The sequence below is a fragment of the Rattus norvegicus genome, chromosome 5 (assembly GCF_036323735.1).
Source record: "Rattus norvegicus strain BN/NHsdMcwi chromosome 5, GRCr8, whole genome shotgun sequence".
NCBI classification, from domain to species: Eukaryota; Metazoa; Chordata; class Mammalia; order Rodentia; family Muridae; genus Rattus; species Rattus norvegicus.
Window position 1 is genome coordinate 26,781,157 of NC_086023.1, and position 144,179 is coordinate 26,925,335.

The following is a 144,179-nucleotide window of genomic DNA, read 5'->3' on the forward strand; positions in this document are numbered from 1 at the left end:
ACTGTCTTGTTGATCTAACAAAAGAGCAGGAAGAAAGTCTCTGTAGCTTGATTTTTGTTTTCAGATAATATGAAGTAAACCTTGTTGGAGCATATGAAGAGTGCAGAATTTCCCTTTATTTTAAAGTAACGATTGGGAAGAACCCAAATGAAGAAATATTTAGGATGCTTTTTTAAAGACTGTGTAAAGCTTTTAGATTCAAAATAATTTATTAAAACTACCACTGTGTTCTTAAGACCAGAGAAGGGTGGTGGTGGACCCCTTTGCTCCCATTTATCCTGAGGTCATCCCAGATGTAGTTATCCATAACTCAAGGCAAAGGATGATTGCTCTTTGGTTAGGAAGCATAACTCTTCAAAATGTTCTCTGTGCCGTTAGGGCCTGTGTTTCTCAAGGCAGGAAGTAGTCATCATAAGTGCCACACGGTGCACTTGATGTGAGTCATCCCAGGCCACCCTTAATGGTGTTAATGTGGCTTAAAAAGAAGGTGACATTTCTGTCTGAGGGGTATACTGTCAACGAGATTTTTTCTTCCTGTTCCCTGCCCGTGTCCTCTTGGTTCCTGGTCACACTAATTTCCCGCATTGAGTCTAGAGGGGGAGTTTCTCAGTTCAGTCAAAGGTTTATAGTCACAGGCACTGTTAATCTATGGAAGCTTGGTGTAAGGAGTTGTAATTAGAACATTTTCACGTGCATGCTTCAGTGAAATTTGGAGCGATAATAGATGGGGGACCCAGACTGACATTCATTAGGTGTTCCTAGGTTGCCGCCCACTTCATAATGCTGTACTTTATTAATAGTGACGCTAATGACGGCCCCCTTCCTGGGACATACTGCACTCTGGCCTGTGGCTGGCTCTGAAGGGCCAGGCCACGGAAATGCGAAGTGGAGAGGCTCCATTGAACCCACTGTGCCCTCGAGGCCTGAACAAGTTCCTTTTACAATCCGTGGTTGTTTTGAAGGTGGTATTTACTTGGTCTGCTCTCCGCTTCATGTCAAGCATTGAGCGTGGTTGAAAATAGTACTTTTTCTTTACGAGGGCAGCTAGAACATTCCATTGGAACCAAACCATCCTGATGGATTTTGTCTGTTTACCAATTGCCAGGCGACTTCAGTCCAAATAATTGACCTTTCAACGCTCTGTGCTCTTCAGCATCTTGGTGGACATATTTATCCAGTAATTTAAAATGGGTCTTTGTTACAAATTCCCTGTGACTTTTTTCCCCTTCAGGACAGAGTAATGATAAACCGATTAGACAACATCTGTGAAGCTGTACTGAAAGGCAAATGGCCAATAAACCGGCGCCAGATGTTTGATTTCCAGGGCCTCGTCCCTGGTTACCCACCCTCCACCGTGGACAGTCCCCTGCAGAAGAGGAGCTTTGCCGAGCTCTCCATGGTCAGCCAGGCCAGTGTCAGCGCAAGTGAGGACATCACCACATCTCCTCAGCTGTCCAAGGTAAGCCATAGAGAGATTTGCTTGAGTGGGTGAAAGGAGATTTCTGTGACTTTTAACTCATTTGAGAGCTTGCGCTCACTAGCTGGTTTTATATGTCTGTTTAATTGTGCTGCCCATATTGGCCTCAAACTCCTGGGCTCAAACAACCTTCCTGCCCCCAGCCTGTTAGGTAGCTGGAGTCACAGGCACACGTTACTATACCCAGCCAACTAGTGAGACTCTAAAGTAAGACGGTTGTTATTGCCGTAGCTGGGGCCACCACTCAGAATGGGCTTATTTTCTCTAACCCCAGCCCCTGTTGCAGGTAAAGGTCTGGCTCATGACAACTCTGTTCTTTTGGGAATTTTCAATAGGATGACGCCCTCAACCTGTCTGTCCCTCGCCAGCGGCGGCGGAGAAGGAGGAAAGTTGAAATCGAGGCTGAAAGAGCCGCCAAGAGGCGTAATCTTATGGAGATGGTGGCCCAGCTTCGAGAGTCTCAGGTGGTCTCAGAAAATGGACAAGAGAAAGTCGTGGACTTATCAAAGGCCTCGAGAGAGGCAACAAGTTCTACCTCAAATTTTTCATCTCTTACTTCAAAGTTTATCTTGCCTAATGTCTCCACACCAGTGTCTGATGCCTTTAAGACTCAAATGGAGCTGCTCCAAGCAGGCCTTTCGCGCACACCCACGAGGCACGTGCTCAACGGCTCCCTGGTGGACGGAGAGCCCCCCATGAAGAGGAGGCGAGGCAGGAGGAAAAACGTGGAGGGCCTCGACCTACTTTTCATGAGCCACAAACGGACGCCATTAAGTGCAGTAAGTTGGGTGTTCGCTCCCACAGTGTGTACCCATGTTGACAGCCAGCCCCGGGCCGCTGGGCCCTCTTATCTCAGCAACATCACATTGAAACTGGCTTCTTCCACCAGAGAAACAGTGTTACAATGAACAGAGCCATGGTGCTGGGCCAGGAAACCGTGTTGATCTCTGGTACAGATCACTCAGCCCCAGCCAAGGGCAGCGTGAGGATTTATTCTTCCCGGGGTTCTGACATATTGATTGCTCTGGAAAGAGTAGCATAAGGCAGAAACATGTTCTTCTGAGCATACAATTGTTATCTCTGAATTCTTGAGGAGGGAAAAGCTTCTGCTAGGCTCATGTTGGGGGCCGGCATCAGTTAGACTTGCATGACTGCTTAATGTCAGGCCTTCCTCAGTTACCTAACTGGTGGCTTGGAATGCCCCTCCCCCCTGCTACTAGTTGTCTCAGAGATCTGAAACACATCACTGCTAGTTGGAGGACAAGTCAGTGGATTTTTAACTCGAAGGAAATAAAATGCAGTGTAATAAATTGTCTTTTCCAAACTGCCTCAACCATGCCATCCCAAAACAGCACCCCTGACTCTCTGATGGCAAGAATTTTACCCTGAAGAACTCTTGTTACATGTGCTCTGTGGAGAGTTGAGGACTTCATATCCTGAGCTATCTATTGGAAATTCTAATCAGTAGAGCCACTTTGGGCTGAGTCACTTTGAGCCTTTCCATAGGCAATGGGACAGGTTTTTTTTTTTTGGGGGGGGGGTGTGGAGGGTCTATGATTTTAAAATAGAGAAACTAGGTTTGTTTGTTTTGTTTTGTTTTCTGGCCCATCTTTTCCTCTTCGAGCTCTGTTATTTGCACCAGCTCTCTCTTTTGTAAGACAGGATCTCACTGTAGCCCAGGCTGGCCTTCAGCTGCCAGAGACCACCTGCTTCTGCCGCCCTGAGAACTAGGTTAGCCTGTGCTACAGTACCCAGCACCAGTTACTTGAGCCTAGAGAGAGGCTTAAAAATTGAAAAGGAAGAAAAGGCATACTTGGAAAGTAACAACACATCAGTCTTTGAAAATTGTAGCCACGTAGTGGGGTGTAAACAGAAGTGTCCATGCTCCATCTGGGTTGAGTTAACTTTAATGTCAGTGCGTATAGCTAAGAGAACTCGTTCTTGCTGGAGTTTTGTTCTTTCAAGACAGGGTTTCTGTGTCTGCCCTGGACTTGCTTTGTAGACGAGGAAGGCCTAGAACTCAGGGATCTGCCTGCCTCTGCTCCCCAGTGCTAAGATTAAAGGTGTGTGCCAACCCTGCCCATCAGGAACTCCTAGTAGATGTTAGAAAATGAATTTATGGGGCTGGGGATTTAGCTCAGTGGTAGAGCGCTTACCTAGGAAGCGCAAGGCCCTGGGTTCGGTCCCCAGCTCCGAAAAAAAGAACCAAAAAAAAAAAATGAATTTATTTTTTAAGACTTATTTTATGTATATGAAAACATTGTTGCTGTCTTCAGACATACCAGAAGAGGGTATCAGATCTCAGTTCAGATGGCTGTGAGCCACCATGTGATTGCTGGGAACTGAACTCAGGACCTCTAGAAGAACAACCAGTGTTCTTAACTGCTGAGCCCTCTCCAGCCCAGGAAATGTATTTTTAAGGCCTTTTATTTTTTGACTATTAGATATTGTGAATTGGAGATCTCCCCAGTGCTTGATGCTGGTTTGTATGTGAATAAAATATGTAGGAGGTGCTGAGTCAGCAGTAGAGAGAGGAACACAGCTTCATCTCCGTATCTCAGCTCCCACTGCTGTCACGAAGGAGGATGGTGCCTTCGTTGGCATCACCAGTGGTGACTGTGTTCTCTGTGCCAGGCACGGGGATTCGAAGAGTAAAGTCCAGATCTGACAAGACGTGTTAGAAAGTCAGTGTTGGAGTGAGGTGACCGACGTCTACTTTCAAGTACTCCCCAATCAAAACATTCAAAGCGCTTTTGGGCACCAACAATCCAGTAACTAGAAAATCCCACAGTTGACTTCACATGAAGGGTCCCAGTTAAAGCATAGCCACAGTACAGGCAAAATGACCCAGTATGTAGACTGGTGACGTCATTTTGATCCTGGACCGAAAGTGCACAAAAAAGAAGAGAAGCAACTCCTCAAAGCTGTCCTTTGACCTCCACATACATCATGGTACATACATGTGCACATTTGCACACACACACATCATGCATTTATGCATACAATCAACGAAAAAAATTTAAAACAGCTAACATTAAAGTATTACATTAAAACTGCTTAAGGCTTTGGGGTGAAGATGTATAAATGTGAAATGAATTCATGATTAGACATGAATCCCAGCCCCAGTATGTCTGATAGTGTATGCACAAATACTCGAAAAATGCAAAATTGAAAATGAATCCTAGTTTTAGGTGTTCTGGATAAGGGGACCCAACCTGAGTGACGTATCACAGTTGCGCATGTGTGCTGGGATCAAGGCGTGCTCACGGTGCTCCCAAGAAAAGCTTAAGTACTGAGGCAAGAGAGCACCTCTCATGTGCCTGGCTTTGAGACCCAGACATTTTGCTGGCAAGTTCGATGAAGTCATGAAGCCGAGGTGGACATGGCGATGAAGTAGAATGCAGGTTGTGGAAAGCCTAGAGTGCCAACCTGAAGAACTTGGGGGGTGTCCTGAAGGCACTGGGGAGCCTAACTGGGAGAGTGACTTAATGGTGGCTTTTGAACCGGGTGGAGATTACTTCATTTTAGAAAGCCCTGGGGATAGAGATAATGGATGTTGGAATGTAGAAAGCACAGCATTTAAGGACCAGCAGCAGGGCGAGGGTGGAGTGCTAGTTTCTGGTGTTTCTGTGCCTGCCTAATATAAAGTGGTGCTCTCCCAACAGACTTGTACTGCTCTCCGAGTGCGAGGGGGCAGTTACTTATAAACTGGTGCTTGTTGGAACAGTATCCAGGGGATCCCTGAGTGGTCACCTTTCACTCACCTCTAGCATGGTGGCGTCATCCTAGTGGTGGCTTGCTTGGCCCTCTAGGCTTTGTGTTTCTTACAGAAGAATACTGTTCCTCCCTTCCGAGGGAGTCTAGAAGTCTTCTATTCTGAAAGCCATCCTAAAATGGGCACTGTTTCCAATAGCATCTCCCCTTTTGATCACAGATCCTTTGGGCCAGGAGAGCATCTTCCTTGCATAGAGCGTTCTCAGAATCCTACCATGCAATAATTCAGATCCCTGTTCGTTTCCTGCAGGAGGATGCTGAGGTGACCAAAGCTTTTGAAGAAGATATAGAGACTCCACCAATAAGAAACATTCCTTCTCCCGGACAGCTGGACCCCGACACCCGGATCCCTGTGATAAACCTTGAAGACGGGACTAGGCTGGTGGGAGAAGAGGCTCCTAAAAACAAGGACTTGGTTGATTGGCTGAAGCTGCACCCTATGTACACCGTCGACATGCCAAGTTATGTACCAGTAAGTGCCTCGAAGCCCGGGCTTGTGAAGCCTCACTGGGTCTGCCCAATGACTTCTTATCTGAGCGAATTCTTGATGGCTACCTATACCCTCTGTCTTTGGCTTGAGTGTCTACAAGTTCACACGTGCCCCAGATTTCTGTTGTGACTCTGACATGAGAAACTGGCTGCAGTCTGTCCTACTGAAGGACACTCTCACAGCTACCTGAAGATGTCTGCTAACTCATTTTCCTACTTCTCCAGCAGGCTTTCCTCACATGGTCTAGCTCCCAGGTGTCTAGGCTTGGGGGTGGGGGGGTGAGTGAATTTCCTTGGTCTTCAGACAAAGCTCTTGTCTCCAGAGATTTCTTTTAAGCACCTAGCCCTTGTGTGTTACACTACACATCAGCCATTATCTCCCACGTGGTGTGCCCCAAAGACCCCTTTCTAGCCAGCAACACAGATCTCTCCCTATGCTTTTGTGATTGATATATTTTTTTTAAATATTTCATACGTTTTCACTCCTAACAGCTACCTTTCAGCCTCTCCACTTATAACAGCTCAAAGACAAAAATCTCATGTAGTCACTTAGGATATCATCTCTGGGTTTCATTTATGTCACCGACTAGGGATGAGTAGAGGCACTATAGAAAGTTTCTTTTAACATACTACGATTCGCATAGACATTTGAAGGCACGCTCTTCCCCTTTTGTTCTGGCTGCCAGGGACTGAACCCCCAGGTGCTCACAGATGCTGTTCGGGTGTTCTGCCACAGTCACACCTCCAGCACGGCATAAAAACTTACAATAAGAGTCTCACTGAAGGAGATTGTCAGACGGCTGGAGAGTTGGCTCATTGGTTAAGAGCACTTGTTGCTCTTGCCGAAGACCTGAGTTCAGTTTCCAGCACCCATTTATAACTCAAGCTCCAGGAGAGCCCTTTGCTCTCCGAGGGCACAGAGCACTTACATACATACATACAGGCAAAACACTCATACACAAAAACTAAACAAGTCTTAAAAACTTTTAAGTTGAGTCTCAGTACCAGTTGGATAGACCAGTCAGTGCTGGGAGAGCCTTTCTGAGAAAAGCACATTCTGTCGAATGGCAATGATTGTTAGAACTTCCCAGTACCTGAGCCTGTTCTTTTAGGCATTTATAGGAAGGGGCCAGTGCTAAACACAGCCTCATTAAATACATCCTTTTCTTTTGCAGAAGAATGCAGACGTGCTCTTTTCCCCGTTTCAGAAACCGAAACAGAAACGGCATAGATGTCGGAATCCTAATAAATTGGACATAAACACCTTGACAGGGGAAGAAAGAGTTCCTGTGGTTAACAAACGAAATGGGAAGAAGGTAAATGCTGGGGGAGGGGCTGGCGAGGACAGGACAAAGAGTCAGACTTCTTCTAGAACCCTTGACTGTGTCTGTGGACCTGGAAAGAGGGAGAGGGGAGGGAAACCTCCATGGTGTTCAGATGTTCACCAGATGTGTCTTCCCAGATGGGCGGAGCCATGGCCCCTCCGATGAAGGACCTGCCCAGGTGGCTGGAGGAGAACCCTGAGTTTGCAGTCGCTCCAGACTGGACCGATATCGTCAAGCAATCTGTAAGTACACGAAAGAAATCCACATACAACTGTGTGCCCGGGCACTTCTTGTCCCATTGGCTAGTAGCTATCCAGTCTCAACTTAATCCCAGCTTAAAAGAATTGTCGTAATGCGTCATTTTCCTCCATAATCAGTGTGTTGTTTTACACACATCCAGGAACATTAAGATTGTTAGCTGTGATGTCCAGTCTTAAAATAGACAGCCATTCTGCATAAAACGTTATCGTTATCGGTTCCTTCCGAGACGAATAAGTGGCGTGCTTATTGGTTTTGTTTGGGGGACCCAGTCTTATGAACTGGTACCTACGCAGTCTCCTGTCAGAGGCCCTCGTACATCTGATTTCACCTCTGTAGCCCTGACTACTGCTGTCAAGCCTCTTCCTAATGGTCTGTCTTTCAAAGCTGGATAAAATGGAAGCAGGAACTACGGAACGGAGACTGGCTTCCACTGAGTGTTCTCCATCACCCAGGATGGAGCATGTGCCAGGGGTCTGCTCCTCCTTGCTGTACAGCGTGCTACTGCGTGCTCGGCCACCTCAGGCTACTCCGGCACCCATGGAAAGACCCCTGGGGTTTTTCACATTCGTGAAATTATCAGTGAGCGGAACCACTGTAAATGTTTACGTGCAGGTTTTGGAATAGCTTCTCGTGGGGGTGGGAGCGGGTGAGTTCAACTTACTCAATTTTTCTACACTATTACACTCTTTTCTTATCCTTACCTATATTTGAAATATCTAGAATGCACAGTATATAGAAGGTCTTAAAGTGACTCTTTTGTGATATTATTTTACCGTTTTTCTTCCATAGAAAACCTTTTAAAATCGGCATATTTATTTGGCAGTTAACTGACAAACGAAAGGTTTTTTTTTTGAGCTGGGTGCTTGCTGCATACGTGCACATCAAGTACTGATTACACCAGTTACTCCAGTCAGTCAGCCACCATTGCCAGTCAGTCAGCCACTGTCTGGTGTGTTGATCCTAAGTTAATTATGGACGCAGCTACCTTGGCATTCACTTCAGTGCCAGAGTAGCCTTCAACAGTTTTTTTCTGCAACTCAGCACAATCCAGCAATCGAACATAAATTTGCAAGAAACAACCCGTGCTTCCCCAAGTTCTCACGTTAAGCATTTAGAATGGAAACAGTTGCTTGCCTATTTAGAATGTCGGTATGGAGCTAGAGAAAGCCCACCTTGGCAGTAAGTACTCTAACCCGCCTCTACAGCTGCTGTCTGCTTTCCCTGCCCCTCCAGGGTTTTGTTCCCGAGTCAATGTTTGACCGGCTCCTCACTGGACCTGTGGTGCGGGGAGAAGGAGCCAGCAGGAGAGGACGGAGGCCCAAGAGCGAGATCGCCCGAGCAGCTGCAGCGGCTGCTGCTGTCGCCTCTACTTCAGGGATCAACCCTCTATTGGTGAACAGCCTGTTTGCTGGGATGGACCTGACGAGCCTTCAGAATCTCCAGAACCTCCAGTCCCTCCAGCTGGCAGGGCTCATGGGCTTCCCTCCAGGACTGGCCACTGCTGCCACCGCCGGAGGCGATGCGAAGGGCCCCGCCGCAGTGCTGCCCCTGATGCTGCCGGGGATGGCGGGCCTGCCCAACGTGTTCGGCCTGGGCGGGCTGCTGAACAACCCCCTCTCAGCTGCTACTGGAAACACCACTACTGCTTCGAGTCAAGGAGAGCCAGAGGACGGCACTTCAAAAGCGGAAGAGAAAGGAAACGACAATGAAGACGAGAACCGAGACTCTGAGAAAAGCACAGACGCCGTTTCGGCTGCTGACTCTGCGAACGGATCTGTTGGTGCTGCTACTGCCCCGGCTGCATTGCCCTCCAACCCGCTGGCCTTCAACCCTTTCCTCCTGTCCACCATGGCCCCAGGCCTCTTCTACCCATCCATGTTTCTACCTCCAGGACTGGGGGGATTGACACTGCCTGGCTTCCCAGCACTGGCGGGACTCCAAAACGCCGTGGGCGCCAGCGAAGAGAAGGCTGCTGACAAGGCCGAGGGAGGCCCCTGTAAAGACGGAGAGACCCTGGAAGGCAGCGACGCCGAGGAGAACCTGGACAAGACTATAGAGTCCTCCATCTTGGAAGACGAGGTTGCACAGGGTGAAGAGCTGGACTCCCTCGAAGGCGGGGACGAGATAGAAAACAACGGAAATGACGAATAGCAGCAGCAGTTCCACTGAAAGTGTTGAAAACTGTTGACAGGTGGTAGTCCTACTGTTTACACTCACAGTTAATGTTCATACCTAGTTTTATAAGCTGTTCTGTAACATAGTGTAGCAAAAAGGAAAAAAAAAAGGAAAAAAAAAAGAAAGGAAAAAAGTCCAAGTCATGTTATGCAGGTGCGTCCGGAGGTATCTTGGTCATTAAGTATTCTGCAGTGCATTATTTATTATGCCTAGGAAGGATGAAATTTGAGAGGTGATCATGTCTCTTTAAGGAAACTTACATAATGCTCTGCTCTTTTCTCCTTTGGGTACCACTGGTATTATAATAAAAAACAATTTGTAACCGAGCGGCACGAGCGGAAGGAAGTGCTGCTCAGAGGAAGTATGAAGTTATATATTTAATTTTTTAATTTTAATTTCTTTTTTGCTGTGAAGGTCAAGATGAAATTCACCGTACATATCATAACCTTGCTCGTTCGCCTCCCTTTCCTGACTTTATGGGGGTTCCCACCTTTTTCGCATACACACATCCACACACTCTGACAATCTCCACGTTAGTGTGAACGCCTCCCGCCCCGAGGCGCAGCAATAATAAGGCAGCTGTTGAATGTGAAGGGTCCCTTTGGAAAACTAACCTTCTGGGAGGGTTCTCGCCAGACAACTGCAGTTCCATTGGCTTGTGGTCTTGTGATGCACTGGTATAAACAAAAATAAAGAGAAGAGTAAATAGAAGACTGAGAGAAGTGAGAATCAGGTACCTTTTTTTTTTTTTTTTTTTTTTAAATTAAAGGACTTTGTTACTTTAGCCACAAAGCTAAAACAGCATTACCTCAGCTCTAAACTAGCCTTGAAGTTTACAGACAGGACTTTGTAAATGTTTTTCTTTGTTGTGATGTCCTTTTATTTTTCTCTCTCTCTGAAAACTGCTATCATGTAAGATAAAATGTACATTTCTGCCAACTGTAGTAATGATGCTTTTAATAAAAGTGACCCATGATACGCAGAGATGTAGTTATAGAATGCAGTGTATAGGGGAACCGGTGTTCACTTTTTTTTTTTTTTTTTTTTTTTTATTCGCAATAGCTGCAGATACAGCGTTCTGGCTTTCGTGCTTTGCTCACTCTGTCCCCTCGTGCTAGATTAGCTGTTAGTGACCCGCACTAGCCATCTTCAAGACCAGATGGGGAGGGAAACCTTGAATTACCACCTTCATGTAATTCCACGCCAGATATCTCAGCAGACACACACATACACAGACCTCTTACTGCTCCCCTGAAAGGGCATCTGAGAGAAGGAATCCCGAAAATGTGTGCAGCCTGTGATAATGGGGCACACCGTAGACAAAAGGGCAGGAGAAAAACGAGGCTTTAATAAGCACACTATCTAGGTCATTTATCCTTGGATAATGGGAGAAAAGCACGATGTCGTAGTGTCAGCAAGGGACACAAAGGCATTGTGGTATCCTGCCGCCCAGAGCTTGATGTCAGCAGCCAGTGTGTGGAGAGACCCACACGGAACTAAAATGGACCCACTTTTGTGTGTGTGTGTGTGTGTGTGTGTGTGTTGTGTGTACACGTACCCACGCATGCACATTCACCCAGTCTCAAGAGCTACTAGATTATTATACCCTTCGTTTTTTGCGATAAGATTTAAATTATAAGACCTATTTTCCCTGTCATCCGAGCAAACCCTATTCTATCTAAACAAGAAGTGAATGCATAAGGATAGAACTGAGCGTGTCTTTTACCCTCCTACTCCCCCTCTACACGCCAGTGCACACACAGGTTATCCTTTACATGGGGTAGGTCAGTCTATCTAAATTCCTTTTGGGCGTCGAGATTCCAGCTGACTTGTGTATCCAAGATGAAAATATGCCCGTATGTCTGGAAGAGGAAGAGCAGCTTGACGCTACCAGAGTGGCTGAATCTTGAAAGTTAACCAGCCTGTGCTCGGTAAGCAAGTGCCTTGGAATGCCTTCTGAAATGGCGTCCTTTGACTGTGGGAGCGAAACTAGATCTGCACAAAGCAGAGACCTTAAATGTTTTCCTGAAAGACTTCAGTAGGGAGACCTCGTCTAATAAAATGCATTATGAAAGGGTCTATTCCTAAAATTCTTTATTTGCTGGGAAGTTCCTTGTCAGCCTCTGTGGACAGGGTTGAGCATGACTCTGTCCCTGTCAGCACTGAACGTCGAGAGTGATGTGGAAAGCAGAGGTGCCTGTTGCTTGGCAGCAGTAAGAACTCTGAACTTAGAAATCCGAGCACATTTTTGTATTACACAAAGCTGTTCGGGTTTCCACATTGGAAAATACATGTTTGCTTTCTTTCAGTGGAAAGAAGTTTTGACCCATCTTGCATCTGCCTAAACAATATTTACAATTCAGGCTAATGCTAACCAGTGTTTCCTGTGCTGTAAATGCCAATGCACCAGCACTGTTGAGTCTCTATGCTTGAGGGGAGCCAAGAGAGATGGTAAGTAAGTGGCTCCCACTGCGTTTCCGAGGACAATCTGAACCATGGTCCACCAGGCCCTCCCATTGAGTTTCAAAAGAAAACTGACATGGGGATGATCCAAAGTCATTGGTGTTAACTGCGTTTTATAGATTCCTCTTCATAATGGCACAGTACAGTTGAGGCTGAACCTTGAGAGAAAAGCTTTTTTAAGTCGCTTTTGAGGCAAGGTCTCCATGCAGCCTAGACTGCCCGCATGCTCACTTTCCTGCCTCTGCCTCCCAAAATGCTGGTGCCAGTCAGTCATGAGCCATCGCACAGGAAAAGAAGTCTGGGAGATTAGATCTGGAAACTGGAAATTCTCAGTCCCAGTTCGTGTGTTTAAGTTTGAGTTTGTGTCGCGCCCCACCCCCACCCCAAGTATTTCTACTGTATAAAGAAACCAAGACTTTGAAAGGATGAACTTGATCCTGATAGAACCTGGTACGAAACCAAGCCTATTCTCTAAGGACAGGCCCTTAACCACTGTGCTAATGAAATCAAGACTAGGTAGGCAGTCACTGGTGCTGAAGTTAGAAGGAAAACAAAAACAAAACTGGACCCCTGCTGTTGTGCTTCTTACCTTGTACTTGACTGGTGAGCTCAAGTTTTGGCACAGCAAAGAAGACTGACTTACTAAACCTGACATAGACTGGAAAAGTCAAAAGTCTCCAGGGGGACTAGCCAAGCTCACCTACACTTTGAGAAACACTAGGCGGACCTGGCTGCAGGATATCCAGAGAGAAAGAAATAACCAATACAAAGATCTTAAACTAGGACTGCTACAGGATGGGGAGGAATATTGCACGTCTGTCCAGATGAGTTGGGAAGTGGGGTTACATCGTATAGGACCTGGATGGTTCTAGTGGGAGATTGGGCTTCATCTAAGCACTAAAGAAAGTCATTGGAAGTCTCCAGCCAGGAAAGGGAGAGATCTGTGCCTTTAAAGGGTCAATATGGCAGTAGCCCAAAAATGAGGGCTTGCAAAAGGAAGTGAGGAATTCCAGCTGGGAGGTAGGTTTCAGCAGTGTGCTCGAGAAATATTTTAGAGTTAAAACCTGTTCAAATAAACGACTCAATGAATAATTTCAATTAATTCATCAGGACTATCACCACTTGAAGTATATCCAGAGGTAAAACCAACAGATAAAGAATATTTTCTATGGTGTTTTTTTGTGGTTGTTGTTGTTGTTTTTCTGTAATGCCAAAATTAGTGGTTTTTAAGGAGAAATTAGAAACTGAAATACTTATTTCAATTCATAACACAATGAAAATTATTTTTGAGTCAACTTTAGAATTTAATTCTTTATGTTTTCATTATTCACTTTACATCTGATCAAAGCCCCCTCTCCTCCCAGCCCACCCCTCACATGGCTCCTACCCCTCCTTCCTCTTCACCTCTGAGAAGGGAGGGGTCTCTCCCAGGGAACCAACCCAGCCTGGCATCCAAGTGAGAAGGTGCAGCTTTACAGAGATGGCAGTCTGCAGTGGAGACCCCTAGAGCAACAGTGACATTAAATTGGGAGGCAGGATGCTGTCAGTGTCTTCTGGCAAACACTTGAGAGTTAGCAGAGGTCTCATTCATTCACTGTGTCTCTTGAATAAGCAGGTTTGTGTATTTCCTTAGCTCAGGTAAGGTTTACCACAGTTTTGTAGACATACTGAACTAAACTGAAAACTACTTCTGGAATCTAGTCTAGACTCCTTCCCTGTGACACATTTCATCTCTTTTTTTTTTTTTTTAGTATCTGAGTCACATACTTGGGAATATTCTAGGATGCTGAAAACAGTCATTGGCCTATTAAATGTAGTGTCAGCTCTCCTAAAGGATCTGTAGTAAGCTCTAGCTTTGGGTCTACATGTAGCTGAATTTTAGTTTGGTTTCCTTAGTTGTTTTACTGTGCAGTTTAAACAGAACGGAACAGGATATTGACAGCATCAAGTGTGTTCATTTCTGACACCTGTTTAGAAGGATGCATGGTCCGTAGCCCCTAAGCAGTTTGGGACTCCCATCCCTAGAGCAAAGGAGATTGAGTGGTGTCGGCGTGCTCATTAGTCTGCGGCTGAACTGGAGCCGAGCCTCTCTGCAGCCTGAGCCTCCTGTGAGCCGTCTTTTTCCCCGTGGCCCTTCTGGCCCAAAGAACAATCTATCATGGTGGATTTGGAGTTGTAGCAAAGCAGCGCCTTAGTGAGACTTCTAGTGTGTAAGGCAGAAGCGCCTATCCAAAAAGTCACGTAGGCTTCCATCTAGGTGACACCCTCCACTGCCCTCCCCACCACCTGAAGGGAGCCAGGGGATGCTTTGCAACCCAAAACCGCCTTGCTTCTGCCAATGTTTGTTCTAAACTTCTTATTGGATGTGGGCTGGGTGGCTGAAAAGGAAGCAAGCTATGCATTTAATGGTTTGAGGGGAAGGCACGCGGCATCTGACAGTGGCGTGGATCCCTCTTCACCCTGTCCCGCCATGCCTCCCTGGGAGGCAGTAAACGCTGTTTCCTGTTTTGTAGATTTCTTTCTTTTTGTTAGTATGTATGTACTCAGGCGCCAACCACACCACACCCAGCCACTACTATCCCTAACCGAGCAGCTACTATCCCTTTGCATGAGAAATGGGGTCATCTCACCAGAATGGTGTGTCTTCCTGTCTCCCACTTGGCTTCTTCAGGGCCACTGTAATTCTCACAGCTGTTTACACAGCTGTACGTTCCTCTGCTAGGCCTGGAGACCCCACGGTAACCCCATGGTGTTTCCCCTCTTACAATGAGAGGCCTGGAAAACGAGAGCAGCCATAGCCTCTTGCCATGGACTTGTCCTGCCCCAGTCTCTGCTGCTGCATCTTTCTGAGGGGCACCTGTTATCAGCTCAGAGTAACCCAAGAGGTGACTCTGTCAACCCACCCTGAAGGTCTTCTGCCCCTTCCTCTCTAAGGTATCTAAAATCTAAAGGTATGAACACGTCCTGTCCTTTTCTGTGGAAAGCCAGTGTGGTCTGAGCCACCAAACAGAAGGACACCGTCATAGCAGCTCAGTGACAAAGCAGTTGGCTTGGACTCCCTGCCCTAAGACCACTTGGAGTAAAGGGCTCTATGGACGGTAAGAATGTGTGGCCAGTGGGGGGAAGAATACAATTTAAGCTTTTATTCCAAAACGTTCCCATCAAAACACTTCCGTAAGGAGTGTGTAGGTGTGAGTTTCTCTATTAAAATCTTGCTAAGGCCTTGGCAATGGTTCAGTCAAGATGCTGCTATGGCTGACAAGTGGAGTTTAAACCCCCAGACACAGTGGTACAAGGAGAGAACCAACTCCTGAAAGTTACTCCCTGATCTCTCACATGCCAGCACACATACATATAGTACCTAAATCCAGTGTATTTTTAATTGTGTATTTAACTGAAGATCTTTGTTGGCATTTCCTTCTATGCTCCACCCAACACTTACCTGGCAACAGCCAGGTAGGCCTTGCTTGCTATAAAAGGTCCAAACTGCCAGGCCTACCTGGGCTGAGCATAGAATAAATGGGAACAATGATCTTTGCCTTTCTCTCTCTGACCCCTTTCTTCCTCTCTCCCCTTCCCCATCTCTGTACATGTTCCTGGCCAGCCTCTCTCCCCTCCTCTCCTCTCCTCTCCTCTCCTCTCCTCTCCTCTCCTCTCCTCTCCTCTCCTCTCCTCTCCTCTCCTCTCCCCTCCCCTCCCCTCTCCTCCCCTCCCCTCCCCTCCCCTCCTCTCCCCTCCCTTCCCCTCCTTCCCTCTTCTCCCCTTTCTCCCTCTCTGTCTCTGTCTCTGTCTCTGTCTCTGTCTCTGTCTCTGTCTCTCTCTCTCTGCCTTCTGTCTTTCTCTGTCTTCTATTCCCTCTCAACTCCCCTTCCTATGTCCCTAAATAAACTCCTCTATCCTATACTACATCCCTTCCTGTGGCTTCCCCTCAGGGACACCGATGTCTCAGTGTGGGCCCACGGAGGCACCCCTCCCCAACCACCATACCTGGTTCAATGAAACATATCCTTGGCTCCTTTTTATAAAACGCAACAATCATGACCCCAAAGCCTGAGTCACAGCAAAGAATAATTTGTGTCACATGCTTCTGCGTTCTTTTTATGTTTCTTTTTTTTTTTTTTTCCTTGAGACAATCTCACCATGTACTCTCAGTTCGCCTTCCTGAGTGCTGGGGTCACAGGTGTGTCCTACCATGCCTAGCTTTAATTATTTTTCTAGTGTGACATAATATAACAGGCCAGATGAGCCATCGGTGGCTCTCCAAAGGGATTGGGAGCACATGGTGTGGGCTTCATGTCAGAAGAAAGCTGACCTTGTCGACCACTGTTTTCTCCCTACCATTTGCAGCTCAAATGCACCCATGACCAAAGCCCCCACTCTTCCCCTCCCCCACACCCCTGTTACCATGACAAGTGCTGTGGGAGAAAGTAATATCAAAAACACATTACGGGGTTGGGGATTTAGCTCAGTGGTAGAGCGCTTGCCTAGGAATCGCAAGGCCCTGGGTTCAGTCCCCAGCTCTGGGGGGAAAAAAAATTAAAAAATTAAAAAAAGACACATTACCTGGGAATTTCACAAAGCCATTTACAACTCTACTGGCTAGCTGGGCATACCTAAGTTTTAAAGGGTAAGAACTCGTGGACAATTATAAGTGCCTCGTGACACTGGACACATCCCTGCATGTTAGAATGTTCACGAATGTGACACATTGGTCCAGCAATGATGCCTGCCAAATGCCTTTCTCCCTGCACCCAGGGAGTCACTGAAGCCCACCAGAACTTAAAAGGTTAGGCAAACACACTGTCTTAATAACTGTTACAGACACAAATGACCCTAGCTCCTTGGTTGTTAGTCATAACTAAACGTATTGAATTAATAAGTTTCTGAGCCTGGAGATCTGAGGGGAGACCTGTGACTTCATGGTTTGTCTTAAGCTTCCTATAATTTGACTTCACTGAGCTTGCTTTAAGGTGAGCTCATGTAGGCTCCTAAATTATTGGGATTAAAACAAAACAATGACCACTAAATGTAAAAAACAAAAAACAAAAACAAACAAAAAAAAAGAAAACTTGGGTTAAGTGATCTACACACCAACCTATCTTGTATTACCATGGTTATTTGCTACTTTAAAGTGTCAGCCATGACTCAAGCATGACGCCCCTGGCCAGTTCTACAAAACCAGACACCTGCTTGGTGAATGAAATGTGCCCTTTTAGATTTCTGGTTCTGCTTCGGGCCTTCATATATTTAAGGCTCTTTAGGAATACAAATCATGAAGACTTTCTGTATTTAGTGAGGAAACTTTTTTTCAAAAAGTACTTTTAGCCTTTTGGGGGTGATTGATTGCCAAATATTTACCATGCAACCTGAGTTGGGAAATAGGGGTTGAGGGAAAAAAGAGTGTAGCTTAGTTGCATGGGCCTCGGGCTGTCATTGAGCTGGTTAACTACCCAACCCTTGTCTCCTTACTGATAGGGGTTTGAGGGGCATGTGTACATGCACTGTGTCAACTGATACTTGTAGCTTTGAAACAGGCAAGATATTCACTACTTTCAAGACTAAAAAAAAAAAAAAATGCCAGGGTTCAGTTTTTCTCAGGGTTAGTGGTGGGCTTGATGGATCTCACAAGCTGGTCCTAAAACCCTAAACCACATATACTGTCTTCCCACTGCTTCAGAACCAACCAGGGCATCCTCCCACACACAGCGGGAACAGGAACTTGGCTCATCTCAGAGCACCCTCTCCCATTGGTTCACCAGGGAAAGGCAGACAAACGGTGTTCTTTACCTTCTTTGTGACACAGTGTGTGGATGAGAACAGGACTCTCAAAGGCACGTGTCTGAACTGGCACTGACTAAGTGCCAGCTTCAAAGCCGCCATCGTCGTCTGATGATGAGTCTCAAAGTGCCACAAGTAAAGTGCGAGGAACACTGGGGAGATAACGGTTGTGGTGTTTCCAAGGCACAGAGCTGATGCCTGGCCTGAAAGACAGGCGACTGCTGCGATTGGAATCAGCTTTGAGCCTGGAGGAAGGGCGTTGTCATGGTCGCTGTGGTGCCACAGCATGGGAGAGGGATGGCTAGCAGGGGCCTCACGCACATTTAGAGTTCCGTAGGAATGTCTTTAAGCTTCGTAAAAATAGGGCAGGAATGTAGCTCAGAGGCACACTGTGTATATGGTAGGAGCCCCTGAGCTCCAGAAGTCAGTCCTCAGCACCAAACATGCAAAACATGGAAGAGTGGCTAGAACTTTACAAAATGTATGCTTACTCCCATTAATATAAGCTTTCTACCCTAAACTTGAAGTGTGTGGCTCCAGACTCCCTGACCTTAGAAGTGCGTGTTTTTATACTTATGGCCAGAGGTTCCTACATTTACCTGGTCTTCTGGGAGCATCAGTAAGAGAAGAGGATGAGGTGGGTGTGGAGGCCTTTGTTTGTAATCCCAGGACCCAGGAGGCTGACAGGAAGAGTGTGAATTCCAGGTAAACCTGTGCTACATAGATCTGTCTCAAAATTATGATTTATTATTACAATAAAAATATATACCTATATGAATGTAAACACATTTACATTTATAAACAAATTACATTGTAGATCATGATTCATAAATGTCTAATAATTAAAATTAATAATTATTATTAACAAAGTAAGCTGGCGAAGGGGCTTGGAGATGGTAGAGATGGCCTTCAAGGGCACTGTGCAAATGGAGAAGAGAGGCAAGGTCAGTCTCTGAAGAAGTCAAACCGTGCCAAACTGTCTTCTCCCCCAAATGCTTGTCCTCTGCAGCTGACGCCATTCTCTATTGTGTCACTGAGCCTTGAGCGTACCTCCTTTCTCCTGCCCAAAGTGGGGAGTGGAAGAGGCACCCTGTGTGGCGGCCTGCTGCAAACACAGAATGAGCTCACACTTAGATACACTGGCACACAGCATACAATGTCCGCTATTGTGCCTACTGTCCCTGCGGGGCGACGGTACCGCAGGGAACTCTGTCCCCATTGTGTCTGTCCAGTGCTTTGTGAGTGTGTGTTTGTTTTGGATAGAATGAACAGTTTCTCTCACTCACTGAGGCTGGGGGAAAAAAATCGGGCAATCTAATAAGCCCGTAGTCTCTTCCCGCAGTACTCAGACCTGCAAGACACAAACAAGGCCTTTCTTACCAGCCTGGCTGCTGGCAGCTGCCACAGGACCTGCATGGTGGCCCTGCCAAGCAAACACAGGTTCCTAGATGCCCAAGGTGTGCCTGTTCCTGCCAGATGGCATCTAGCACCCACGTCACCGCTCCCTCCGCCCTGGCATGCTCAGGGCAGAGCTCCTGTTCCCACTCGCCTTTCATAGGAAAACTGAACCAAAACAAAACAGAAGAAACTCCAGGGAGCTGCCCTTGGCCTTCCTTGTGTGGGAGAGCTGAGGTGAGAAGAGAAAGTCTGTTCTATACTAAGCACCTACCACTCAGCCACGCTGAATTTCTACCTTCTAATTTAAAATCTAAAACCCTTTTTCTGCTTCACCAGACCTTGTTCCAGTCAGGGCAAAATACCTCTGGGTGCTGTGGATTGGAGGCAGTGTGCTGAGCTGTTTCTGGGCTCCAGGACGTCCAGATATCTGCCACCCGGTGCTGACTTGGCTCCCCAAACTCAGTTCTTTTCCTTACTTGTTAATTTTAAGATGGGATCTCCATACATGTGTACCCCAACTTGCCCTTTCCCTGCCTTACCTGCCAAATGCTAGGATAGTAGGAATATGTCACTATGTCTGACTCCAAAACTCGGTTTAAAATGGCCAGCTGGTCAGGGTGTTTGCTGCCAGTCTTAACCGAGTTCCCCCAGAACCCTTATGCTAGCTAGTTCCAGAAAACAAACTCTGGAAGTTACCCTCTGGCCCCTATAGGCTCGCCTCGCCCCATGCATCCCCCACCCCATACATACAAAGTAAATAAACGTAAACAATAAACAAGTACATGAATTAAGGGACACAAGGACAAAGGCTTCTCTGCTTTCAGCCGTTTACCTCTGACAGCGAAAGACCGTCTAGGAGCTAGAGGAACTGAGGCATAAACACCTATAGTAACTGGACCGATTTGTTTCCAATCAGATGCTTTCCTGCGTAGCTTTTCCACCCTAAAAAAAAGGGGGGGGGGCTCAGCACTGAGTGTTGTAACACTCAGGATCTCTGAGTGTGGCTGTACTCGAACGAAGGTGATGTTTCTAAAGAGATATGGACATAAATGCAGTCAGGTCTGGTTTGTTGATGCACCAATCCAACACGAGGCATGGTTTAGGAGCAACTAGGATGGAGACGCACAGAGGGAACGCAGCAGGAGAACACAGAGAAAAGACAAACATCCGTCTACTGGGAATAGGCCCTCTCAGGAGAGACCCTGGTGACCCTTTGGTCTGGGACTTCCAGCCTCTGGTGTAACAGGAGCACTAATGTCTGTTGGTGAAGCCACCCGGTCTAGAGTGCTTTGCTCAGACAGCCCTGGCCGGCCCCTATTCTGTGTCTTTTATGAATTCATATTCCTATTACAACTTACAAGTCTGGCCAACCACCTTGGAAAAGGGAAGTAAGAAGCGACACGTGAAGTGAAGGGCAGCGCCGTGCTGTGGTTCCAATGGGTTCTGATGGCTGAATCCTACGAAGCCAACTGCAGGGTTGTGTGCTCTGCGAGCTCCTCCCCTCGATGGACATTTACCTTAGATGGAAGTTGGGATGGTGGTGGTGGTGGTGGTGGTGGTGAGTGTGGTGTTGGTGGTGGTGGTGACTGTGGTGTTGGTGGTAGTGAGTGTGGTGGTGGTAGTGAGTGTGGTGGTGGTGACTGTGGTGGTGGTGGTGGTGAATGTGGTGTTGGTGGTGGTGGTGACTGTGGTGTTGGTGGTAGTGAGTGTGGTGGTGGTAGTGAGTGTGGTGGTGGTGACTGTGGTGGTGGTGGTGGTGAGTGTGGTGTTGGTGGTGGTGGTGACTGTGGTGTTGGTGGTGGTGAGTGTGGTGGTGGTAGTGAGTGTGGTGGTGGTGACTGTGGTGGTGGTGGTGGTGAGTGTGGTGGTGGTGACTGTGGTGGTGGTGGTGAGTGTGGTGGTGGTGACTGTGGTGGTGGTAGTGGTGGTGGTGAGTGTGGTGGTGGTAGTGGTGGTGGTGACTGTGGTGGTGGTGACTGTGGTGGTGGTGACTGTGGTAGTGGTGATGGTGGTGGTGGTGACTGTGGTAGTGGTGACTGTGTGGTGGTGACTGTGGTAGTGGTGATGGTGGTGGTAGTGACTGTGGTAGTGGTGATGGTGGTGGTAGTGACTGTGGTAGTGGTGATGGTGGTGGTGGTGACTGTGGTGGTGGTGATGGTGACTGTGGTGGTGGTGACTGTGGTGGTGGTGGTGACTGTGGTGGTGGTGGTGATGGTGGTGGTGGTGACTGTGGTGGTGGTGATGGTGACTGTGGTGGTGGTGGTGACTGTGGTGGTGGTGGTGAGTGTGGTGGTAGTGGTGGTAAGTGTGGTGGTGGTGGTGGTGACTGTGGTGGTGGTGGTGACTGTGGTGGTGGTGGTGGTGATGGTGGTGGTGGTGAGTGTGGTGGTGGTGACTGTGGTGGTGGTGAGTGTGGTGGTGGTGGTGGTAGTGACTGTGGTGGTGGTGGTGGTGATGGTGGTGGTAGTGGTGGTGGTGGTGGTGACTATGGTGGTGGTGGTGGTGGTGGTGATGGTGGTGACTGTGGTGGTGGACTCAGAGATCAGCTCAGGAACCGGCAGTGACGATTCCACCAGGCGACACATGCCAGGCGTTGCGTAGTGAACATGCACATACTAAGTACAGTCTACATGGTCACTTGGTTATTATCAGGGACCTGAAACAGAGGTTCAAACCCGGAACGTTGTCCTTTCCAGGTGTGTTGAGAAAGCCACCACCTGCACTGCAGGTGACACAAAATGTGTGCAGTGATGCTTGTGGTACTTCCTGCTCAGACGTCTCTCTATTTCCTCTCTCTTTTCTTTTTGGAGAGGGAGAGGGAGAGGGAGAGAGAACACATACACACGACGCACTGTGGTCAGGGGTCAGCCATTGGTGGTATTCATTCCTCGGTAACTTTTTTTTTTAGATGAGGTCTTCCACCTCAAATGCTCACAATTAAGATCGTCTATATGGCCAGTAAGTCCCTGGAGAGCCTTCTGTCTCTCCTTTCCCAGCACTGGGGTTATACAGGCATGCACTGACCACCATACCCTGGCTTTTCGTCTGAATTCTGGGAATCTAAAAGTCAGGTCCCAGTCCTTGTGCAGCAAGAACGTTACCAATTGAGCCGTGTCCTCAGCCCATGCATTAGTTGTCTTGAGAACGTTGGTATGAGAAGGCCTGGCTTGTGGGGAGCAGTGTGGCATCCTGGTGAGTTAAAAGGAAGTAATACTTCTTGAGTATTTCTACGTGCTTTTATATCTGACAAACCCAAGATGGGGACGGGTTCCAAACAGAGTTCTTGAAAACAAAACAAAACTTGCCGCCTCAGATTCTGCAGCTGTTGACTCTGGAGACAGAGAAAGGGGACGGGGGAGTCAGCAACTTCTACTCTCAGGCAGCGCAAAGTGGGACGGTAAATCTGTTCAGGTCTCATCATGTTTGACTTTAAGAAAATGGCTGAGCTATGGGCAAGGTAATTCGGGAGGATATAAATGGCCGCATTATAATAAGCAGACACCTATTTTAAGCATGATCTATGTTTTTGAGAAAATTCATTACAATAAGTCTTGCAGCCCCAACCTCTTCAATGAATTTTTCATGTCTGCATACCAAGATATATATAAAGCGATTGCAATCGCGCACCTTTGGGGCGCTGCTGAGTACCAGCTGTTTCCAGCATGATTTATAGGTTGCCATGCTCAAGGTTAATAATCAGGAGAAACAGGTTACAGTGTGCAATGGATTTATGTCAGGTTAGAAGTTCACTTAGTGGAGATAGCGTGTTATAAGGGAGCATACACTTTTAATTATTTCCTGCCATTCGTAATAAACTAAGAATAAACAGTGTTTTACACGGGGAAATCTCTCTGCTAAGTGTAACTTCTGGTTCCTTTTGGCTTCATCCAAAGGGAAACGCAGCTAGAAATTAATTATTAGCCGCACATATGAAAACACAGCTTGAAGGTACTTGAACATCTGTGCAATGGGTCTGTGCAGAAGGCTTGATGGAGTTCCACAGACATCACGCTAATTATGCCCTCGCTGAACCAGAGCATTCTGTGATAGCCAAACGCCCAGAAGGATTATCAGAGATGTGGCATGCATAAGCCACAAGTCAACCTGCGAGGGCGCTGACATGTAACTTGTCCCCCTTTATGGGCAGAATTGATGCATCTACTTTATACAGATTTTTGAAATGTCCCCTTTAAGTTGAGACAAAAGATATATCTGTGAACATAGTGGAATTTTTTTTATATAATAAAGATAATTTTCAAATGTTTTCCTAACGTATCTCAATCCTTGTGACCGTGAGACTCTGCCCCACCTTCAGCTATAAATCACTGTGCAGGCTGACCATGGACTGAAACCTCGGAAACCGTGAGGCCTTCAACTTAACCTTCTCCCCTTGAGATTGCTAATCTTGCGCGTTTGTTGTTGAGTTGGTTAACGTAGGGGCAAGGGCGGCCGGGGGTGACTGGTTGCTCTTCAGAGGGGCTAAACCAGTCTGACTTCTAGAAGCCGGGACAGACCTCCTCTCCCCACCTCGCAGCCAACGTTCTCTCACTATTGCTGGATATAAAGTCAGGGTTTCATTTCTCTCAGCTCTAATTACCAGAGAGTTCGGATCTCCCTTCGTGTCACTAACCCTTTCATTTTCTGTAAGCTATGCCAGCTTTTGGTTTGTTTCCTTTCTTGCTTGCTCGCTTTAGGAAATATTTATCCCCAGATCCTGTGAAAGATGTATTGCATAATACAGAATCCTCTGTGAGATGTTTACACTTTTCTTAACCTGTGTGCTTGTATACTGCTCTGATGAGACACCGTTACCAGGACAACTTATAAGAGAGTGTATTCCGGGAGTGGGGAGGGACTCGGTTTAAGAAGGTTAGAGTCCATGACCTCATGGTCAGAAGCATGGCAGCAGGGACTGGCATGGGACTGGAACAGTAGCTGAGAGCTCAAAACTTGAGATACAACCACTTAGCAGGGAGCGAGACTGGAAACAGGGTGGGCTTTTCAAATCTCAAAGCCCAGTGAAACACCTCCCCCAACAAGGACACACCTCCTCGTCCTTGCCAAACAGTTACACCAACTTCGGACAAAACATTTACGTGTATCAGCCTATGGGAGCCGTTCTCATTCAAACCAGCACCGTGTAGAATGTTTGTGATGGTTGTTCTCTGTTATGCCAGTGCTTCTGGGAGGATGGCTGAAGAACTGAGGGTTGTGAGTGAAACTGACTGATCAAATCTCTCCTTGCTGGGTCTTTCTCCTCTGAGTACTTTTTAAACTCAATACATTCAAGCTTAGTGTGAGGGGTGACATTCAGAGGAACTTCCTCGTACTTAATGTAAGATGTCTTGCCGTGACATCACGCCTTAAATAACTACCCACTTCTCAGCAACCCGTTCCCAAGCTGTCGGTTTAATGTAATTGTAATGGAGATACCACTCACATCCTGCCTTTTCCCCACAGGATGGTTTTCTATGTCTGTTTCAAAGCCTGCTTTAAAAGAAAAATAAGTAAATTTATTTATTTATTCCCTTAACAACCCAATATCAGCCTTACTTTCCTCCCAGGATCCCCTCATGCGAGTCCTCCCCCCACCCATTTCCCTTTCTCCTTCTCTTCCCTGAGTCTTAATTCCCCATTCCTCCCTCCCAGCCTCCTACCCCCCACCACACCCCACCCCACCCCATCCCACCCCATCTGTACATCCTCTCCCTACAAGGCCAGACAAGGCTGTCCATTTGCAGGTGCAGGACTGGCAGGTAGCTCGGCAGCAGGCTCAGAGACAGCCCCTGCTCCATTTGTTGAAGGACCCACACGAAGAGTAAATGCTACACATGTGCAGGCAGCCCAGGTCCAGCCTGAGCTCACCCTTTGCTTGGTGGTTCAGTCTCTGGGAGTCCCCAGGGGTCCAGGTTAGTTGGCTCTGTTGGTCTTCCTGTGGAGTCCCTGTTCTCTTCGGGTCCCTCAATCTTTCTCCTAACTGTTCCGTAAGACTCCATCTGCTGTTTGGGTCTGAGTATCTGCCTCTCTTTCCATTGGCTACTGGGCAGAGCCTCCCAGATGCTTTTTAAAGAGAACAAAGAGGGGGAGAGTTTCCTGAGCCGCCCCTGTTTAGGGAAAGGTACACCGCTTAGTCCACCTGTGGCCTCAAAGGAGATCCAAGTATTTATCGTCTTGTAACTCGTTTGGAAGGATCAGTCTTTAGAACCAACCTTTTAAAAATGTTTTAGGGCTGGAGAGATGGTTCAATGGTAACAGCATGCACTGCCTTTGGAGAGAACCCGGCTTTGACTCCAAATACTCATAGAGCTGGTTACGTCCAGCTCCAGGGGATCCAAAACCCTTTTCTGACTTCTGCTGACATGTGTTTGTGTGCACACTTCACACACACACACACACACACACACACACACACACACACACTAGAAAAAAATGTAAGTGAGTATGCATATATGAATTCAAGCTTGCACATGCTTACGTAGAAGTCAGTGAAAGTCAAGGGGATAAACTCAGATGCCTGTCCTTACTTTCCACTTTATATGAAGTGGTATCTTCATTGTTTGTCTTCTGTGTATGCCGGGCTAGCTGGCCTGTAAGCTCTTGGGAACTCTCCTATATCTGTCTCTCATGTCCCCATAGGAGCACTAGAATGTAGACACCCACACTACATATCTGGCTTTTATGTATGTTTTGACAATTCGAATTCAGGTCTCCTTGCTTATGCTGAAAGTGCTTTTACCCACTGAGCAGTTCCAACCCTGGGGAAAAACTACGACGACAACATCAGAGGGAAGAGTGTCCAGCTCTTCTCATTACAGTGTTCCCCTCTCCAATACACAGCTCGTTGACGGTAGTGTTAAATAGCTCTCATACAGTCGTACTTCCAGCAGCAAACAAAGCACACTTCCTCTCACCTTTGTACAGGTAGGAGCCAGCTAAAGTAACTCCCCGGGAAAAAGACAAGCGGGGAGGGAAAAGAAAGAAGCTGATAAACTACAAATGATAACTAACTTTGGCTGTTTTCCGGCCGACTTACGTCGGAACCAGGTTAGCTACTGTCACTGAGCCTTCCTGTGAGCATAAGGATTATCTTGCTTACTCCTACCCAAAACCCTCTGAGGTGGATGCTGTTGTCACTCCTCTTTTATAGATGAGGAGTTGGGGTCAGGATTTTCAGCTAACTTTGGAAAAATACTAGACCAGAAAGTGACAGAGAAAACACTCAGTTTAGAGCCCAGTAGAAGAGGTGTGGTTGAGTGGTAAAGGTCTTGCCTAGCATGTCCAAGGTCCTGAGTTCGATTCTCAGCACCGTAAGGGAGAGAAATAGGTAGTCTTTTGCTCTCATCTTATTGTAAAACACCTTGTATGCAGTCCAATGTGTCAGGGTTCTTGATCACAAAGTAAGTTGACATTTTAATCATGAAGAGGAGCCTTAGGAACAGTCACCAAGTCCATGTTTAAAGAACATTGCAGCTGTAAGAATCAACTCAGTGAGCTCTCCCAGGCACCCCAAGTGTTTCTCTGTCCTATTGCTGAACAGCAAATCTATTTCCCCCTCACAAAAAGATCAGTGATTTCACTGAAAATCCATAACACACTCTCTCTCTCACACACACACACACACACACACACACACACACACACACACACACACAGACTGACTTCCAGATATATACCTATTTTATCTATCTATCTATCAGCTATCTATCTATCCATCTATCCATCTATCATCTATCATCTATCCATCTATCCATCTATCCATCTTCTCCCAAGGGTAAGAAGATCAGGAAACATACAGACGCAATGGAAGAGTTTCTGCCTTGCCAGGTGGAAACTTTCTTCCTCACTTGTTATGATCTCCAAACAAAACCCAGACTTGTGGGGTCACACAAAAAAATAATGGCTGCCACTTGTCACCAAGTCATACCTGCCCTTGGCTATCATTCTTCATGGGAGAATGCAACACATTCTGATTGCCAGTTAGCACTCTATGTATACATAAGATCACTGTGCTGTATACCACAAATGTGCCTTTCTTAAAGGGAGTAAAGTGTTCTTGGTAATACCATTTGATTTCATTTAAAATTAAGTGTTTGGCTTCTTTTGGTTGGTTGGTTTTCACCAGTCATTGTGGTGCACACCTTTAATCCTAGCACTCAGGAGGCAGAGTTCGAAGCCAGCCTGGTCTACAAAAGAGATTTCCAGGACAGCTAGTTCTACACAGGAAAACCCTGTCTTGAAAAATCTTGTCTCAAAAAAAGACCAAAAGACAAAATTAGCTGTCTTTGTTTGTTGTTTTCCTGTTTTCACTGTCGTGAGATGTGGTCTTCATTCGGCTCTTCTGCTGTTCTTACGGGAAGCTGAGTGAGCTGTGCCTGGGTTATCTTTATCATTGCTCAGTGAAATGCCTGACCAAAGTTACTAAGGGAAAGAAAGAAGAGTTTGTTCTGGTTCGAGGCTCAAGTATCGGGAGTCCACCATGTCAGGCAAGGCCTGGTGGAGCAACTTCAGGTCCCATTGCTTCTGTAGTCAGAAAGCACACAGAGGGGTGCTCCTTTCTGTCCAGTCTAGAACCAAGCCCACAATGCTGCTGCCTAAGTTAGGGTGTGTCTTCCCACTTCCGTTAGCCCCGATCTAGAACATCTTTCCCAGATGAGCCCAGAGTCTTGTCTCCTAGGTGATCCTAGATCCTGCTGAGGTTACAATCAGTATTAGCCATGGCAGGCTATGTGTAAGATTGGTGACTCTCTCGGCCCACTTTCTGACCTTTTCACCCAGTGGTAGAAGCTGTTTGTGTGAGGTACCATCCTGATAAAGAAGACATCCATACAAATCGAATAGGTCGGAGAGAAGCTTGGCAAGAAAAACAAAAACAAAAACAAAACAAAACAAAACAAAAAAAAACTGAGGCAACCACCCAGGGCCGAAGTGAGTTCTTCACATGAAAACAAGTTACCGCTCCTTTGTTTATGACGTGTCTGATGGAATCAGCCGGCTACCACAAGGATGCAGTCATCCTGCTGAGCACGTGGCCATGTTGACTTTCAGGCATGGTCACTACAGTGAGGAAGTTGGAGACTTAGGCAGAGGAGGATGTGTTCATTTCTATTGTGAATGGTCTCTCTGCTCCTCTCCATGGCCCATTATGTACATACTGAACAAGTCCTGGGGTACTGAAGACAGTGGCTCAATGATAGAGAGCCACTTCTTGTCCACTTTATTGAAAGGACCCTTTTCTATCATCAGAGACTTTGGGTAATCATTGACACTACTCTCAGGGACCAAGCCACCGTCTTCAACAGATATTGTCACCAAATATTAACTGTTATTTTTTAGTAATTCCTTACCACATGGCCAAGTAATCACCCCATTGTCTGTATAACCTCATCAGAGTTTCTATTCTTTGCTATATATAGTGTAGTGTGAAAACTGGTAATTACATCTGCTACACACTCTTGGTGATCCATTGGTTCACATCTGTCAGGCTCAAATAGAAGAATGGTTTCTGACAACTCAGCCCATTGGAGACTAATGAAGCCCCACCTAAAGCCTTTCTCATCACCTGGGACTTGAGAGGATAAATACTACCACAGAAAGTTCTTTCCCATAAGGCATATGATACAACAGTTCTTTCCTCCTTCTTTTTTTTAATGTGCATCGGTGTTTTGTCTGCATTTGTTTGTGTGATAGTGTTAGATTCCCTGGAACTGGAGTCAATGACAGCTGTGACTTGCTACATAGGTGATGGGAATCAAACCCAGGTGCTCTGGTGTTTTTGACCTCCAAGCCATCTCTCTAATCCCTAGCTTTTTCCTTTTGAGAACATGTAAGCTTCGGACCCCGTGGTCCTCCCAGGAAACTTATAATGCCTTCAAAGGTACCTAGAGATTCTTATGAAAATAAAATCTAGGTATTACCTTTCTGCCATTATTTTTAAAAATACCAGAGGAACCAGGAATGGGTGATGGAGGACAGGAGTAAGGTTACTGTGTTCTTTAAACTGCTTCCTGCTGACTGGGGTCTCTGCCCCTCCCACCCCCCATGGCTTGCTTGCTGCCTCTACGGTTTCCCAGGTCTTCATTCCTCTCCCCTTCCCCCAATAAATCTTCTTTTACACCAGGAAAATGGAATACCTGAGCCAGAGGACCTTGTGAAAAGCAGAGGTTCAGTCTGGTTCACAGTTCTTGGGGTTCTGGAGTCTCAGTTCATGTTTGTGTGGTCCACACCTTGCAGGCTTATCACAAAGGAGCACATCACAATGGTGATGTGCCAAGAACAAAGCCATTGGAAGGTGGCAAAGGCTAAACACTGACGGGAGAAAGGGAGAAGGCTAGGGTCCCATGAATCAAGGACACACTGCCAGTGATCTAAAGACCTTCCATGAGGCCTGCCTTCTAATGATGCTACCATAGCACCATGACTAGGGGACCTAATCAACACTGCTCTTCCCACAGTGTGGAGCAAAGGTTTAGTGGTTGAAGAATTAGTGCATTTATCTCTTACAAAGATATTATGGCACCAATATTTCTTGCTCATTGGGTCCCATCAGAGTGCTATTATTAGTGTAATTAATTTAGTTATTAATGTAACAATCCTATGTGTTAACTCTTGTAAAGTGAGTTAATCAATGGTGAAGAGTTACCGGTACCCAGCTGTACAAAGCAAACTTATTTCAGTGATTTCTATTAACACGGAGAAAAAAAAATTGAGATAAGAACCTTTATAGAAGTGCCTCAGCCAAGTTGGTTTGTTTCAGTGGAGAGAACCCACATCCAGTAATGGCAATTCAATCAACCGTGTTATTAATCACATAATAATCCTCTAGCACTTGAACTTGCAGAACATTCTGGGGCCTGACCCTACTTATAGAGCTAATTACAGGTGTAAAAGGGCTATAGGTTTGAAGCATGATACCCAATTTTGCTAAAACAAAGAAACAGGAATAGCCTGCCAGGAAGGGTAGGAGGGCTTCCTTGGTGTGCAGAGAAGATTTGGGGAGCTAGAATATCCTGGCCCTCTGAAGAATTCACTGGGTCCACCAAATCACGATTTGAATTTGCAGGCTTGGACTCCCAATCAATACGCTGCATATTGTATATGAGATCCAGGAAAGCCAAATTCATTATCGTGCAGGATTCAATTCTAAGACTACTTTTGCCCATGTGGGACCTACGGCTGTAAGAAATAAAAATTTTAACTGTCTCAAATTTAATGACTATGTTTCGCGTCCAGTAATGGACAATTTTAACTTTCTTTAAGTAGTTTATCACTTAAGAGACACTAGCCCCACACTTAAACGCTCATCCCTGGGGTCTAGTACTTTGCATGAATCCACGAGACCTGTCAGAACCACAGCTCATTATTTTCTCAAATCAACCCTAAGTAGGCCCAGTAACCAAGCCCATATTTCTTCATCGTGTGAGATCTGTTTCCTATAACTACTGCCGGGTTCAATTTCCCCATCTGTGAATATTCTTAGTTCTGAGCCGTGGAGATTTACTGAGTTGGTTAGGGGGGGAAAAAAACTCAGTTAGAAAGATGCCATGTGGGCCAATGAAATGGCTCAGCAGCTTAAGGCACTTGCTGCTAAACACGATGACTTGAGTTCAATCCCCAGAACTCACATGGTGGAAAGAAAAAACAAGATTCCTACAAGCTGTCCACACACCACACACATGCAATGGTGTGTACGCAGAAACACACACGCGCACACACACACACACACACACACACACACACACACGAACAAATGTCAATAAATACTATAAAAACTTATAAAAAGCTATCATGAGTTTTAAACAGTCTCTACAAGGGTATGAAAACAAGAAAAACCATCCGCAGATTACACTACAGGGAGCGGCCTCTTCTCATTCCTACACAGGGCAAAGCTGAGTCACGCCTTGCCCTAGTCATGGAGGCCAGGAAAAAAAAGAACTGACGTTTCTAACTCTTCTCACTTATTTTCAGTCTTGCTTCTCTGTTAGTTTTCCAGTGCTACAACAAAACTCCTGGAACTGGGAACCTTTTAAAGAAAAGAGGTTGATTTAGTTCGGTGAGTGGAGAAAAAAAAATCTCCATAGCTTGGAGCTGGCTATCTTGTAGACACCTTGGCAATCTCACAACCTGGCAGATGGCATCCAAACAGCTATTCACACAAGAGGAAGTGATCACACAACGAGAAAAGGAGCCAACAGTTGGCGAGTTTTCATGCTCCTCCATTAACATCCCTCTCTCAAGAAGTGTCCAGGGTTCCATGAGAGAGCATCGTCAATTCCTTTCAAGAGCTGGGCCTTTATTGACCTAATTACTTCCGAACGGGCCCCTCCGCTATGGTTCCCACCACTTCCTAATAGCACTACACTGGGCACTGTAACAATCGGGATAGCCCAAACGGTCTGCACATATCCGCACGTATCCTACTGTTCATCAACAACTGGAGAACTTCTGGTGGGGCTAGAAAGATGGCTCGACACTTGAGAGTGTTGGGTGTTCTGCGCCCACTCAAGTAACAGCAAAAGGCTTCCCAACTGTGGACTCTCTTTGTAAACTTAGCATATTTTATATACTTTTTAAACTTTGTAAACCCTTAAAGCAAAAACGTGGCCAGGCCCCAGCCCGAGGAGCTCTAGCAGTCAGTCAGGCCACTCCCCAAGACCTCTCAAAGGGTCATAACAGTCTTTCCGGCCCCTCAATAGAACCTTTCCAGATTATGCTAATCATAGTTGAAAAATCTAAACAAGATCCCACCAATCCCTGAGCTTTCCACAGAAATCCATGAATCCCTGAGCTCCCCCAAACTCAAGACTTAAAATGCCATCAAACCTCACCCTGGCAATCCCTATCCTGAAAAGCCCCCAAACCCTAAAGAAACCCTATATAAAGGTTGTGTTTGCTCAATTCCCTGCTGGTGGCAACTTGGAGCAGAGGCAACCACCACTGGATTTGTCCCTCCACACCCCGGACCCTCCCAATAAACTTCTTTTATGAGACTTCCTACAGGTGTGGCCCAGCAGAAGAAGCCAAGAAGAAAAGAAGCAGAAGGAGTGCAGGGCTGAGGTTTCTCAGCTCCTCAGTCAGCTGGGGATATCTTCCTGGGAGCTGCAACCCCTCTGCTGAGGAGGCTTCTCTCAGAGCTGTGTGTTTCCTGGGCTCCCATTTCTCAGTAGACCCTCCCATCGGGATACCATCCCCCCTCAGAGCCATGTTCCTGAGCTCCCGGAACACCTTCCCATCTGAGCAGAAAGACCCACGAAGAGCACTGGCTTCTCTCCCAGAGGACCTGGGTTCGGTTCCCAGCATCCACGTGGCAGCTTGAAGATGTAACTCCAGTTCCAGGGGATCTGGCATTCTCACACAGATGTAAATGCAGGCAAAATGCCGAAGCACACAACATCAAAGTAAGTAAATCTTATAAAAGGAAATTCTTGCATAGCAACATGCCTGAAGGGTAGGTACGTGACTAGGTAAACGCTCTAAAATTACGGAGGTTAGACTCCTGTGTGAGAACCATATTACTATGAAATAATGCATGTAAGTAGCAATATTTATAAAGGCTATGATAACGGAGAAAGGAAATACTAATTCTGACAGATAACTGTGAAAGACTTCTAGAAGGAGTGATATTTACATTGCATTTTTCTTTTCATGTGCCTTTGGTTTTAGACAAGCTCTCTCTATAAGCCGGGCTACACTTGAATGCAGAGACGTGACTGCCTCTGCCTCATGGGTGCTGAGATTAAAAGCATGTGCCCCCCTGGCCAGCTTGTAGCCTATCTGAAAAGCTCGGTACAACTTGCTAAGGAAAAGTAGCAGGTGAGAGTGGTGTGTGTGGCAAGACTGCAAGGCAGAAGGTAGCAGGTATTAAACTTCGGAAAACTGTAATCGTCCAAAGTTAGCAGGACAGATCAAAGTTGATGCAGGAGGCTGCGAACGGGTTTCAAGGTCTTCCAAGCTTGAGCAGATACTTAACTCCTACGAGAGGCAGTAAAGATATTCCAGCAAGAAAAAAAAAAAAAAAAAAAAAACAGGTGGGACTTCTGTTTCAGAATGAGCACTTGGGAAAAATGGTTCTCTGGGTGAAAAGTCCAAGATCAATGTTTTAGTTAGGTTCCTCTTGCTGCGATAAAGCACCACAATGAAAAGCAATCTGGAAAAGACAGGAACTAAAGTAGAGGCCATGGAGGAGCTTTGCTTACTGACTTATTCGTCATGGCTTACTTCGCCTGCTTTCTTCTATACCCACCTGCCCAGGGACCGCATCACCTACAGAAGGTAGGCCGGTCCACATCAAACATCAATCAAGACAATTGCTGAAGACTTGCCCACAGGCCAATTGGGTGGAGGCATGATTCTTAATTAACATTTCCTTTTCCCAGCTATGTCTAGGTTTGTGTCAAATTGACAAAAAACCAACCACTTGAACCAGTCATTGTCAACAGGGGTCAGATGTAAGGCCTGGCTGTCATAACAGATGGGACTGATCTGATTACATGGGTGGTAATGTGGGTATCGGATGGGAGAGAATGAAAAAGCTAAGATAATACTAATGACTCTCATCGGAGTATCTTTGCTTGAATGCTTTTGACCGTAGGAACAGGGAAGAACAGGTAGCAGGACAGAGTACGCCATTTGTTTTTGTTTTGTTTTCCTTTAGTTTAAGAGGTATGTGAAAGGCATTCACATTGGAAGGCTGGGTCTGGACACCAGAAGGAAGGCTTTGGAAGGTGTTTACTGGCTTGAGAGCTACAGTAGTTAGCAGGGAAGATATTAGGGCCACAAGAATAGAACTTGAGGTCCAGTGATGCTTAGTTTGTTAATACAAGAAGACGAGAGAATGGCCTAGAGAGGAGAGGAGGAGGAAGAGGAGAAGGCGGAGAAAGAGGAAGCAGAGGAGTAGGAAGAGGAGGAAGATATGATGAAGAGGATGAAGACAAGAGAAGAGGAGGAGGAAGAGGAGGAAGAGAGAAGTCCTTTCGGCAATAAATGGGAGCCAGAAAGGAAGAGGCATCAAGAAGGGACCCTACACAGAGATCAAGCAAGGAGAAGACCAGGCTCATCTACTGCCTTGAACAATCAGGGACACTTAGGAAACTAATGGCTGAAGTCGGACTTCAGTTAGCCTGACGGTGACAGTGAAGGAGAGGAGATTGAGGTAGACTGTCATGAGTAATGTCTGAGCAGAGCTGACTCAAATGTCATATCTGTGAGACCCCTACGCGTGCCTGGAACCATGGATAGCACCAAACCCTATAATTTAATGCCCCTTTCCTTTCTTTCTTTTTTCAGTGTGCAGGCATGTGTCATGCCGAGGTCAACGGCAATTGTCATTCTTCAGTGCGTTATTATAAAAAAGGCCTTTTTCCCTAGGACTGGGGCCTGGTTAGGATAGATTGGCTGGCTAGCAGTCTCTCCCTCCCAGAACTTCAATGACAGGTACTTACCATTATGCCTGATTCTTAAAATATGGGCTCAGGTAAGTTCACGGCAATCACTCTCCTAACTGAGCCAGGCTCCCTGTCTGTCTTTTCTGTCTTACCTAAGGACTTACAACGTAGTGGGGCCTTAATGTTTGCAGTCTAGGGTGAAACCATAAAAGTGACATGGATTTCTCGTTCCCTCACAGTAGTATTTATTCATGGTAAATATCAAGAGAAGGATCATCCTTACCACTGAGTCTAGCAGCCTCTGCTGATTCTTCCCTCATTGCTCAGTAAGGTGAGAAAGGCCACTGACCTAAAGGTCTCATTGGCTTCATTTCTCAGAACTTCTGCTGCCTTCCGATAGTACCACCTTGGGAACCAGGCCTTTGAACGGATGGGTCCTGGAAGACAGCAAAGCTCTGAACTGTAGCATAGCCATGGAGGCCAAGAGAGGTAAGTTTTAAAATTATTAAGATGAGATTGGGCACATTTAGGGTGATATGGCCATAGAAAGTTGGGAGACACAGGCAATATCTAATTTTCAAGGTTGAAAGACAGGGTAGGGGTAGAAATAGAAATGAAGGCAGGCTTCCCTGGCTCTATTTCAGACAACAGAGCTGTAAGCAGCCTCATGTACCTGGAGGCAGGTGGCATTTACAACTCCATTCATGCCAGCCCTGTGTAGGAACCAGTGACCGACGACCACCACCCCCCCAACCTGGCTCACTCAGGCTTGTCCTCATTATGGATCCTCACCAAAGCATGTTAAAAGAAAAATTCTTTACTTTGATACTAGGGGTTGAACTCAGGGCTAAGCACTGGCTCGCCTTAAAAAGGAAAAGAAGGGAAAAGAAAAGAATGTTATAGTGTGTTATAGCTAGAGAGATGACTCAGCAGCTAAGAGCCCTGGCTGCTCTTCCTGAGGACCAGGGTTCAATTCCCAGCACCTACACAGTAGCTCATAATCATCTGTAACTGCAAACTCTAGGAGATACATACAGGCAAAACGCCCATACATATCAAATGAAGTTTATTTTTTTTTAATTAAAGAAATAAAAAAAACTAGTAAAGCTGTTATTTTTGGAGCCATGTGGTCTGTCTTCTTGTCCCGGAGGAGGAACACGACTGAACTGATAAAACCCTCTTGAGGTTCCAGAACCGAGGGCACCGGAGAGCTTTCTCATAAATTGCCTCTCTATTACACTCCGAGTGTATTCACAGTGGAGAGCTCTAAATAAGATGAAGGTGAGGCTAATTCACTTTATAAACATCACTTTAAATCTCTTTCTGTACCTCAGCCACAAAATTAATTATGACTGATAAAATGGCGGGGGGGGGGCTGCTCGAGTGTGCACTGAGTATTAGCAGAGCCTATGGCCACACTAACGCAAACGTGCCTCATCCTGTCTGAGCTCTACCAGAGCCCATTTTCTGAGCCAGTTTACTTTCTGAAAGATGAGTGGATGGTTTTCATGACTCTCTGGAGCTGCCTGATGGCAAATCACAGTTATTGAGCTCTCAGCAGAAAATAGATGTAATATTCTTATCATGAAAGGGTGCTGCTCTATTCTGGAGCAACAGTAAGTCCCCAGATAGCCCCCACCCATTCTTTAAGAAGTGTAAAACTCTGCAGACAAGCAGGCACTCTCCAGTACATGACGTAGTTTGTTGTAGAGATATCCGTGCACTTTTTTTGTTTTTTTCTGGTGTGAATTTCTGGTCTCTGAAAATCCCATTCTCACAACTTCTTCTCTGGAAGGTAAAGTGTCAAGCAAGCCTCTACCTGATTACCGAGGTAGGCTTTTCCACCGAGTTGCTTAGCCCAGACTACTGCATTTGAATCAGCGCCCACTTTGACAAACATTAAGATTCACTTACTGACATCGACTGCGTCTTTTTTCTTTTGCTCAAGGTCTTTGCTAAGTGAGACCCTGAAGCCTATGGGAACCAACAAACCTAGTAGCAAATTAATTTCTGCTGACTATCAACACAGACAAGATCAAAGTGACACCCCAAGCATTCTATACAGCCTTGGGGTGCCCAGAGGAGAGTGGTGCTTTTTAATAATCTGAGCACACAGGTATCACAGGCACTGCATAAATAACAAAGGGTGGGCGAGCACAGCACGGCAGTCACTGGTACTGACCACACACCTGTTCTCTGCCCTTCTGCCTCTCCACACTGCTAACTCTCACCACAGTTTCCTCCACAAGCACTGTCTTGTCACCTTCATAGCAAAGCTGGGGAAACTGAGGCAAGGAGAGTAGAACAGCGTACCCCTGAAACATAGGACTACCCGTTGAGAGAACCGGGGGTTGAATCAGATCGTAGCGACTCACACTTATAACTTTGGAGAGAAAGTCTGCTGTGGAAGCAGTGTGGGTTATATAGCAAGACCCCCACACACCCCCTGTCTCAAAAAATAAAAATTAGACAAACAAAAATCTAGGTATGTGTGGCTCAGATCCAGAAACATTGCAGTAGTCTGCCTTGGGGAGATAGGGAGAGGGAGATTTGGACAAATAGCTAACAGGGTCTTTGTGTAGATTATTCTGTCTGGAGTCAGTGTGCTCAGAGGGTGCTAACTGGATCCAGTTCTCTCCCTTAGGATGACTCATCAGTTCCCCAGGGACGCTTTCCTTCCTGTGTCTTGAGGATGGAAACTGTAACTGTGTTCTTTCCCCTTGGGCAAGGTTATGCAAAAAACGCTCATCTTGCAAGGTTCGCTATGGTCATGTGGAATGGCACAAGTGTTAGTTTTATCATTGACTTTCACCATTTTTGTGGACCACCAAATCTTTGCCTTGCAAGGCAATTACACTTGAAAGTATCAAAGTCAGGGGTTGGGGATTTAGCTCAGTGGTAGAGCGCTTGCCTAGCAAGCGCAAGGCCCTGGGTTCGGTCCCCAGCTCCGAAAAAAAGAAAAGGGAAAAAAAAAAAGTATCAAAGTCTGTTTCAGAATTACCACAGATTCTATGTCTGCAAAGGTTTCTTACGACTTCCCTAACATGCCAAGGGAAAGACAATAGGATGGATATTACTTTCCAGGTGGCTTTACCTGGCTGTTGATGTTTGAGTGGGACACCATGAACACCTCTAGAAAGTAGAGGTGAGAGTTGCAAGTCTGGTATTCTTTGGAGAGGTCTCCTTTCCCATGTGCCTTCTAGAATGTCTCTTGCATTTAAAGTCTTGCTTCTCCACGAGTTCCTACTTGGAAGTGAAACGCTCTAGACAGTTCTGCGCTGAAGAAGCAGTGGCTTGCCTCCTCTGAAGGGAAGGTAGATGTGTTAGACTTTGGACCCCATGAGGTTTCTTTCTAACGGATTTTTAGGGTGATTCTGAAACCTTGTGACTTTGCTTTGAGTGTCTTCTGCTCTGTGATGATCATGGTGGTGTTTAAGATGATATATCACCTGGCATTTTCTTTTTGTTTGTTAGCTTTTAATTGAAAGAAACCTTTATTACAATAGTCTCTGACCGTGATTTCCCCTCCCCCAACTTCTCCCAGATCCTCCCCACCTCTCCAACTCCATGCTCTTTTTAAAAGACAAATAAAACAAAAACAGCAGCAACGAAAGACAGCCCCCCCACCCACACAGAAAGCAAAAAATACAAGCAAGAGACGAATATGAACCTCCCTCCAAAAAAACAAAGCAAAATGAGATCAGAAGTCTACAGAAATATCAGTTTTGTGTTGGCCATCTAGTGTGGCTTATATACCCAATGAGACTCCATTGAAAGAAAACTACTTTTTCCTTTGCCAGCAGCTGTCAACTGCAGCCAGCTTCTTGGTTAGGAGTGAAGGCATGTGTCTACTTCCCATCTCTGATTCCTGCGACCTTGTCCAGCTTGAACCTGTGCAGGTCCTTTGCGGGTTCCCACAGTCTCTGTGGGTTTCTATGTGTATTAGTCCTGTTGTGTATGGAAGTTTCCTCTTACAATCTTTCTGCTTCCTCTTCACCTGGATCCATGAGACCTTGAGGGAGGGATTGGATGAAGATTTCCCATTCAGAGTACCCTCCGGTACTACAAATGCTTGTCAGTATGGGTGTAGCCTCTAGATTGATTTCTACTTATTTGATGAGCTGCATCAATGTTGTTCTCATCAATAAAGTCTTACCATCAGTCTGTGGATAGCATCTAATAGCCTTCACCAGAGCCTGTCCTATTTGGGGATTCCATGGGGTTCCTTTGGCTAGTGACTCATCAAAATTTAACCTACTCCTCACATTGGTGGTTTTCCTCGGTGGTGTAAGATTGTCTCCCCCATTATTTGGTGACTCAAATTAGATGTCTTTCTTGTGTGTGTGTGTGTGTGTGTGTGTGTGTGTGTGTGTGTCTGTGTGTGTCTGTGTGTGTGAGTGTCTCTGTGTCTGTGTGTGTGTCTGTGTGTATGTGTCTGTGTGTATCTGTGTCTATGTGTCTGTGTGTATCTGTGTGTGTGTCTGTGTGTGTCTGTGTGGGTATGTGTGTGTCTGTGTGTGTCTGTGTGGGTATGTGTGTGTGTGTGTGTCTGTGTGTGTGTGTCTGTGTGTATGTGTCTGTGTGTGTGTCTGTGTGTATGTGTCTGTGTGTGTGTCTGTGTGTGTCTGTGTCTGTGTGTGTGTGTCTGTGTGTGTGTCTGTGTGTGTGTGTCTGTGTGTGTGTGTCTGTATGTGTCTGTGTGTGTGTGTCTGTGTGTGTGTGTCTGTGTGCGTGTGTGTGTGTGTGTTGGTTGCCTCTTCCCATGTTCCCTCTCTTACCTTCCAGCCTCTTCTCCATTTAATCTCCCCACTCCAGTCTCTTCCCTACCTCTCTCTAACAATATAATCATTTCCCCTTCTTTGGAATATCCATGAGGTTTTTGTTCCAGTGGGGGTGGGAATGTACAGAGGTAGAGTTTATCTGTGTAGCCCTGTCTGTTCTGGAGCATACTTTGTAGACCAGGCTAGCTTTGAATTCAGAAATCTGCCTACCTTTGCTTCTCCAGTGCTAGAATTAAAGTACATTACCAACATCTAGCTGAGGCAGTTTTTTAAATTTACTAATTGATGTTGGAGAGCCCAGTCCATTTTGGGAGGTGCTATTCCTAGACATGTGTACCTGGGCTATGTAAGAAAGGTGGCTGAGGAAGCTGAAGAAAGGGAGCCAGTCAGCAACTTTCCTCCAGGACCCCTGCCCTAGCTTCCTTCACTGATGGACTGTGAAAAGGGCGTGTAAGCCAAACAAACCCTTTCACCCTGAGTTCACTGTGGTCAGTTTTTATCAGCACAAAAGAAAGCAAACTAGCACAGAAGACATAAGGTATAGCATATACTCGCTCTCCCTAAAGGCACACTTGTTTCATCATGCATTGTCATAGACTTATAGCATATTCTGGGAGTAACCATGGCCATCCCCTCTGATCTAAGCTGGGTCCAGCCACAAGAGGTTCTCCAAAGCAGGAGCCTGAAGATGCTGTGCCCTGATTCAATGCTTCCTGTTGAAGAGGGGTCTAAAAGTTGACCTCACATTGGAAATGCATCTTTCTTCTCTACCTCTCATCTCTGATTTTCTCTGGTTGACTTTATTTATGGGTAGCTTCCTTAGTGACTACTTCTTAATTGTAGCCAGAAGGACTCCTCTAGGTAAGAGCTCTAGAAGCTTCTCCACTGGCTCCTGCTGACACAGATTGCATCATGCGCCCACATGTGAACTTGCTGTTGAGGCCCAGGGCATATATGATGCTGGCTAATTGGCCCTGGAGCTGATGCAGAGCCAAGTGGTGCCCACTCTTTGCATAAGCAAGGTGGGCATCAGGGGAGAGAAGCAAACCCAGGACCAGCTGCTGCCTGAAGACGGAGAATAGGTGCACAGTGGCAAACGCAGCCTGTATCAGTTTCTCAGACCATTGTTGGTTTTCCTGTTGCAACTGACTACAGTGGTAGGTCTCCCTTATCCGTGTTTTGTGTTACCAAAATCCCAGTTTACCCAATATCAACCCAATAACAAGGTTATTCTAGTTTCTTGTATGTATCTATGTATCTATGTATGTATCATGTATCTATCTATGTATCTATCTCTGTATATATCTATATATCTATGTACCTACCTATGTACCTACCTATGTATCTATGTATCTATGTATCATGTATCTATGTATGTATGTATCTATCTATCTCCCTTCTTCACTCTCCTTCCCTCCTTTCCTTTCTCCTTTCTCCCCTCTTTCTCTTCATCTATCTGTCTCTGTCTCTCTATCCCCCTTTTTATTGTGAACTTGACACAAACTAGAATAACCTGGGAACTTCAGTTGAGGAACTGGCTCCATCAGATTGGCCTATGGAATGTCTGTTGGCATTCTTCTTGATTACTAATTGATGAAGGAGGGCCCAGATTACTATAGTCAATAATATCCAAAGGCACATGGTCCAGGATGTATAAGAAAGTCAGCTGAACAGAAGCCAGTAAGCAGGGTTCCTCCATGGTCCTTGCTTCAGTTCTTACCTCCAGGTGCCTAATTGAGCTCCTGCCTTGACATCTCTCAGTGATGCACAGTTACCTGGCAATGTTAGGATGAAGTAAGCTCCTTCCTTACCTCAGGTTTTTTTCTGGTCCCTCTGTTTGTAGTAGTTTGAATGAGAAGCATCCCCATCAACTCAGGTATTTAAATATTTGGTTCCCAGTGGGTGATGTGCTATTTGGGGAAGTTAAGGAGGTGCAGCTTTGATGAAGGAAGTATGGCCTTGCGAGATTATAGCCTCCTGATTGGCTCCCTGCTTGCTGCCTGCGGTTGATGATGTGAATGCTCAACTTCTGACTCCCACTGTCTGTCATGCTCGCTCTTGCTGTCAGGCCTCCCTGCCGTGATATGCTTTAATCCTTCTGGGACTATGTGCCAAAATCAACTCCTTATTCCACAAGTTGCCCTGTTTTATCACCGCAACAGAATGACAACTAACACAGTGTTTCTTGCAGCAACAGAAAACAAACAGAAGACGGGTCTTGTTGGTGTTCTTCATAATGTGACTCTATTAAGCAGTATAGTCATGAAAAACCCCCATAGCCACTAGCCAGCCTATAGATTCCTCCTGATCAGCCTCTTTTGTCTAATTAGTCAAGTGGGACTACTATAGCATTAGAAATTAGGAGATGTATGTAAAAGGGGAGGTTTTGGTAGCTATGCTGTAACAGCAAAATAATCAAGGATTCATAGACAAAACAAAAACATAAAACAAAACAAAAAACAAGTTTTGCATTTTCCCTAAAGTGCCTCAACCTTTCCTGAAATGCCACAGAAACCAAAGCCATGCTTACTGAAAGAACTGTGTTTGTAGAGAATGGACTGTGTGTTTCTTTAAACTCTAGAGCGGATGACTGGATGGAAAGTCTAGAAACCAATCATCGTATTGACTAAAGGGAAATGAGTTTGATAAGAGGAAAGGGGTTCAGAAGGACTAAAGGGGAACCGCAAGTGCTCGCAGGAAAGTAAAGGTCGAAAAGACACAGGCTGGGCTGTGGCTCGGAGCTGAGGATTTGTGTAGCATGTGCGAAGCCTGGGATAGATGCTCAGCCCTGCAACCAGCACACACACGCGCGCACACACACACGCGCACACACACACTCACACTCATACACACACTCACACACATGCACACACACATGCATACACTCACACCACACACACATGCACACACACCACACACACACATGCACACGCACACCACACACACATGCACACACACACACCACACACACACCACACTCACACACATGCACACACATACCACACGCACACACACCACACACACACACCACACATACACACACACTCACACACACACTCACACACACACTCACACACATGCACACACACCACACACACATGCACACGCACACCACACACACATGCACATACACACACCACACTCACACTCACACACACCACACTCACACTCACACACCACACACACACTCACACTCACACACACACTCACACACACCACACACACACCACACACACCACACACACACCACACACAGCACACATACACACCACACACACACACTCACACACACCACACACACACCACACACACACCACACACACACTCACACACACACTCACACACATGCACACACACTCACATTCACACACACCACACACTCACATCACACACATGCACACACACACCACACACACACACCACACACACGCGCACACACACACACCACACACACACACAGAGTATAGACATCACCTTTTGTTCCTCCACATTTACAAAGTGCAGATGGAGAAGAGCTGTTCAATAGTAACAAGAAGTAACTTCCTTATCCATGGTTGGAAATAAGGAGAAGCGCCTAAAGGCTCTGAGAATCCTTATGGAGGACTGTGGAGTAGATGCCTGGCTGCTTCCGTGTGGCTAGGGCTGTTATTTGGGAAGCCCATACATCTTTAATTGATTGCGGTCAATGAAAAAGTGCACCCCCGCCCCCACCACCTTAACTAGAATGCTGAGCTAGGGTGAGGTCAGCATCGAATTAAAGGAGCCCCCCATTCCCATTGTACTAGCAGGAGCCTGAGCTTAAGGACCCCCTTCCATGCTGCACCCTGGGTTTCTGGTGGCTTCTCATTAGTTCTAGTCTCCTATTAATCACTTAGCCCTGGTAGGCTGGGACACCCTGTCCTCCTGTCAGGGTTGTGTTGACAGATGTGTACCACCAAACCTAGAAGTCCTTGCCCTTTTCAATAGAATGAGTGGCTTCGTTTTCCTAAGAGCAAAGCTTTTTTGGTGGCTTAGATGAGACACTCACATTTTATTGTTCTCTTTCTGACCTAGGTTGCTGGATTCAAGCTTAAATAAAGAATGTAATTTGTATGTGAGAAAGAAAAGAAAAATGCAAGTTTCTCTAAGTAAATTTTTAAAAAATCCTATTATCACTCGTGTTAGCTCAAATTGTTTCCTTGTTTTTTGCCACTACAGGCTATCACACATCTGCCATGGCTAGAATCATCCCCAGGCTGGAGGGTAGCAGCCACCTCTGATCTTCACACAGGTGAAGTCTTCTGTATCATCCAAGCACTCCCTAGACGTGTCATGTTCTTGTGACTCATTAATAATTGGCTGCAACCTTTCCAATTTTCCCCTCTAATAGGCTCGCAGTGTTTGTTACTTATCTCGTTATGAGCCCGGCTCTCCCCAGTTATACATTACTCGTCTGAGGCCCTCAGGTAAATTGGAGGATCACCCGCGTGACGCGGTGCTGATGAGGGAAGTTTTGAGGCAAATACCAACCCAGACAGGACCAGAATGTCCTGGAAACGTGGGATAACTGTCACCAGGCCACCTAATGTGACCACACCATACCTGGCTTTCTCTCCAGCACTGAGGAAAATGTCCCATGAACAGTGAACAAATGTTCCCATGAAGGAATCAGGTGGGGCTGAATCTCACTTATTTTCTCACTGAGTGGCACCACATTTGTACAGACTTCAGCCTTCAACTTCCTCAGAGGCCGCACTCTCCACAAGCATCTCTCCTAGTCATAAGCATGGTGCAAACTTTAATTCTGTCAGAAAGTAGTCCAGGCTTCTTGTCCTACTGGAGCTGGTTACATACATATATACATACATATATACATACATATATACATACATATATACATTGTTTCTCTTTAGGCACTTATTCTGGGGGGAGAGGGGAAATCCTTAGACAGTTCCACTTACATTGTCTATTTTCAGGTCATATATATTTTTTTTTTGGTTCTTTTTTTTCGGAGCTGGGGACCGAACCCAGGGCCTTGTGCTTCCTGGGCAAGGGCTCTACCACTGAGCTAAATCCCCAACCCCTCAGGTCATATTGAAAAAAAAAGATGTAGGGATGTGTAGCACATGTCTTTAGTCCCAGCACTTGAGAGGCAGAGGCAGGAGGATCTCTGTGAATTCGAAGCCAGCCTGGTCTACAGAGGGAGTTCCAGAACAGCCAGGACTATACAGAGAAACCTTGTCTTGAAATAGCAAAAGAAAAGAATGACAGCTTTTAAAAAAAATAGTAATTATATAACATTATTTGTTACAACTCAGGTGTGGGGTGTGGTGAAAAGCAAGCACTTTCCCTCTGGGCTTTCCTTTCAGTGTTTTGGTTCTCTGGCTTCAGCCGGGAGAAGCTTTAGGTGTACTCTGTGGGCTGCTTGGCCAGTTCATCCAGTCTCTCAGGGGAAGTGAGTCTAAAGCCTGTTTCCGTGCAAGAAATGATTTGTTAGGGTGCCTGGAGGTATTTGGCTTAAGACTGTCGCTTGCTTAACCCAAATCACAAGACACTGACATGGGAACTAGGACTCTAATTCATTCATTCTTAGTGCAGGATAGACCAATGACAGTGTGTGTGTGTGTATGTGTGTGTGTGTGTGTGTGTGTGTGAGAGAGAGAGAGAGAGAGAGCATGCGTGTGTGCATGTGTGTACATGCATGCGTGTGTGTGCATGTGTGAGAGTGTGCAAGCGTGTGTGTGTGTGTGTGTGTGTGTGTGTGTGTGCGCACGCGTGATGCAGATGGCTGCTGATGTCTGTCCCCAGGAATCACCTGCGTCCATCTCTCCTGTAAGGGAGCAAATCCTAAAACACAGTAATTTCTGCCTAGGGCTTATTTTCCTCTCCCCAGCAATATTAGAGAGAATATGACAGTTCTAGACTCAAACTTTCTTTCCCAAAGTCCTCATGCTGACCATTTCAGTCCTAGAATCTTGAGAGCAGCTCACAATTTTTACCCTCCTACCCACCATGTCAACCAGAGTCCACTTGGTGACAGGTTATCTCCTCCTGAGAATGTTTGCTCAGTCTAGTAAAATTTGGGCCTTCAACTTCTGTAAACTATTCATTCGCTTGCTGACAATTCCTAAGATTGCAGCATTTCTGCAGGTAGATGGTTATAGTTAGAAGACTAGAGATTCCCAGGGTCCAGGACTCTGTTCTTTAGGGCCTCAGTGGCTTCTGCTAATGCCAGTGCCTCCAAGAATGAACAATTCAGCATTTTTACATTTACTTATTTCTATGTGTATGACTGTTTTGCTTACATGCACATACGTAGGTGTACTACATTTGTGTTTGGTGCCTAAGGAGGTCAGAAGAGGGTGTTGGATCCCCTGAAACTAGAAATGGATGGGTGTGAGCCACCATATGGGTATTGGATACTGAACCAATGTTCTCTGACAGAGCAACAAGTGCTCTTAACTGCTAAGCCAACTCTCCAGCCCCAGGATTGGACAATATTTACAACCAGGAGAAGGAAAATAATCAATGTATCTTAGACAGGGAAGCAAACAGACCTTTTGGCCTCCGTGAGCAGCAATATGTTTGAAAGTCTCAAGGCTAGAAAACTCCCCTGGCACAAATGTGTATAACAAAGTATATGGTGTGTAAGGAAAAGAGATTTGGGAACTAAAAGCAACATACGATCTCTACCCAGTGCTGTCCCCATCAAGTATGTATATCACCAACTTCTTAGGACAGTGAGTATATGTAAGAATTCATCTCTCTTATACCTAGTAATACACTGAGAATATTCCTCCACACAGGCTGTATGGGGAGTCTTTGCAACTGAAAGTCTCACAACAGGCAGAGATGACTGATAGCAAGACTGACAGAAAGTAGCTCTCTACAGTCACCTCTCCACCCTCCATAAGTCAGCTTTGTGTGTGTAGCAGGAAGACTCAGAGGGGGGAAAAAAGCAACATTGATTAGTCAGAACACAGGCCTCACTGGAAAACCACCTTTGGAGGGCCAGGAAATGACCATTTCAGCCTCCTGTGGTTTGTGAAGGATAAACCATACACAGCGTCATGTGAAACCAGAGACACTCACGTATTTCAGGAAAGCCCCTCCCTCTTGGGGTTGGTGGCTTGTATTCTGCATGAATCAATTCCTGTATTTTCCTCTGGTTCCTGCCGGAAGGAAATGAGAAGTTTTAGTTCGCTGCGGGGAAAGCTACTTCTGAAACCTCCAGGCTCTTACTGGAAAGCCTCCTGTGTTTCCCCTATGAGGACCTACAGGTTTAGCTGAGGAGCGAAAGCTACATCAAGATAACGCCCAGCGACAGGCATATTCCTTGTGACCCAAAGTCATCTGCTTAGCATCTGGGCATCAGCGCTCCCAGGGCTTTGAAGGTACCAGGTGATTAAAGGGAACCTTCTTTGTGTCAATTTCTCCTCTGTAATGCTGCTTACAAGTGATGTGAAGATTCAGAAGGCGGCAAGCAGCGTCTTTCGTCTGTGGCTGTGTATGGCTTCTATGGGAAGGCATTGTCTGCCTGGCTCTGAGGGTAAGAGCAGTAATGATCAAATGCATGCTTTCTGTCCACACGGCTTAAAAAGAACTGATATTTGATTTGTTTCATTGTTTAATGAACCCTTGGTCTTGTGCTTGATGGGTCAAATGTTCAACCACTGAGCTATATTCCCAGAAGAAAAGTGTAACCATTTGAATGATCCAATGCTCAGAAATACTTTCAAAGAAAACAAACAAACAAAAATATAAACTCTGACACTATGGGTAAACACAGCATCTGCAGACACAAAAGTATGTCCACTGGTTCCAGTGTGGCTGGAGTAAATGTATGTGCTGCTGGGTCGGTCTGATAGACCTGGAGTACTGCCTTGATGTCAACTGAACTTCTTCAGAGGATATGTTCATTCTTTAACAAATACATCACCAATGTCATCATCTTCATCGTCAATTTCCTCCTCCTCCTCTTCCTCCTCTTCCTCTTCCTCCTCCTCTTCTTCCTCTTCCTCCTCCTCCTCCTCTTCTTCCTCCTTCTTGTTAAATGCTACTGAGAGAACCAGGGCCTTGTGTTTGCTAGTCCAGTGCTTTACCACTGAACCACATTCCTGCCCTTCCATAGAGTCCAGATTTGAGCATTTCTTCAGGATCATGTGTTTGTCCTATGGTTTTTGGTTTCAACCAATGGTAACAATTTAAGATAGTTATGACCTTCTTCTAGGTCCTCTTGAGTAACTTGAACCTTGGTTTCCTCCATTACTAAGTGAGGATAATATCAGTTCCTATCTCTGAGAGCATTTATGTATTAATCCAACAAACACTGAATGTCCTCAGAATGTCAGGTATTGAGGCTACAGTGGGAGCCACATGGAGGATGTCCCCCGCCCTCCTTGTTATTATGGACTAGGAGGCAAAGTGAACAAGTCCACAAACAAAAGATAAAGTGAGTTTACAGAATGTGAGGTGCCTTGAGAGAAGAGAACAGGGTTTGAGGGAAATAGAGACATCTAAGCCAAGGGATGGGAAACTGGTATTATAGGTGAAGGAAGGAAATATGCCATGACCCCGAGGTCAGCTGTGGTGAGTAGGACTATAGATAACAAACCCTTGGAGAGGGGTTGGGGATTTAGCTCAGTGGTAGAGCGCTTGCCTAGCAAGAGCAAGGCCCTGGGTTCAGTCCCCAGCTCCGAACAAAAGAAAAGAAAAGAAAAAAAAAAACCCTTGGAGAGATGACCTGTGGACTGATGGTATAGGTGCGTACCACACGGGCCCAGGCACTGCCAGGCTATAGGTCAGGGAGGCAGCGGAAGCCCCCAAAGGATGCTGAGAAGCCACCAGAAGATGTTCATCATAGGCAGGACTTCACCTCACTGATTTTGGACAAGGCTTCCTTGGCTTCTGTGCAGAGAAAGGAGTAGGAGCCAGGGCTTACATCATAATAACTGAATCAGACAAGGAGTGCTTATACATTTCCTAAAACACAGGACACACACACTTACCCAGTTGTGTTAGTAATTTTTGTTAATGATAATTAACGATAACACATTGTAACCTGACTTCATTAAATCAATCCAGCATGACACCAGGAATTAAAATGTCATCTCTGATTTCAACTACTACAACGTCAGAAGAGGGAGCAGAGTGAGTTTACTGACTTAGGTGGTACCCACATCTAAACCTGATTCAAATTTGAATTTCCTACTTTTAAATCTCATTGTCTTCATACAAAGTTTAACAGATCAAAGTTGTGATGTTTTTTTTCACCATTGAATTAGTATACTCATCTTAAAGAAAGCATCTTTTGAAAGAATACTTTCAAGAAACACTATACTTGTTTTGAAATTTACTTTCTGAAGGTTAATGACTAAAGCCTCACTCAGGTGGACTGAAAAAGCTCTAGACAGGAAAGTTGAATTCCCCAATGTCGGGGATCCCAGGAGGCCTGCCACTCTGTAACTGCAGAGGGACCTTTCATCCCCTTCCTTTCCTGCCCCTGTAAGCCCCTGATCCCCCTGATCCACCAGTGCAGTCTCTACTCCAGGAAAGACTGTGGTCCTGTAGTCGTTGGGAACAATTCTGATTCCGGAGGTGTCCATCTCTTCCTTTCCAAGATGCCCCCATCAATCCTGATCTAACACTTTTGACCCAAAACGAACCCATATGTAAAAAGAATGTGTGTCTGGAAAGCCAGCATACACCGAATTCTCAGGCTACAGAAAACCAAAGACATCACTCAGTTCCCCCTTGCTATTCTGTTAGAATTAAGTGCTTGGTGACATTTTCTTAACCTCCAGGCACCAGGCAGAGTAAGCCCAAGTCGTTACTAAACCAATAAAGATCCTATAGCAGGGCTGGGGATGTGGCTAAGGGGTAGAACTTAAGCCCTCACCGTGGGTGCACCTCTGGTGCTGAAACAAACAAACATCAAAAAACAGGGAAGCAAATGCCAAGAAACGCCCCCGTGCTCTTACCGATCACGTGATCTGGTAAGGCTGTTGTGAGGACTGAGCGGAACATCCTACTACATAGTCCAACAGCAACTAGGTAGCAGCTTAGCAACTGTTGTCTCTTCAGGCGACTATCAGACACCAAATACCATTTTAAAAAAAGAAATGCCCGTGCTCTATCTAGGTAGAATTAGTTTGGATATTAGAAAATAGTGCTAGGCTCTTTGACCTATTACCTGTGACCTTAATTTGACTTTTGAGCCAAGTTGAGGACTGGACAGGAGCCCGGTCCCCGCACTGGGCGACAGTTACAGTCTCCTTGGAGTTCTCCTCAAGTCACAGCCTTCCTGCTCGGTGCAAGGTGGCCCTGTAAATCCTTGAAATTACACTTGTAACCTGCGCGTTTGAGAAGCCAAGGGGGCTGCGGTTTCAATTCCCTCTGTCCTCTGCTTCTCTAATTATCTTTGTAATGCTCTAATGCTAAGTAATGATGCTGCTAATGCACGCTGCATTTCGCACACAGGTGCCAGCTGTTACCTCGCTGGGCAGCTGACCTCACAGTGCAGACCAGGCGTATTCACGGCCCAGCCCTGCCCACACAAACAAAACAAAGAAAGCCCAGCTTTCTATCCATCTACCCGCCCTCCCTCCTCTCCTCCAGGAGGCCCTGCGCAGAGTCCCTGGCCTCGCTCTCCTTCTCAGCTCCCTTCCTCACCCTTCCCCTATCTACCCTCCCTCTCATCGGTGGTTTCTTCCTGCAACAGAAATCCAGGAAGCCGCCCCCCGCCCCACCCCACGTTTCCTCTACCCACATTTTCTCCGGGGCCCTGAGTCACACAGTTCGGCTTGATCTGGAGTTCTCCTTTCTCCGCCTCAAGAGAAATCCTAACTATTCCATTTCTTCATTTATTTCTGCAACTAGAGCTTGTCAAAGAGGTTGCTTAGGTTTGAGCGTGATAACTTTCATCATTAATTTTTTTAAAAAGGGATACTAAGGACTAATGACCAGAGAACAAATGTGAGGCTGTTGGCTTTACAGACACAGGCTTACATGCACACAAAGACCTTTCACACTCTCCAGTGGAACAGCCTTCAGCAGACATCTGCAGGATGAGTTTTTTTTTTTTTTTTTTAAACTTTAATCTCACAATTCATTGTGTCTGTGGTGACGGTTCAGCCGCTAAAAGGGTCTAACAGCAGCCAACTTGGCACACAAATTTAAATGTGAACCGAGGGCTTTGTGCACCTTATGATGACTGCTTTTGACTTATTGCCAAAACTCAAAAAAAAAAAAAAAAGAAAGAAAGAAAAAGAAAAAACAAAAACAAACAAACAACCTCCCCCATCCCCAAGCGGTGGGTTGGCGAGGGTCGGGGGACGAGAGTTGCAGTTGCTAAATGGGGTGGAGGCTTCTTTAATCCTGACAGCACGGATGCTAGCAGGGGTCACCGCACATCTGCTCCGGCAAAGACAAAGGGCAAGGTGGGGCGGCGAGGCCGGCGCGGGGCTCCTGCAGGGAGTCGGGCCCGGCGAAGGGGGCCGTAGCCCCGCCGCAGCGTTTAACCTTGACTTCTGCCTCTTGGCTTCTGGCACCAGAGCAAAGCCCGGCCAGATGGGCGTCCTGATTGTAACGACCCCCCCCCGCCCCCACCGCGCTCTCTCTCCCCCTCTCGCACAGATGTCGCAGGCTGCCCCCGGGGCCCCTGCCACGCCGCCCATGAAGGCCGCCAAGGCAGCACAGGCTCCTTCACCCTCCCTGCTCGCCCGCCCTGGGCGCCTTGGCGTCCTCCACTCGGCCTGGCCCCGCTGGGACCTGAGCGCCCAGGCCAGCTCCGGGTGTCCCCGCGGGAGTCCCCGGGAACAAAGGCGAGCCTGTGCTCGGCCGGCTGGGGGGCGTCGTCCCTGCAGCTGGTGCGTCCCTCGGGGCTGTGCACCGCTCTGTCCCCGCGGCCCCAGGCCGGGCTGCCCCGCGGGGCGCCAGGGAAAGGCCGGAGGAGGCGGTGGGGGTGGGGAGAGATCTGAGGTTCAGAGACCAGTGCTCCAGGACAACAGTGTCGCCCGCGCCCGGCACGTCCAGGGAGACAAACCAAGCAGTGACAGGCCGGAGGCGGCTCGACGGATCCATAATTTATGATGTCTTTCTACCAACAGGGTTTGGGATTTCACAAGCTTTGTCTGTTTCCTTCCCATTTGTTGCTTTCTGAGTCCTTTTGGAGAAGACACTTGTCCCTTCCAAGACAGAGAGAGCAGTTATTATGTTGAATTAATGATATAAGAAGAAAGTGGGATTTTAATGGAGGCCCGGGTGAGTAGGGTGAGGGGACACGGGTAAAGGGGCAGGTGGCTTAGGCCACTGTATAGTGGACTAACTGCCCCTAGATTATTCAGAACAAAACAAACCCTGAACGTCCTTTAGACCCTCCCACCACTACAGCACAGCTATCTTTATGCTTCTTTTTAATAAATAAGGCTTTGGGTCGCCATTTTGATTTTCCTCCTGCCGGCCTGAAGTGAACAATCCCCACCCCCTCAACTTGGGTGGCAGGAAGGGAAGAGGTTAAGGGCTTCTTACAATATTCTCTGTTGATCTCTGAGAGGACTCTGCTTTGCTGACCGTAGGTGCTTCCAGTTTAGAATTCTTCTGGGACCCTTGGGCAAAGGTCCTGAAAATTCCTTGAATTGTTTTAGTGACTGGGAAGCTTTGTGGATTTTTACCAATTTGGGAGCAATACTGACTTTTGTGTGCAACAAAAGATCTGAAACTAGGGAAATTTTTTTTTTCTAGTTACCTCCCCCTCTCTTTCCTTTGAAAACTACATTCTGGACGTGTCCTTTTTGGCATCCAAGGTTGCTAAATGAATTGCTGTGGTGTTCCAGGGAGGATGTGAAATATCAAGAGGTTTTAGAGGACAGGCTCCATCTTGGTTGCTACAAGTACAGGGAGGCCCTCCCTGGTAAAGAAGTGACAGGTCTGGGGAGAACTGTCTGCCCCTCAAGCCAAAACTCCTACAAATGGCTGGGTCACTGTGTGCCTTACAAGTGACCAAGTCAGGCCAAAGCCAGTCTCTGTGGTTCTAGGCAACTGTGCTTAGTCACACGGTTAGTGACCCAGTTGTGACAAGCCCTTATTTCCCCTTTCTCTTTTGCAGCACATCCTCTGTGAAAAGGATCTTAACATCTTGCCGGCTTGATTTTAGAAACTGCCCATGTGTACGTGGAAAAGCAAAATTTCGAGGGGGTAGGAAACCGAAGTCAGCCTGTAGATTTAACTAGGCCTGGAGTTGGTTTGCTGAAAGGGAATATATCAGGGTGTGGAAAGTGGAATTTCTCTGACGGCTGGGGAGAGATGCCTTCCGGTTCAAGGATAGCTCGTTTCCAAGGGAGCCTGTGAGAAAAAGAAAGGGGCTTCCTGGTTGCTTTGCCTTGGCCATTTGTAAAACGAAAGTGGGGCTGAGGGAGGGCAGGAAAGGGAAGAAGAACCCTCAGTTTGGAGGTTTGTGTGGGTTTTTTTTTTTTTTAACTTCTTAAAAATAGCATTTCTTACCACAGGGGCACAGGAACTTGTAAATAAGAGCTGCCAGCAACAGTAAACAAATCAGTCTGGGTCCTTCTACCTAAGTCAGTCTCTCTCTCTCTCTCTCTCTCTCTCTCTCTCTCTCTCTCTCTCTCTTTCTCTCTTGTGCAAAACAAAAATTCCCCCCCCCCCTTCGAGGCTTCTTTGCTGGTGTTTGTCCAGGAACAAACAGCCTTTCTATATAAATGGTCTCCAAAAGTTCAGGAACAAAAAAAGTATCCAGTGTCTGAGTACCCACAAAAACGACCTCTGCCGCACAGGAGCTTTTCTGTCATGAATCTGTGGTCTGCTATCAGAGTCCTTTAATTTCTCAGAACAGAGGGCTCTTTGGGAGAAGAAAGGCTGGGGGTGGGGAAGCAGCGACGGAACCGTCTTTTTTTCCCCTCTTCCTTTGCTGTTTTCTTCCAGTCAGCAAGGAGTGCATGACTGGCTCTGATCTGCCCTAGCGTCTTGCTGAGGTGGGAGCCTTGAAGGGTTAAGGGAGGCCACCACCAGTTTCCCTGCTGAGTGGGACAGCTAGACAAGCCCCATCTCAGAGCTGTTCATAGAAAAGAGACACCCCACTCCTGACACCCTTTATCTCCTTTGGAGATTTTCCTTTTTACTGTGTGTTTAAAATGCTTTTCAGTGATGACTGTCTTTTTTAAGCCATAGGTTTCCTTTAACCACTGGGAATCACTTTCAACCTGGTCAAAGGAAAGGAATGTTAGGGATGGGTGGGGTGGGGGGCACAGGACACAGACACTATGACTACTGTTTGAGAGCTTAGAGAAAAAAAATAATTGTGGTTAACTTTTAACAGCCAACCTCTTGATTTTTGATATTTGGCTACTTGTTTGTGGGTTTGAAGGTTTAATTTCATTGAATTCAGTTTGACACACTTTGAGCAGTCTCAACAAAAGCCACGTGCTTCCTCTGGTGCCCAGATCAGGGGCGGGAACAAGATGCACCATAGCTGTGCTCTTCTGGCAACATAATCTACTTAGGAAGATCGAAGAAAGAATGTCTAAATTTCACCTCTTTGGTATTAGAGATCCAATTTACAACATTATCCACGCAAGTCAAGTGTTCTGTCATTGAACTAAATGCCCAGACCTGGATATCCTACTTAGGACAACTTTTGGATAAACATAATGTATTTTTCAGATAAAACTTCAGACAGAAAGCCTTCCTCTCATTGGAGGGAGGGGGCTGATATGTGCACTGAGACTAAACAACAAAGGTATTATATGGGGGAGACATGGTTAAAGCAGAGAGTCGGGGTGGACTTGAGCAGCAGAGGAAGAAGGGCTGTGTTATAGGCCCAGGGAGAAATGGTAGAAGACGGTGCTTTATCTAGCATTTTCTAGTTCTGTGCCTGCTGGAGCTCTCATCGGGACACCGTCAGGGACTCTGCCATTACTGCAGCTCACAATGCCCTGGCTCTGGCCATCTCAAGCCAGCAGAACCTTGAAGGTCCCACACCAGAGGACCTTTCGCTGTCTGCACTTGACATCCGTACTCACCAGAGTCAGGAACTGTAGCAGAGCCAAAAGACAGAGTTCCAGTTTGGGAGGGAAGATGTGGACACGCATATCTTATGGAGCAGAGAATCATGGGAAGAAATGTAGGTATGTGACATGTGAGGAGAGCCACCATAATTTATCTTACTACTATTTACGACCAAGACTAGGTTGTGCCTGTAAGGCAGTCCAGAAATGTGTTTTGCCTTTCTCGAGGTCCTTCTATTCCTCTTGTACCACACTTGGCATTTCCTTCCACTCCCAAATCTGTTCTGTCTTTACTCCAGGGGTTCTGGGGTATCTTGCCATCACCATCCCTGGTCTTCTTCTGTGTCTGGCATCCAGGGAACTGGTACATGCAGTTACTTCCTATGAAGCACACCAAACCACTTAAATTCCTGGGACAAGTCCTAACCTCTCCTCTCTCTTTCCCGACCTTTCTCTTCCTAAACTTGGGTTCTTCATGGACAGGGGTGTTCTCATCACTGATTAGAATAGGGGCAAGAGAAAGAAATGGAGAGAAAAAGAACCAGGCCTGTGCTCTTGCCCTTTTTTTTAATGGGGAGTCAGTGGCAGGCCCTCGCTTAGGAAAGTACCCTAGCAGTGACTCTACATGGCTGCCCACATCCTATTTACTTCAGGGCCTCTGGCTCCTTGCTGGGTGGCAGGGATTTCCTTCGAAGGGCCCTCGGAAGTTGGTTATGAGCTGTCTCCCCTGCAGTACTTCCAGCCCGCCCTGACTGCTGAAAAGCACCCACGGGGCTGGCAAGATGGCGCAGCAGGTACGAACATTTGCTGCCAAGCCCGACGATCTCCCTCCATATTTGTAAGGGTGTGAGCAGAAATGAAGTTGTTAGAGGAGCTGATTGATTACCACGTCTCTACAGTCCTGGCCATGAGGACGAAGGGTTTATTCACGTCTTCAGAGTTTCTTAAGAAGGCAATGCACTTCAGATTTTGGGTCTCACCGAGCAATGCATACCTGCTGGCGTTTCTTTCCCTGAAGAAACAGTCATAGTAGCTATAATTAGTCATGGTGAAGGTCTGCCCATGGCCTGGGTGGTCATATACCGAAGGTTATAGGAATGTATATTTGGGCTACTTAAGCTTCACGGAGGACAGAATCTAAACTGTCACATGGAGAAAGAGGAAGGGTTCATCAGAAGGGGGGTACAAAGCACACACAACTCCTTGGGGGCATAGAAGCATGACAGTTTTGAGGAACTGAAAGAGGTCCAGCTTCGGCAGATTGAAGGCAGGATGCTGAGAGACAGGATTAGAGAGGCTACAATGAGCAAGGCCCTGTAAGCCATGTACATGAGTTTTGATTTTACCTTAAAAGGCAAAGGGAAGCCACTGTAGGGTTGTAAATGCTCTCTGTGTGTGTGTGTGTGTGTGTGTGTGTGTCTTTGTGTGTGTGTGTCTTTGTGTGTGTGTGTGTGTGTCTTTGTGTGTGTGTGTGTGTGTGTGTCTGTGTGTGTGTGTGTGTGTGTGTGTGTGTGTACACCAACAAGACTGGAGTGTTACAGGCTCCATCTGGTTGTTAGAGAAGAACGAGACAGGGGGAAGGGAACCAGGTACTATGGGATAGATGAAGGTTATGAAGCCTAGACTACAGCAGAGTAAATGAAGGCAAAGGGGTGGGCCGGTTGGGATGGTATTTGAGAGGGCTCATTATGGTTGAAGAAGAAGAAGAAAAGTCAAGGATAGTCCTAGGCTTCTGGCTTTAAGCAATTAGAGTGAGTATGGCATTCGTTCAATGAGGCTGGAAACAAGGGGACATGGAGCATGCTGGGGTGTGTGTGGAGCCTTTGTTTTTCTGTATGTTGAAATTGGAGTTCCTGAGGGGACAGCCAGGTGGGAATGCACTCGGGAACAGGGAACACCGCTCATCAACAGCAAAGCAACAGCACAGGCTTGAGAAGACGCTTCTCTTATCTGTGTTTATTTATGCTGGAGTCTCAGATCTTCGGTAGTGAGGGAAGAAATTTACTCGAGCTAGCTCAGTTAAAAGAAGGTATTGCTCCAGCACAGCAGGCTTCAAAGAGCATTGCTCATGGGGAAGCCCTGAGCAGGGGGCAGCTCTTCTGAACTTTGCAGAGCAAAGTGGACCCTCTTTCATTTCGACTCCCCTCCCCCTGCATTGTAGCATACCAGAGCAGATCCATGGAGCCCTACCCTCCACTGACTCCTGTTCTATCCCCTACCTGACCAAGTGGAAGTCTGTGCTGAAAAGATTACCTTCGCCTTTGCCATGGTGCGTCCTTCTCTTTATTCAAATTCTGGGAAAGAGAAGATCTAATTGGCCAGTGAGTGGGGCATTAGCAGCTCCAAGGGCTCTCATATTTGGTCTAGGTCTCTCTCTCTCTCTCCCTCCCTCCCTCCTTCCATCTCTCCTTCTCTCCCTCCCCTCCTCTCTCTCTGTCTCCCTCCCTCCCTCCCTCCCTCGACCTCCCCTCCTTCCCTCTCCACCTCTCTTTCTGTCAAAGGATGTAGTTTACATGGCTGCTCTCTCTCTGTCTCTCTCTGTCTCTGTCTCTGTCTCTGTCTCTCTGTCTCTCTGTCTCTGTGTGTGTGTGTGTGTGTGTGTGTGTGTGTGTTGATTCAGTGTAAGGGGTGTGGTTTAGCAGGTTTTAATACCTAGAACTTCTGGTTCGAATGTACATACAGAATGTCGATATCTGCTTGCTTAAGGAGCACATGAAATGACAATTCCTCTCGTGCTGTTGTCTTTCATGGAGCAGGAAGAAAGCCTGAGTAAGAACAGCCTGACCATCAGGAACTTCTTGGCTGTCTTACCTATATTGTTCTTGGGGCCTTCAGTTTCTTGGCTGTAAAATCAATGATGCAGTCTCATTTGCTAGGAGAGAGTTAGAGGAGAAGCCACCAAGGCAGGTAGAGGGGAGCACAGAGTGACTGCTCCTTCTCTTGGGGTACTTCCCCTTCTGGTTTGTTGAGCTCACTGCTTATCAGCTTGCAGGAAACCTACTTGTTAAGTCACAGTTTAGGGGTAGTGAGTCCAGTGCTGGAACACAAACAAATGGGTATGGTTGGACTTATCCTTTATTCCGTCCAAAAGAACTCATAACCACCCTAACAGTTTAGGGAAGTGAGCTAAGGAAGTTAGTGAGGCCATATGCATGCCTTTATCATAGCACCCAGAAAGCAGATGAAGGCAGATCTCTGTGGGTTTGGCCAGAGCTACATGGTGAGAAAGAAAGAAGGAAAGAAAGAAAGAAAGAAAGAAAGAAAGAAAGAAAGAAAGAGAGAAACCAAGCAAAAATTATTGAACAGTACTATCCTGCTATCTATAAAAGATACATACATTTTTTGATTTATAGTATTTATTTAACTTTTGTAGGTTTTTTCACAGAATAATAAACATACAATCAAAAATAAAAGCTATATACTTTAAAAATATCTGATTTTTCTAGTCTAGACTAGTGATTTGCACTATAATTTCTTTCTTTGGGTCTAGAATATTCTTTTGTGACAGAATAGTGCCCAATCAATGAAGATCATGTCTACCAAATCACAAATTTGTTCTAGGTTAGAGCTGGAACATTTTGATATATTATATTTAATACAGGGCTAATGAAACCAAGCCTAAGGCTTCTTTCTCCTTAAAGACCATCCTCTATCCTTATGAGATACGGTGGCCATCAATTTTACCCTCATCTTGGTTTCTACTTTGCAAGTGAGTGTTAGGGATTCCAAGGAAGAATGGCCACAGAGAATTTGCTCTATGCAAACACAGGGCTGTTATTAGGGCAAGAAGCACGTCATCTCTGAACCGTTAAGTGAGGTTGAAATGGTGGGGTGTGAGGGAGCGTGACTGGCACATTTCTGACCTAGAAAGAACATTCTAGATGGGACTAGAACAGAAGTAGTTCAGAGTTAGCTCTTTTCAATGAACAGTATATGTAAAAAAAAAAAAATGTCTCTGGCTTCAAATGAAAGATCACTCTCCTCTGAGCATCAAGGCAGCTAGAGAATCCCTTCAGCAGGGGTCTCATCTCTAACAAAAGGTAGCTCTGCTAGTTGGAGTTAACCATCCCGAGAGAAGCAAGGTGCGGCTACTGAGTATGTCTTGATGTAACGGAACCTCGGAGAACATACGGGAAGAGCTCCAGAGAGGTAGGGGCAGTTTGCAAATGCACTTGCTGTCCAATGTGTCCTGCTATGACAGATGTCAGCGTCTGGGGAGATAGCAACTGCCCGGAGCTCTAGAGGCTATGAAGTCTAAAATCAAGAAAGGCAGTGTTGGAGTTATAGATGGAGACTTCCAGCCTCGCTACTTCGTGGTAGAGAGGTTGGGTTTCTTTTTTTTTTTTTTTTCCTCTGGAGCTGAGGATCAAACCCAGGGCCTTGTGCTTGCTAGGCAAGCGCTCTACCACTGAGCTAAATCCCCAACCCCGAGGTTGGGTTTCTTTACACTGATTTGAATCCCATTTGTAAATGCTCTGACCTCATGACAGTCATCTCCCGAAGGCCCCACCTGCTAATGTCATCACTTTGGGGGTGAGCACTCAACACGTGGACCGACCCAGTGTGTGCACTGCATTCTGCCTTAGCCCTTTACCTTGGATCACCTTAGATTATTAACAAACATTTTTAAAGAACAATCGAATAAAAATGTACTACAGTACTGGGGGCAATTTCTGCAGTAGTATCAAGTCTTTGTGACCAGGCATTCGTACAGCGCCTCGCCAGTGCCAGACGTACCGCTGCTTTCTGTACCCTGATGACTTTTCTTTTGGGGGAACCTCACCTACATATCCAATGCTCCCTGTAACTGTGGAGGAAAGACATAGAGGCTGTTGAAAAATATTGTTTGTGGGTCTCCTGAGATCTTCTGTTAAAGGATCGGTGTTCACGTCACTCAGATACTAATCTTTGCCCTCGGTGTTTCAGTGCTAGGTGTGAAGAAGTTCGTCCCCGTGGTGGCTTTTCATCGGTATCCTCTAAGCTAGTTCAGTTGTACACTATAACGAGCAGTGGCGAGCAGAAGCTTCTCGGTTCCCTGCTTCCTCATCTCTCTTCTCTGTTTTGGAGATCACATAGCACAGGCAGAGAGCACATTATCTGAGGTCCAGCTGCGGGGCCGTTTGATACGGTTCTCACTTGTTACCACATGGGTGACATCATGCGTCCTTATCGATTTATACCTAACGGGTCCAACATGGATCAGCATCAGCCCGATACATCTCATGATGTCTGACCATTATGGTCGGGAAATATGAGATTTGTTATTCTTAACTATCAACTCCCCAGGGAAAGACAAATGCTGGGTTTCTCTAGCCTTTTTTCTTTTCTTTCCCTTACCTTCTCTACTCTCTTGCTATTTATTGGAAATACTTAGCTCCCTTCCCAACAATGCTCACTGAAATCCCAGATCATTCCTGGGGCCCCTGAATCAGTCACCAATTGAGTCACTCTGAGTGAAGGATATTGGAAGGAAAGTGCCTGATGTAGGTTAAGGGGAGGGTCAGAGACCTGAAGCTGGGTGGCTTTATTACAGGGCTCCTGGTGTTGGGAGTCTCCTTAAACTCTCCAAAGCCAGCATTCAGAACCGCAACCTTAGAGTTAGGACAAAGGAATAGAATTCTAGGTTTTATTTTTGTGTGTGTGCATGCACATGTTCCTCTGTGTGTGTGTGTGTGTGTGTGTGTGTGTGTGTGTGTGTGTCTTCCTTGATACCTTTGTTCTCTAGCCACTTGCTTGCCTTCCTCCCCCTAACAGCTGGACACATCACCATCCCATTTTTCTATTGGTTGTGACTGAAGTAGCTCGGGGTCAATTATTTCCCCAGCAATTGACAAAGAATCTTGATGAAGAGGAAAGTGACATTGTCCCTTAAACAGCCTTGCTCCCTCTCCCCCTCCCCCTCCTCCCTCTCTTTCTTCGAGGAGCCTAGCAGGGCAGTGGCCACTTGGTCTGGGGAAGCGAGTGGATAACATGTGGGAAGTGCAGGGAAGATTTTTCTTCAGAGCGGAAAGGCAGAAGATCCAGAGGCGGCCATTCCACAGAGACTGCATGCAGGCGACCCAAGTCCTATATTTTGTCTTTGCCAAGCTTCAACAAAAACTGTAGATAGAGTTTCCATGTGAAGCTGTCCTTAAGCCCTGTACTTCTGTTGAAGATTTGAATCCTTAGCAGTGCCAAAGGGGCTGTGGGTCCCCTAAGATTAGCGAAAATGTGACCCTGGACCGCCCCAGAACCTTTTCCCTCCCCCAGCCTCTGCACTCAAAAGGCCAGAACTCAAAGCTCTCTCTCTGGTCCATGCGCCTTAAGCCTGTTAGTGGCTTTTGTTATTTTGACTGGGCCACTAGGTAAGTCATTCTAGCGTACTGGTTGAATGGACATTTGGGTCGACTGGTACTTGGGGAAGACACAAATGATTGATGGTTGTTAGGTGCAGTGCCCTAGCTTCCTATCGGGTTTTTTGTAACACAGCTTCCTAGGAAAGGTAAAACAAAACAAAACCAACAAACGCCTCCTTTTGGTACCCCTACTCTTTTTTTTTTTTGTTCTTTTTTTCGGAGCTGGGGACACCCCTACTCTTATGACTAGAGGCTGCCCCACAATTTTACCAGCAGAAGGGACGTCTGTGGGGAGAGTGGGTCCAGATGCTCCTGCAAGACATATTCATAAGTTGCCTCCATCGACCCACCGCGCGCTGAGGACAGCCACCTGTGCCTTAAGTCTTGTCTGGATCAGGTTCAATTGTACCCCCCACCCCACCCCCGCGTCCCCTTCCTCAGCTTTGGGTGGTGGGATAAAGAGCTCACAGATTGCAATGAGACCAGAACAAACCTAAGGGAAGAGCATTTTTTCTTTTCTCTTTGGAAAGTTGCCCTTCCTGGGTACACAATGACCCACAGCATGATGATAGGACACCGGGAGACCTTGGGGGCGGGGGCACCTTGTCGGTGGATGGACTCCATATCCAACTATGTTAACTCTTTGGGCAGGGTGCTTGTTCTCTGGTGCCCACCCCATCCCCGCTAGGTCCCAGTTGTTGAGGGTACTGGGTACTGGTGGATAGGAGTCATCGCTGGGGAGGGGTCCCCCTTAGGACTCCCTTGAGATGTTGCCAGTGAAGGAGCGCCTTGCCCTGGTGCACAAAGGCCACGCTTAATGGATTCTTGCAGATAAAAGAGCCCTGCTACCTTTCTTTCCTATAATGGCCCCTGAGGCTAATGTCTTAAAGAGGAAACAAAAGGATTGTTTTACAGTACACAAGTGAGGCAGGCGGCGCAGTAGATTGGAAGTCGGAGTACTAAATACTGGGAGAGGTGGCCCCAGCTTGTTAACCCTTCCCCTCCCGCAGCCCCCAGGTCTCATTTGGCCTTTCATTCGTACCCACCACGAAGAACGCTTGAGTTTGTCGTGCCTGGAAGGGACCGTGAGAAGACCTCTGGCTAGCTCCGTCCTTTCTCTGTTTTCCTGTAGAGTAACAGAGGGCAAAGATCTCTTTTGATTTGCAACAATTTCGGAAGGCAATCGGGTAAAGAGGAACATTTCTTGCGTCCCCGGGCGACTATGCAGAGCCACCTGGATTTTTAGACAGTTGAGACAGCCGCGCCTGGGCCCCAAGTAGCCTGTTCTGTGAGCACCTAATGAAGTTTCAGAGAAGGCAGCAGCGCTACTCCAAGAGCCCAGGCAGCACCCTGGGAGCTGCTCTAAGGTCACCCATCAGGTGTAGGCAGCTTTCAGGTGTGAGTGGTGTATGCACAAGTGTGTGTGTGCCTGCTTACCCCAATGTCTCTGAGAGCAAGTTTATATTTGCAAACTCCATTGCTGCTGGGGTTGGGAGGGAGGGAGGGAGGGAGGGAGGGAGGGAGGGAGGGAAGGAGAGAGAGAGACAGAGACAGAGGCAGAGGCAGAGACACAGAGACAGGCACAGAGAGAGTGAGTGGGTGTCGTAGTTTCTTCTGCCTTCTGGCTTTTTGTTCTGGCTCCAGAAGAAGATTTGGAAAAAAAAAAAAAAAAAGAAAAGTTAAATAGCAGTTGGAGACAAATGATCTAAGAAAAAAAAACTCAACAACAAAAATGCCCACAGGGATGGTTTTTAAAACCCTTTATTATGGAAATCCATTGCTTACACAAAAAGGGAGAGAATGATATTTATTCAGCGGGTCTTCAATTTGAGGGTGTATCAGAGTAGCTGAACAGAATCCTCTGGGGGGCTTGTTAAAACACAGATTGCTGGGCCCTAGCCCCAGAGGTTATTTTATTTGGGAGACCTGGGGTTGGCCCCAGCTTGAGACTTTGCAACTTGTTAGAATTCCCAGGTGCTGCTTCTGGCTGCAGAGATCCTTATGTAACCCTCTCCTGGCTTCAGCATGTGTAACAAGTTCTCCATTACGGTGCCTCCCTCCCCCTCCCCCAACCTGCTCGCTTTGCTACAGAGTTGTAAAGCAAATCTCAGTTATTCTGTTGTTTCACCCATGTGGGTGATTTTTTTTTAATTCAGTGGTTAAACAGAGAGGACTGTGAACTATGGGAAATGGTGGAAAAGCTTTTTATAAGCTTCCAGGAAGTCCCACTACCCTTCTGGTCATTTCCCTGGAGAAGAGTCTAGCACCTCTCTATTAAGCCATGCCTGTCAGTTTAAGTGTGAGACCCTGGGTTCTACCCCCTTTCCCCCCACCTCTTCCCCCTCCATCCCCACCCCTCCAACTCCTACCCCTCCCTCCACCCCACCCCCACCCTATCCAGAGAAATAACCCTGTTCTCCCTAACCTTCATTTTTCTGTGTCCTCATGTACTGCTATGGCTCTTTAGTCCTCTAAAGTGTTTTCCTAACAAGATACCTCAAAGGATGGAATTTTGAGCTATTTTGAATACTCCAACTCTTCTTAGGGATGCTGGGTTCAGACTCTGAGAGCACTTCTGGGCTACTTCTGTGTCACTTCTAAAAGTCATTATTAAAAAGGAGATTTCGCCACAGCTCCTGGGCACAGTTACCACTGAAGCCCAGAGTAGCCTTGTATCATGAGTAGGTCCTGGCATGGTCTGGCTCTGTGTCTTTCTTTTGCTCCCCAGAGCCGTTGAGGAACACCTTGCATTCCTCTTGATTTGTCTCCAGTGCGAGGTCTCTGCTTAGACTCCTTGGCTTTCCACTGGGTCACTTCTAAAAAGATTCTTGGCACTCAGCTTCCCCTCCTTCATCCTCACCAGGGCCTTATCATTTCTGACCACCCCACCCTCCCCAACCCCCACCTGAAGCTTACTCTCAGACTTACTCTTTTATATGATGGTGGTCCTCTCTCCTTTCCAGAGTCTCCAGGAAGTCATACACATTTTTCCTTTCTCCATCTGTTGCTGAAGGAAAGCTCTGGGGGCGGTGCTCACTCCTGTACCCCAGAGCTTTGCTCTTACTTTCTTGCCACCTCTTGTTTGTATGTTTTCCTTCCTGCAGCAGCCTGGACTCAGCTGCTATTTTCTGTTTTCTCCTGGGTCCCTCTGCCTGCCTTTGCTTTTCTAGTCTCTCTCAAAGAAGATTCAAACAGCACGCGCGCGTTTGCTCCTCTTTGGGTCCTCCAGCCCCTCATTCTGCTGGTTGGCCTGTCTGTGATGCTGGCTGATAGAGCAGCATTTCCCTTGTGGTCAGGAAAAGGATGGAGACTGCATGGTGCTGGGTTCAAGGCTGCTTTGTTCATTCGACCAACCTGTGTGAACCTCTGCTCTGTGCCAGGCACTGTTTGAAGGCTTGTAGCATTGAGCAAATCAGACATGTTCCTTCCTTCGACTCGCCCTCCTTCCTGTCTGTTCCGTGCTTGTGGATTCAGCCACTAATGGATCAGAAATATGTGAAAAAAAGTTGCATCTGTGCTAAATATACATGGGCTTTCTTGTCATTATTATTCTCTATACATTGTAACTAATATGTTTTAAACTATAACTAATTTACATTATACTAGGTCTTATTGGTAAATTAGATAATTTGACACATCTTCTTAAACTCTTTTTACCCAGGAACTCTTTTGTTCAACAAATTTTTTATATGGCCCAGGTATATAGGTATATAATAAAACAGACATAAATTTCAAACCATTCTTTGGTATACATTTAACTTTATTATAGTTATTAAAAGTGAAAGCAATTGGGCAGTGGTGGCACAGGCCTTTAATCTCAGCACTAGGGAGGCAGAGGCAGGCAGATCTCTGAATTCGAGGCCAGCCTAGTCTTCAGAGTGAGTTTCAGGACTGCCAGGACTACACAGGGAAACCTGTCTCAGTGGGTGAAGGGGAAAATGAAAGTAAATTTACACACTGATGGAATGGTGGGATTATTTACTACCACATGCAGAATGTAATATTAGCTGAATATTTCATAATGCAGGGCTTAGAGCATCCTCAATGTTTTTCCAAGTTGATCGATATTTTGAATTTTATAAATATTAGCACTAAGAATGCTGTTTTGCATAAATATGGGTACAATATACAAAATGGCAGAAATGTATTTCTGAGAAGGGTTCGACCTTTTCAAAGAACAGGTCCCCGGAAGACTGTTGCCTCTTTGTTATAGGAGGATATCTTGCAGTGTAGTGATTCACCTTATATCCTTGGGCATTTCCCAAACTCCCCCACCCTAAGCTTCAGTTCCTGCTTCTATTCCTGCCTCAGAGCTTTAAATGCTGTACATTTCTCTCAATAAATGAGACCTTGACAACAGAACTTTTGCTTGGTCTCCTTCTTCTCTTCACCCCCATTTTGGCCCACAGGTAGAAAGCCTCTTCGGGACCCTGAATAACTGGGTCCCCGCTGGCAGGGACAAGAAATTATTGGAAAATGTGTTCTAATCCTAAACCAAAGTTCAATGAGCTGTTTTTCATGATATTCAAATTAGCAATTCAAAGTAGCACGTTGCTGTTGTTGCTGTTGTTGTTGTTATTGTTGCTTTGAGACAGGGTTGTCTCTATTATATATGTGGCCCTGGCTATTCTGGAACTTGCTATGTATGTAGACTAGGCTGGCCTTGAACTCACAGAAATCCATCTGCCTCTGGGAGTACTGAGGCCAAATAAACGTGTGCATCATCATGTCCCACACATACCAAGGTGTGCTGATTTTTACATTTTACATACGAATCTGATTTTTACATACAGAGGAGTGGTAGTAGGAAAATATTCAAAAACTCTGGTAATTGAATAATTGTATTTGTTTGGTAAACAAATAAAAAGTTAGTAAATAAATAATCAAATGGCATCAGAAAACATTCTATATATATCAAAAACACCACAATGAATAACACAGTAGGGTCAAATCTGAGCCAAGGTGTGCCAGGCAATGTCTGGGTGGGTTCTGTGTTTTGTGTTGGCGTTCGTTGTTGGGCACAGACATATATTGCATATATTGTAATGCATATTCAGAGCCGAGTCCACAGTAAAGGTGTGGCATCAGAGGGGACTGTCAGAAATGCTTAAGATTCCAGATGTGTTTATTTTGAATTGATTTTAATTTATTGTGTGCCCAGCCTATTGTGAGTGGTGCCATCCCTGGGCTAGAGGTCCTGGGTTCTACAAGAAAGCAGGCTGAACAAGCTAGGAGAAGCTTGCCAGTAAGCCTCCATGCCTTCATGGCCTCTGCATCAGTTCCTGTCTCCAGGTTCCTGCCCTGTGTGAGTTCCAGTTCTGACTTCATTTGGTAATGAACAGCAATATGGAAGTGTAAGCCGAACAAACCCTTTCCTCCTGCTCATGGTTCAAGACACTGTGGTTTAAAGCATGGGAGAGGATGTGTCACAGGCAGGCTATGTGCAAATACAGCGTCAGTTTATACAATGGGCTTGGACATCCCAAGATCCTGAGGTCATCAGGGAGTTCCTGAGGATACTGATGGAGACAATGTAGCCGTGAAGATTATATCGTCTGGTCTACAAGGCAGTAACTGGCAAATTGGAAAGTGTCAAGTGCCCAAGTGAAAACCGAAACAAGGCAGGCAGGATTTGCGCTGCTATTTTTAGACTCTGTGGCCAAGAAAGGCTTCTTAACTGAGGAGTTATACTGAGGAAAGTCTAGAAGCCCGGGAGGACATCTTTTGGGTGAAGGCATCAATAATAGAACTACGGGAAAGGTGTACGGAAAGAAAGATACTTGCCTTCTAAAACAGCAGTTGTTACAATCTCTGAATTAGTCCTCATGCTCTAGTGTCTCGGCCGGCTTTGATGTTTGGTTTTCCAGTTACCCACTTCCTTTCTTCAGCTCTATTGTGGAGGTAAGGTCTGAGGGAAGCTTAGCTTCTTATTCTCTGGGGAAGCCTGAGGAAGCACAGTGGGCAGGGCTAGCTGGCTGTTCCTAGTTCTGGGTTCTTGGGACTTCAGTAATAATGCACAGGAAGTGCTAATTCTCAGGCTGATCTTCTAATGAAAGGAGGTGACAGTGGTCACGAGAGTCCCCAGAAGAAAGGGGACAAACCCAGGCAGAAGCTGAAACTAGGCTGTAACCACAGCCAAAAGTGCTGATAGTCATTAAAGTTGCTGTCTTTTACGAACAGCAAGCATTTGAGGTGCTGTGCCCCTGAGTCAGCCAGAATCCCACGTGGTCAACAGGAAGTTGGTGCTGTGGAGCCTGCCCTTGGTCTTACTGATCATGTGACTTCTCAACCCTCCAGGCCATTTTAGGTACAGGGCTGTAGGTGGCAGAGGCCCCTTCGCCCAGTCTTGTCTATCAGTGGTCATGTTCCTCGAGCTTCTACTTCCTTATGAGTGCTAAGGAGAATAAGGGGAGAATAGATTGCTTTATTTAATTTTCTCATCTCTTGGTGAGGGGCCTTGTGAACCTTTCCCCTGATGTCCACCTGCTTGGTTCTCTGCGGTTCTCTTTGTTGTTGTTTAAGACTGGCTCCACTGACATATTAGAACACCTGCCACTCCCCCCACCCTACCCCACCCCCAGAGCTGACAGTGGAAGCTGTTGTTTTAAATCCAAAAGCAAACAGTAGGCCACAGGGCAGCTGGCCTCCCCAGGAGCACAGGTGAATGGGGGGGGGGGGAACAGTGGCTTACTTGTCCTGGAAAGGGGCCATTAGAGGTCTGATCCCCAGGGACTGGCTTCCTCTTACAGCTTCCCTGGAGCAGCTGTGCTGAGAAGGAAGATGCTTCTTGACTCCATTTTGGAAGAGTGGAGAGGCTGTCATCCAGTCTTCTCTTTTCAGGAAGATTTCCAGAGGCAGCAATTCCACTCAACCACGTGTCTGTGTCCTAAGCGCACTCACACAGCATCTTTACCGACTGGCTGGCAGGAAGGGAGACAGCTCTGAAGGAAAGGATGTGGTTACTCTTCAAAACCCCAGTTCTGTTAAAGGATTAAAAAAAAAATGGTTGCAAAACACATTCCCATTACAGTTCAATAGGTTTGAGCCCATTGAAACATGGAGTTTATGAACATATAGTATGTGTGTGTGTGTTTCTGGGTATTACTAGATGCAAGAGGTGGTGTTACATGCTACGCTTACACGGTCAATGGTTGTTTAATGAGATTAGTACTGTTTTCCAAGAAAATTATTCCATGTTCCTGTATTGGCTTTCCAGGGCTGCCATAACCAAGTGTCATAGACACACTGAAGTTTATTTCATATAGTTCTGAAAGGCCGAGAATCCAAGGTCAAAGTGTCCTTGGCTTGCAGATGTCTTCTTGTGTCTTTCCATGACTTTTTTTTCCTTGCCAGAGATACTGGATTTATGGCCCACCCAGAATGACTCTATTAACATCACCTCTTTTAAAGGCCCTGTCGCCAAATCCATCCTCATTTTTGAATAATTGGGGCTAGGGATTTAATATATAAAGGTTTATGTGGAAGAATAGCAGACCTCCGACTTGAAGCCCTTTTGCCTTAACCACCCATCAAGGACCCGGCAGGTGTACCATGTGCCTGGCCACTTGTTTGCTTTTCAGAATTAGTCCCACCTTGGTTCCTTCCTCAAGATGAAGAACAGCCAACTGTAAAACTAAAGCCTGCTGGGCAGCGCTGGTGGAGTTAAGGTAACTAAATTTGTTTCTAGGCATGGAGGGCGTAGCGTAGTGGTGGAGTAATTTCCTGACATAAAAGGACTAAAGGAAAACACTTTCTGTTTCATGAGTTTTACTGTCGCCTGTTCCATCACCCTTATCATTAAAAATCACAGGCACAGATGTTACCCTTAGTATAGTCATAGTCTCCTCGGGTTGGAGTAGGAAGCCCAGATCTAGGGCAGGGGACAGAGTGAGCTGCCAAGGCCCGCCCAACCCCAGCCAGGTTCTACTTGCTCAACTGGGCAGGTGAAAGCCCCTGGGGTTTGGGGGTTGGCCTGCTTCTTGGATTTATACAGGCAGTGGAAAGAGACCGGAGTTATTAAATGAGATGGCCTCTGATCACGAGTTGGGACTTTTCTACTTTTCTCAGAGAATACTTGCCTTTGTTTGTTTTTCTGATCAATCTCGAAACCAGGAGCACAGACTCCTCCGCGGCCTCCACCCACCAGCTTCCTTCACAACTCCGCCCACAACACCCAGGCCAAAAAAAAAAAAAAAAAAAAAAAAAAAAAAGAGCCGAGAAGGCCTGAGGATTCTTCCTGATTCTAGTCAATGTACTTTATCCCATAGAAAATAGTATAAAGGGCCCACTACAGCGCTGCTGGCTTCAACAGGAGGCGTGGGTGGGCCGGCTTTTCCTGGCTCGCCACTGGATCACCTCCACCCAGCTGCTCCGGAAAGCTCCCGCCAAGGCCCACCCGGGAAGTGCTGCCCAGTGCGCAGGGGCTGCCCGTCACCATGCATTTGCAGCAAACACCACTCTGAATTTCGAGTCTGATGTGAACAGACATTGTAAGTTGCACCAATGTCACCCGAAGGCCAACTAGTGACTTCATTAGTCAACTGTTTCCTTATTGCAATTAAAATGAGGATGGCCAGATGTTTATTTAGGTTTGAGGAAGGATGCGGTATTGTTTGATACGTGAGAGAGTTACTGAATGTGTGTGTTAAAGTAATTCCCCAGAGTTCTGAGATAGATGGTGTATTTCTCAATGACACAGACTCCCTTGGCCATTCCTTACTGTCAAGATCCAACTTGCCATCTGCTCTGAGATGCCCTGGGTCTCTGCCCAGGATTGTCTAGCAGAACGCACATTCACTCTCGACTTTGCCATCCCTTCCCATTTCCCAGCACACAGCACTACCTGCTGTTGCCTCCCTCAGCTTCTTCAAAACACAGTGTGCTCATGAGACATGATTTCTCTTCTTCTAGCTTAGCAACAGTCTGGAATGGTTTTTGTTTATTTTTGTTTATTTTTTTTTCTCCTTCTGGAGTAGCACCATTAATCTCAAATCCTTTTCTTTGGTGATTTTTTTTAAATGTGCTAAATACATACAACATAAAGGTTTATCATTTTCACCATTGTGACGGGCACAGTTCAGTGGCAAATTGTGTTCGGCATTTACAGTGTGGTCCAACCGTCACCATCATCCACTCAGGAACTTCCTCATAAAGTCACACGAACTTGGTGCATGTTAAGCATGGACTGTCTGTCTGTCCTTCTTTGTCCCAGCTCCTAAATGATACTTTGTGAATAAGCCTAGTCCAGGCACTTCGTCTGGATGGAGTCATCCGCAGCCGTGCTTTGGTGACTGGCTTATTTCATTTAGCCTGAGGTCTTCAAGACTTACCCGTGCTGTGCCATGTTTGAGAACTTCCTCACTCATCAGGGAATCACGTCCAGTGTATATGTCATATTTTTCTAATCTATGGATTGACCTAAAAAGATCAATAAAAATGGTTGCCATCTGTCAGATGTTGGGTAAAATGCTAAAAAAAAAAAAAAAAATACCCAACTTGCATGGATCTTTTTGGTTGATGGTTTGGGGTGTGTACGTAGTAGGAGGAGCACAGGCTCATGTATCATCCTATATTTAACCTCGAGGTTTCCCCCCAAACAAAGCATTTTTAGATACCTCCTCACAGGTCAGTATTTTCACAAGTGGAATGACCATGTACTTCTTGGTGGAAGGAGGACACTTCTCTAAAGTGCCTTCTCTGAAGGTATCTTGTGGAACCACCTGCTTCCTTGATGAATAAGCTAGCTGGGAAAGGATTGGGAGATACCCCTTGCCAGACAGGAAGGACCCAATCCTGTCTCCATACTTAGCACATTTGTCCTCTTGAATGGCTTCACCTATACACTCTAGGGAACAGTTTCTAAATGAGAAAAGTTTTAATGAGTAGATAAACAAAATGTGTCGTGCACACGCAAATAGGACTTGCTTTTCTAATGACAAGAACGCTTAAGTTCTTTAACTATTAAGACCATGGAAAGAAGACAAAGTTGGAAAATGCTTGGCACAATTCCTGTTACGGGTGAGCTTTCAATCAATATTTGACTGTTATCATTACTGTATTTATAGATGAAGGAGCCCAGACTCCTGCAAGCTAACAGTCATATGGCAGTTTCACAGCATTCCTTTGATTGGTTTTTGAAATATCCCTGTACATGGCTGGCTTTCCATATCTACAGTATGTTGGTAGAGCTCTTAGTTTGCTAGTGACTTCTCTTTTTCCTACAATTCCCTTGGTCTGCTTTCTGTGGGTATTACTAGATAGTACAGACTAAGTAATATACGAAGAATAGAATTTTATGAAGATTCTGTAGGCTGGGCGTGTGGGAGCATGACTGGAACCAGACGAGGAACTTCTGCTATCTCAACAAATGAGATTTTTAAAAAAATATATACTTTCCAAGCAGAGCAGCACTATTTATGAGTGGCGTTTGCTGATAATTCTTTGACGCAGCTATCATCTTTGAGTAGTAGAGTGACTTGGCATCATCCCACTTTGCTACTTACTAACCATGTGACCTTCGGCAAGCCAGCACATTGGCCCACACTGTGGTCAAAACTACGGAACACATGTAAGTGAATACTTATGCCAGAGTTCTCAGTGAAGGACAATTTCAAGAGCCATCAATCCAAAGAAACAGACCTTAGGATGGGCCAATAGCATCAGCAGCCAAAGCCAGGGTGCTGCGCTCTCTCCATGCATCCTCACTGCTTAGATGTTATAATGCAAGGCTTTGAAATAATGAAACAGGGTCCCTGCCTTCCGTGCGTGCCTAGGAAAAATGGTCATAAGGAATAGGTGAAGCCTTGGATCTGCCTCTCTTCTTGGAAAGGAATAAAGGATCTCGAGCGGTCTTGTTCTGCCTGTGATTAAAGTGCGGAGACAGCTTACCTAGTCAAGTTCAGATATTCCCGGGAAGAGACGGTTCCTTTGGAAAAGCAAACTCATCTCTGGCAAAACAAAAAAAGCAGAAGTTGAACTGTTTCACAGAGGCACTGCCCTCCACTGGTCTCTGGAAGGGAAGCAGCATCCTTAACCCTTGGGATTTGAGTGGGTGGTACCTGGGAGAGTCAGCTTGTCTTCTCAGGTAAACTAGCTACTCATATCCTTATCCAGGACGCCTTGCACAACTGATCCGTTTGAAGGTGCCACCTCCAGGAGTCTGCAACATACTGAGTTGTTGTGCCTTGACATAACTTTGGAGAATCTAGAACCCTTCTTCAGATCAAACAGCCTCTCCACAAATTTCCCAAGTTCACTGTACTTTTAGGGTTTGAAGGAGATTGTGGGTGACATCCTCCACATTGGTTAGACCTGTGTCCAGGTGGACTGACAAAGGTTCGATCCCTGTGCCTGACTTATGCCTCAAGGCTTGTAAGTTATTGACAGTTCTATGTGAAGTAGTCTTTAGTCTTCCTTTTGGCCTTTACATTCTTCTCTTGTACCACATAAATACCAGCACTCATTGTGTTCCCAACAGGATTCTAATCCCTTTCACGTTCTCTGAAGGCTGATATCAGTATTCCTCTTGCCCAGCCACTGATGGAGTGCAGAGGAAACTCACTCATTGGTCTCTAATGACTTCGGAGGTAACTTTACAACCAAACACCTCAGCAGCATGACCTATCACCTCTTCCCAAATGGAGTTGATAATTCCATCTGGGATCAAGATCCCTCCTCACCAACATTCTTGAGGGTCTTGCTCTGTGACTATGCCCTTTCTCTTGTTGTGATCTACCCACTCCTATACCTGGGTGTCTTCCATAACAAGAAGAAAAGCAAATTCCAACTCCAGCCTTATGTCATCTTTAACTTACCTCCTATCTTATGTGGTAACTTTTTTTGTAGTTTGGCTCTGTCACTGGTATCCATGAAATATGGTCTTTCCAAGGCTGCTATACCCTCCAAGTTGTTCAGTCCAGTGGATGCTTTGTCTTCTCTCTTCTGCTGCAACCTGCATAGCTTAGAGATTGACACAACTGCAGTGACAACAATACATACAGAAAAGTGTCTCAGTTGGGTTTCGTTGCTGTGAAGAGATATCACGACCAAGGCAGCTCTTATAAAGGATGACATTAAATTGTGTCTGGCTTATAGGTTCAGTGGTCCAGTCCATTATCACCATGATGGGCAGCATGGCGTATGGGTAGGCTCAGTGCTGGAGAAGGAGCTGAAAGTTGACATCCTCAGGCAGCAGGGAGAGAAAGCCACACTTGGTGCGGCTCGAGCATCTGAGACTTCAAAACCCACCTCCATTAGCATACTTCCTCCCACAAGGTCACATCTCCTAATGGTGCCACTGCTTACTGGCCAAGCATTGAAACACTTGAGTCTGTGGGATCATCATTCCCATTCAAACCACCACAGTGGGAATCAGATGGGCAGCGGGCTTTAATGAAGACACACCGGCAGCCTGGAAACTCATTGCCTCTGTTCCCATGTGTCTGGGCTTCGGAGTCCTTGATGTGGCAATGTGTATGTCAATAATGAACATTCACTGAGGATTTCATCTACACCCCACAATCTTCCATAGGGGAGCTTGTCAGTGCTCCCCAATCTCTTCAGGTAGACTCGTTTTCTCTGGCTTTTCCACACTCCGTATAGTTCTGGGCTGCTGCGATGATTAGTTTTATGTGCCAACTGGATTGGGCAAATGTCACACTCATGCATGGTTCAACACTAAGGTATTTCTGGATAGTGTAGGAAGGTAATCGGTAGACTGAGTTGAGTAGGTAGGTGGTCCTCATTCAATCCATTCATGGCTTTAACAGAAGGAAGGACTATGTAAAGGGACATTCATATTCTTTGTGAGGGACACGGCTGGGACATTGGCCTTCTATGGACCTGAAGTAGGACTTAGCTATCGGTTCTCCTGAATCTCAGAGCTTTGGGCTCAGTATGAAATTACACTGTTGATTCTTTGAGTCCTTAGCTTGTCGATTGTGAGTCGGCTTGGACTTCTCAGACTCAACCATCGCTTACTGAAGGCTCCACCCACACCCCCAACCCCCTAAATCAATGGCTCTAGCTGGAGGCCAAGTATTCAAATATATGAGTCTGTAAGGGGACATTTCAGATCAAACCACAATCCCACGCAAAGCCCAGATAAAATGAAACTTGACAACCGCTGTAGTCTCATAGCGGGCCCATTTGTTTTGGGTTAGGTTTATTAAAGTTTAATTTATAGGAATAATACTATTCTTAGATATATTGCCATATGAACGTTGACAACTGCCCTGCCATGTAATTGTTACCACTAACATGACACTGAGTGGTTCTGTCACTGAGAAAGATTCATCCATCCCTCCTTGTGTTTAATTTTTCCTCCTGTTTCTCATTCTGACACCCACTGACCTGAATTTTGTCTTGATATCTTTGTCATTTTAGAAAAGCTTCTCTGACTTAAACAGTCATTTTATGTCTTATCTATGCCGTTTAGCCACTAGTGATACACTAGTTTGCTTTCTATTTGTCGTGATAAAGACCAGACCAAATGCGACTTAGGGAGGAAAGGGTTTATTTGTCAAGGGTCTCACACTGTCCACCAGTGAGGGAAGTCTAGGCAGCAAATCTGGAGACAGAGGCTAATGAAGAATCCATGGAGGAGTGCTGCTTACTAGGTTGTTCTTCATGGTTCCCTCAGCCTACTTTTAAAAATACAACTCAGGACCACATGCCTAGGGAGAGCGCCGCTCATAGTGGACTGACCCACATCAGTAGTTAATCAAGAAAATACCTTACAGTCTTTGCCTATAGGCCATGATGAAAGCATTTTCTCTATTGAGGTTCTCTCTTCCCAGATGACTCTAGCTTGTGGCAGGTTGACAGAACTCTAACTGCACAGTGTGAATGCTAACATTTATTTAATCATTTTCCTTTTGATGTGTTATTTGCACGCTTCCCAATCTGGGCAGCTGTTCACGAAACTTCTAGAAATAGGCTTTTGTGTCCTGTAGGGAGCGGCTAAAGATGGCGCCGACATCCGGTGGTCGTTTGTGGTAAACACCTACAGCACATGTGTTGACAGACCCCCAGCACCTACAAGGCCAGGGTGATATTCATGCTAAATAGGTATTTCATACTCCACCAATCCCCAGTAGACAAATTTACAGCCACAGTCTGTTTTATATATAAGACAAGTGTCTTTGTTGCCCGGGGTCCCCGTACTATCAATTAGGTGTTCCTACAATAAAGACTGATTGAGAAGGATCCAACGGTGTTGCGTCTTCCTTGCCGGTCGAGGTGGGCGCGACAGTGTCCGTAAGTTTTCTTTTCTTTTCTCTTTCTTTCTTTCTTTCTTTCTTTCTTTCTTTCTTTTGCAAACTTAGAAGAAGCAGGTTTTCTGAGTCACATGGTAAAGCGTGGTTAATTTCCTAACAGTTTTCCAACATGGCTGCTGTTCTCTTGAATGATGGATGAGACTTCCATTTCACTGCATGTCCTTATCAGTACCTGTTTGTCTGGTTTTTAAATCTTTAGCCATCCCGATAGTACGTGTCTAGGAGGGGTGGGAAGTGGGTAGAGACGCAAATCATTGGCAATTAAGTCTCCTTGGTAATTTCTGTGGCTCTATCCTGTCAGAGAGAAGTACATTATGATGACACGCTGTACTATGAAGCCCTGGGGTTAGCTTAGCTGGAGGAACTGTGTTCCTGGGCTTTGTTCCAATTGTGACAGCTGCCCAGGCTACCTATGTCTTAGATAGCTCTTTCTCCAAGGACAATATTTTTTTCTGCATTTTTTATTATTATCTTTAATCTTTCCTCACAGTCTAGTCTCTATCTGCCTTCCATTCCCCATCCCATTCCTCCTCCCTCATCTCCAAGAGGATGTCTCCCCTCTACATCCCCCCCAACACCTCCAGGCTTCCCCACTCCCTGGGGCCTCATGTCTCTCAAGGGTTAGGAGTGTCTTCTCTCACTGAGACCAGACCAGGCAGCCCTCTGCTAGATATGTGCTGGGGGCCTCAGACCAGCCAGTGTCTACTGCCTTGTCAGAGAGGTCTTAAAGATCCAGGCTTATTGATACTGCTGGCCTTCCTATGTGGTCGTCCTCCTTCCTAGGGACAATATTAGGAGTTCTTTTTTTTTCTTCCAAAACACCTGAGCCAGTTCATGCTGGTACTCTTGTATCTTCTATCTTCTTTCCCTTTTAAAGTTTGACTTGTAGCGTCTGATTCCTGAGCTCACCTTTCAGTTGATTCTAAGGTAGAGTAGGCAGTTGTCTTAGTCTATTCAGACTGCCACAACAGAATACTACAGACCAAATAAATGGCTTATAAACAACAGGCGTTTATTTCTCACAACTCTTGAGACTAGAAAGTCCAGGGACAGGGGGACTGCATTGAATTTGCTTTTGAACATGTCAGCAAGGCTATTTTTGATTTCTAATTGCTATAGGAGGGACCAGCCCCTGTGAGCACTGCTGCCCCTGGGCAGGTGGTCCTGGGTCATCTAAGAAATGAGCTGAGCAAGCCAGGAAGAGACTACTTCTGTAGTCTCTGCTTCAATTCCTTCTTCCAAGTTCCTTCCCTGAATTCCTTCAGTGCAATGGTGGAGAGTTATCCGGATGTATATGCAAACAAACCCTTTTACAGGTTGCTTTTGCCATGGTCTTTACCATAGAGACAGAAAGCAAACTCCTCTTGCGTTACACTGGCAGTTAGGATTCTAACATGGGATCCAGGAAGGCTGGCATGACTGGAAGCTCACCTGCCTCGAGGGTGGGTTTGGACTGGGCAAGCACCAGGTAACCCTCTGCTCTGAAGACAGCCCTAGGCCCACTCGGATCCGTGGTTGCTTTTACGTCAGAAGATCTTGTCTGAGAGTGATGATACTTTGATGAAGTCTGAGCTGAGAGATGAGGTTGGGAGGTAGAGGCTACAGGGTGAGATGTTCAAGGTCATCCTTGATTATGTAGTGAGTTGGAGACTAGCCAAGAGTACACGAGACTGTCTTGAAATGGGTGAATGAGTAGATGAGTGAATGAATGAATGAATGAATGAATGAATGAGAAAGATATTCCATCACTAGGTACTGTACCCTGTGGAAACAGGTGTTAACTCGCTCCACCCTTATGGTCCCATCTATGTATACATTCACCCAAGCATCCCTTAGTAGAGGAATGACTGAGGCACAAAGAATAAATGGCCAGTCAGCTCATGACCACAGTTAGTAAACTGAAGATTTCACCAGGCTGAGGGGATTGGAGCACCCACCTTCTTCCCTCTTCCTATCTCTTCCTTAGAACCCTCCGAGATTACCTCCATTCCCCTCTTGATCCTTTTCCCTGATCCTTGATCCTTGATCACTGCATCTGGCCACTGACAATCTGCTAACAGTCAACTGTGTTATCTCTGGCCTGGATTCTGTTTTGAGGCTCAGGCTGAAGCATTCTGCTCCATGTCCGGAACCTCTACTTAGATACTCAACTGTCTTTCTTTTTGCTTCATAATAAAATTATTATATTTTCAATGTCTCCCACCAACAGCCAGTTCTCATCTTGCCAGTTCTGTAGGTCTGAGTAGGTCTGCAGAAGGCCTTAGTAGGGTTACGTCTTTCTCTGGTAGTTGATTCAGGTGGGCCTGCACTTTCTAAGTCACTCGGGTTATTGGCAGAGTTATTTCTTTATGACTATGGGGCTTCCAAGCCAGGTGTTTACTGGATGCCTCTGGATGCTCCAGAGGCTGATCCCTTACCAGGTCCTCAGCATGACCTGTAGTGCAGCTAGCTAAGAGAGAGCCTATATATCATGATGCAATTACAGAACAGACATTTTGTCCCTTTGCCATATTCCATTAGCTGGAAGCAATAGCCACAAGGTCTGTCCACTCTTGAGGGCGGAGGTTTATCCAAGTGTGTGAGCATCAAGAGGCAGGGAAATCAAGAGCCAACCTGGCAACCCAGATATCCACAAGTTTCTTCAGCATGCTCACAGTGGGACTCACTACCATCTAACTATGGCGTCTGTCTTCCACAGATCCCTGCCCAAAGAAGTAGTACTCAAGGCAAGGCCAAGAGCCAGCCTGGACTCCCTTCTCTGGTCAAGTTCATGCATCGACAACCATCAAGGCCTGCTCTTTTGTCTCTCTCTCTTTATTTTATTTATTTATTTATTTATTTTTTTGGAGCTGGGGATTGAACCCAGGGCCTTGTGCTTGCTAGGCAAGCACTCTACCACTGAGCTAAATCCCCAACCCCTCTTTTGTCTCTTGAGTGTCTCTTGATCCTTTTCTCCTCTTTACCTGAGACTGAAGCTGCCACCTGCATCACTCCATTTTTTTTCCTTTCTATCACTGGCCACAGCTACACTGTAGAAACGAAGTTCTGATTACAATGTATCTTTATACTGCACTTGAAGCTTGTGTCCTCACAGGCCTTAAGGGACCATCAGACCTTTTGTACTTTAGCTCTTTGCACTGTTTTCTAGAAACAATCCTTTGTTTTCCTTTGTTTATTAGTCCCGATGATCAGGACCAAGCTCAGCTCCGATTGCCCTTTCTTCTGGGGAACCCACTCTCCCTCCTCATGGCTCTCTAACCTTCATGCCACTCCTACTCACCCACAAAAGTGTCCTTTCTCAATCGCCTGCTCTTCTGAGCTAGAAGCCCTGTGAGACAGGAGGGCACACATCTTCATGGCTAGCATGTGTTTTTCAACACTGTGAGCTCTCAAGTAATTGGCAAGTGAAGAAAATAATAGATGAAGCCTTGGCTCTCGGTCTACCCTTAAAAATATCCCCAGCCTTCCCTCACAGCAACACCCAGCACTTGCTCCTACCGGGCTCTGTTCCAGTTGGCAGACCTTTGTAAATCGAAAGTAGTATGATAATAGAAGCACCTTTGTTTAGGGTAATATTTCTTTCCTATTATGGCCAGTCCAGTCCCAAGACATTTCCTGATGTACTCAAGTGACATCAGTGCCAGGACGTCACCTATTTCCTCTTATGCCATATTTGTCCTTTTGCTGTGTCATTAGAGTTCTGTAAAAATAGCTGACCAACAGCAGTACATATAGTTCCTTGTGCTGCCCGGGAACAGTTCTCTGTCCACCCTATGGGGAGGCCCACAGCTGCTCCCCGACATTCCAAGGGATACATGCTCTCATCTTCTGGGAACAGAAGGGGCATTTGTTCCCTGAGCCCACTCTGGAAGGACAGCTGAGTCCCCAGTCCAGCCAGGTCAGCCTGTCCTGAGCATCAGGCTCTGGTTCACACAAGTGATTGAGCTTAATTGACAGGTGCGAAGTGTGTTCTTTCTAACCCCACTAGATTTACTTCTGCCTGTAGGGGTAAGGCAAACTCACTTGGGAGCCCAATTAGCTGTGTGTGTGTGTGTGTGTGTGTGTGTGTGTGTGTGTGTGTGTGTGTGTAGAGAAAGACAGATATGTTTCTGTGAGAAAGTGGTTAGAAAGAGTCTCAGCTATAGAGAGTCAGAGATGGAAACAGAATCTCTAAGGGGAGAGGAGAGGCAGAGAAATAGACAGAAGGCAGCAGAGGAGGAGAGAGGCAGAAAGCTATAACCAAAGAGATAGTCAGATAAGAGAGCTGGGGGTATATGCACATGGGCACTGCTGGTGGCCTTTTCGGTGGGTTAAGTGCACACAAATGGAAAATGGAGCAGGGTAGAGTGTCAGTCCCATCTGGAGGACCATGTGTGAGGGAGGGACAAAGTGAGCATCGGTATAGTTGTTAATGTATTCCCAGGGGCTGACAGGGGTTGGGGGATTCTGGGAGGGAGAAGGACTATGTCAGATGAGACCGGAAGGTTTGCGTTTGTGTAGCAGGAGGCATTAGCTCGGCCCTGGGTCAGCTCTCTTGCACACAGACGAGGCTGGGGGACATGCTAAAAGAAGCCTAATCATGATGGTGGGGCTGGGATGCTCCGGATCGGGAAACTAACTCTACCTGGGGGAAAAGAATTCTCTGGGATGTTTTGAAGAGATCAGAAAGTCTAAGCCACACTCAAATAAAGTCTGTTGGACTGTCTACTGGCTTCTGAACACACTGAGTGGGGACAGGTATCACATCGGCCCATCCCTTGTGCTTCATGGATTACCTCATTGTGGAAAGATTATCACCTCCACCGTGGGGTTGAAGATACGATGCGCAGAGAAGTTGAACAATTTCCAGAGCACCATGCTACTCACAAAAGGGCAGAAGTGGGCTTTGAGCCCAGAAGGGTCCAGACTCAGGGCTGATACCCAATGTGTGCTCCTGTAAGCCACAACTGAGCTCTCAAAGCTGCCTCGGTTCTGTTTTTCCTTCTTCTTGAGACAGTGTTTTACTGTGTAGTTCTAGATGAACAGACCAGGCTCATGCCCAACTCAGCAATCCTCCTGCCTCTGCTTTTCAAATGCTGGCATTACTCAGTTCTTTGATCAAGTTCTTCCTAAGGAGGACAGAGGAGGATATAGAGGATAACAGAAGAGCTGACTTCCTGTTCCGGCTCCGCCATTTCTAGCTCCAAGATTGTGAAGTAGGCTGTCTTGTGCTTCAGTCAGGGGCAGTAACCGAGTGCATGAACCCTGGCACCACACTAGCTGCCCCTCCGTGACACTGACCACTACCAGCTGGGTACCTTTGCTCTTTACTTAAACGATGTCAGCCACACATTCTTCCTGGTAGAATCAGTACAAAGAAGGGCCTTTTCCACGAGGCTGTGACAGTGGCATGGCTCCTGTCTTGATCTTTCCTGGCATGAAGTAAGCTGCCAACACATGTCACCTGTACTTTTCTTTTTTTTTTTTTTTTTATTAACTTGAGTATTTCTTATATACATTTCAAGTGTTATTCCCTTTCCCGGTTTCCGGGCAAACATCCCCCTCCCCCCTCCCCTTCCTTATGGGTGTTCCCCTCCCAACCCTCCCCCCATTGTCCCCCTCCCCCCAACAGTCTAGTTCACTGGGGGTTCAGTCTTAGCAGGACCCAGGGCTTCCCCTTCCACTGGTGCTCTTACTAGGATATTCATTGCTACCTATGGGGTCAGAGTCCAGGGTCAGTCCATGTATAGTCTTTAGGTAGTGGCTTAGTCCCTGGAAGCTCTGGTTGCTTGGCATTGTTGTACTTTTGGGGTCTCGAGCCCCTTCAAGCTCTTCCAGTTCTTTCTCTGATTCCTTCAATAGGGGACCTATTCTCAGTTCAGTGGTTTGCTGCTGGCATTCGCCTCTGTATTTGCTGTATTCTGGCTGTGTCTCTCAGGAGCGATCTACATCCGGCTCCTGTCGGTCTGCACTTCTTTGCTTCATCCATCTTGTCTAATTGGGTGGCTGTATATGTATGGGCCACATGTGGAGCAGGCTCTGAATGGGTGTTCCTTCAGTCTCTGTTTTAATCTTTACCTCTCCCTTCCCTGCCAAGGGTATTCTTTTTCCTCATTTAAAGAAGGAGTGAAGCATTCACATTTTGATCATCCGTCTTGAGTTTCGTTTGTTCTAGGGATCTAGGGTAATTCAAGCATTTGGGCTAATAGCCACTTATCAATGAGTGCATACCATGTATGTCTTTCTGTGATTGGGTTAGCTCACTCAGGATGATATTTTCCAGTTCCAACCATTTGCCTACGAATTTCATAAACTCGTTGTTTTTGATAGCTGAGTAATATTCCATTTCGGGTGCTCTACACAGTCAGAGAAACTTCTCTAGTAACGAACTATAGAAATGATCCCTGAAAGTATAGTCTTTCACCTGTACTTTTCATCTGTGAGGTGATTCCACTCTTATTTTACACGGAGTCCTGCTTACATGTGCACAGGGGATATGTTCTAGACGCCCTCATGATACCCACATCCTCTTACATAAAAAGAGCAATGCATTTGCATGTAACCTACACTCCCCTGCTTAACCCATACAGGTTATTTATAATACAGAACATGATTTAAGCCTGTACATGTTCAGTATGGATGCAATCTTAAAAAGTGTTTCAACTCATTTTTTTTTCCTGAGATGAAATCTTGCTGTTGGGCTGGCGTCGGGCGAGCCCCACCCCCCCTCCTCACTCACAGTGCCTGTGGAGCTGACACCTGAGTGTAGGTAGAATAGGAGTGGCATGGGGGTACTGCCCGTGAGGCTGGCTGGCTAACTCTGCGGCACTGTCAGGTATCAGATATTACTGTTCCCGTTAAACACAGCGCTGGGTTCCTATAAGGCACGTGAAAGGATGGTCTTGGCGGTTGGCAAATGGTGGAGCGTGAAGGCAAGGCGATGTCAACACGTGACTGAAATATTTGTTTGAACATGGAAAACGCACCAAAGAATCCCAACATTGTGGTCCAGAGAGCAGCAGAGGAAGGGATCAGACACGCCTTAGGAAACACTAGTGTTTGAAAAGTGTGTGAATCCGTGTTCACTTGGCACATGTCATATCTCTGCTTGGGCCAGTTAGTTTGCTCAGTACCGGAACATAGCCACAAATACGACATCGGTGTGGTACCCAAGGAGGTGTTTCAGGGATGAGACTTTTACTGTAGTAAGGGGGATTTAGGAGGGCATTTCAAGAGGACAGAATAGGACAAGAAAGTGGGAAGAGAAGCTTTAGAAAGTCTTTGGGGATCCACAATGTTGGACATGAAACCTGCAGCATAAGGGGAAGTGATTGTAGAACGGGTGTTTGTAGCAGTCTTGGGCAGTCTTGAGTAACAGTCTGTCATTTGAAAGATAACGAGGTACCATAATGGCCACTCAGGACTATAAATCTATAAGGGTAGTAATCACGAATATAGAGATCTAGTCTTTAAATATATTTTAAAAACTGATTCATTTAGTTTTATTTCATGTGTGTCGGTGTTTTATCTCAATGTATGTCTGCGAGAAGGTGTTGGATGCCCTGGAGTTGGAGTTATAGACAGGCCTGAGCTGCCGTGTTAGTGCTGGGAACTGAACCTGGGTCCTCTGGAAGAACAGCCAGTGATCTTAACCCCTGAGCCAAAAGATCACATCCTGAATATAGATCACAATCTAGGCCAGAAAGGAGCCTATCAAAACTTTTCCAAGGCCTTCCACAGGAGGCCTACACACTGCTGTGTGTGTCACTGCCAAGTCCCTAGTGATTCCTGAGACGTTCCAGAACATTTTGCGAGTATTCAACACCAAACATCGACAGGCTGAACAAAATGGCCTTCACCATCGCTGCCATTAAGGGGGAGATATACTCACGTGGTGTTGAGGAAGACAGACACTGACCTCACCTAGAGGGCTGGAGAACTCATGGATGAAGAGGTGGAGTGTGTGATTGCCGTCGTGTAGAGCCATGACAGTACAAGATCCCAGACTGGGTCTTCAACAGGCAGAAGGATGTGAAGGGTGGAATAGTACAACCAGGCTCTGGCCAACAGTCTAGACAACAAGCTATGCGAGGGTCTAGAGCGACCAAAGAAGATGAGAGCCCACAGGGAGCCCTTGTGTCTGAGAGGTCGGCACAAGACCACTGGCCACTGAGGCCGTGCTGTGGGCGTATCCAAGAAGAAGTGAACCTCTGAACCTTTGCTGTTAATAGCTGGTATGCCAATGTGGGGAATGCTTTTTCAAGGCGAGGAAACACACACTTTCTTAGACTCCTAGTAATCGATCGCACGGAGTGAGCGACTTGAACTTCGCCCAGGCTCAGCCTATGAAGGGGCACACATGGCAGTAGACTGTACGTTCACGTAGGTTTCCACATTGGAGGTATTTATATATGTCACTATCTTTCAGTATCAAAACCTGATGTGTCACTATAGACTGTTACAGAATAAATGTATATGGCAAGGTAATTGTTCAGGAATGAAAAGGTGTGCCAACAGAACTCTTGTGAGTTTCATCTCGTGACATTCGGGGCTCTTGTTTTCGCAATGTTTCACTGTGGTAAAAGAGGTAGATTAAAGTCGTTGCAAATCAAAGCGATTCTTTTTCAGCCTACGAAATGAATGCCAACTTGCCTTTTCTTCATTTCCCACACATTTGCATAGATCTGTCAACTTCGCTGAGCAATCTTCTAAGGGGAATGCTGGATTCAGAGCTACGAACACCCATGTACTACCAAATTGCTTTGCCCTGGCTTCTTCGGATCACAGCTCCATGCCCTTCCCTTCACCCTCTCAGGAGCACACTCCTCCCTGAAGGTTTAGAGGGAGTTTGAGAAGATGGAGAAACTTAAACAAACCAACACTGCCAAACGGAGTCATACTTCTGAGGAGTCACTGGCTGTTTTCAGCTCCTTACTTTGCCCTGTGTATCTGAGGTTAACAGTTATTTGGCCAATCCTTGGAGAAAGATATTTTCCCGAGGACCTCTCTTGAGTAGGTCCAAGTATTTGAGTGTGCATTCTGCTGGAGTAGAGGATTCTTTTGCCTTTGGTGGGGTTAAAAGGGAAGACCTAAGTGGGGTGGTGGTGCGTGGCTTTAATTCCAGCTCTCGGGAGGCAGAGGCAGGTGGATTTCTGAGTTTGGGGCCAGGCTGGTCTACAGAGTGAGTTCCAGGACAGCCAAGGCCACACAGAGAAACTCGGTCTCGGAAAAACAAACAGACAGACAAACAACAACAGAAAGAAGGGGTAGAGAGTGCCTAGCAGAGGGATGATGGTGCCCTATTGGCTGACTCTGCTTCTCTATTATTGCAACCGCCATTTGCAGATAGTCACACGGTTGCTCAGTGGTTTGTGTCCATCTGATTGGCTGCCAGCTGTCCTAAGCGATTGCCAGACATACTCCAGGTTTGTTTGCAAGACATATCAGCTCTGCCTGCGTTTAGGCTGCTAACCACAACTGTCAAAGTCTACAAAAGAAACAAAACCTTCAGGCAAGCAGAGTCTCGGTTGAGCGCACGTTTTGTTTTCTGCTGTGTTTATTTCAAATTAATATCGCAGATCAAGCCCACAGCTAAATAGCACATCTGCCTGAGGTTCGCACAGCCATTCACAATATGTTTTTATTCCTTTAATTATGGCTTAGAATCCTTTTGACACTCTCTCAAGTAACAGGTGGTTTTCTGACCATGATAAATGCTAAATGCTGTGGAGGGTAAAGCAGTTAGGCATTGTTTTCTTAGCTGTGGTTGCACCTAGGCCCCTGGCAGCTTCTGATTTAGCAGCTTGCAATAGGTTGGAATTCCTGGGGGACTTTACTTAACCCTTAGTTCCCTAAAGCCTGTTTTCAAGGCACCGTTGGGTGGGGCGTCTCATTATACCCAGCTGCTTAGCAGATGTACTTTTTGTATTCTGGAAGGTGGAAGTGGGGTTGAAGGTAGGTCAAAAAGTTAATATGCCAACATTCTGAAGGGTGATGGGAGTAGAAACTTGGTGATATTAAAGGTGATTTGAATTTAGATTTTTTTTGAAGAATAAAAGCATTCTTTTATATATCTGCAATGGATGATAACAATTAAATAAGTCACACATGAATCACTGGAGTTGGAATGAGGGCAAAGACCTATTAGATCATACAGCCAGTTCCCTAGAGAACGCAGACTTATTCTCCGCAGTGTGCTCAGGGTGCTTTGTACAGTCTTTGAAAGACTTGAGCAATTGGGGCTTTCCATTATTTCCCCAAGGGCAAGGCTTTTCTTTATAAAGTACCTCAGTGCTTGCCTCCTTCATCTGAGGTTTCCACTTTAAAAAAAAAGAAAAAGCTTATTTACACGGTGCACACAAAATCATCTGCAACAAAGAAAGAAATTACGCGTACTCATTTCCCAGAAAACAATATGCCCTTGGCTGCCTTCCGTGTGCTCCTGTTTCTGATTTTTACACCTGGTTTTCCCATAGTCCTCGGAGAAGGACGTGGAACGGATACATCCTCTAGAGGACTTCCTAGCACATCCCACTACTGCTACTCACACAAGACGCTGAACTTCTTTATTTGAAGCTGGGGAGAGAGGTTTTGAAATCAGGTCTGCTCAGACTGTCCACAACTTTGGGATAAAGAACCTCTGTCACCCGGGAAACACGAAGCACTTAGCATTCCTTTCTCTTTGGAACAAACTTGTCTATTCTGTGCTCTTTGCATCCAATGGGCTGATCATTAAGGGCATATGAAGAGGCTCCAGGACAGACACCCTGCCCCGAATACCAGGCAGGGACTGGAGTCCAGTGAGGACAGAAGGTTGCACAGACCTTTCTGTGGAGTTGCTGTACTTTGTTGACACAAAGGACTTTTCAATTCCAACAGGTCAGAGTTTACGAGATTTCTTTTCTCTTCTCATTCAGATTTTACGGTTTGAAGAGGCTGGTTCTAGACCCTAGAAGTGATTATGAGAGGGGATTATGAATAACGATTTATGGAGATGGTGATTATGATTTGCAGACCTCGGATCTGTCCCCTACTGTTGGAGGGCAGTGGACTCAACATGCCCGGCCACAAGCTGAGAAAGGAGGAATGGTGAACCAAGCTTACAGCCTTGGAAGACTTCCTAAAGAGGTGATAGGGCAGACGTAGGAATGATGTTGATGTTGGTGTTGAGGGATTGAGGTAAGGGCTATGACATAGGACATGAGGAACACAGTATGAGTATAGGGCCAGGGGACCTCAGAGAGCCCAGGGTTGGATTCTAAGAAAGTTTGAACTTGAAGGATAGATTCCAGGGAAGGAAAACAAGACAGAAATAGAAGAGACAAAGGCAGTGGAGGGAGTGGGAGAAGGTCCCTGGGGAGGGGGCACAGAAGCCCCATGCCTTGGAAACCTTGTCTGCTTGCCAGCTTTGGATCTCCAGAGAGGCCACTGTCCTCATTTTCTTGACAAACTCACCACGGCTCAGAACAATGTGGTGTCATCTCCTAGACTGCGTAGTCAACGAGAGCTAGGATTTCAATCTCTTCAAACCCTTTGGAAGGGAAAGGGATGTTGGAAGCTGATAGCTCTTGGAGCTGTGTAACTCTGGAAGCTGAGGCTCTCCCAGTGACCAGAACCTCTGTTTTCCCTCAGTATGGAACAGAGACAGAGCGTTAGTGCCTCAGTTTACCGGAAAGAAGAAAAATGGTCCCCTTAGAATCCATCAGGTCTTGTAAGTCTTAAAATGACTCATACTGCATTGACTTAGTGCCTCTAGAGTCTCGTCATCCTATCGGGGCTGAGCCAGCCCGGCCTGTGGGTGCCAAGCTCAGCCCGCAGCCATGGGCAAGGCAAATATGTAGCTTTGTGGTCATGGCCTTTCAGTAGGCATGCAAAATATGGGAAATATGAGAACACTCTGTACCCCAGAACAGGGAGGAGGGACAGGAAAGGCAGAGGGGTGGCAGACACACCGGGAACACATATCAAACATGGTTATTCCTTCCACTGGTGTGAGGCTGTGCCTCTCCTCTTAGGCCTTAGTCACTCGGAATGTCATTTCTGTCACATCGACGCAACTCCACTATCATTGGGCCAGAATAGCCATCTTAGAACAAATAGTCATAGGCATGGTCCAAAAACATACCGTGGCCCCTTCTTAACCCTTCCAGCCACTGCAATAAACACATGGACTGGGGGGGGGTCTGTAAATCTCCTCATATAGCACAAAGTCCAGTTTATTAAAGAGTGCTGAAGGTTTCATATAATGTGCATAGTTGTGTACTGAAAATACATCAGAATGGGGACAAACAAAATAAGGCACTGGCAGACTTGGTTTCTGCTGGGGGTTCACTACTCTGTCCGTAGATCATGTTGTGGTAAGGACCAGGCATCACCCTTGAACCTCGTTTACGAGAGCCCTACCATCACACGGTAATCTCCCCGCAGTGTTCCCACCTCCGGCTGCAGAGCATTGGCGGCAAGGTTTCAGCCTGTAAAATTTGGGGATGATATGAACATCCTGACCATAGCTTGACTGAAACTTGAGTGTCACGTAACCCTCACTTGCCTCACAATATTCTTAGAATTTTCTTTTCAAACATTAACAAAGTCTAGAAAAGCCATCTTGGATCCAAGCTGCACCAAAACAGGCGACGGGCTGTAACCGACACAGGCATTAGGTTTCTGACCCCTGATCTGGCTATGAACGGGTTGCTTCTAATCAGGAAGTTCTTTAATCGTGGGTCTCACTCGTTCAGTGGGTTTTGGTTTTATAACATAGTGGTCAGCAGTAAGTTGCTTTTTCTCCCTCTTCCCCCATTTTTCTGGCAGCATCTATGTTATAGCTACGGACGGTCTTCCCCTTCAGATGGGTTGCATCCCGGCAAGCCCTTGGTGAAGCTGAGTACATCTCAAGTTGCAGGTACACAATGTGTGCCTACCAAACACTCTGGCTTGGTGCACACCATCTTAACTGGGCTCTGAACATGTACATCAACCTTCGGTCAGGCAAACTCAGCTAGTGCAAAGCTTAGTTTACACAAGAAGTGCTGACGGTTTCATGTAATGTATGAAGCGGTGAAGTAGAACAAGACAGAGTGGGGAATGGGACAACACACTGGAATTTTAAACATTAGAGATCAAACTGGGATATGGTTGGATCTTTGATGTGAGCATTTGATGATGTGATATGGTAAAAGAGTGGTCAGATGAGCGCCTACATAGTAAATGGCTCTCTTTCCCCTTCTCTCTTCCCCAAGGCGGAGCTTGGAAGGCGAGGTCTATCCTTGATGGAGCCGAGGAGGAAGCTTCCCTTTGCTTTTGAGACAAAGTGAAACTGCAGGTAACCTGGTTATAGACTCTTCTGTTTATGCTGAGGGGTGTCTAAAGAGAAATCGTGAGGTGTATGACAGAAATGATACCAGTGGCTTCTTACAGAAAAACCTCAGGCTGACCCACTGGAGTCAAAGGATGCAACAAGCCTGTGCCCAAGTCTCTGTGGAGAGTCCACAGAAGACCCGTGCAGCTCTGATCTTGTGAAAACATTGGAACGTTCATCTGACTGGTACACTCATCCTGAAAAACAGATGAAGTTACTGTGGGACATGAGGAAAAAGAGTCTACAATTCCTTCTGTACTGTAAAATCATAATGTAACATCTTAGCTAGCTAGCTAGCTTGTCTCCCTCCCTCCCCCCCTCCCCCCTACCCCCTCCCTCCCTCCCTCCCTCCCTCCCTCCCTCCCTCCCTTCCTTCCTTCCTTTTCCTTCTGGCTTAAAAAAAAACTCCTTATCTTCTTTTTCTCAAAGTTCTATTTTTTAGAGAAGCTCAGCTCTCTCTCTCTCTCTCTCTCTCTCTCTCTCTCTCTCTCTCGTGCATGTATAATGTGCTATGTATGAATATCTTTCTTCTCATCTGTTTATGCCTGTGGGGAGGTCAGCGGAAGTCATTACGTGTAATGCTGTATCACTTACCCCCTTGAGATGGTGTCTTAGATAGGATTACTATTGCTGCAATGAAACACCATGACCGAAGCAAGCTGAGGAAGAAAGGGCTTATTTTTCTTACACTTCCACATCATTGTTCATTATTAAAGGAAGTCAGGACAGGGAAGAAACCTGGAGGCAGGGGTAGATGCAAAGGCAATCTTGCATCTCAGATTGCTTAGCCTGCTTTCTTTTTTTTTTTTTTTTTTTTTTTCCGGAGCTTTGGACCGAACCCAGGGCCTTGCGCTTCCTAGGCAAGCGCTCTACCACTGAGCTAAATCCCCAACCCCTCAGCCTGCTTTCTTAAAGAACCTAGGAGACCCACAATGGACTCTGGCCCTCCGCCATTAACCACTAGTTAAGGACGCGTCTCACCAGGAGCCTGCCCTGGTGGCATGGGCTAGGCAGAGTAGGTCTCTCACTTGCAGGTTGCTATAGACAGGGGTGTTGGACCTGCCCCTCGCCTGGGCAAAGCAGGAGCACAGGCAGCAGACCAACTCTGCTATCCAGGCTCAGTTTCAGAAGTTTGCGTTAGTTGGCCCCAACATCTACCCCATCCATGAATTGTTGAAATCGTGAAGGGGCCAGTCCTGTAGCAGATCCAAAGCTATAGAATCTCCATGACACAGGGCAACAACAAGGTATTTGAGAAGAGTCCCTGTGAAGATCCAATATTTCACTATAGCAGAAGCTAGAGGCCTCCAACCAGACCAATGGCTCATTGCAATGAACATTTGCAAGTGAAGCTGTTTGAACAAAAGGCTGTACTATGGGACGCACCATAACTTACACTGCAAGATGGTTTTCTTGCTGTTGTTCTGTTTTTCCTTTGCAGGAGGGAGATTGCAAGGACAGATATGGAGGGATGGGGAAATCAGTGGGGTGCATGATGTGAAATTCACAAAGAATGAAAAAAAATGGAAAAGGAAAAGGAAGAAAATGCCTGGATCTTAGGGAGGCATCCTCTCAGTTGAGGTTCCTTCCTTTCAGATAACTCTGGTTTGGGTTTCAAGTTGACGTAAGACCAGCTAGCATCGATGGCTTCCCACTGACCGGGCAGTACACTGGCTGGCCTTAAGCCTTCATGGCTGTCTAGTGCTAGTGTTCTGAGCATAGGAGGCTTTCTACATGGATGCAGAGTAACAGAAAAGAAATCGTTTCATGGCTCATAGAGCATCAAGTATTCAAACATATAAACCTATGAGGCCCGTTCCTGCTGGCCCAACGCAGCATTTTAACTGACTTTAAGTGTGTAATCCATTGTGTTTAGCATGTCCAGCACACACAGTCACTCTATGTCCTGTTACTTAATAATTCTGTTTGAAGACTTTGCAGGTTTAAATTATGGCTATTTCTTTTCACTTCTGGATGCCATTTTTGCTACTTAGGGTTTTGGTCATTCTGTTTTGTGTGTGTGTGTGTGTGTGTGTGGCGGGGGGTCTCCAAGGTTGGTGTCAGGTGTCTTCCTTGGTCATTCTCCATCTTATACACTGCTCAAGGTCTGTAAGTTGCACCCAGAGCTCACTAAACCAATTTTGCTGTCTAGCTGATCAGCGTGCTCTGGGATCTGTTGATTCCCATACTCTAGGATTACAGGCCTAGCCAGCTTTTATGCGGATCCTTGGGCTACAAACTCCTGTTTCATTTACCTGCTGAGCCATTTCCCCAAGTGTGTATCTTTTTATAGTTAATGGAGCCCAATGTGTGGAAATCATGGGTACTGAAAGCTTTTTTTTTGGATAGTATTTGCATGTCCTCCTTCATGGTATTTATTTTTTTCTTTTTGGGGTGTTTAATTAAGATTATTTGAAAGTTAAAGGCAGGCCTATGATTGTCATCTCCCAAGAGGCCATTGCCATTATTTTGGTTGTTGCTAATTGTTGTTGTTGTTATTATTATTATTATTATTATTATTATTATTATATCACTAATGTCTTCTTACCTAAAGCTACAGTACAGCCAGATATCAGTCGGTGTTTTCCTGTAGTTTATCTTCTCTGTGAAGAGTGACTCTTTTAGTTACCTTTGTGTCACTGTCATCCAATCATGTGACATAGGCAGCTTAAGGGAGGAAAGGCTTATTTAGAGTCATGGTTTAAGGACATTTCATCTTCCCTTGTAGGGAATGCAATTAGAGTCCCTTCTGGGCAGTGGGGATGCAGGGCAGTGGGATGCAGGGCAGTGGGGATGCAGGGCAGTGGGGATGCAGGGCAGTGGGGATGGAGGGCAGTGGGGATGCAGGGCAGTGGGATGCAGGGCAGTGGGATGCAGGGCAGTGGGGATCCAGGGCGGTGGGATGCAGGGCAGTGGGATGCAGGGCAGTGGGATGCAGGGCAGTGGGATGCAGGGCAGTGGGATGCAGGGCAGTGGGATGCAGGGCAGTGGGATGCAGGGCAGTGGGGATGCAGGGCAGTGGGGATGCAGGGCAGTGGGATGCAGGGCAGTGGGATGCAGGGCAGTGGGGATGCAGGGCAGTGGGATGCAGGGCAGTGGGATGCAGGGCAGTGGGATGCAGGGCAGTGGGGATGGAGGGCAGTGGGGATGCAGGGCAATGGGATGCAGGGCAGTGGGATGCAGGGCAGTGGGATGCAGGGCAGTGGGATGCAGGGCAGTGGGGATGCAGGGCAGTGGGATGTAGGGCAGTGGGATGCAGGGCAGTGGGATGCAGGGCAGTGGGGATGGAGGGCAGTGGGGATGGAGGGCAGTGGGGATGGAGGGCAGTGGGATGCAGGGCAGTGGGATGCAGGGCAGTGGGATGCAGGGCAGTGGGATGCAGGGCAGTGGGATGCAGGGCAGTGGGGATGGAGGGCACAGGCTGTCCACACTGTGCCAGGTCGATAAACAAAGATCTACAGCCATTAGGTGGGCCCCATCACCTAAAGGGCTCCAACCTCTAACACAGAGCCTCTAGTTGGGAAATGGGCCTCCCAAACCTGGTCCTGAGGGGGTCATTTCAGATTCAAACCATGACGGAGCCTGTTTCAAGGTTTAAGTTTTATGTTAATCTTAGGTTCATCCTTTCCCCTGTGCAGACTCCAAAGGCCACATTTCTTCGAACAACCATGAAAAATGTTCTTAAGGGTCAGCTAGTATATATTTTGAGCCCGCGAGCCATATGGCGTCAGTTGCACCTGCAGTGCCCCATTGTTGTAACACAAAAGCAGCCACAAACCATATGTAGCTGAAAGGGCGTGGCCGTATGCCAATAAAACTTTATTTACAGGAGCAGGTGGCTGGACTACACTTTGTTTTGCTAACCTTGCTGGAGCGTTCTGGCTTTAACATTTGGTTCCTCAGTACTCCTACATCCTCATATTTTAAAGAAATGTGTTAATTCATTTAACTTAGTCATTAAAACAGCATTGCTGTGTTTTGTAACAGAGGGGTTTTGGAAATACCTAGGCTCCTACAGAACCAGTCGCAGAATTTAGCAATTTCTTTTTTCCTCCCTTTAGTTTACATATTCACTCAGCTAAACAAACCAAACCTAATTATGTTAACTAAGTGACAGCCATGTGTTTTAACTTAGGCACCTCCCAAGTCCTGAAACACCACGTCACTAGCTTAGAGCATGTCACCCCATAGCGCCTTTCGAAGAGCGATCCTAAGATTCTGTCTTCTTTTCTCTCAGGTCAGAGGTGGTGTATCGACAGTTGTGGCTTACAATGGTTTGACTCATGATTTTCTGGCTTTCTAACAGACTGAATGTGTATGCCCATAAATCATTCCGTTTCCCACTTTCAGCACAGTCTTCAATAAATTATCCAAGATGGCCAACACCTTGTTGTAAATAGGATTTGTGTTAGGTGATTTTGACCACCTGTAGGTTTAACATAGGCGTTCAGAGCACCTTTAAGGCAGGCTGGGTTAAGCTACGATGTTTCCTAGGTCAGGTGTACCAAACGTGTTTTGCCTTGTGATAGTTTCAACTTACGTGTGATGGGCTTATGGGTCTGCAACTCCACCATAAGTCAAGAGCCTGCTGGAGAGGAGGCCGAGGCCGAGTGTGGACTGTGGCTTCCTGCCTTCTGCGAGCTCTGTAGCTGTGCCTGTCAATCTTCTGTGTATCTTTAGTGCATTAGATACACATTAAGGGCAGAGATTCACTGGTAGAAAACAAGTGAACAAACACTGCTCTCTTGGACTTGGCATTTTTATAGTAAGATACAAGCAAAGCAACGGTGGTAAAAATACATACATTTTTAAGAATAAGGATAATATCAAGAAACGAGAGAACTCTGTTGAAACACTGACATTATTTTTAGGTGAATGTGTTGCTTAGGCTCAGTGGCAGGGAATGTTGCTGCTACCTGATTGGAATGGATAGGGCCAGAGGGGAGAAGATCTGAGGCAGGGAAGGGAGACAGTTCTGTTGTTTTCCAGGAGTCAGAAAGAACACAACTAAGGTTGAAATACAGTGAAAAACTGGAGTAAAAAGGACCAAAGGGCCTTGGGAATCTGAGGAGCAGAAACGCTGGTCAGGAGTACAGGGAAAAGTGGCCTTGGGATGTGAGCTGTGTAACATGTGTGGAAAGCAGTTGATCCCAGTTAGAGCAGGAGGACCAAGGGACCAGTAAGACTGTGTAGAATAAGAAAGGGCTTCAGCCCAAAAGCTCGGAATATCCAAGATACAATTCACAGACCATATGAAGTCCCAGAAGAAGGAAGACCAAAATGTGGATGTTTCAGTCCTTCTTAGAAGGGGGGACACAATACTCACAGGAGGAAATATAGGGACAAACAGTGGAGCAGAGACTGAAGGAAAAGCCATCCAGAGATTGCCACACCTGGGGATCCACCTCATCTGCAGACAACAAACCCAGTCACTATTGTTGATGCCAAGAAGTGCTTGCTGACAGGAGCCTGATATGGATGTCTCCTGAGAGGCTCTGCCAGAGCCTTACTGATACAGATGAGGATGCTTGCAGCTAACCATCAGACTAGGGATGAGGACCCCTACAGAGGAGTTAGAGAAAGGACTGAAGGAGCTGAAAGGACTTGCAACCACATAGGAAGAACAATATCAACCAACCAGACACCCTAGAGCTCCCAGGGACTAAACCACCAACCAAAGAGTACACATGAGGGGACCCATGGCTCCAGCCACATGTGTAGCAGAGGATGGCATTGTCTGGCATCAATAGGAGGAGAAGCCCTTGGTCCTGTGAAGACTCATTTCCCCAATGTAGGGGTGTTGAGGTGGGAGTGGGTGGGTTGGAGGGGGAGCATCCTCACAGAAGCAAGGGGAAGGGGGATGGGAGAGGAGGCAACCGGGAAAGGGGATAACATTTGAAATGTAAATACATAAAATATCCAATAAAAATAAAAATAAAAAAGGACTCCAGCAGCAATCTCAGAGCCTGCATTACTTTGCACTGGGTCCTCTGCATATATATCATGGCTGTTAGCTTGGTGTCTTTTTTTATGGAAGGCTCCTGACAGTGGGGGGCGGGGCGTGTTACTGACTCTTTTGCCTGCTCTTGGGACCCTTTTCCTCCTACTGGATCGCCTTGTCCAGCCTCGATATGAGGGTTTGTGCCTGGTCTTACTGTGTCTTGTTATGCTATGCTCGTTTGGTGTCCCAGAGAGGCCCACTCTTTTCTGTGGCAGGTGGGGGCACAGGAGGTGGATCTGGGGGAGAGGGGAGGTGGGGCAGAACTGAGTGGCCGTGGTCAGGATGCAGTGTTTGAGAGAAGAATAAGTAAAAATCAAAATAATGAAGGAAGGGGCTTTAGGACATGCTTTGGAGAATTTGGGCCGTTTTCTTAAAACGGATGATTTAGTTGGTACAGCACTTGCTTCACACTATGTTCAATGCCCAGCACCCATGTAGAAAGTCAAGCACTGTGGTGCACACTCATAATCTCATGGCTAGAGAAGCAGAAACAAGTGGATCCTGGGAGCTCAGAATGGGGCAGCCAATCTAGCCTAGTGAGTTCAAGGTCCCCGTGAGAGGCCTGGAAAACAAGCAAACCAAACTCCACGTGGACGTCTACTGAGAATGATGCCTGGGGGGTTGACCTGTGGCTTCCACATGTATGCCCACACACACGCATGCATGCCTGTGCACGTGTGCACCCTCACACATGATGAGAATAGTTAGTCATGTGCATGTCTCCCGCCTACACACAAGAAAATGGAAAGGAAAAAACTGGGGAAAAAGTAAAGACTTTATAAGGAATTCATAGTTTGAATAGGACAGCTCAAATGCGGTGTGGTCCAGAGTAGATGATATGACTTCCCGAGGGAAGGCCTTCACTCTTGATGCGTGGTGCATAGTGGGAACGACATGGCTATAGTGTCACACTGTCCACGTCGTGCTTTATCACGTCACATTGTTTTCGCTTTTAAATTTAATTAAAGTGGGAGGCAGGAAGATTGCCACAATTTAGAAGTCTGGACTGCTAGGTAAGACCATTTTTCACTCCCCTCCAAAGTACGTCTTGCTCTTTGGATATATGTATGCATTTTGAGGTGACCATTGTGATGAAGATAATTTATACATCTATTGTCTCTGACAGTCACTATGGTGTGTGTGTGTGTGTGTCTGTGTGTGTGTCTGTGTGTGTGTGTCTGTGTGTGTGAGTGTGTGTGTCTGTGTGTGTGTATGTGTGTGTGTGTCTGTGTGTGTGTGAGTGTGTGTGTGAGTGTGTGTCTCTGTGTGTGTGTATGTGTGTGTGTGTGTCTGTGTGTGTGAGTGTGTGTCTGTGTGTGTGAGTGTGTCTCTGTGTGTGTGTATGTGTGTGTGTCTGTGTATGTGTCTGTGTGTGTGTCTGTGTGTGAGTGTGTTTCTCTGTGTGTGTGTGTCTGTGTGTGAGTGTGTGTGTCTGTGTGTGTGAGTGTGTGTCTCTGTGTGTGTGTATGTGTGTGTGTCTGTGTGTGTGTCTGTGTGTGTGTCTGTGTGTGAGTGTGTTTCTCTGTGTGTGTGTGTCTGTGTGTGAGTGTGTGTGTCTGTGTGTGTGTCTGTGTGTGTGAGTGTGTGTCTCTGTGTGTGTGTATGTGTGTGTGTGTGTGTGTGTGTGTGTGTGTGTGTGTATGTGATGCAATGACTCTTCCATGAGAACAGTCCCAGTCCTCACTGTTCATATTCACGTGTCATTATTGGTAGAGATTCCTATCCTTACCTCCCCAGCACTGTGATTACAAATGTGTCCCCCACGCCTGGCTTTCTGTGGGGCTGGTGATCATCTTCGTGCAGTGAATATATTATATGTTTTTTTTTACCACCTGAGCTATCTAGCCAGCTCCAACGCTCGCAGACTGGGCAAGTCCTTCACCACTGAGTTACACTCATAGCCAAGGGGACACCTTCAAACCACAGCAAACAAATGACTGCCCATGACCTACGAAGAAAGCTCAAATTCTTTGGCAAGATTTGCAAAGTCTCACACACACACATATTCACCCATGCTCATGTGCCGTTATGCATTGCGGGGTGCAGGTGAGGTCCTGAGTAATCGTCGTCGTGGTGAGCATAGCCATGGCAAATTTCTCAGTGCCTCAGGCCCATGGGAATGGCAAGGCCTTCCCTGGGTCACTCTCACAGGAATGGCAAGGCCTTCCTCTTGTGTGGTGTTGCCTCTGTGTGCAGAAACTGTCAAACCACAGCTTCTTCCTCAGGGATGACTGCAACTGGAAACTGTTCTCCTACAGAGACCTTCTACAAAGAGCCACTAGCTAGCCTCCTCCCAGATTTCCTCGACCTCAGCTCTGTGTAATAAACTTGTGTTTCCAGACTGAGGCTGCCGCACCTCCATTAGAGTACATGGCCCACACAACCCCAGCTTTATTGTATGCCTGTCATTCCCACATTCGCTGTCATGTCATTCCTAAAGCAGATCATGGCAGCAAATATTGTTCCTTCTAACCTTCTAGTCCTCCTACCCTGCCTCTCTGTCTCCACAGCCACATATGTGGCCGGCAGGATAACAGACCTTCCAGTGGCCCCGAGGCACTGTGCCTGGGATAGAGCGATTACAGCATCAGACTGGGGGTCCTCGTGTGGTTCCAGTCTTCTTGATTCTTACTGTATCTTTGGGCAAGTGATTTAACTTCTAAGAGGTTCTGGGCTGACCTGTGAAAAGGGGGTCATTGTGAAGTTACCTCACAGGGCTGTTGAAGACAGCCTCTAGCACAGAGCCTCCAGCCCCATGAATCTCACCTTCTACTCTTCGTTTAAGGAGATTCTCTCTCGGGGTGTCCTTCCTGTGTCGTCTGCATTTGTTGTTGTCCGAATTCATCACATACACAAACTTCCTCTGGAATCCTTGCTGTGTGAGCCCTGCCAGTGTAAAGGGAACTCAGTGTTTTCCATGACGTTCCTGGTGTTCCCTCATAGTTTAAAATTGGGAGATCTCAGGAAAAAAGGAAGGGAGGGAAGATGAGGCATAAGGCAGAAGCAGAACGTTCCTAATCTGACTTGACAGTGGGAAGGAGGTTCCAATTGATCACGAAGGTGGTGGGATCCTGGAAGGCCCTGGCAGGATGATTCTGCTGGGGCGGGGGGGGGGTATTCTGTAGTTTTACAGAGATTTGATTAGGGTACCCTTCTGCTGATATATTAAAAGTAATTGCTTCCCTGTCACAGTTCTACCTTAAAGAACAGCAGAAGATGCACATTTCTGACCAGCAGGCCCACTGCTCTCAGCACAGAATTATGAGGCTGGCCTGCCTGGTGCTGTGTTGGCTTGGAGCGCCCCTCTTTTAAGTGCTGGTGTTTGTTTACCCAGAGTCCATTGCAACCCTGCACAGAGCAGTCAGCCCTCCTCCTCTGAGGAGCTTCTTCCTGCTGAGCTGGCTGACACCTGACTTGGTATGACGCAAGCTCAGTCAGTGATTTGGCTCCCCTTAAAGCATGGACAGGCTTCTGGAGTCCCGGGGCTCCCACTGCTCACAGCCAGAGGCAGAGCCCAGCTGTCCGCAACCCTCTGGGGACTCCACTTTGTTTACTGAATGGTCATATGGTAATCTCTTCCAACTCACGAACAGGCTGTGCCCGTTACCTCATCTGCAGTCCAATGACCTCACCCACCTAAAATGTAGCAAGTATGAGTCAGGAACAGAGCCAGCTAGAATCTCACTGGAGCCCGGGGGGAGCTGGGCAGGCTTCTCATGGGCTCAGGGAATCAGCTGTCCATCTTGTAATCATGCCCTAGCCTGGAGCAGCTCCCAGCCAAGTGGTGTGTTCTCTGTGGAGTGGAGCTGAGAGGTGCAAGGGGGGGACTCCCGTGTGCCCACACCTGGAAGTTGCTTATCTCAGGTAATGTGCATCATGTGTCATCCCTCAGAAGGGCCTCTGACTACAAGCTAGTAAAGCTGACCCCATGTCCTTAGCTCATCACCCCCGAGACGCTGACACCGGAAATAGGATGGAAAAATGCACCTTGCAGGGAGGGTGAAAAGCGTGTGCTCTCATAATTTGGAGGTAGAAACAGGACTAGATATTGTGTTAGTGTTTATCACTCCTTTTGAATTATATTTGCTTTCCCCTTCCAAAATATTGTACGTGATGACTGGGAATGTAAAATAAATTACCTTTGCTATAGGCTGCTGGGTTTATTAGCCTCGTTCAAGCTTCACAATGTAGAGGACAGTGTGACCTACAGTCGACTCCTTCCAAGGAGCTCTTGTATTCTCTCTCTCTCTCTCTCTCTCTCTCTCTCTCTCTCTCTCCCCCCGTCTCTGTGTGTGAGTGTGTGTCTGTGTGTGTGTCTGTGTATGAGTGTGTATGTGTGTCTGTATATGAGTGTGTGTGTCTGTGTATGAGTGTGTGTGTGTCTGTGTATGAGTGTGTGTGTCTGTGTATGAGTGTGTGTGTGTCTGTGTATGAGTGTGTGTGTGTGTCTGTGTATGAGTGTGTGTGTCTGTGTGTGTGTGTCTGTGTGAGTATGTGTGTGTCTGTGTGTGTGTATGTATGTGTGTCTGTGTGTGTGTGAGTGTGTGGGTGTCTATGTAAGAGTGTGTGTGTCTGTGTGAGTGTGTGTCTGTGTGTGTGTCTGTGTGTGTGTGTCTGTGTGAGTGTGTCTGTGTGTATGAATGTGTGTCTCTGTATTTGTGTATGTGTGTTTGTATGTGTGTCTGTGTGAGTGTGTGTGTCTGTGTGAGTGTGTCTGTGTGTGTGAATGTGTGTCTGTGTGAGTATTTGTGTATGTGTGTGTCTGTATGTGTGTATATATGTGTGTGTAGGTGTGTGTACATGTGTGTGTATGTGTGTATGTGTGTTTGTGTGTGTACAGAACCTCTGTTCTTTGTGCACAGAATGGCTTAAGTCTCTGAGTTACTCCGAGCTCTGTATTCCTTTCCTGGTTTCTTCTGAAGTGGCAGTTCATTTTGTTCTCCAGGGCTGGGGACTTGGCTCCGGTAGTAGAGTTTTGGCTAGCTTGCTCAAGGTCTTGGCTTCCATTCCTAGCGCAGTGGAGGAAATCGAACAAACACATAAAGTAATTGAACTTTATCGAGGCATAACTGGGCATTAAATGCCGCATCTATCTGTGGCACACAATACAAGCTCAGTGTTTCCCCTACCCCTTTCTGTGCTTACGGTCTGAACCAGGGTTTCAAGAATGCTGGGTAAGTTTCCACTGTAAGTCACATCCCAGCATTCACCCCTGCTGAAGTTTTGCCCATGTTTTACATTTAAGGCAGGCGATCTATGGTATCCATGCTATGTACACTGGAAAGAGCAAACACATGAGAAAACAAGGCCAGGACGTAAAAGAAAGAGACAACAATTTAAACAGCCCCAGAGGTCAATAGTGTATTTGGATAAGCTCTTTATATCAAAAGGACTCTTGAGGGTGGAGGGAGACAGGCCATTTTCAAGAGCAAATGTTAATAAACTCACGGTCGTCCCCTTGACTAATAGAGATCAATTAGCAATATAGAATCCTTAACTCCTGGTGTGTGTGTGTGTGTGTGTGTGTGTGTGTGTGTGTGTGTGTGTGTGTATTGTGTGTTTTAAATACTGGAGAAAGCCAGTTTTAGGGTGCTACCTATCTGATAGTCTGGAGGCTTTGGGAGGCAAAGACATCGCTCTAACGAGCAAAAGAGCAAGGGTCGTTATTTCCATGGTGTTTGCAGTGGACTCCTGGGCATGCACTTGACACATTCTTCCTCGTTAGCAGGCAGAGAGCAACAGTGGAGAATACCCAAGCGTTTCTCCAAAATCTGGGCTCCAGGCACGTTTTCCCATAGGCTGACCAATGCCCTCATGAGCCAATTCCTCCCAGCCCGTTCAGAGCCACTTCTGCTTCTGGCAAATAGTTTCTCAGAGCTCAGGTAAGTCAGCACTGCGGAGAACCAGAGACTGTATATTTAAACAATTACAAGCCTGTGTGCCTCAGCCTCCTGCTGCCCTGTCACAGCAAGATGGTGTAATATGTGTGCTTTACATATCAATAGGAGAGGAGGCCATTTCCAGATGGCGGTACCTAGTTCAAAGCCACCTTTTTATGCAGAAGGAAGACTGTGTGACCTCCCTCCAAGTAAATGCGTTTTGTAAGCCCTGGGAATGGATGCTTAAAAAAAATGGTTCTGGACTATATTTCATGTCCAGTCCAACGTGTGGTGTGTGCACAGCTGCTCTGGGCTGGCATGTGGTAGCATATTAAAAGGAAGATTACCATTTCCAATTTTTCCCCTTCTGAAAGCTTGATATGCATATATGAAACTTGTGGAAAAAAAATAGGCATAATGAGACAGGGAAGCCAGGTCTCAAGGCACTAGCCAGCACACATCTGGAGTTTCAGCATTCTACAGATAGTTACTTATTCCCAGGAGCCACAGCCGGAGTGGGAATGGTAGCCTGGTATCCATGGTGAACATCCCTATCTCAGTGCGCCAGGTGTGCGTGCATGTGCTTCTGTGTGTGTGTGTTTGTGTGTGTGTGTGTGTGTGTGTGTGTGTGTCTCCGCACGCGAGCGAGCGTTATTTCCTGAAAGGCTGTCCTCTGTGGGGGTGGGGAGGAGAGAGGACAAGAGAGGAGAGAAAGGGGAAAAACAGAAGGGAGGTAATTAGGCGCCACCTTGTCCAGTGGAACCTGCACAGGAGTCTACAAAAGGCCAGGCATTGGAAGGGCCTGTGCAATCAGAGCATGCGCGCAGGCCTGCTTGCTGCCTGCCAATCCACGCTTGTTTCTATGGGGACGAGGCCAGCGAAGAGGAACCCCAGGGTCAGAGAAGACACACAGATAACAACACCAAGCAGGGTGGGTCCTGCCGCTTGGCTCTTGTGTACTTTTTGATATCAGGTTTGAACTGAGAATCCTAATTCATGCTATTTGCTACCTCTCCTGTTAAGACGTTGGGAATGATTTAAACCTCACAGTCCGTTATTTAGAAGAAAGCTTCAAGGGACAGTTAAAAAAAAAACCACACTAATTTATTTAAGTGTTTTTTTGTTTGTTTGTTTTTGTTTTTTGTTTTTTTTTTTTAACAAGTCTTACAATGTAGCACAGGCTGAACTGGAACTCTCTCTTTCTAACTTCCTCTTCCTGTCGCAGTTTCCCGCCTCAGCCTCCTGAGTGCTGGGATTACAGGTGTGTTTCTCCAGCTCCGATTGAAGGACATTGCTTGTGTAGTGTGACTTATTGGCTGATTTTAATATTTCACTCGACCGACAGCAAGAAGGAAGTGCTGGGACCTGTACATGGATCTGCCTCACAGAAGACGAACTCTACCGGGGCTGAGAACCTTTCCTGGGAAGAGAGTTTGTTACAGTTTTTAGATTCACAAGATGAGTAGATTTTGATTTAAAAAATTGAGCCACAAGACCACGAGATTCCAGATGCTTCATGTAAAACAATGCCCCACGGGGAGGGGAAGTGTGGGGTCCTGCTGGAGGCCACCCTTAGAAGGGCTATAAACAGCAGCTGCTTTTATTGTGCGTGCCAAGTGCTGCCTATTAGGAGAGAGCTCCCAACTCCTTGTTTCTCTCTCTTCCACCAGATGTGACCAAGCAGGAGTTTGTCAGTTTAGGGGGTGGAGGGGTGGATCCCAGATGGTGGGAACCAGGAAGTGGGGCGGTACAGGGAGCTTTGGGAAGTCTGTTCGTCTGTAGTCCCCGTGCGCAGCGCTCTGCAGCTGAGGCCAGAGGGGAAAGGGTGCCCGAGATGTGCGTTCTGCAAACTCAAATACGGACTGAAAGAGGGCAGGGTGGATCCCTGCACGGAGAAGTGTCGATGGAAAACCAATGGAAGGGGCCCTGCGGATTCCCCCCCCCCTCCTTCCCGCCTGCCAGACGGAGGACAGGAAGGGATAAACAAAGGAACCCCACATTGCTGGGACCCAGCAGGACCCAGGTGATGCAACAGGATGATGTGGGCTGGAAAAGACAGAGGCTTCACCCAGCTAGCAGCACCTGGCCAAGGCTTCATCAGTTCCCTGTTGGCTGGGCATAGATGTCAACCTCAGCCACACCACCTCGAGTTAATTAAGCAGGGGTGTTTACTTGTTGCCATTTAAAAAAACCATGACTTCAGATACTCTTAATCTCTCTTCTCTCCAGGTAGAAGACCTTGGAGGCATAAACAAAACCAGCCTTCTCTACAAGTTGCTCCCTGCTAGGACAGCCCCTAACTGAATCTGAGGAAGAAGTGTCAAAGCTGTGTCCCACACGGAGATAGCTCCTGTCTTCAGTGCGTGGGACAGGCCCAAGGGTCCGTCGGGGACAGCTTGTGATGTTTTTTTCTTGTTCGTTGTGTGGAGGTAGTCTTCTGAGGTGCAGAAGAATGCGTCCACGCCTGTTTCTGCCACAGCGATTTCCCGATTACACAGTAGGGGAAACCCCCACATAGCTGGATGGGAATAATTCACAAGAAAATTATAGCCAGACTAGAGATTTATACAGGCCTTCATGTGAGCCCAGTAGATGCCAGGGAAGCTCTTTGCTTAAACATGCAAAGATGTTCCCTATGGCATTATTTGAGCCTCAGAGATTTGGAGGGTGTGTGTGTGTGTGTGTGTGTGTGTGTGCACGCACACACACACGGCGCGCTTCAATTTTGTTGCCCTGGGGAAAGAACCTATTGATCTTTGACAAAACAGAAAGAAGGCTTGGATAAACTACTTCACAAGAAGAAAGATGTATTCAGCTTGTGGTATTAGAGGGTTTGCCTATCAAAGCAGAAGGGGAAACAGCACAGTCTATGTCATAGTGACCAGGAGGAAGACAAAGGGGATAAAGGATGGGGACAGGGTAAGGCACAGCCTACCAGACCATCTCTTGTGGCTTCCTTCTTTCCACGAGCCCTACCTACCTTCCAGGTCCTTTGCACTGCCTTCCAATGACGCCCATATATTATGACTCCGTCATGCAATCAATTTACCAAGCAGGCCAGAGTTCTCACCTCCCAGAATCTCATCACCTGGTACACAAGCCCCGGCTATATGAGCCTGTGGGGGAAATTTCATGCTTATAGCAACTGCCATGCAACTGACGAAGCAAAGAAGGTGGTTTTTGAAAGACGCTGACTGAAAATGGAAGATAGTAAACAAGGCGCATGGTATCCTGTACTAGTCCTATGTAGGAACTCATACCTGAGGTCAAATCACTTCGAGAAGAGGAGTGAGCAGATGAGGGGGTACTCATCTCTCATCCCAACCAGTCCATCCTGGTGGCTAGTGAGCCCCAGCAATCCTCTTGACTATTGCCTCCCCATAGGACTGGGGTTACAGGCACATGACGTAACCATGTCTGGCTTCTTACATGGGTCCTAGGGAATCTTAATTAAGGTCTTCGTGTTATTCTTGCTCTCATCATGCTTATTGTTAAGCTATGTGAGAAAAGTGCCATCAACTGCAAACAGCCTACAACTGAGGCTCCAACTTGAAGACAGATGACTCAAAACTAGATGAGCGTCACTGGTTTTATAGTGCGTGCGCAGAGAGGGCTCCATTGCCCGGATGCCGGAGGAGGAGGAGGACGTTGAGTGTCTGCTCTGTTATTCTCTCCTTTATTCCTTTTGCACGGCAGGGTTTCTGACTGAATCCCATGGCCCTCCTGGCTGTTGCCTCTTCATAGAATGGGGGTTACGGATACAGGTAGTCACGACCAGCTTCTTACATGAACCCCGAGGATCTGAATTAAGATGTTCATGCTCGAGCAGCAAACTCTGGCTTTGAGATTTGAAAATAATAGTGACAAATGATGGTGTGGGTGAGAGGCAAGGGGAACTGTTCCCTGGTGGAAGCTCTGTCCTGCTTGGCCTTTGGGGGTTGGCAGAGGGGAGGAGCTTGGGAGTGTGGCTGCTGGGCAGGGAGGACACTGTAGAACGGGTGGGTTGGAGGTGTAGAGAGAGGCGGCAATGCCTGCTGGTCCTGTGATCTAACGAGCTTGGCCTCTAGGGCTCTGCAAGTGGTCGCATCAACAACCACACAGGCCTTCCCTCCTCCTACTGTAGCAGTGTGGAACTTGAGAATGGGTTGGACAAGACGACGCATCTGTTACCAGCTTTTACTTCAGTGCCTCTCATTCTCAGGGCTGAAAACGTTTCATCAGTCAAAACCCAAATATGTGAGTTAACCAAATAAACTCCATGAAGTTTATTAAGAAAGTAGGCCTCCGATGCTCTCATTGAATCTCTCTGTCGTGATAAGGACCCAATTCCTAGAAGATCTGAAATGTATATGGTAGCCATGGCTTATTGTGGCTCTGGTAACAACAAAGCTATTCGACGCCTGCTGCATGTTGCTGTAAGTGATGTCAACGATGATGTCAAGAGAGCCGTAATAGAGTCACTCGGCTTCATTTTGTTCAGGATGCTGGAACAGTGTCCAAGTGTGCTCTCTTTGTTGTCCGAGAGTTACAACCCTCACATGCGCTATGGTGTTGCAATGGCCCCGGGAGTCTGCTGTGCTCGTACAGGAAACAAGGAAGCAATTAATTTACTAGATCCAATGACCAGCGGCAAGGGGCTCTGATAGCCTCAGCTCTCATCACGATCCAACAGACCGAAATCACATGTCCAAGAGTAAATCAGTTCCGGCAGCTGTATTCCAAAGTCATCAATGACAAGCATGATGATGTCATGGCCAAATTTGGCACTATTCTGGCCCAAGGCATACTGGATTCAGGTGGTCATAATGTCACAATCTCCTTACAGTCCAGGACTGGGCACCCTCATATGCCTTCTGTGGTTGGCGTCCTTGTCTTTACCCAGTTTGGGTCTCGGTTTCCCCTTTCACACTTCCTATCATTGGCTTACACTCCTACCTGTGTCATCGGCTTTAACAAGGATTTAAAGACGCTGAAAGTTCAATATAAATCAAATTGTAAACCATCTACGTTTGCATACCCTGCCCTTCTGGAAGTACCAAAAGAAAAAGAAAAAAAAAAGAAGAAAGAAAGAAAGAAAAGAAAAGAAAAGAAAAAGAAAAAAAAGGAGGAGGAGAAGGTGGAAGTGGATGAGGCAGAGAAGGAAGAGAAAGAGAAGAGAAAAGAACCGAACCAAACTTCCAGCCGTTGGATAATCCAGCACGAGTTATGCCTGCCCAGCTGAAGGTCTTAAGTGTGACAGAGACCTCAGAGACCAGCCTTTCAACCACTCTCCATCGGGGGCATCATAATTCTGAAAGACACCAGCGAAGACATTGAGGAACGCGTGAAACCCGAGTCAGCACATGACCCAAAGGTAAAAGAGGAGAAGCAGGAACCAGAGCCCCCAGAGCCATTCGAGTATATCCATGACTAGGGCCAGGGACCCCACCTGCTCAGCTGTAGATGACTGTCCTGGCACACACTGAAATGTCGTGAGGGAACCCCACGCTGAGACCCGCTCGATCCATACACCATTGCCTACGCTGACATAAGGAACCTGTGTCCCGAGTCTTTGGTTAAGAAGATTCTGAATGTTCAGTGTTCTCTTTCACAAAATTGGTTTTCAAATAAATATATTAAAATCTCCACAAAAAAAAAAGGAAAGTAGACCTTACCCTTCCATCTCACCCTACTCAGAGCGGGCCAACTGGGGCTATGTTTCAATATTCTTTTTGTATTTACATATGCATTTCTATTTCCTGGGGTAGAATTGTCATGCAACTTTTGTTGTATGTTTCAAGGAACTCCACTCCTTTTCTCCTTGTTTTGACCCACCACCCAGACAGAAATGGCTTAGGACAGGAAGGACTTATTTTGTCCTGTGCTTTCAAGGGACACCAGTCTATAGTGGCGAGGAAGGGATGACAAGGAAAGCCTTGGCAGCTTGGCTGGAAGCCCTGTGTACTTCAGTCTATTGGGCGAAACAGAGTTCCAGTTGGAACAGAGGTGGCAGGCAGTAACCTTCCAGGCCTGCCACGGTGACTCAGTTCTGTCATGGGTCATGGTGGTTTTAGATTACCCAGAAAGAGCCACCTAGAACACCTAGGGGACCTAGTGTCCTAACACATGAGCTTGTGAGGGGCATTTCAGATTTAAATCACAGCAGATGCTACCCATGGATGAGGGGCCCAGAACTTCCTTTTCACTGCTTTCCTTGACAAGGAACTTTTCCCCTTCACCATCTCCCTAGTCTAGTCTGTATCGTACTTTCGTTTGCTCAATATTTAGTGTATGCTGTCTTATGAGTTTCCCGGAGACTCAGGAACAGCTGGCAGCCTCACAGTCTTCCTATACACTTGAACTCCTACTCCGGTGGCTGTAAAACTACTTGATGCTGTTTAAATTTTAATTCTTTTACAACTAAGTTGGAAAACTTGACAACTTTTTAAGACTGTTTGGAATACCTTTGTGATGTAAATCGCCTCCCACTGGTGGACTTAATGAAAGTTCTGTACAGCCAGAATCAAGTGTTTCTAAGAAATCTGGGTGGGCAAACGGAGATGGCTTGTAAATGCAGATGTACCCTGAACTGAAGTATTTCATCTGAGAAAAAAAAAAGACATATCTCGCAAGTAACTTTTATACTAACATTGGATTGAAATAGTATTTGGGGCAATCATAGGTTGAATATGGTGTGTTATAAAAAATGAATCTGAGCTCAATTCTTAAGGCGACAAACCATGTAAAGTCACACCCCGGTGTGCGTGTTGTGTTTTCCCAGGACAGGACTGGACTGAGTTGTGTTTGTTTTTTTTGGCCTTTTGGTTGCTACGCATTTATCAACCTTTGATTTCATGCCAGCGTTCTGGATCTCCTCTTGAGGTGGCATTCTCTGTCCTCTGGCCAGGAGGAGTGCTCCTCTGGCCCGGCAGCTGTCACGCTGACGCCCCTCATCGCTGACATCTTGGAAATCCTTTTATTGCTCTGCTGCGGTAAAGCCTTTTTCCTGGCTCTGGCTGGCTTCGTTCTTGTTGAACCCCTTTGTTTAATGAAGCATCCTCTCCAGCAGTGACCTGAAAAAAGTTCGTGGGAGGATAATTTTTTTTTTCTTTTTCTGCAGCCTCATGTGTCTGAGAGTTCTGCACACGCCCTGATACAGCAGTTTGAGGAGGTGAGCCCAGTATGGAAACTATTATTCAGAAATTGGAAGCCACCGAGCCATTGTCTTACAGCTCCTTTGTGCCACCGAGAAATCCTGTCACTTGACTTACGTCCTTTGGATGTGAACTTTCTCCAGCAACCGTCCTTTCTTGTTCCTCTGGTAGCCTCTTCCTTTTTCTCGGCGCTGCAGGGACTTTCATGACGGTGTGACTCGCTGTGGGTCATGACTTCCAATTCTGGGGAATGCTCCTGACCTACTTGATCCGTGATTTCTTCTCCACTTTTTTCTTCATCTTTTCTCTTGGGAAATCTTTAGCGTTCGGATGAAATAGATAGTTATTGCTCTGCGCTGGTCCCCAGCCATCCCTTCTTTTTGATTTCCCACCTATGTCTTTTGCTTTCTTCTTTAAAGCATTCCTGGAACGTTTTTCCTAACTCTTCTGCTCGGTTTGTATCACTGCATGTTTAATGCCCCGAAGCTCTTGTGAATCTTCTTTTTCTTTTATTGCCTCCTGCTCTTGTCATGTGGGTGTTGTGTTATCTGTATCTTGTCTTCAAAAATAGTGGTTGTTTTAATATTTTTTTCTTTTTCACCACTCCCCCTATGTTTTAGGTTTCTTACACCCTTTTATAAAGGTAGTAATTCTTGGTTGCTTGGGCAGTTAGCTGCCAAGGGTGGGGTCAAGGTTCCAGGCACGGTAGCTTAGGGGAATTCCCCAGGACAGCTGCATTCGGTGTTTCCTCCAGAGCTGGTCAGATTTTCCAGTAGAGACTCTGCCAGTCTCCTGCCTCAGGGGGTGGTGGCATCCTGGATGCCAGCATTCTGGGAGCTGAATTAGTGAGAGAGCTTGGAATTTCAACATTCAGCCTTCACTGCCACCCGCTTCTTTGAAGCACTCCAGACGGCTGTGGACTACCCCCTGGCAGATAATTATTTCTGCAACTGCAGACTGACCCAGAACTCTGAAGCCTGGGAAACTAGTTTTATTTGCATATGACTTTTAGAATCGGGCTGTTGATGAGCTTGGCTGAATGGTGTGCCTGATCACACGGTCACTGGTGCCGCAGGGACATAGAGCCTGCTCTGTCCCTGTTCCCCCACCGTGGTTGATATTTCTTGGTTCTCTGTCTCTGTCTCTTTCTCTTTCTGCCTCTGTCTGTCTCTCTCCATGTTTGCTCCCAAGAAACACTTCATCTGGCTTGGGTGTTTCATAGCCTGGGCATCTCAATGTAGTCACACTTTCCCGCCCTACCAACTCCCAATGGGCACAAAGCAGAAGCTGCCAGCAGAAGACACAGTACCACATAGAGCCCAACAGACTTGTCAGAGAAATCATAGCCCTTCCCTTTCCTTTCCTCCCCAGACGTAAGGATGTGAACAAATAGACCTCTGTTCCTGATGAAAGGAGAGTCACTTGTCAACTTGTCACTTGTTCATTGGCTGTCAGGTGTCTCATCAGTAATCTGCCTTACTGTCCAGGTCAAAATACCTATGTGTTACATGTGTGTGTGTGTGTGTGTGTGTGTGTGTGTGTGTGTGTGTGTGTGTACATGACACGATACTTAGAGTAGATAGAAGTCAGGGGATGTCTTGCAGGAAGGAGTAGGTTCTTTCTTTCTAAATGACTTAGTTTCTTTTCTATTGCTGTGAAGAGACACCATGACCACAGCAACCCTTGTAAACTCTTGTAGTTAGACTGGCTCACAGCTCAGAGGTATCATCTGTTATCATCAGGGCAGGAAGCATGGCAGCATGCAGGCAGGCATGGGGCTGGAGAGGAGCTGAGTGTTCTACATCTGGATCTAAAGACTGGAGAGAGAGAGAGAGAGAGAGAGAGAGAGAGAGAGAGAGAGAGAGAGAGAGAGAGAGAGACTGGCTATGGCTTGAGCATCTAAAACCTCAAAGCCCTAGTGACACACTTCCTTTAACAAGGCTATACCTCCCAATAGTGCCACTTCTTATGGGCTATGAGGGCCATATTCTATCCACCACACATCATGTGGGTCCCAGTGATCCAACTCTGGTCATCAGGCATGGTGACAAACACCTGCTGAACCAACTCTCCGGCTTGATTCTCTTTTTGTTTTTGTTTTTTTCATTTTTAGAGAACACAAATTCCACTTCGTAGGAGTACTTATTTTCTTCTTCTTTATGTTGAAAATCCAAAAGAATGCTTGTATTGTACCAGCTCATCGACACATGCCTGTAATACCATCACTCAGCGAGGCAGGATTCTATGAGCCTACGTTTCTTCCATGTACATGTGTATGCTGTGCATATGTGTGCCTATATGTATACACACATATATGCACAGGGGTTCCTGTTGGGAGTCTATGTGAATTGCTCTCCCCTTTATTCCCTAAGTCAGCTTTTCTCACTGAGTCTAAAGCTTGCTTGCTTCAGGGACCCATTCTTTCTCTGTCTCCTGAGCCCCAGGGTTAGAGGCTAGCTGCTTTGTCATCCCAGTCTCCTCAACCCTTAAGTTCAAGAATTTCGGACTATCCTGGGTAACATTTGGAGATTTGGCATCTAAACATCTGCGCACGTATGTGAACACAGACACACGCGCGTACGCGCACACACACACACCACCAGTACAGGCACGCCACACACCACACTATACCACATATATGTCTTCAATGTGTATTCTCACCTTTATTAAATTTTTTAATATACCCCTCAACCCCCGCCCCGCCCCTAACCTCCAGTTTGTGTTTTCTTTTCTTTTGGAAAGAGATCCGAATTTATTTACTTGGAAGCTTAGAGTGTCTTATCAGCGATTGTTTAGCTTCTGTTCTTCTAATGCCAAAGGGGGAATTCTACACTTTTATTAATTTGGCAGTTTTACTTTCCTCACTTGGGGGTCTACTCGGCTGGGAGACAGATTTGCGGTCAGCTGTCCCACAGTCCTATTCTCTTCTAGCTCGAGTCTGAGAACGTCTTGTCTTTCCGGTGGGGTTTCCTAACATCTCTTACGTGGTTTTATTTTTTATTCTGTACGTATAGATTTAACCCTCCTTTGATGTAACCATTATATGCCTTCCATTCGGCTTTTGGGAAGCGGAGAACAATTAAAACACTCAAATTATCAGCTTTCATTTTCACTGGTTATCCTGTACTTGGTTTAGGTAACCAAGCTTTCTAAGAAATGCTTCATAAGTGTGATTATGCCAGAGTGGATACTTTCTCTCCAATGGCTAAGAGGAGAGCAAAGTTCCAAAGTTCCTCACCAGGGCCCGAGGAGTGCTGGGGATAAAATGCTCATGAGCAGGCCATTCTCAAGATGCTGTGATCTGATTGGCCTGTGACCACATACCCAAGAAGCTATGATCTGATTGGCCCGTTTTAGGGCCCAGTCAGCGTCCACACCGGCTCTCCAGGTGGTTTGGTGGATCTTGGAGTAGTGGTGCGCACCTTGTGCCTGTCGATGGTTTTTTGGAATTAGGAAAAGAAAAAAAGAAAATACCAGGAGTAAAAAGGATGACATTGGAAGGGAGGGGAAAGGCAGAGGACATCGCAGAAAGAGAACTCAGGATCTCGAGTGGCATCGAGTCTCAGCTCTTTGAAAGGTTCAGCCCCCGACTTTACCCTTAAGTGTTAGCCATAGTCTAGATGTACTAGTTATTTTCATTGTTTCGGCGACAACATACCTGAGAGCCACAATATAAAGAGGGAAGGGTTTATTTTGACCCATCACAGGCAGGAAGAGATGTGAGCAGCGGAAGTATGACACGCTAGTTGGCGTTGTATCTGCAGACAGGATGTAGAGAATGTCGGTGCTTGGTTGGTGCTTGGTTGAGTTTCTCATTGAAAGTCCAGTCCAACATTTACATTGGGTCTTCCTTCTAAAGTTTCCTCTTTGGAAACCCTTCACAGAGATACCCAGAGGTATTCTCTTAGGTGACTCTAAATTCAGTCAAGTTGACAACTAGCACTAACCGTCATGAGTGTATTCCTTCTCAACTTGATATCTAAGGACATCGCTTTTAGTTGTAACACTGGCTGGCCATGATGGCACACAGTTTTAATTCCAGCATCCCGGAGGCAAAACAGGCGGACCTCTGGGAGTTTAAGGCCAGCCTTGTCTACATAGAAGTTCCAGGCTAGCCAAGGCTACATAGTGAGATCCTGCCTCAATATAAAAACAAAAATAAGCTATAACATTTCAAGTCTATTCATTCTGGGCTTATGTTCGTTCACAATGCAAAATAATTTTAGTCCAACTTTAAAAGTCTTCATAGTCTTAGCCATTTATACTGTTTAAAAAGCCTAAAACTTTCCGAGATTCGAGGCATTTTCCTAGTTGTGAATTCTTACAAAATAAGTGAGTTACATACTCTCAGTATACAATGGTAGTGAATAAACCTTCCATTAAAAGAAAGCAGGAATTGGGACACAGCAAGGAAAGACTGGGTCAAAAATAATACTGAAACCAAGGAGGGCAAACAAGCCTCACGACTTCATCTGTAGCATCTCGGTCTCTGGGTCACATCATCTGGGTAGCCCCACATCTTCAGCTCTGTTTCCTGCATCATATATAACCTCTTTCTTGGCCTTACTTCACTCTGTTCCCAAAGCTTTCCTCAGAAGACATCTGGAAGTTCCGACATCTCCGATATCCTTCAGGCTCCGTAGTCACATAGACTTTACCTTCCCGGCTTCATGTAGCAGCTTTTCAGAGCCTTCTGCTTCCACACATCGTATCAGCCTTATTACCTTGGTATTGATGCAGAAGAAATGCAAACTAATAAAATTGATGTTATAGAAGATTTACTAATAAGATTCTCTTAGGAGATATTAAGCCATGCAAGCAGAATTTAGCTCGAAAAGCTCTACTTCCAAATACCTCAAAGATAAGTAATACACTAACCAGGACTGTTAGAGTCAAGGGAAATTTAAGATGTTAGGGTGTTCATTCACTAGTATTGACCAACCCTTAGGACCCATACCCCTGAAAGAACTTGACTCTACTAGGCAGCTCAAGGGGATGGTACAGGGTCATAACCACCATTAGGTTCCCATTAAGGTCTACATGCTTGTCAGAAAATACATAATTTTGCTAAGATGTCCCTGGTTAAAAAATATTTAAAAAAATAACACTGATATACTTAAAATAATTCTAGCAGTATCTTTGCTGTATAAATCTCTTATCTGGCCAAGCGGTGATGCTTGCAATCTCCCATTTCTGTTTAAATTGTTCAAAGTGTGACCTGGGGTTGTGACTGAAAGAGATTGAAGGATAGCAGTGGTGGTGGACTGTATAATCTGGCAGTGTCTATACCTTAATAAAATCTTCTGTTGAAGGCCAGCTCTTCCCCGGTCATTAGCCCCAGCTGGAAAAGCACGGTTAAAGAGATTTTCCTTGATTCATCTTTAAGTATGTGGAGAGATTCCTTACTGGGAAGGTATATTATTTCTATTACAAGATTTATAAACCTATAACTTACGACTACAAAATCGGTGTCATGTGAATGACGGCCCAGCTTCTTCTGCTATCATCTGGAGGTGTTACATGGCTTTCTTCTATCAAAGCTGTGGTAGCCCTGTGCATTTTGGTGGCTGACTTTGGGAAAACACTTCTTTTTCTAGGTAGCTTTTTTTGGGGGGGGGGCGGGGCAGGATCTCGCAAAGCACAGGCTGGTCTTGATATCACTGTATCACAAGAGTTCCCGACCTTCCTGGTTCTGCTTCCTGAGTATGGGGATTGCAAGTCTGCACAGTCGTGTCCAGCTGGGCAAGGTGTTTATTTTTCCATTTTAAGCAGAGATTTATTGAGCAAAGCAAAGTAGGAATTCTGGAGAGAGAGATCGGAATGGGTTGTTCTGAGCCTCCTGGAGGAGCATAGCATCCTTGACATTGTTGATAAGGGAGCCTCAGGGGCAAATTAATTTGCATTTTTATAAGCTAGAACATTTGACAGGTAGGGTCTTGCCCTCAAAGCACCTTCTTTTTGTCCCAGTGCAAACCAAGATTTTTCACTTAATTAGGTCTTTGCTAATCTCTTTAACAGTTATATGTGCTTGTCAGCAGCTTTAGACTCAGACACATTCCCCTTTCTTGCTAATTGCACTTTCCCTACCTTTCTGCTTTTAGCATTTTGTAAGCCTCAGTAAACAGTGAGCCACCATCATGTGTTATACCACGTTAAAGTCCACTCTCACCCTGGTTCTCATGACATGGGTATCTGCAACCAGATTCTCTGCTAGAATGCAACATGAATGGCCTCTAGTCCAGGTCCCAATAGCATCTTTATTCAACTCTGAAAGCTCACGAGCTCAAATTTACGGTCTGCATTTCTGTTGGCATTCTGGGCTTTTGAACTCCAGCCAGAATGACCCGTTGACCTCTGCTTACAGCAAGGCCCTCAGTGGCTTACAACTTCAAATGCTTCCACAAAACCATTTCAGAAGGCCCAAGAACCACACGGTCAACTTTCTCACAACCACCCCACTCCTCAGAACGAAGTTTCTTAGTTCTTTCATTGCTGTGACCAAATACTCAACAAAGGGCATCTGAAAGGGGGCCTATGTTGGTTCACAGTTCAAAGGAATGTGATCCATCACAGCAAACATGGCTTCTGGTGGGACAGTTTGGTCCATGGAGCTGACCAGGGAGCAGTGGAAGGAGAAAGTCAGTACTTAGATGGTTTTCTCTTTTTTGCTTTTGTTGTCAGTCCAGGATCGCAGCCTAGGGAAGTCAGGGTCAGTTTTCCCTCTTCATTGATGTCTTTTGCAAAACCTTCTAACATGTTCCGGTAAGTGTGTCTTGTAGGCGATTCTCAGTCCAGGCAGGCTGGCAGTCAGTGTTAGCCAGCAAACCTGCCTGTCCTTCTGAAGATCACATATAATATAAACTGAAGACTGACAGACAGGTAGAATGAATCCTGACGTTTTATTTTCTAAATAAAATTGTTAGGTAGCCAGATAGGAAGTGTTGTCATTAGAGGGTGTTGAGGATGGATATTAGGGCTCTGTTGAGACCCACTATGGAAAATCTGGTCCATCCTGGTCAAAGCAATGGAATTTATCTTTGGTCATGGGTGGAGACATGGCATTAAAATTTTCATCTTATTTTACATACATGGGTGTTTTGCTTGCATGTGTGTGGGACTGGAGTGCTTGATGTGGAACTCACAAAGAATCAGTAAAAAGTTTTTGTTTGTTTGTTTGTTTGTTTTTTAAATCAATCTCCTTAAAACAGTATCTTTTAAAATCCAAAGATTTTTTTTTTAAAACTCAAAGTTTCTCAACTGTGGGTTCCTGTAAAATCAAAGATAAATCAAATGCTTTTTTTTTTTTTTTTACTTCAAGAGGGAAGGACCAGGGCACAGTCACAGTCTGAACAAAGCAAAAACCACATTGTAACAGTATAAATGACTCTAATTCCAGCATCTGGGATTCACTCATGATGTTCTGCGCCATTTCTCTGACTCTGACTTCTGCAGCACCCGTGACTTGTCTCTTCTAGCCCCCAGCTGGTTCCACTTTGCTGTTCTTGGTTGTCATCTCATGGTACTGGAATCTTCAAAACTGCCAGAGTCCCTTGCTACCACCGGGCTGCTCTTTTACCAGTAGCCTCTACTGAGCCATCTTTGGGGACTCTAGCACTGCCACACAATTCCAAGCCTGAACTGCTATCCATAACCCACTCATGCCTTCAAGACCAGTACCACCTGGTTGACACTTACATCACCAAGTTTGGCTGCCAGCACAAGTATCAGCCTTGCCCATCTCTGGAACACAGCTTCTGTGTGCTGACCCCTGAGGAAACAGTTCCCAGAGGGTTTTAACTCAACGATGCCTGTAGGCTTACATTTTTCAAAACCGACTTTTATAAGGGTTCTTAAATACTTCAACTTCCCTTCTAGCTCACCCACCAAAAGTAGGGGAGAGAGATGGTTAATAAGACAAAAGGGGTGTGGATCTGTTTGGAAATAGTTCTTTGGGAGGGTGATCACAGTCTTCGTTGGCAGGACATCATCTGTCAAGTCCAAAACATCAAACATGAGTTAATAGTGGTAGTCTGGTCCAATCGGCAAACACCCAAAAATGAATCAGTAGCAGCAGCTGGATACAGAAGAAACTGCGTTGCAAGGTGAACCAATGCAAGAGTGTTTTCTCACTCCCTGTGGGGCTATATTTATATTCTTTCTAAACATCACATACCCTCTCAAGCATCCACTCCAGCAAAGCATCACATGCCCTTTCACAACACGGTGTTGTTGTTTCCAGAAAACAGCACGTGTCTGTTCTCAGCCAAACATCCTCTCGTAAGACACCTTCTAGAAAAAAAAAAATCACACAGCACAATGGAGTCTCTAAAGAAACCAGAAATTTCTACTTCAGTTGCCCATCTCTTCTTAATCCCAGATGATTCTTCAGTCCCAAGATATCAGCATCCACTGTTGGGACAAAGCAGTGGTTTTACTTCAGTGGTTCTGGTCTCTTGTCAATCACAGCTGACTCTTCAGCTCCTGCTCCCCAGATACCAAAGATGCTTCACACATAAGGTTCTACAGAGACTCCCTTCCCTCTGAAACCTCACACACCAGGCCTTTAGAGTCTGTACTGCTTTCAACATTGTTGCTCGGAAGCAAACTCCTACGGAACAGTTGTGCTCACAACACTCAATGGCCTTTCTAGCCCAGCGTTCCGAAGTTCTTCCAAAACAACATGGTCAGATCTGTCACTGCAATACTCCACTATCCTGGTACCACTTTCTTTCTCTCTTAATCACTGTTGCGTTTCTTTGAAGAGACGCCATGACCAAAGCAACTTGTATAAAAGAAAACATTTAGTTTGGGGGGTTTCCTTACAGTTTCAGAGGATTAACCCATTGTCGTCGTGGTGGGGAGCATGGTGACACACAGACAGACGTGGTGCTGGAGAAATAGATGAAAGTTCTACATCTTTATGCACAGACAGAAGGAAAAGAGAGAGCTTGATCTGGTATGGGTTTTGAAACCTCCAAGCCATCCCCAGTGACACACTTCCTCTAACAAGGCAACACCTATTAGCATAGGCCACACTTCCTAATCCTTCTGATTCTTCTAAAATAGTGCCATTCCTAAGGACTAAGGCTTTTAAATGTACAAGCCTATGGGGACCACTCTTATTCAAACCACCAACCCCAATTACCAAGTTTGTTAAAGTCCTTATCTCTAGCCAAAGGGCAAGTGTTCCCCAAAGGTACCTTTTACCTTCTCTATGAGATGCTTTCTAAAGTTGATTCCATAAACAGCATCCATCGATGTAATTACTGTGTGCTTAATACTATTAGATTTTGCAGGGAAGCCAAGGTTTCATCTTTCCTTTCGCCTGTGTGGATTGAAAAGACATATTCTAACCTTTGTGCAGTGCTTGTTATAACAAAAAAATAGTTTTCTTATCCTCTAACACCAGCTTTTGAAGAGCCAAGATTAAGTTCTAAAACTGCCTGTAGTTAGTGTAGACCCCACATGTTGAAGGCCCATGTCACAGCAGGTGACAGTTATACGCCAAGGTGCTAGTTATACGTCTCCACTAACCAGTTTTCTTGCTACCTAGCTGTAAGTGAGGAGTTCTCACACCCTGTTCCCCAACCCACACCTAGCTAGAGAATTTGCTAGAGAAGCTCAGAGAACTCAGGAAACAGTTTACTTACATTTACCGGTAAATCATGAAGGATCCACACTTGGAAGATTCAGGTGAATGAGATGTGCAGGGCCAGACACAATGTTTTCCTCTCTTATCCCATGTGCACATACAAGTGTTCACCACTTGGAAGCTTTGGAACCTCAAGATTCAGGAGAGTTCATAGTGTTTACACTTTAGTCTCCATTCCCATCCTGGAGGTATGTGGAGTTCAAGTCTCAACTCTGTTCATCTGGTCTTTCTGATGAGCTTGAGGCTATAAAGGGCACCCATCACATGTTACTAGCCACAAACAAAGATGTGATTATAAAGGATTCATTATGAATAGCTGAAGGTTGTACCACATCTTGTTAGCTATGTACCTGTTTTTTTTTTGTGCCAGTAATACATATATATATATATATATATTGAAAAAGAAAGAGCAGATTGATATAGTTTTATATAAATATTTCTTCCTCCTCCTTCTTCTCTTCTTCCTCCTTCTTCAGAATTTCTCATTGTATCTAAAATAAAATTTAATTTTATCCTAGTATGTATATGCACACAAAATCATGGTTGACATTGGGTGTGGTGCATCTGCAGTTCTAGGCATGGCTAGGGCATCTGGGACACTGTGATGGTTAATCTTGGTTATTGACCTGATCCAGTCTGTAATCAACTAAGAGATAAGCCTCTGGGTGGTTCTGTTAAGGGTATTTTCTGGGAAGACTGAGTAGTGAAGGCCCTCCTTCAGATTAGGCGGTACCTTTCAGCAGTGGCCCAGATATAAGGCCTGAGGGAAAAGCTAGCTGCTTTCTGCCTGTCACTTTTTCCTCTTCGTTGAGAACATCTAGTTCTTTTTGCTTCTGTTGCCACCGCTGTGCTTTACTGACGTGTCAGAACCCAGCTTCTTCAGCTGTCCAACGTGGGCTGAAGACCAATGTGTTAGGAAACTTTTATTTGTCAGAAGTAATTTTCATCTTGGAGGCTCACCACCTCTGTCTGCTAACCTAGGCCTAGTCCCGGAAGCTCCTAGCCTCTACATAATCTTATCTAGGTCTAAAAGGTCTCCAGCCTCTGTAACTTGTTGCTGACTAAGCTCGTACCTTCTTAGTTCTTTCTGAGTTTTGGCTGGCTGATTCAACTCAACTGCTCTGGCTCAACCTCCTTTCCAAGCTGACTGATTCAACCTGATTTCTCTATGCTTCTCCTGGATTACTCAGCTTGGCCGCAAACTAACTCTGGAGATCTGGTCCAATCTTTTGGCTCTTCTCATTCTCTGGCTCTTTCTGTCTTCACCTGTGTCTAGCCTGTTCTCACTTTAACCTGTTTCTTAAAACTCGCCCAGGAAAACTACCACCTTCTTTTGGTACAGCTTCCCTTTTATCTCTCTTCCTGTGAGACTTGGGCATATCTTGTTCTGTCAAATCCTTTTCTGATTCATCACTTTGTTTGTCACTCAATGACACATTATTTTTAAACGTTACAAACTAACCTTGCCTTCACTGTTTAGGATTAAAGGTGTATACTAAGAGCAATCTCGAAAAAAAAAATGTGTTTCGCAATCTTGGTGTTCACAGTGTGATCAAATATTTTGCAACGTAAATGGCTCTCCAGAAATCCTCAAGGCCTTCAGTGCTACCCTGGGATTTCCAAAGCATCCAGCCTTGTGGAACTGAGCTACTGGGTTAGTCTCTCCCATGTACAGACAACCTTTGCTAGATTACAGCCTGTATGCTGTTACAAGGGCAACTCCCCTTAGAGAAGAGATTCTCTCTCTCTTAGAGAATCCTGACTAATACAGACTGTGTCCCCTGTGGATAAGACGAAACAAATAGAAAAAATTTTTCTTTATTATTCTATGACAGTTTCACATGTGTATATAGTGAATCTTTGTTATTTCCATCTCTATTACCCTTTCTCATTTTCCTCCTCCTACTGAAACTCCTCTACTTTCCAAGCCCCTCTAATACTTCCATGTCTTCTTTTTTGTGTGTGACCCACTAAGTTTAATCAGAGTCGCTTCACTGGGGGAGGATACTTACCGGAGCATGACGACTTATCAGCATCTACACTTCTGAGGAAAATGAAATCCTCTCCACCCGCAACCATCACTTCCCCAGTGAAGGGCGAGAGTCTCATGGGTCCCTTTCCGATTTGAGATATGAGCAAGCCCCATCTAGTGCGGGTCTTATGCAAATAACCGCAGCTTCAGTGCGTTCATAAGCACCGTGACTGGGTCATGCCCAGAAGACAACTCCTTTACTGCATGGTCACCCATCCTCTGGCTTGTAAACACGGTCTTCTTCCTCTTTACTGATGTTCCCCGAACCTTGAAAGTGGTGAATTTGGCTACTTACACGTATTTTCATTAACTGCCACCCATATAAGAAGCTACTCTGATGAAGACTGAACAGTACTACTATCTGAAGGCAACTGGGGCTTGTGTAGTGTTTTTAAGGTAAAAATAAGAATCTCGAGGTGAGATCATCATGGTGTTTGGGTCTGCCCCCAAACTCAATGACTTGTATCCTTGTAGGGTCTTGACTGGAGCATCAGTCAAGGGAAGTCAAGTCTACAGGGAAGAAGGCCATGTGAAAGCGGAAGCGGAGGCACAGTGATCTTATCGTAAGGCAAGATATGCTGGAGTGACCAGAAGCGAGAGGAGGCACAGAAGGCTTGGCACCTTTAGAGGGAGTGTGAGTCTGCCAACACGGTGATTTTGAATTTCTGGCTTCAGACTTATGGGAGAATTGATTCTATTGTTTGATCCATGAAGGTTGTAACAACTCATTATGACAGCCCTGTGACGAAGTACCACAACCAAGGGAACTTACAAAAGGAAGAATTACTTTACCACTTATAGTTCCAGAGAGATATGTAGAGCAGCAGGCTGTGAAAGATACCCTGATTCCTTGTCAAGATAGGCTGAATCCCCGGAGACCCTAAAAGGGATGGCATCCCCAGTCTCCCAGGAGATCAGGTCCCTCTTACGTAGCCACAGCCCCCACAGCCCCCTGTAGAGAGGTTTGAAGCAGATCAGTCACATAGGGCAACACTCTAAGCCCCTCCTCCACAGGTGAGGATGTGACCACAGGTCACGTAGGCTCAAGACAGATCAGTCATATAGAAGCAGGACCACGCCCCCAAATATGTAGATGAGGTATTCCAAAGCTCTCAGGCCAAACCAATAGGAAGTACCTGCTGCTGGACCCTAACCCATCTGGAAACTGTCTTTAAGACTCCTATTCAGAAGGATTAAAGGTGTGCAAGGATCATGCTATCGTCTGAGAGCTTTTGTCAGGAGAGCTGTAACACCACTCCTTGGGTGAAGACATCTGTTCTCTCAAAATCACCACCAGAAGCTCTCCTGCACCCCTCCTTGCTGGTTCAGGCTGGCTAGAAACGGAGGCCGGGAAGCACCAGCAGCAGAGGCAGCAGAAAGCTGTTTCCCACCCCCCCCCCGCCCCAGTTCTCTCCCCTTTACCTGAACCCACGCATCTAGCCAGACCATGCATGCAGCCCCACAGAGATGCAAGTCTATTACCATCATGGTGAGGAGTGCGAAAGCTGTCCGGTAGGTATGGGCACTGGAGCAGCAGATTGAAGCTCACACCCTAGTCTAGAAGCAGGAAGCAGAGAGTTCACTGAGTATGAGTCTTCTGAAGCCTTAAGCTTGCCCCAGTGACACATTTCTTCTAGTAGGCCCACACCTCCCAACCCTTCCCAAACCTTCCTAAATAGTTCCACAACTGGGGACCAAGAAATCACATAGTAGCCAGTGGGAGTCATTCTTATTCAAATCACCACATTCTATTCTCTTTTCTCCTTGGTCATATCACAGTGCAAAATTAATTTAGTCCGACTTCAAATGTCTCATAGTCTTTTAATTCTGTTTAAAAGTCCAAAGTCTTCTGAGACTCAAAAGACTCTCTTGATTATAACTTAATTGTGAAAAGAAAACCCAAACATATTAAGTACTTTCAACAACATGCAATGGTACATTATAATTAAAAAGGAAGAAATATGAGCATAATGATGATATACTTGCTCAAAGTAAGATGAAAACTGTGCAACACAAACTCCAAATTTTGTAACTTCATAGCCAGTGAGAAGGGCTTAGATGGCTCTGCCTTTCCAGCCTTGCTACCTGCAAGACAGATCTCTCTTGGACTAGCCTCATTCCCTGTCTGCATTGGTGTTAGTGGGTATCACATGGTCCCAATCCTTGTAATATCGTTGTGTCTCCAACCCAATCTGAACTTTGCTTTGACAGCTCCTCTGAATAGCATCTTGGGGTTTTCACACAGGAATTGCCTTGCTATATATTGCCTGGTCTTGTGACTCTCTTGTACCACAGATGAGACTCCCACAACCCCTTTCCTCACGTATCTTATCCTTCATGACTACCATGGACAACGTCACCAAAGGAAACACCTAGTATCTCAGGATCCCAGGAACACAGGATCATAGGACCACAGAGACTGTTAGCTGTACTCCGAGGAGTTCTGACACAAACAGGATCACAGGAGGGACAGGCTCCAGTCAGAGACAGCAAGGACAGGTAACACTAGAGACAACCAGGTGGGGAGAGGCAACGACAAGAACATAAGCAAGAGAAACCAAGGCTACTTGGCATCAGAAGAACCCATCTCTCCCACTACAGCAAGTCCTGGACACCCCATCACAATGGAAAAGCAAGATATGGATTTAAAATCACATCTCATGATGATGATAGAGGACTTTGGGAAGGATATAAATAACTCCCTTGAAGAAATACAGGAGAACACAGGTAAACAGGTAGAAGTCCTTAAAAAGGAAACACAAAAATCCCTTTAAGAGTTACAGAAAAACACAACTAAACAGGTGAAGGAATTGAACAAAACCATCGAGGACCTAAAAATGGAAATAGAAACAATAAAGAAATCACAAAGAGAGACAGCCCTAGAGATAGAAAACCTAGAGAAGAGATCAGGAATCATAGACACAAGCATTATCAACAGAATACAAGAGATAGAAGAGAGAGTCTCAGGGGCAGAAGATACCATAGAAAACATTGACACAACCATCAAAGAAAATGCAAAATGCAAAAAAGCTCTTAACCCGAAACATCCAGGAAATCCAGGACACAATGAGAAGATCAAACCTAAGGATAATAGGTATAGAAGAGAGTGAAGACTCCCAACTTAAAGGGCCAGTAAATATCTTTAACAAAATTCTAGAAGAAAACTTCCCTAACCTATATATATATATATTTCATCCTTAAACAAAAGAATATACCTTCTTCTCAGCACCTCATGGAAACTTCTCCAAAATTTACAATATAATTGGTCACAAAACAGGTGGGATCCCCAATATGCTGTTGAATGATGAGGAGATGGAGACATAACCTTGTTAGTCACCTCTTTGGTATTTTGTGACTGTGTGTGTATCTGTTGTATGGTCTGTTAACTAGATGTGTCATGTGTGACCCCAAACTCCCCCCCCAATGATTCAACAACCACCGTATACTTGAGCTCCATAGCATATGTTTTTTCTCATTAAAGGTTTAAAACCAAAAAAGAAAGAAAAAAAAAAAGAAATGAAAAGGGAGACGTAACAACAGAATCTGAGGAAATTAAAAAACTATCAGATTCTACTACAAAAGCCTATACTCTTCCAAACTGGAAAATCTGGATGAAATGGATAATTTTCTAAACAGATACAGGTACCAAAGTTAAATCAGGATCAGATAAACCATCAAAACAGTCTCATAACTCATAAAGATATAGAAGTGGTCATTAAAAGTCTCCGAACTGAAAAAGCCCAGGGCCAGATGGGTTTAGGGCAGAATTCTATCAGACCTTTAAAGTAGACCTAATACCAATACTCTTCAAACTATTCCACAAAATAGAAACAGATGAAGCACGACCCAATTCCTTCTATGAAGCCACAATTACTCCTATACCTAAACCACACAAAGACCCAACACAGAAACAGAACTTCAGACCAATTTCCCTTATGAATATCGATGCAAAAATGCTCAGTAAAATTCTTCCAAACCGAATCCCAGAAATACATCAAAATGATCATCCATCATGATCAAGTAGGCTTCATCACAGGGATGCAGGGATGGTTCAGTATATAGAAATCCATCAATATAATTCACTATATAAATAAACTCAAAGAAAAAAATCCACATGATCATCTCATTAGATGCTGAGAAAACATTTGACAAAATTCAATGCCTCTTCATGTTAAAAGTCCTGGAAAGATCAGGAATTCAAGGCCCATACCTAAACATAGTAAAAGCAATATACAGAAAACCAGCAGCTAACATCAAACTAAATGGAGAGAACTTTGAAGCAATCCCACTAAAATCAGGAACTAGACAAGGATGCCCACTCTCTCCCTACCTATTTAATATAGTACTCAAGTCCTAGCCAGAGCAATCAGACAATAAAAGGATGTCAAAGTGATACAAATTGGAAAGGAAGAAGTCAAAATATCACTATATGCAAATGATATGATAGTATACTTATGTGACTCCAAAAATTCCACCAGAGAACTCCTACAGCTGACAAACAACTTCAGCAAAGTGGCTGAATATAAAATTAACTCAAAAAAATCAGTAGCCTTCTTCTAATCAAAGGATAGATAGGCCGAGAGAGAAATTAGGGAAATGACACCCTTCACAATAGTCCCAAATAACATAAAATATATAGGTGTGACTCTAACTAAGCAAGTGAAAGATCTGTATGACAAGAACTTCAAGTCTCTGAAGAAAGAAATCAAAGATCTCAGAAGATGGAAAGATCTACCATAGATTGGCAGAATTAATATAGTAAAAATGGCCATCTTCCCCAAAGCAATCTGCAGATTCAATGCAATCCTTATCAAAATTCCAATTCTTCACAGAGTTAGAAAGAGCAATTTGCTCTTTGGAATTCATTTGGAATAACAAAAAAACTCAGGATCGTGAAAGCTATTCTCAACAATAAAAGAACTTCTGGGGGAACCACCATCCCTAACCTTCAGCTGTATTACAAAGCAGTAGTGATAAAAACTGTATGGTGTTGGTACAGAGACAGGCAGATAGACCAGTGGAATAGAATTGAAGACCCAGAAATGAACTCACACACCTATGGGCACTTGTTCTTTGACAAAAGAGCTAAAACCATCCAGTGGAAAAAAGATAGCATTTTCAACAAATGATGCTGGTTCAACTGGAGGTCAGCATGTAGAAGAATGCAAATCGATCCATTCTTACTGCCTTGTACAAAGTTCAAATCCAAGTGCATCAAGGGCCTCCACATAAAACCAGATACAATGACAGTAATAGAAGAGAAAGTAGGGAAGAACCTTGAACACATGGGCACAGGGTAAAATTTCCTGAATAGAACACCAATAGCTTATGCTAATCAACAAATGGGACCTCATAAAATTTCAAAGGTTCTGTAAGGCAAAGGACACTCTCAATAGGAGTAAATGGCAACCAACAGATTGGTAAAAGATCTTTAACAATTCTAAATCCTTTATGGGGGCTAATATCCAATATATACAAAGAATTCAAGAAGTTAGTCTCCAGAGAATTAAATAATCCTATTAACGAAAGGGGTACAGATGTAAACAAAGAATTCTCTGCTGAGGAATACTGAATTGCTGAGAAGCACCTAAAAAATGTTCAACATCCTTAGTCAAATGCAAATCAAAACAACTCTGAGATTCCACCTCAAACCAGTCAGAATGGCTAAGATAAAAACCTCAGGCTACAACAGATGCTGGCGAGGATGTGAAGAAAGAGGAACACTCCTCCATTGTTGGTGAGATTGTAAGCTGGTACAACTGCTCTGGAAATCAGTCTTGAGGTTCCTCAGAAAATTGGATATAGTAGTAACTGAGGACACACCTATACTACTCCTGGGCATATACACAAAAGATGCCCCAACATATAACAAGGACACATGCTCCACTGTGTTCATAGCAGTCTTATTTGTAATAGGCAGATGCTGGAAAGAACCCAGATGCCCTTCAACAGCGGCATGGATACAGAAAACGTGGTACATTTACACAATGGAGTACTAGTCAGCTATCAAAAACAATGACTTCATGAAATTCTTAGGCAAATGGATGGAACTAGAAAATATCATCCTGAGTGAGGTGACCCAGTCACAAAAGAACACACATGGTATGCACTCACTGATAAGTGGATATTAGCCCAAAAACCTCGTAATAAGCAACATACAATTTACAGAGCACATAAAGCTCAAGAAGAAGGAAGACTGGAGTGTGGATGCTTCAGTCCTCAGAAGGGGAAAGAAAAATCTTCAGAGGGAGAAATATGGAGACAAATTGTGGAGCAGACACTGAAGGAAAGGTCATGTGTTGACTGTACCTGGGGATCCATCCCATTCACAGTCACCAAACCCAAACAATAGTTTGGATGCCAAGAAGTGCTTGCTGACAGGAGCCTAATGTAGCCGTCTTCTGAGAGTCTCTGTCAGAGCCTGACAAATACAGAGCCAGACACTTGCAGCCAACCACTGGGCTGAGAACAGGATCCCCAATTGAAGAGTTAGATTAAGGACTGAAAGAGCTAAAGGGGTTTGCAACCCCATAGGAAGAACAATAATATCAACCAAACAGATACCCCAGAGCTTTCAGGGACTAAACCACCACCAAAAGAGTACACATGAAATGACCCATGGCTCCAGTCACATATGTAGTAGAGCATGGCATTGTCAGGCACCAATGGGAGAAGAGGCCCTTGGTCTTGTGAAGGCTTCATGACCCATTGTAGGGAAATGTAGGTTGAAGTCACTATGCAAGTGAAGGAAGGTCCAGGATAAAATGAGGCCTGCCATTGGAAGAGAAGGAAGGGTGGGCAGGAGAAAAATTTTAGAGAGGCAGAGGAGGCTGGGGTGAGAAGGCGGCAGTGGAGAGAACATGCGGCAGATGTTAAGATTCCTCTCTGCACATATTACAGCTTATGACTCTTCTTAAGGGATGGATGTGTCCAGGATTTCGTGTTGTCTAGATGGGCAAATTATATCTTATCAACTGGATCAGATGATACTGTGTGATGTATTCTTTCACGTGGTACTTAATTGAGTTCAAGAGAGTGTATGGTGGCCGGATGCACCCAGCCTGCCACGGAATTGGGATGTGCAGGCCTGGCATGGTGGAAAGCAGCCCAGAGAGCTGTGAGTGAGGGTGGGGCAGCTTGAGAGGCTGCTGTGTTGGAATGGCTTGAGGACAATAGGTCAGAAAGTAGATGGGGGGAGCATGGAGTTGCCAAGGTAACTTAGCAGTAGTTCTAATGGCCTGCTGTAGCAGAAACTAGCGAGAGTGCACGTCTGCCAGGGCAGGCTACGTGCGGGCTTGGGAATCCGTTCCACCACTTTTTTATTTTTATAGCAACGATCGGGGAACCAATGTGTTAGGCAAAAACCCACTAAAATTGAAATTTTTCAGCCAGAGAAAGCTTTACTTTCTTAGTGAAAAAGGGCTGCGCCATGTTGAGTCATGTGATGGCCCAAGGACAGGAACCGTAGATAAAGGACCAGAGGGGGAGTCTGCTCACAGACTTTGGTCCCCTGTGTGAAATTACAGAGTTTATCCGAATCATGCGGGGATTTCACCTATGATTTGGATCTAGGTAGAAATAAAGAAAAGTCCGTAACACCAGGCAGAGTAAATATAGACGTATCTTATAGACTTATTAATAAATAAAATCTGAGGCTCCAAGTAGAGGGCTTAACAGATAGATGGTACAAAGATATAATGCCCTACTAAGTTTTGTAGGATACTTGTGTTCTTTCTCACGTGGGCTCCACGGAAATTTTGGGTTGAAATCCTGGTTTGACAAGTTGTGTGCTTCTTAATGCCAGGTATTAATGGAAAGGTGATTAAACTAGTTTTTATGCTTAGAAGGAGAGAGTACAGAGTTTATTCAAATCACGTTGAGATTTTCACCCATTGTTCGGAACTTAGATAGGGAAAATTAGTCACCGACTCCAAGCAGAGAGTGGTGATATAAGTCTGACACTCCAGGTAGAGAGCTTAACAGATATATTTTGGGCTAAAATCTCTTTTTTTTTTTTTGGTTCTTTTTTTCGGAGCTGGGGACCGAACCCAGGGCCTTGTGCTTCCTAGGTAAGCGCTCTACCACGAGCTAAATCCCCAGCCCCTATGGGCTAAAATCTTAGTTTGACAAGTTTTTACAGCAACAGGGGAATGCCCGGGCAGAAGTTGGAAGGGAGTGGGCGGGCAGGTGGGCGGGGGAGCACCCTCATAGAAGCAGGGGGAGTGAAGATGTGATAGGGGGTTTCTGGAGGGTAAACTGGAAAAGGAGATAACATTTGAATTGTAAATAAAGAAAATATCCAATAAAAAAGTGTTTCAAGTCATGGTTGGAATAAAATGAAATATGTCAAAATAAAAATAATAAGAAAGAAGGGAAAATGGAGCCTGTGCTTAGACTGTTAACCATGACAACCTCTTCCTCACGAACTTCAGAAAGGTGCAATAAAAGACCTGGGGATGGCCCCAAACTTTCCAAATCTGCTGATGTGAGTGCACATAGCAGGAGGCACCAGCAAACCCAGAAATATATGCTTTCAGAGGTGCACAGGCTACTCAGGCTGGTTAAGCAGGAGACACCCAAAGACACTGTTCTGAAAGTGTAAGCAGAGAAGCGCTTTCCTATCATGAAGAATCTCAGTTAGGTTAACAGCTGATCACTCCCAGAAGCCTCGGAGGCCAAAAACTGGTAAAACACATGAAGTCCTGAAAGAAAACAAAAAACAAAAAACAAACCAAGCAAGACAACTGAGACTCTCCATCTGGAAAAGTGATCTTTGAAGAAGGAAGGATAAATTACGAGTGGAAGATGTGGGAAGGGGGTCCCTAAAAATAGACTGACTCTACAAAAAAAAATACCAAAGGGAGGTTTTTAGGCTAAAACGTAAACACACTAGACAGCAAGTTGAAGCCCTAAGAAGAAACAAGAGCCCCTGCTTAAGGCCACTAGTTAGATAAATACAACCCAGCATCCTCCAGTTTGAAGTTTTTCTCTCTTTTTCACTTATGATGTACTAGACAAATGCATCGATCACTTTATATCTATATAGATTCTATCTATATCTCTCTCTCTATAATGTGCACACACATATAAAGTCATGATCTGTGACAATGATGTTGAGAGGGAGGAGACAAGCTCATGAGCAGAGCCTTCCATCTCACTGAAATTAGGTTAGTATCATTCAAACCAGATTATGATAACACTAAGGTGTGCATTGATTTCCCAAGATAGCTACAAGAAATTAGCTTTAACATTGTAGGAAGAGGAAGAAGAAGGACATAAGAATGGTGTGTTATGAAACTAAGTTCCGCTAGAAGAATCCTCCTCTTCCTCCTCTTTTCTTCTTTCTTCTTTTTTCTTCTTCTTCTTTTTCTTCTTCTTCTTCTTCTTCTTCTTCTTCTTCTTCTTCTTCTTCTTCTTCTTCTTCTTCTTCCTCCTCCTCCTCCTCCTCCTCCTCCTCCTCTTCTTCCTCTTCCTCCTTTTTTCTTCTTTCTTCTTCTTCTTTCTTCTTCTTCTTCTTCCTCCTCCTCCTCCTCTTCCTCCTCTTCCTCCTCTTTTCTTCTTTCTTCTTCTTCTTTCTTCTTCTTCTTCTTCTTCCTCCTCTTCCTCCTCTTTTCTTCTTTCTTCTTTCTTCTTTCTTCTTCTTCTTCTTCTTCTTCCTCTTCCTTCTCTTTTCTTCTTTCTTCTTCTTTCTTCTTCTTCTTCTTCTTCTTCTTCTTCTTCTTCTTCTTCTTCTTCTTCTTCTTCTTCTTCTTCTTCTTCTTCTCCTCCTCCTCCTCCTCCTCCTCCTCCTCCTCCTCCTCCTCCTTCTTCTTCTTCTTCTTCTTCTTCTTCTTCTTCTTCTTCTTCTTCTTCTTCTTCTTCCTCTTCCTCCTCCTCCTTCCTCTGTTTCTGCTTCTGTGTCTCCTCCTCTCCCTTATTATTCTGAGTAACTTTTAGTCTTTCTTATTTGTTCATGCTCTACCCACAATTCTCAGAATCCCCAATACTCTGGATCTTGGTACTTTGGGAAAAAAATTGAATCAGTTTTACAAGGCAAGTACAGACCTTGAGTTACACAAAGTCTGAAGGAGTAAAGATGTCCCTAGACTAGAGGACAGTTAAAGAAGGTTCTAGTTGCCTGGGATCCTTGTGTTAGGAAGATATATAACACAGACAAGATATTTTTCTTATCCAGAGGAGAGATTTTTAAAAATTATTTTATTTATTTTATGTTTATAAGTGTTCTGTCTGTATACCACATGCATACCTTGTGCCTGTGCCATCAGAAGAGGTTGTTGAATTCCACGGGACTAGAGTTACAGACGGTTGTGTGCCACTGCTACATAGGTGCTGGGAATGACATCTAGGTCCCCTGGAAGAATGGCTAGTGCTTGTGATCATCTCTCCAGTCTGGGAGGATGTTTTAATTAGTTTGGTTTTCTTTTTTATTGTAATGAAATATAATAATATTCAGTTATTATAATGATATACATAAGGAAAACGATCTTAGTGAGAAGGTAATTTAGCTCACAGTTCTGTGAGTCAGAGGCATGATGGTATATGCTCTGGTAAGGGACTTGTTGCTGATGAGCATATTCGAGAGGAAAGATCCCACCAAAAAAGGAACCCAAGAACTTTTGATCCTACATTGTACTATGACAGTGACTGTCCCTGACCCAAAGACCACTCCCTGAGCTTCCTCTCCTAGATTCCCAACTACCTCTCAGCATTCATCCACTGGGGACATACGTTAGCCATTTCCAAACCAATCAGTGTTGAACTTGAAGATCTTAAAGGCCCTGCCTATCTTGATGGTGAGCACCAAGGCTTGAAAGCAGTTGCTCTCAAGAGGACAAGTGTTCTGAATGGAAAAGCATTGGAGACCCCTCTCTACTCACCTCAAATGCTCATGTACTTCCTCAGAAGCTAATTTGTAAAGAGATGAAAGCATCATGTGGCAGGGAGGGGCTTTGAGGTATAACTCAGGAGAAGAGAAGTAGTGTCTGTGACTATAGATGCTTTTTCTGTGTGTTGAGGTAAAGAATTATCTCTAGAGGCAACCCTTAAAAACCTGTCCAATGTGCGAATCAGTAAGGCAAGCGTTCTAGTAAACACAGTGTGTGAACCGAGAATCTCGGCACCAGATGTACAAACTGAGGATGTGACTGCTCCAAGGTCTGACTAAAAGGAAGGTTCTTATTGTAGACATAAAAGAGTACAGTCAGAGGCATCTGGAAGAGTCCAGAGCAGAAAGAGAAAGTAGTAGACAGAACATGGCCAATAGACTGGGCCAGGTCATGAGAGGAGAAGGAGAGAGAGAGAGAAAGAGAGAGAGAGAGAGAGAGAGAGAGAGAGAGAGAGAGAGAGAGAGAGAGAGAGAGAGAGAGGAAGACAAAGAAAGTTTGGGCAAAGGAGACCAAGAGAGAGGGAGCCAAGAGTGGAAGATAAAAGAGAAATGGTAGGGTTATGAAGGAATGAGAAGCTGGGGGAGGGAAGACCATGAGCTGAAGAAGTTTATCATAGAGGATTGGGTGAGAAGGGCTGAGAAGGGCCAGGATGTCAGAATGGACTCTATACCAGGTACTTACGATGCTGGGCGAGCCTGGACCAGGTGTGCTTTGGCATGCTAAGGGCACCTCAGCCCTTCATCCTAAGTATCTTTTGGATCTGACAGTGATATGGAAGGTTCCTTTGGCAGAGGGGAAGTGGGCACTAGGATTTGGGGGATTGGAGCCCTTGGACTTGACACAAATATTCACAGAGGGTCCTTTTTGTGACAGGCAATAGGCTCAATTAAAAGAAAAAGTGAGTCCTAGGCTGGGGAGACAGCTCAGTTGGGGATATTTTTGCCTTTTAACTGTAAGGACTTGAGCTCAGTCCTCGGAACCCAAATGCAAGCCCAGGTGTGGGAGCATGCACTTCTGTTTGTGTTTTGAGACAGGGAGCTTGCCATGTAGACCAGGCTGGCCTCCAACTCACTGAGAGCCTCCTACCTCTGCTCCCATGTGCCAGGACTAGAGGTATGTATGATACCCTAGCTGGAAGAGTATGTACTTCTAATTTCAGTACAGGGGTGGCAGACTAAGGATTATCCTTAGGGCTCACCAGTTAACCAGCATAACATAGGGCAAGTTTCAGACCAGTTGGGGTCCTTGGTTCTGACTTCCTACTCCCCCCAAAACAGGTTTTATGACCTACCCTGCGTGCATTATTATCAAACCACACCTCTTGCATAGACTCAAAACACACACACACACACACACACACACACACACACACACACACACACACACACCACACGTCCTGGCTTCAGGAATCCATTTAGTATATGTTTCCCTACCTCTAGTCCTATCATCTATATATACTTCCCTAGGTGAATGCATTGTTACTTAGAACAATCAATTCTTCTGAATAACATCGCAGAAGGGGAGGGGTAGTTAGGGTGGGAAGCCAGATTTCTAGGTCATGGGGTTTACTATACTATCAGGCTGTCAACTTTCCAATCATGTCTGCCTCTTTCTTCTTCCTTCCCTTCCTATTTTTTTTCTGCTTTTATTTGACAGGTTGGCTTCAAACTGGCTATGCAGCTCAGAACGACCTCAAACTCTCTCTGCACCGCCAGGGAGCTGGGATGATAGGCAAGAGCTACCACAGCTCTGTTCGTGTTTCTTTCCTGGTGTCTGCAGCAGGCGGGACATGGGCCCTGGTCTGGTCTATGTGTCATCGATAGTCTTATCTCACTCATTAGCTTGCCAAGCTCCTGTGGAAGCTTAGACTAGCTTCGCCTTGTCCTATTTAATTGAAAGCAAAAAAGAAAAAAAGAAAACAATGCCCCCCTTCCCCCAGTAGACCAACAAATCTCCCCTGTCCATGTCAGTTCTGGTGGTCAACACACATTCCTCCTCATTCTGTGTTTCAGAGCACATGGCTGCAGCATCCTTAGGGGAAGGAGGAAAGAAGGGAGAAAAAGGGAGAAAGGGAGAAAGACGAGGACCCAGGACTCAAACCTCAGGCTCACGGTGAATTCAGAGCCAGTGCTACACAGTTCTGGAAGACAGATTTGCCACATGTGTGCTTTTGTCACGGGCCGTGAGGAAACAAGCCTGTTTCCCATCCCAGGCAGGGAAGAGAGAGCAGGGAAGACCCTGGCATTTCTCTGATGGTTGCATTGACTCATAGCTAATTACACATGGTCTCCGACTTATGGGGCTGTGCAATGATGATTTGACTTTAGAGTTCAAAGTGAATATCTACTTAGTAGAATTATAATTTGAATTTTTGCTCTTCTTTCAGGGTTAGGGATTCGTAGCATGAGCCTTTCTCCCAACTTGGTACAGTAGCACAGCGCTTCATTTCCCTGTCGGTTCCTGGTTACAAGGGGGGGGGGGGGTGCAATGACAGCTACAGTGCATTGTGTAGCTAAGTTGGGACAGCATTCAGCAAGGTGGATTCAACGGCTTTCCAACTCACCACACCTTCAAGTCAGGGAGGAGATGTTCACTAGGATGTAACTCGGACCCGAGTTAGGTTTATTTGTAACAGCTTCGCCATGGGTGTCTGTTTTTACTTGGCACCTGCTCTATCATGCCTTTGAAATAATTCTGTATTATTTACATCCTAAGTTTTACTAGTGTCAGGCATGGATTGCCAATAAAGAATTAAACACGGATTAGTACTGTAAACACTGTAAGCAAAACAAAAACTCCAGCCAAGGAGGCCCTAGGCCCTAGTGGGGAGTTCACTAATGTTTAGCTAAATTGACATGATGCCAAAATGCATTCTAAATATTTAACATAACCATAAACAAAAGCTACTCTCTTCCTAGTAGGAAGGCTTCTTCTTGCAGGGAATGGAGGTGAATGCAGAGACGCACCGTTGTTCATGGCTGCTGAGGATGAGGAACCATTGGGTGCTCCGCCCTAACAGGACACCTGTAACATTTCCTTCAAGGCTCAGGGAGCACCAAGGAAGAGGAGTCAAGAGGAAAGGAGCCAAAAGATAGTGAAAAGAGATTTGAAGTGCTATAGGGCACAACACAGCCATTGCAAACATGATTCCACAGTAGCTGCTGTTGCCTACACTGGGCCTGCACAAGACTGACATAGTCAACACCCAATCATGGATCACAGAGGATGTCAGTCACTGGCCTCTGTCATGTACTCAGAGGAGCCCATCACACTACAAAAGATAGTTCCAAACTTGTGGTTACACAGACACTTCCGGTTAGTATCTATGGGTCACAAAACAAAACAAAACAGCATGAGCGGGAAAGGCCTTGTAGAGAAGAGGGGTAAAGATATGAGACAGGGTTGGGGGGTGGGGCAAGATGAAAAGGGTGGGAGTAAGAGTACACAGAATGTATACATGTGAAATTATCAAAGAACAAATTTAATCAATAAAAATAACTGTGGATACAAGCTCCCCCCCCAACAACTACAACAATAACAAAAAGAAGGATGATGGGGGCTATTCACATACAGTCTAACCTCTGGAACCTGTATTATTGGACAAATGGTCTCTGCACATGTGATCGGGTGAAGAGGTGATCATTCCTTGATGGACCCCAAATATCATCAGATAAAGTATCATGACAGACTGGGGATGAAGTGCATCCGTGGAACAATTGCCTTATGTGAACAGGCCCTGTGCTCTGTCCTTCACATGCGTACACTTGAACACAAATACACACACACACACACACACACACACACACACACAGGCACACACACACAGACACACAGACACACACAGACATACACAGACACACACACAGGCACACACACACAGACACAGACATACACACACACAGACACAGACACACACACAGACACACACACACGGACACACAGACACAGACACAGACACACACTCACACACACACAGAGACACAGACACACACACACAGACACACACACACACACTCTCTCTTTATAAATGAAAAGCAAAGGAAGGTGACACAGAGAACTGGGAGGCATGAGAGGAAGCAGGCAGATGTTGGCATGAAGAGGCCACAACAAGCACAGGTACGTGATTGAGAGAGAGAGACAGACAGAGAGAGAGACAGAGACAGAGACAGAGACAGAGAGACAGAGAGACAGAGACAGGGAGAGACAGAGACAGAGACAGAGAACTGTTTCTGCCAGAGACCCTGGAGAGACGATCAATACCTGTCTTTTGGCAGAGTTGACATTGAACTTCTGGCCTCAGAACTGTGCCAATGTGAGTTTCTGCTGTTTGGCCGAGCTACTTGCCGAAGCAGCCACTAAAATATAATGATTAAAAAGAAATAGTCTGTACTCTAGCATTTAAGCTGTCTGGAAAAGTCAAAGGATCCCTGCTCAGATAAAGTGGTTTTAAATTATAAAATAAAACACAGAGAATTATGTAGCATGCCAAATATATTAAAATGCAGTTACCAGAACATAAGAACACAGAGGAGCACGGCTCTGAACACATTAGCCAGAACGATGCATTTCAAATACAGGCAAGTTAGAGATTATTTTATTTTTGAAAGACATAAGGGTGTTTAATGACTGGCTGCCCCGTGGCTCTGCTTGAATCAACACGCTGACAGTGGGGAGGCTTCAGGATAAGGGGCGGGGACAGAGTGTCATCCACTGCAGGGTCTCCGCCTCACCGAGATCTGGAAAGAGTCTCGAGGATAAGACATTCCAAGATTTTTACAGTGACTCCAGCCCAGTTGTGAAGTTTTGTGACTCTGGTTACTGCCTCACTGGGACTTCTTCGGTTTATTGCCTATCTGGTAAAAGGAGAAGACTAGGCTACGAACTTCAGGCAAAGGACAGGAGGAATACCTGCTTGCCAGGGGACTGAGAGTTTGGACCAGGTGTGGAGAGAGCTGGAGGAGGGCTGGAGAGCGAGGACATCAGTAAAGAACGCTGCCCGGCCAGATGTGTGCTCTCCTGTGCAGCCACCCTGTAAGGCAGCAAGCAGTAAGGCAGGCACGGCAAATTGGACAGAGTGTCAGCCTGACTATGAAATATGACGGATTAACAGGGTAGGACGGCGGTGTGACCTGCTCTCAGACACTTCATTTAGAAGCTATCATATTGCTGGATGCTTCCTATAATTTGTGATGATGCTGATTGTGATAAATCGTGAGTTTCTGGCAAACTCCGCCAGCCCGCTCCAGTGGCTGAACAGAGAAAATGTGTAATTCTCTGGGAACATTCATGCCACGAACGAGAGCTAGGGTCTGGCAGTAACCACAGAGTGCTCAGTCAGTGAACAAAGTAATTAAATCAAGCTAATTAAATCACAATAAAAATAATTTTAATTTAATTAATTTCTCTGCACTGATGGAACATTATGTGGAAACCAAGAGCCTTCTGAACACTAATAGAATTTAGGAGCTGGGACACCAAAGTTGTGGTCACTGGTGTGGTACATGGGTTAATGTCGAAGGAATGGAATTAAATACACTTAACGAGCTGCTGATATGTTGACTGAACCACAAATGGGAAATGATTTTGGAAGCAAGGTCTCTTCTTTTCCCAGGTCTAACCGTACTAACGGAGCCAGTAAATTTTGTCAAATTTGTTAAAAGTTGTGAAATTCAAAGTAGATGGGCATTCGTATGTCAGTATGTGTACACTGTGGTAGGGACACTCATCCACATCACTGGCAGCCCTGTCTTCAGCCCCTGGACCTTAATGCATTAACATGGGGATCCTGTGCGGTCCCCAGAGCAAGGTTAACCAACTGCTGATGTGTTTTTAATAGCATCTTATAAGAGTTCAGCGACTTCTTGCCTGAAACGGGCATTCACCAAAAGCAAGTTACTACTACTCCTAGAAGCCGTGCACCTCCCATCCCCCCAACCCTTTGCTCTCAGAGCAGAGCTGAAAGTGGACAGGCTGGAACTCAAATAATTATTAAATTAAACCATTGAGCTCTCCTAAGGAATTCCTCCCCTTGGGACTTGAACATTAGATGAATGCTCTTCCTCTGGCATTTAGACATTGTTCAGCTCCCAAGGAGGGGGATGTGCCACCAGATGACCCCTCAAGGTCGTGGCCCAGTGACTAATTTTGTCATATAGGCAACACTGGCATTCTAAGAGTGATTTAGCAGCCACAGGCATAATTACCGACTGTGATTTTAGAGGCGTTCTGTGCTTTGGGTCTCAATGTTATTTATCATGCATGTTGTTTTAATTAATATGTCACGTGTGTGCCAACATTTGAGGCAGACTTCGCTCTGACTCATCTGGGCAGAGCATTGTTTGCACAGTGGTATTGTTTTCCGGGGTGCAGCTGGTTTCCCTCCCCCATAGTGGGGTCCCGGAAGTCACCCCTTCCACAGCTAACCTTGGTACAGTGGACTAGCACTGTCTTAGACCATGTGACAATGAAGGATTGTTCCACCATCAGAAGGATGTGGAGATGCCCACAGAAGTGCGGTTTGGAAGCAGAATTAAGCAGGAAGAAGGTTCAAGTGATTCGGTGCTCAAGGCAGGCAACCCCTGAAGATCCAATGCTCAAGGGTCCCAGTTCATCTCAGAGCACAAGGGACCCAGAGGTCCTGCAACCTCCCCCGGTCTTCCTGGGAGGGATGCTCATTCTTTCCCAGAGGGTTAAAAGAGACATTTTCAGAAGAGTTTTGTCTTTCTGGAAAGAGGATTTCTAGCTGAAGTATGGCCCAGAACAGTCCAGTTAGCTGTGGTTCCAGCCTTGGGAGTGCCACAGCTTCCTCTCAGCATTTCTGGATTTCCTCCCACACTTCCGCCGGAAGCACGTGACTTGATTCGATTAACTCCTCTCAGGGACGCTATGACATGGGTGCTGGTTTCTTCTTTCTTAGAGTTGATTAAATGGCAGTGTACAGGAGTTGCAGGACTTAGTCCCAGTCATACTGGAGCAGTGGCAGGGCTGCGCCTGGAATCCACGCCCCTCCCTTTCAAAGTCCTTGTTCTGCTCTATCATATAGCTTCATCTGTAACCGCTTTGCTTGTGGCCTCCCCAGCACAAGTGTCCACCAGTAAACATTGGCTCACAGGTATCCTTGCCAAAACACCCTTTTCCGAACGGAATTATTATACACAAAAGGAACATTTTTGGGCCAATTAGGAATATTAGAACTATTTTTTCCTTCCCTTACAAGGCCAATTAGAATATATATGTGACATCAGTATTGGTTCAAAGACTCTTGCCATGGGCGAAATGTCTTTATAAGGGTTGCCCTGGAGTGCCAAAGGTGACTTGAACACTGGATTTGAATGAGCTTTGAGTCTCTGGTCCCTGTGCATACTCTGTGTCCACAGACCTGGCAGGCGTTTTAGGGGTACCCAGGACTAGTCACAGGCAGTAGATGCCTCTACATACCACCCTGGGTGCCTCACTTCTTTCACCACTGGTCCCCCCCTTTTTTATGTTTCTTCCTCTTTTGTCCAAATTGACTTTGTCCCTCTCATCCCCATCCCTGGGTCCCCCGTCCCCCCTACTTCCCTTGCCGTCGTGACTGTGCAGTTGGCTTCACACTACGATTGTTTGGGCAGCCTTCGCCTGCTCTGTCATTCTCTGCTGACAATGAAGAATAGCAGAAACATCACAAAAGAGAGAAAAAAAATTACTTATCGGTTCCGAAATGGCTTGTCGAATTAATAAAACCATGCTTTGGGGCACTTAGATCGTACCTGCGTAATTGTAGGTTACAAGTAGTCGTAGTAGCTCACACAGGGATATCATTTTGTGCTATTTTACTTTCAGGTTTTTGTTAATCTAGTGGGTTTGGTGGAATTAGAGGGCTGCTGTGAGAGGGAGAAAAAAAGGCGAGCAGCCTGCTGGTGTGAGCTCAGCCTTGTCAAGCTAGCGGGTAGCTGCACGGTCAGCCTTTATGCGGCTCACAATAAGGGCAATCACCAGGGCCTGCAGAAAGAGTATTGAACTGCAGACACAGGACATTTTTGTTGAAAGTAGTCCTTTTGATTTCGTCTTTCCTGACTAATGTAATAAAAACAGGCATTATGGGATGCATTCATCTCAGTTTGATAGGGGTCATTTTGAATACCCAGCAATGTGTGCAGTCATAAAGGTTACCCGACTGCTGTAAGTCACTTGGAAGATGATCCAGAGAGTTGAGAAACCTTACACCAGAGAAGGATGAACGCTGTCGGCGGCGGTGGGGGGGGGGAGCAGGCTACCGTGAGCCCAGAATTGTCACATTGTTCCCATTTAGCAACACGCCACTTGCGAAACATTCAAAGTTTGAGCCACAGGTCTGATTTCTCTCATTAGCACAACCTTGATTGTTTATCTCCAAGTAAGAAGAAAGGAAAAACAATGTGAACTTGAACTTGTCTTTGCTGATTGGATGGCTGTTTCTATGGAGACAGAAACAGAGGCAGGAACCAGCCTTGCGCAGCCAGGGTCAGGGACCTGGTTCATGTCAGACTCTCTACGTCCATGAATTCCATCCGTCCTTTGGCTCTGCGAGTTTATGACCTCAGTGGGGACCATTTGCAGAGAAAAGCACTTCACACAACTTGAGAAGCTAGGAGTTTTCCTTCGAACAAAAAGCGCACAGAAGTTAAGCTGCCGCGGGTCTTTGAGAGGATCCACGCTTACTGGACTTGATTTCTTTATGACTTGAAGTCTTTTTGAGTTTGTCGTAGCATGAAAAACAGTAACTTCATCGGCGGTTCTGTGACTGCAAAGGGCACCATTTCCCATGAGCTTGCTGAAGAGCTACAGAGGGAGCTGCTTATGCTCCATCAGCTGTGCCCTCTCGTGAGTTGGGTGGTAGGTAGTTGAGTTCCTGGGTTCCTGGTGTTGCAATGGGAGGAGGTGGATAGTCATAGAAGATTCAATCTGGAACTTGTAAATAGGACAGAAAATAGGCTTCATCACCCTGAATGAAAGGCATGGCCTGGTATGCTCTCCATACTCAGAAGTCCTATAGCTCGTTCCTGTGGTAGTTGCTGTGGAGTTCGCAGTGTTTTGTGGCACATGTTCATTTACATGTGCAACCAGTAAGCTGTCACTAAGAAACCCTTGTGCCAAGATTCAGGCACCAGATTCTCGTTCCCAGATTAAGGACATGACCTCTGCCCATAGGCAACGTACTAGTCAGTGGAGACTAAATCAGACAGATGGTTCCAGTTAGAGGGTAGGGAGCAGGATACAGAGACAGTGGGAGCGAGGAGGGGAGCCACCTGTGTGTGTTGCATGAATGGGTGCCTGCGCTCACAGGGGTGCATGCCCCATGCTCATGGGTATTTGGAAGGGCTGAAGAGCAGAATTTCTGATAAAGATATCCAAAAACAAGTCTTGAAGCATATTTAGGTGTTAGGCAACGAGAAGGAACAGGCAGTGTTTTAGATGAGAGGAACATCAGGAGCTAGTAGGCATCTAAGAACTCCCACTTTCCCTGTGATTTTTGGACTAGAGAATTGTGTAGGCTGGAGACACTGGCAGTGCTCTTGTGTTTCATCTCAAGGAGTTCATTTGTTGAAGGAAGAAAGAAGGAGGAGACAGACCCTTGGCAGGGGATCATTGAAGAACAGGGGAAGACGGGAGATTTGTTCTCTGTGTGCCCAGTGGTTTTCAAAAGCACAATTTATCAACCTTGGAATCTCAGGAGAGAGAGAGAGAGAGAGAGAGAGAGAGAGAGAGAGAGAGAGAGAGAGAGAGAGAGAGAGAGAGAGACTTATCAGATACTTATCGCAGCCTGGTATGTTCTTCATATGCAGTAACATGGGCATTATTTTCACAAACATGTGGAGGAAAGAGGCTACAATTAAAGTGTCACGAAGGGAAAAATTAGGGCCTAACATGGGTTGAGGAGAAAGTCAAGGCCCACTAGGTGTAATGGCACATGCCTTTAATCCTAGCACTCAGAAGACAGAAGATGAAGCTCTGTGAGTTTGAGGTCAGCAAGGTCTACATAGTGACCTCCAGGAGAGCCAGGGCTATATAGTGAGTCCTTTGAGAGGGAGAGAGAGAGAGAGAGAGAGAGAGAGAGAGAGAGAGAGAGAGAGAGGCAGACAGACAGAGGCAGAGGGAGAATACCAAGGTCTGACATGCCTAAGGATTGGTGGTCAGTCCCTGCAAGGTTGGTGAGTGTGGAATGTGTGGAATGAGAGAGAGCAAAGTCAAAAGCAGCATCCAGGTATCCAAATGGGTGCATGCAGTCTCTTCCCCGAGATGGTCATAGGAATTTTCATAAGGCAAAATACCACCGAGTACAATCTGTCTCATGCCATCCTCCCAGAGTTCCATAAACTGTCATTGCCCAGTGAAGAGTAATTGTGCTTACTCATGGTTCTGGTTTGAGGTCAAGGTGGTGGAAGAACCTGGTGGGAGCTTTCTCGGCCCATTACCGTGTGGTAGCAATTGTCCCATGGACAAGAGAGAGAGAGATGCAGTCTAGACCCCCACCCCCACCCGGGGCTCCACCTCCCAATCCTGTCACATGGGCGATGAGGTTTCTAACACATTAAACCACAACGAACACCCAAACTTAAATAATCTTTAATCTGCTGAGTTTGGTTTTGCAAAGGGGAATAAACGAGGACCTGGAAGAGCCATTTGGGGGGGGGGATGCTAATTGTGGGACGTTTCAGTGAGAATGAAGGTCACAGTGCTGTGGACTGCTCTTCTACCCAAGCACGGCATAGAAGGAACAAGGAGGGAGGGTCATTAGACACTCACCTGAGAATCCAGCCACTCCTTCCTATGACCTCCTGCAATCTGTGTATAATTAGAGCCTGCCTCACACGGTCTTCAGAGGAGCCGGATGCTGCGAGGTTACCTGAGAGGGATGTTCTTGTTGGATACAGCCATTCAAGATAGGGGAAAACTTTTCAATGATATAGTTGCTATGGGACCATGCTCCCGTAAGTCTTCACGATTTGCTGTCGGCAAACTCAGCAAACGTATGCTGAATCATTGCTTTGGCTTTGACTCTCTCTGGAACTAGCACGTGCTTGTCCACATCTCCTGAAGGAAAAGCCCATGCCAGCTGAAGCAACTCAGAAGCCCCTCCCCTGCACCAAATGACTGTCTGCATCTACCTAGCCTGTCCTCCGATGGGTGGGTTCATTCCTCCATTAGCCAACAGCTACCTTCTCCTGCCCGAGTTCTGCTTTTTGCCTGGACATGGGACCTATGACACCAATAACCTTTGCTCTTCTCTGTTCGCCAGACCCAGTGCCGTTGGATGTAAACTGCTGGAAAAAACTCTCAAGAGTTATGAATCCTGCCTCTCTGTGTTTCTGCCAAAGCCATAAAATTTATTCCCAATACTAATACTGCAATTTAAATTTATTATCTTTGTGCTTTACAGTATCCATAGCAGTAAAATCTGTTCCCAAGAGGATAATTCCAATTGCCAACTACTTAAGGAATTATTTTTGTTTATGTTTTAAAGCCACAGCAATAAAATTTAACACCAACAATAATGGTACAACTTTGTGTGCCTTTAAAATTCGCCATAAATGACAATTGTGAGAAGAATGTCTGTAAACGTTTAGATGTTTCTCTAGGAGAAAGTTTTGAGTATGCTGTCACGTAGTAAGACTCAGCATTTTTTTTTTTAACAGAGCATGGAGAAACACAGCTCTTTTTAATTGGTTAACAGGCCTCACCCATCTCCTCTTCTGCACATATCTGAAGAAGACCATTCCTCTGTCCTTGCAGCCTGCTTTAGTTAGGGTTCTTATTGCTGTCATGAGACACCAGAAGCAACAGCAGCTTGGGGGAAAATGACTTATTTGGATTCCACCTGCACATCATAATTCATCACTGAAGGGAATCAGGACAGGAACTCAAACAGGACTGGAACCTGGTCAAACAGGAGGCAGGAGCTGATGCAGAGGCCATGGAGGGGTGCTGCTTACTGGATTGCTCATCCTGGCTTGCTCAGCCTGCTTCCTTATTTATTTTTTAGATAGAACTTAGGCCCACCAGCCCAGAAATGGCCCCACCCACAATGGGTGGGCTTTCCTTGTCAGTCACTAATTAAGAAAATGTCCTATAGAACAGATGGGTCCTATGGAAGCATTTCCTTTAATTGAGGTTCCCTTCTTTCAGATAACTCTAGCTTGTGCCACGTTGACATAAGACTAGCCAGCACTCTGCCCCTTGGTCTATTCCCCAGTCCTGAAGTCCAGGGGCCACTAATCTCCAGCCTGTGTGACTAACCATAACCTTCCCATTGCCTACTGTCATTTATATGTGACTCTCCACAGAGCAGTACTTCTTCAAATGTAAATTATGACAGCTTCCAGGAGAGACAGAGAGAGAGAGAGAGAGACAGAGAGAGAGAGAGAGAGAGAGAGAGAGACAGAGACAGAGACAGAGACAGAGACAGAGACAGACAGAGACAGAGATACTGAGACATGCATAGAGAAAGACAGCTACAGAGAGAGACGGAGAAATAGAAAAAGACACACAGAGAGGACAGAACATTGCAGAGAAGCAACCAGATTCAACAGAACTTAGACAAATAGACTGTTTTCTCTAACAAAACAATAGCAGAAAAGATCCTGAGCAGAAAGAGAGCTGAGTCTGAATGGGATGGAAAAGGACCAATAGGGGAACCAAGTAACCCTTGTGGGCCGTGCATGGCCCTGAACCTACAACATCAACTGTATAAAGGCATGCTTGAGAAATGGAGGCAGTGTGAGTGTGGCCTGGCCATTAGATGGTATTAAAAACCACCGTTAACTTTGTAGGCATGTGGCTATGTAATTACCAGGACGCTTCCATTTATCAATGAGCCCTTTGATATCAGCAGAGATCATAACCTAATGTCTTGCATGTGTATGAAAAGACCTAGCCTCTGTTGTGCCTCAAGTGGATGGGTAAAAAGGAGGAGAGCCAAGACTGTCAAAATGTTGGTACTTGTAGAAGGGTGTTTGGTGTGGGCATGGAGTGGATCCCTGGGGATTCATTATGTATTTTGTCTACCTCTGTGAGTCTTGGGAAAATGGAATAATTTAAAGTAAAACATTGGGAGGAATAGGTCAGATGAAGCATTTGCTCTTTTTAACAGTAAGTGATCTATTCAACGAAGACTTATTTTCATCCTTTCCTTAGTCTACTCTAAGGAATGGATTTAAAAAAAACCTGAAACAAAACAGAACAGAACAGAACAGAACTGACTACTAAATAGAGTAAAATGCAGCATCTGCCCCCTCAGGCTTGCTATCTGGTGGGCGAGGGGCTCTAATATACATCAAGAACAGGATTATGACTGTAAGATTAAGGATATCACAATATGCAGAACCGTCAAGAGCGAGCACAAAAAAATTTAAGATACAGATCACCGTGTAGTGTGCAACTCCTTGAATATGTAAGGAGAAAAACTAGAGTTCTTCGCTGCTCTGGTTTGCTTCCTGCTGGTGTGATAACCACCACGGCTAAAAGAATCTCAGGGAAGAATGAGGTTATTCAATCGTACAACTCCCAGGTCATTCTCCATCACTGAAGGAAGTTGGAGAGAAATTCAAGGCGGGAACCTGGAAACGGAAACTGAAGAGCTCTGGAGGAACACTACTGACCTGCTCACTTGTTGGCTTCTGTTCATCTATTTTACACAGCCCAGGCCTACGGGGAACTACCCACAGTGGGCACGGCCCTCCTACATCAATCGGTAATTAAGACCATGCTGCACAGACAGCCCGCAAGCCAGTCAGGTGAAGGCCATTTCTCAGTCGAAGTTCCCCCTTCTCAAGTGTGTCAAAGGTGATAACTGAAGCTAACTACGACACTGGCCGTTTTGCATTCAGCGCAAAGATGAGAATAAATCTTAAGAAACTGTTGTGATCTAGGAAAGAGGAAAACTAAGCCGAGAGGGGCTTCTTAATACTTAACACTTCACGAACAACATGTAAGCTCACTCCGTACTCAGCAGGAATGGAAGGCATTAATATAGGGTCTCATGTCCCCTAGGCTGGCTTCAGCTTGCAATGTAGCTGAGGAGGACCTCGGATTCCTAATCTTCCTGTCTCTTCCTCCAAAATGTTAGGATTACACACATGTCTCGAAATTTAAATATGTACTTTAGTAGAGGTATAGCTCAGTGGCAGAGCCCTTTTTCCACATGAAGCCACTCTTGGATTTAATGTCCAACATTACACACAGACATGCATGCATACATAGTCACACATACACACCCACACACACACTAATAAACACACACATATACACACACTCTAATAAACACACACATACACACACATAAGACACACTAATAAACACACACACCACACACACACTAATAAACACACACAC

At 45.8% G+C, this 144,179-nt stretch overlaps 1 protein-coding gene, 3 long non-coding RNA genes and 3 pseudogenes across 7 annotated transcripts in view; 4 read left to right on the forward strand and 3 right to left on the reverse strand.

The window, feature by feature from the left end:
- Chd7 (chromodomain helicase DNA binding protein 7) overlaps positions 1-11,580 on the forward strand; it is a 183,492-nt gene extending 171,912 nt beyond the window's left edge. For 3 of the 4 annotated variants that reach the window (XM_006237848.5, XM_039109764.2, XM_039109765.2), the window contains 6 exons: positions 1,232-1,459; positions 1,813-2,256; positions 5,502-5,723; positions 6,916-7,056; positions 7,203-7,307; positions 8,560-11,580. In XM_006237848.5, the coding sequence (XP_006237910.1) occupies positions 1,232-1,459; positions 1,813-2,256; positions 5,502-5,723; positions 6,916-7,056; positions 7,203-7,307; positions 8,560-9,477 (2,058 nt within the window). In that variant the 3' untranslated portion in view covers positions 9,478-11,580. 4 annotated transcript variants of the gene reach the window in all.
- A 34,795-nt stretch (positions 11,581-46,375) lies between these two features.
- Positions 46,376-49,863, reverse strand: LOC134478932 (uncharacterized). The gene is made up of 2 exons (XR_010051702.1): positions 49,473-49,863; positions 46,376-48,187 (listed from the first exon to the last, which is right to left on the reverse strand). It is a non-coding gene; the product is annotated as an uncharacterized LOC134478932 (long non-coding RNA).
- A 14,068-nt stretch (positions 49,864-63,931) lies between these two features.
- On the forward strand, positions 63,932-67,709 carry LOC102552020 (uncharacterized). Its single transcript, XR_353872.4, has 2 exons — positions 63,932-66,536; positions 67,385-67,709. It is a non-coding gene; the product is annotated as an uncharacterized LOC102552020 (long non-coding RNA).
- A 6,424-nt stretch (positions 67,710-74,133) lies between these two features.
- Positions 74,134-78,523, reverse strand: LOC134478933 (uncharacterized). The gene is made up of 2 exons (XR_010051703.1): positions 78,192-78,523; positions 74,134-75,205 (listed from the first exon to the last, which is right to left on the reverse strand). It is a non-coding gene; the product is annotated as an uncharacterized LOC134478933 (long non-coding RNA).
- Positions 78,524-81,235: 2,712 nt separating this feature from the next.
- On the reverse strand, positions 81,236-81,360 carry LOC366310 (pseudogene for small nuclear RNA U3 (H3.9); annotated as a pseudogene).
- Positions 81,361-81,806: 446 nt separating this feature from the next.
- Positions 81,807-91,059, forward strand: LOC108351081 (40S ribosomal protein S18 pseudogene; annotated as a pseudogene).
- A 5,217-nt stretch (positions 91,060-96,276) lies between these two features.
- Positions 96,277-120,156, forward strand: Psmd1-ps1 (proteasome 26S subunit, non-ATPase 1, pseudogene 1; annotated as a pseudogene).
- The last annotated feature ends 24,023 nt before the right edge of the window (positions 120,157-144,179 follow it).